The 121,543-nt window shown below is 35.5% G+C and overlaps 9 protein-coding genes, 1 long non-coding RNA gene and 2 pseudogenes across 13 annotated transcripts; 6 read left to right on the top strand and 6 right to left on the bottom strand.

Moving 5' to 3' along the window:
* Nucleotides 1–18,956: 18,956 nt before the first annotated feature.
* Nucleotides 18,957–24,168, top strand: LOC121257526 (probable protein phosphatase 2C 46). Of its 2 annotated transcripts, none has more exons than XM_041158548.1 (5): nucleotides 18,957–19,318; nucleotides 19,836–20,271; nucleotides 20,885–21,252; nucleotides 21,943–22,179; nucleotides 23,656–24,168. In XM_041158548.1, exons 2-5 carry the CDS (start codon nucleotides 19,953–19,955, stop codon nucleotides 23,923–23,925), a joined length of 1,194 nt encoding a protein of 397 aa, XP_041014482.1. In that variant the 5' UTR covers nucleotides 18,957–19,318; nucleotides 19,836–19,952; the 3' UTR covers nucleotides 23,926–24,168. The 2 variants fall into 2 exon arrangements, with proteins under 2 accessions (XP_041014482.1, XP_041014483.1); XM_041158549.1 differs by lacking the exon at nucleotides 18,957–19,318 and adding an exon at nucleotides 19,387–19,703.
* A 2,689-nt stretch (nucleotides 24,169–26,857) lies between these two features.
* LOC121257528 lies at nucleotides 26,858–30,273 on the bottom strand. The gene is made up of 3 exons (XM_041158550.1): nucleotides 29,841–30,273; nucleotides 28,370–28,730; nucleotides 26,858–27,175 (listed from the first exon to the last, which is right to left on the bottom strand). The coding sequence occupies exons 1-3, from the start codon at nucleotides 30,174–30,176 to the stop codon at nucleotides 27,000–27,002; spliced, it is 873 nt and encodes a 290-aa protein (XP_041014484.1). The 5' UTR covers nucleotides 30,177–30,273; the 3' UTR covers nucleotides 26,858–26,999.
* Nucleotides 30,274–33,962: 3,689 nt separating this feature from the next.
* LOC121257525 (V-type proton ATPase subunit B 1-like) lies at nucleotides 33,963–39,179 on the top strand. The gene is given in 16 exon segments (XM_041158547.1): nucleotides 33,963–34,025; nucleotides 34,229–34,293; nucleotides 34,529–34,584; nucleotides 34,701–34,799; nucleotides 35,088–35,147; nucleotides 35,539–35,650; nucleotides 35,731–35,939; nucleotides 36,621–36,749; nucleotides 36,874–37,011; nucleotides 37,290–37,440; nucleotides 37,527–37,565; nucleotides 37,568–37,608; nucleotides 38,058–38,105; nucleotides 38,214–38,267; nucleotides 38,355–38,438; nucleotides 38,554–39,179. Coding segments are annotated over 15 exon segments (1,464 nt in total). The 5' UTR covers nucleotides 33,963–34,025; nucleotides 34,229–34,235; the 3' UTR covers nucleotides 38,740–39,179.
* Nucleotides 39,180–39,876: 697 nt separating this feature from the next.
* On the bottom strand, nucleotides 39,877–44,006 carry LOC121257524 (probable hexosyltransferase MUCI70). 3 transcript variants are annotated; one of them, XM_041158544.1, is made up of 8 exons: nucleotides 43,803–44,006; nucleotides 43,521–43,707; nucleotides 43,168–43,320; nucleotides 42,545–42,628; nucleotides 42,261–42,460; nucleotides 41,209–41,624; nucleotides 40,867–41,051; nucleotides 39,877–40,490 (listed from the first exon to the last, which is right to left on the bottom strand). In XM_041158544.1, the coding sequence occupies exons 2-8, from the start codon at nucleotides 43,678–43,680 to the stop codon at nucleotides 40,117–40,119; spliced, it is 1,572 nt and encodes a 523-aa protein (XP_041014478.1). In that variant the 5' UTR covers nucleotides 43,681–43,707; nucleotides 43,803–44,006; the 3' UTR covers nucleotides 39,877–40,116. The 3 variants fall into 3 exon arrangements, with proteins under 3 accessions (XP_041014478.1, XP_041014479.1, XP_041014480.1); XM_041158545.1 differs by having other exon boundaries at nucleotides 43,599–43,707; nucleotides 43,803–44,004; XM_041158546.1 differs by lacking the exon at nucleotides 43,803–44,006 and adding an exon at nucleotides 43,430–43,455 and having other exon boundaries at nucleotides 43,599–43,707.
* A 1,900-nt stretch (nucleotides 44,007–45,906) lies between these two features.
* On the top strand, nucleotides 45,907–68,056 carry LOC121257520 (transportin-1-like). The gene is made up of 29 exons (XM_041158540.1): nucleotides 45,907–46,303; nucleotides 47,506–47,793; nucleotides 49,664–49,753; nucleotides 49,941–50,018; nucleotides 50,113–50,193; nucleotides 55,848–55,898; nucleotides 56,139–56,224; nucleotides 57,403–57,469; nucleotides 57,560–57,616; nucleotides 57,703–57,732; nucleotides 57,863–57,922; nucleotides 58,085–58,198; nucleotides 59,097–59,210; nucleotides 60,079–60,177; nucleotides 61,023–61,148; nucleotides 61,255–61,329; nucleotides 61,493–61,564; nucleotides 61,767–61,877; nucleotides 62,491–62,574; nucleotides 63,645–63,752; nucleotides 64,673–64,774; nucleotides 65,175–65,237; nucleotides 65,322–65,396; nucleotides 65,985–66,056; nucleotides 66,147–66,271; nucleotides 66,730–66,781; nucleotides 66,865–66,933; nucleotides 67,024–67,083; nucleotides 67,295–68,056. The coding sequence occupies exons 1-29, from the start codon at nucleotides 46,115–46,117 to the stop codon at nucleotides 67,376–67,378; spliced, it is 2,682 nt and encodes an 893-aa protein (XP_041014474.1). The 5' UTR covers nucleotides 45,907–46,114; the 3' UTR covers nucleotides 67,379–68,056.
* LOC121257523 lies at nucleotides 48,852–76,829 on the bottom strand. Its single transcript, XR_005939226.1, has 4 exons — nucleotides 76,819–76,829; nucleotides 72,816–72,820; nucleotides 49,248–49,253; nucleotides 48,852–48,966 (listed from the first exon to the last, which is right to left on the bottom strand). It is a non-coding gene; the product is annotated as an uncharacterized LOC121257523 (long non-coding RNA).
* On the bottom strand, nucleotides 69,834–71,864 carry LOC121257521 (serine/threonine protein phosphatase 2A 57 kDa regulatory subunit B' beta isoform-like). The gene is made up of 2 exons (XM_041158542.1): nucleotides 70,538–71,864; nucleotides 69,834–70,280 (listed from the first exon to the last, which is right to left on the bottom strand). Exons 1-2 carry the CDS (start codon nucleotides 71,573–71,575, stop codon nucleotides 69,930–69,932), a joined length of 1,389 nt encoding a protein of 462 aa, XP_041014476.1. The 5' UTR covers nucleotides 71,576–71,864; the 3' UTR covers nucleotides 69,834–69,929.
* On the top strand, nucleotides 75,843–76,419 carry LOC121257522. The gene has a single exon (XM_041158543.1). It carries the CDS (start codon nucleotides 75,967–75,969, stop codon nucleotides 76,411–76,413), a length of 447 nt encoding a protein of 148 aa, XP_041014477.1. The 5' UTR covers nucleotides 75,843–75,966; the 3' UTR covers nucleotides 76,414–76,419.
* Nucleotides 76,830–87,705: 10,876 nt separating the features above from the next.
* On the top strand, nucleotides 87,706–94,914 carry LOC121257519 (annotated as a pseudogene).
* A 394-nt stretch (nucleotides 94,915–95,308) lies between these two features.
* Nucleotides 95,309–101,802, bottom strand: LOC121257518 (DDB1- and CUL4-associated factor 8-like). The gene is made up of 5 exons (XM_041158539.1): nucleotides 101,480–101,802; nucleotides 99,333–99,584; nucleotides 97,984–98,127; nucleotides 96,723–97,478; nucleotides 95,309–95,964 (listed from the first exon to the last, which is right to left on the bottom strand). Exons 1-5 carry the CDS (start codon nucleotides 101,588–101,590, stop codon nucleotides 95,731–95,733), a joined length of 1,497 nt encoding a protein of 498 aa, XP_041014473.1. The 5' UTR covers nucleotides 101,591–101,802; the 3' UTR covers nucleotides 95,309–95,730.
* Nucleotides 101,803–102,682: 880 nt separating this feature from the next.
* LOC121257515 (pentatricopeptide repeat-containing protein At2g17033-like) lies at nucleotides 102,683–104,645 on the top strand. The gene is given in 4 exon segments (XM_041158538.1): nucleotides 102,683–103,022; nucleotides 103,264–103,564; nucleotides 103,567–103,737; nucleotides 103,740–104,645. Coding segments are annotated over 4 exon segments (1,359 nt in total). The 5' UTR covers nucleotides 102,683–102,722; the 3' UTR covers nucleotides 104,327–104,645.
* LOC121257516 lies at nucleotides 104,596–118,935 on the bottom strand (annotated as a pseudogene).
* Between the last annotated feature and the right edge of the window lie 2,608 nt (nucleotides 118,936–121,543).

Genomic DNA, 121,543 nt, shown 5'->3' with positions numbered 1-121,543 from the left:
AAACGATAGGTGTTACCACTTAAAATCGATTAAGCCCGAGGCTCACACCATTCCTCAGCAACCGACGGAGATTCGAGTTTCTAGGGAGAATTTGCAAAACTACCTTTAAGAGATAATCAGCAACGTGGAGCTTCTAGTCTTTAGATAATTTCGAGGTTGAAGCGCGAGAGTAAATAGGTTTCGTTTGGAAGTTAACTCAACTCCGCTTATCATTATAATTTTTTTAAATTTTAAAATAATAATATAAAAAAATATTATTTTATTATCTTAATTCAATTCAGTTTAATTTAATTTAACATTCGAACGGAACTTTACGTCCTCCTCTTCTACATCGCAAGTTAGGGGAAGGAGCTTTCAGCTACGTTTGAGTACCAAGAGTACCTCAAGTACTCTCCCTATTATTCTTTATTTTATTATTATTTTTTACATACTTTTTTACTATTTATTATTTTTTACCTACTATTCATTATTCTATTATTATTTTTTCACTACTATTCACAAATATTCTCAACACTTCTCATGTATTCTCACTACCCAAACGTAGCCGAACGACACGTGATCTTTATATTTTCACTTCAGGTTGGGATTGTGTTGGTTCGTGGGCTGGGTTATCGTTCTTGGTCATAGAAACTAGAAACTGCCCGTCTGCGGTCTGGCAAGGCAGCTTCCCGTAAATAATTAAAAAAATTATATAATTCATATTCATCATTCTCACATCACATACTATTTTTTTTTTCTCCTTTCAAATATGTGGTATATAGATGATGGGTAGAAGAATTCAATAAGTTTAAAAATAATAAAATTAAAAAATATAAAAATATATATATATGATGTGTGGAAATGATGAGTAACAAAACTCAATAATTAATGTAAATTATGATTAATAAGTATAATGTGTTAATAAGTATAATGTGTGGAATGTGAGAATAATGAGTAGAAAAAATCTTAATATTAATATTGATGTGACGTTAACTATTCTATTCTTGAGTGTTATATATATAAATCACACCATTTATAGTATTTAAATAATAATATTTAATTTATAAAATTTATATTTCAAATCAAATTATGTCATGTAAGCATTTTATTAAGTGTATTATACACGCAGACTTGAAAATATAATTATTTTAAAAAATAATATTTATAGTTTTAGAGTGTGTAAGTTCAACATATTTTCTTCAAAATTACTTTTTTAATAGTAGACCTTACTCTTTTTTTTTTAACACATTAAGATAGAAGTAAAAATAAATAAATCCCATATTAATTAGGTGGATGTATGTAGTGTAAGACTTCTTTAATTTTTAAAGAAAAATCATACTAATAATTAAAGGACGCAAACCTCTCATTTGGCAAATATTTATGGGTCATAAATATTGAGATTTTATTAAACTTGTATTTTTTTAGGAACTAAAATTATCAAATGTCTTCACACATAGTCTTTAATTTTAGAAAAAAACCTAGAAGTCGGTCCGGCTGATCTTACTCAATAAACAGCCCTCCAATAGCATTATTCCACATTAACCTTCTATTTTACATATTATAGAGTTGCCTATACCTGATCAACTTATCATGACCCAACCCTCCCATGCCTCCATCATATTTGTCTTCTATTTCATCTTAACCCATAATTGAGATCTCGGCCCCACACTCATCCTCGACGACAACTCGATCCCTCGAGCCAGGTGTATGATGGAGCTTGACCCCCTATTCGCCACAAACTGCGCTCGACCCCTAGAGAAAAACTCACAATCTTCCCATGCTCTCTTCCTCTTCCAAACTCACAGCCCTCACAGGTATCATTCACCATGAAACAATATAAAAAAAACGACACCACCATACAAAAAGCAATAGTAAAAGGAAAACAGAGGGCAAGGCATGCCAGAGTATTAGATCCACTTTTTTTCCGCACCTCTTTTCTCTAAATATTATGCAGGGTGAAGGATGAGCAGTTGTACCCATGTTTATTTCTCGTCGGAGTCAAGGTTCAATGGGAGTGAAACCAATTGCACTTGAATTTACAAATAGGCTTGAAGCCTCTTTCCTTTATCTTTTTTGCTTTTACATGAGATTGTTTTGGGTTCATTTATAATTGTTGTGGGTTCATTTATAATGTAATTAAGAATTATTCTCAAGGGTGGTGGGTTTGTGTAAACTTAAGACTCATGTTTTCAGATGGTACTATTCTACTTATCATATTTTGTAATAGCGATACTATTTACTTTCGTATTTGAAGTGCTTGTTCTCTTCCGATTTAAACAGGTGTGTACTTGCTCTTTCATTAAGTTGAATGCATTTATCTCCTTAAACCTTTGGCCTTTCTTGCTTGCCTTTCATGGCTGCAATGTGTGACAACAAAAGAGCATGCATGTTTGCCTCTCTCTCTCTCTCTCTCTCTCTCACATATATGTGTTCTATGGAAATTCCTCTGCAAGTTTGGAAACGATGCTACTTTCACTCTATACGACTACTTATGAATTTATCACATGCATTATGCCTTTCTTCTGAATCAAGAAAATGACGGATCTTTTTTAGTAGATCAAGAAAAGCAACGGTTTGATATTTTAGCCTCATTATTTAGTTGTTTCTTCCTAGTAATTTTGCAACAAGATATTTGTCAAAAGCATTTTTATTATTGTTTGTCAATGAGGTATTCGTTTGGTGGCGGCGACGACTGAACATTTCTATGCTGTCATTCATGGAATTGTGAAGTGGGGAATGAGTTTCGTTGAGGAAGGCTCGAAGGGGTATGGGTTCGGTGGTAGATCGTGGGAGCCTTTTTCTCTTTTCGGTTTTAATCAATTGTGTGTTTGTGTATTGTGCAATTTCACCACTTTCTTACGTATTTGATGGTTATTGGATGGTTATTTTTCTTCTATAAACAGTTGGGCTGTTCCAAAGCGCTTCTATTAATTTTATACTTCTTCTTTTGACGTATTCTAAGTTGAATTTTGATGCAATGAGAATGTTTGAATTGGCCATAAATTATCAGAATAAACTAATAACTTGCCATATTTTTTACAATTTCAAACTAAGGAACCACATTAAAAAAATGCATAAAAGTGCTAAAACTAATGTTATACGTATTACAAGTTTTATTACATAAGTTTTACGCACGACTGTCTCACCAATCAAAAGTTTAAATCAAAACAAAATCATATTATATTATATTAGTGATTTGTCACCAACGCACCAATCACATGAAGTTAGTAAGATTTTTTAAGTGAAATTTAAAGTATATTTAGCATTTTCCAAGTGTTAATGTTGGGATGCATAGCCTCACTCAATGGATTATTTCTCATAATGTAATCAATCTTATCCTCTTAACAAAAAATGGTTCTTCTGCATACAGGAGATTTCGCGCATGACGTTGTGCACGAATCTGATGTGGTAGAACGCTACGTCAACACTTGTTAAAAAAAACACGAAGAGAAGATGGTTTTGTGAGAAACTCGTGTCTTCCCTCTTCAGTGATTTCAGTGTGCAAGCCCAAATCCAATCGTCCAATCGTATGTTCTCAAGTTCCTTCTTCCAATCATAAAATTTCGTCACTTTTATTGTCTAAGAGCATCAAGAAGACGAGGTTCCTATTTCGTGACCCACTCCCTAATCGTTAGATCTGAAGGTTGGTTGCACTCCTAGGAAGAAGACGAGACAGGAAATGTTTCTATCTACTAGCTCTTATTCTTATGGGTATCGGAATTTCATTAAGGCTTGGTTTGGTTACCAAGATGAGATGCATCTCATATAATCATTACAACATTTTCAAACTCCCACACAAAATTAATAAATAATTCAACTTTTTCAAATCTCAAAACAAAATAATATTAAAAAATTATGTTCTAACAATATTTTATTCAGTTTTTAACTTTTATCTCATCTCATCTCATATGTGTAACCAAATTTTATGTGATTTTCAATTCAGTTATATTTTTCTAGGTACTATTGACTTCACAGTTTTGATATTCATTACCTTTTACTTGTGTTACGGCCTTTGATGATTGTTGGTTGAATAGTGCTACATGTATTTACACTTTTACTTACAATTTTACTTATAATACTCATTTTGTTAGTTTTCTTTTGAAATTCAAATTTCATAATTTTCAGTATATCCATAATTAATATGTGGAGAAGTAAGTTTTTTTTAAGTATATTTAGCATTGTTCTTGTTGGTTTTATTTGAAATATTGGGATGGTGATGCTTATTCTAAGTTCTTGAAACTGATTGGATGAGTCAATTACATATACATTATTTTCTTTTATTTTTATCAAATAACTTTGATGCAATGGCATGTGGCAAAATAAACTCTACTACTAAAAAAATAAGTTTTTTCTGTAGTTCTTCTTGGGGCTTTGACCAAAAACTTTTTAAGTCATCCTTAAAATCTTCCTGCCACTGTAAGGAAAAAAAGTTGTCGATTTCTAAGTGGATGCATCCAGATTTCAGTGTAATTACATCATCCTCAAGCAACATCTTAACCAAATAAGTCTCTCTAATTCTAATATATATTACAGGTACTTACAATATAAATTAAGCAAAGATTCAAAGTCTTCTCTCAAGTGGATTTGCATCATCATCCAATTAATTAGAGTCTCTCAAATTGTGAAACAGGAGAGCCTAGCTAAATTATCAACTTGTGAAAACTACATTTATCAATGTTATGTAAAATTTATCAACTATAGGCAGTTGATGCTTAGTAATGGAGAATAAGATTTGAACAAGGTGAATGGTGAATTTTTTGTTTGAAATTTTCTAGTTTAAGATGATTTTTAATGTTCTAAAATATTAATAAATATTCTAGATGGGGAAGGGAAGAGCATTTATCTCCTATAACACCTCCTACCACAGATTCATCAACAAATCCATCAACCCAAGTATTAAGAATACTGTTTAAAATTCAATTTTTTCTCATTATCATAACTAGTTTACATCTTAGGTGATGTCAAAACCATTTTATCCACATTTTTTAACACCTCATACCAAAAATCTAGCAACCCAAGTATTTTGAATATTAGCTCAAGTTCAGTTAATTGTTCAGTTAATATCTATATTTATTACTACATGTTTGGTTCATTATCATTATTGGTTTATATGTTAGGTGATATCAATACCATTTTATTCAGATTTTTCAAACTATATGAATGGGGGCCATGTACCAATGTCACATGCTTGGTTACTACTCTTTGTTCCTCGTACTGATGTCAATCCATCTCTATGGACTAGTAACGTGATGAGTTCATTCTTTAAGTAGTACGTTTATTTTTTACCATGCTTCTATTGATTTAAATATGAGTTTTTATTGTTGTAAACTATAGGAAAATGTTTTGTCCACATTTCACTCATAAGTTAGCGCTCTCATTGGTTTAAACTCTGCAAGTTCAAACCATGGGGAATAAATTTATGAGGCCAAACCTGACTCCAGATAGGTTGAAACTTTGTGTATGCCCTTTGAATCCAAAGATGACGATGAGTCTAGGACACAAAATACAATGCATACTAAGAGAGCCAATAGCATTGAGGAGCTGAAGTTGGAGATGATGTTTAAAATAGAATAAGAGTTAGTTTCTTATTATAAAAGATATGGAAAACAATACAGTTTCGGGATAATGACGCAAAGGAGTAAGAGAAATGTTTGAGGAGTTTGAGAAATGTTGGGAAGTGTTAATTACGACCTACAACTTCTAGGAGCATGCCTGGTTGTAGAGTTTATATACTAAGTGTACGTATTGGGCACCAGTATTTCTGAAACATTTATTCTAGACTGAATTGAGTACAACTCAACAAAGCGAGAGTATGAATGATTTCTTTGATGGGAATGTTCATGCACAGACAAACTTAAAAGAGTTTGTCGGTTAGTTCGATAATGCGTTGAGGAAGAAGATTGGGAATGAAAATGGCGGACTTCCACTCACTCAATGTCACAATTCTTATCATCTCTACCTCGTCACTTGAGAAGATATTTTTGGAGGTATACACTAACTCTAAATTTAGAGAAGTTTAGCAAGAAGTAATGAGGATGCTTGGTTGTCTTCCAACTCTGCACCAAAAGGATGGTATAATTGCAACATACCCTATAGAAGATGAAGTCTGTGTTGATGATTTCATCAATGAGGTTACCCATTCTATGTAGTTCAATAAGGAATGCGGGGCGAAGTGTTCATGCGAATTATTTGAGATGAGAGGGATGTTGTGTAGACATGAATTAGCCATTTTAAAGGCTAATTGAGTATGTTATCTTCAAAAGAAGCACATATTAGATCGATGGAGAAATGACATAAAAATGAGACACACTTTTATACAAAGCAATTATGACGTAGCTAATGCGAGGCCAGAAGTGAGCAGATATTCACGTATAATCAAGACATACTACGATATCGTAACAAATGCAGTGTCATGTGATGAACATGCTGAGAATATGATTGATAGGTTATATGCGATGAATGAGGTCTACCGCACCAACAAGCCACCCCACCAAATTCAATCCAAAGTTGCAGTTACAACTGTTGATACAACTACAGTTAGGAACTTGGGAGTTCAAAGAAAGTACTAAATCCCCTTGTAGTGAAAGGCAAAAGCAGATCACCATTTGTGAGGAGAGCATCCAGGATGGAGAGAGTGTGCAAACCCACGACGAAGAAGGCTACTTAGAAGGAAAAACGTAGACAGGCAATTGCTTTCTATATGTACACATTTATTTTAAGTCATTGTTTGTCATACATCTTATGTGGTTGTTTGCTAAATGTAATCTGGACATGTTTATATTGATTCTTAGCCATGTGGATGAGTTACCGAAGTTGTTGACACACGCAGAAACTTATTTGGCCAAACAGTAGTACAAAGTCTGGATATAAGATATTGTTCTCATTCAGATTTACTAACTCTTCAAATTATATGTATTCTTATTTCCAGTTAAAAATGATATTGGTCCTATAAAAATATTAGGGATAGAGGTTACTTTGGCTCTAATTTTTTTTATTAGCCGAGTGGAAACATTATCGAAATTTTTTACTTTAGTAGAACTCAATTCGGCAAACCAGTGATTACGATTTAAGAGAGTGTACTTAATCATTACAAACTTTTTAGTTCTCTAATGTTAATTTGGTGTTCGCATAACTCTAAATCTGGTATTAACTATTATATTATGTTATATTGTATTCACACTTGCATCTTGAGGTGAATGAAACACAGTTGAATAATGGGGATGGGACACAACTAGAGGTGTATGTCGCTGGAGTTGGGGATCTTGGTTTATCATTCCAAGGATATTAAGCTTGTGCATGCTTATTCTCATTGGTATGTTGATATTTAGATTTAACATGTTTGGAGTTTTTTATTTATGTCACGTGTTGGTGAAATCACTAGTTTTTTTATTTGGATAGAAGATGAAGTTGTGAAAGTTCTATCGAGACACTGCTTTTGGGATTAGCATATGGGGATGCATGCATGGAGCTGCTTTTGGATTTTTCACATTTGTTGTAAAGACAAGTTTCATTTCATTGTAATGTAAACAATATGTACAAGTTGTACACTACGTTGTACTGAGGATGTGTTGATGTTTACAAGTTGATTCATGAAGCTGGTTTACAAAGCTACAACTAAAATTACAATGTTTTGTTGGATGTTTTCTGGTTATTCCATTGCTCACTTTGACTATTGAAATCATATTATGCCTTTTATGTGATGGTTTTAATTCTCTTTTCAAAATGGAAGCACACAAGAAAAAAAAATATAGATGAGCATTCTTAACAAAAACATAGTTGGATTTAACTACAGATTCCACAATACAAGGTTCCAAATAGTCCCTTATATACAAAGTTTCAAACAGACAACATTTCAAATAGACAACGACATATAATGTACAAATATCCCATTAAGCATGGCTTTATTTTGATCATATCAAGTACAATAAAATTAATATGGTAATAATCCAATACACACGAAGTAGTGTGCATTCATGCCAGATGTCTGTTTATTGCCTTTCAATATCAACTTGTTTGTTGTGGACTCTCAACTCCCTCTTCACAATTTCTTCATCTCTTTTCTAAGCTCTTCCTCATTCCTTAACAATTCAACTTCTATCTTTACAAGTTGTTTCTCACTATCTTCACTACTATCTGTCCATTTTAAATTGTTGTAGTATGGTAATCTCTGATTATGTACAAACAGACAACAAGTATGTTAGATATCAAAATGGAACAAATCCATGAAACGTCATAGTAATGAAAATATGTTCAATCTCTGTATTGTACTTTTGAAACCCAAAGAATGACCACCCTAAATTTCTTGGCATATTTGATGTTCTAAGTGGAGCTTTATGATTGCATATGCACGTTGAGTCGTTCTTCCTCAAATGATAAACAAGTGACGATAAAGAAACTAACGATGTCATTGTAAATCTATCATAAGGAATTACAAGTATTTTAGAAAAAATTGTGATTAACCTATTTTTACCTATTTTGAAATTAACATCGAGTTAAGGGTGAGTGCATGCATAATTCCCCCATTTTGCAGTTAACATCGTGTTAAGGGTGAATGCATGCCTAATTTAGTAATTCGGGATAAATAATAGAACAAACTTAGTTGAGAATTATACACTAGTTATAGATCTTTAATAGAATTTTTTTGTTATTTCGATATCTACGTGTAACTTGGTTGTTTGTTAAATATCTGCAATTCACTTCAATAGTCAAGAATAACGAGCATGTTTAGTTGTTTCTTCCTAGGTATACCATCAACTTAATGTTTGAATATATACATGTCTATATATGTGTGTGTAAATTTGCTTTCCAAAATTCATTGTTTCTTTTTTTAGATTCTCAGTCTACATAACGTAGAATTTAAGAACTACTCTAAAAGGTTGAGAAATGGTTGGCTGCATGTGATGAGCAGAGTTGGCTTGAATAGTATAATAGAGTAAATTACTTTGGTTAATAAACTTCCAGGTGTGCTCTGATCATATAGGTTGGCACCCTTAAACAGGTATGAGGCTCTCTTAAATAAGCAAATATGACAAGACCAAATAGTACTGCATCAATCGTTTTACTAAGATTTCATACAGTACACGACATAAAAAAGTACAAGACATTCCAGGTAAGTTTTCGCTAAGATTCACTTGTCTGATTTCTCATATACTCGTTCGGTAATAATATTATATGCTTCTTCAAACTATAATCATAAGCATTTATGTTGCAGATTATCTCAAAATACTACATCAACTAGATTAAAAGCACACAAGATCTTCATAATTAATTTCCTCAACTTTCACTAGTGCATCAAGCAAGCAATTCCACGTTTACACATTATGGGTCAAACCTTTCTGCATCAACTTTTCCATGATCAAGTATGCTTCATCAATTCCATCTAACTTCCTGAACCTATCAATAAGAATACTATATATCACCTCATTTAACTCTATTCCTTTAAATTTTGCTTCTTTAAAGAGAATGTATGTTTCATCAAGCCTGTTAATCTGCAAGCCCATCGATGACAGATAGAACCATAGGTAACTACAATTGGTTGATGGCCCTTTGTTGTCATTTCCTCCAAAGCCCTACCTTTTTGAATTTCACCAACTTTGAAAACACAATCCATATAGGTATTAAACAAATTCAAGTCAGCAGAACAACCCATGTGTGCCATTTCTTTGTATATCTTGTGACCATCCTTCTTGCTACACAAATTCCTAATAAGAAATATATATACAAAAGCACCTAGAATTTGATTAGAATCTATCATTTTTTCATATAGCTTGTAGACATCATCCACTCTGCCATGTTTGCCCAAACCATCAATAAGAGAAGTAAATGTGACTCTATCAGGGGTGCAAACTTTATGATCAATTCCTTCAAATATAGAACAAACTTCATCCAGTTTTTGAGCTTTGCGAATTCGATCTATCATTATATTGACAGTCCTAACATTAGGAAACAATCCTGCTGCTTCCATGGAATCCTGTGATAGGCCATATCAACTTTCCCAATCTTTCCAAAAAGCAACCAGTTCCTTGAAATCAAATTATTGTTTTAAGAAATTTTGTTACAAAGTTAGCAATTCTCAAAACTATATGATTAGCACCAACCAATCCACATATTTTCAAAACTATAGAAATTTTACATTCCAACTGCAAACAACAAAATAAAAATATCTCTCTGAATGCAAACTTAATCCACATATATTTATCAAAAATCACAATTGAGAGAGAGAGAGAGAGATACCGATGGTGAGAACGTTAGTGCAATGAAACTGGGCTTGCAGACGTGAAGGATAAATGGGGTCTAGCTTAGGGTTCAGAAATGGATCAAGGGAATGGGACGCTAGGGTTAGGGTTAGGGATGGAGGAGGAGGAGGAAGAGGAGGAGGAGAGATTGTTGCACGTGATAGGGTTAGGGATAGAGGAGATGGTGGTGAGAAGGAGAATAGATCGCATTGATCGTCTTCGAGTTATGGAGAAGGAGATGTGAGGATCATGAAACGCACCGTTTAGGGCAAATCATGAAATGCACCGCATCGTACATGCATTCTTCTCTTCCACTCGCGTAACACACCGTTTCATTTTGTGTTCTCTCGCCTGCGTAATGTACATTTTTCTCTCTCGCCCATCCATTGATACGCCCCATTTCATTTTTGAGCTGGCATGCTAGCTTGGAGTTCGTTCGCAAAATGGACTGAATATAAACTTTTTGAACAAAAAAATCATTCAAATTGATGGTTAATGTGATTCATCTTGATGAACCCTTCATCCATTAACCTGAATACAAAATCCTTAAGTCAATTTTTATTTTGAAATATCAAGATAATGATCAATTGATAAGAAAATAAGCTATAAATTGTTTAAAGAGGAATTGACAAAAAAAAAAAAAAAACACACACACATGGACACATTTTTTTATAGTTTTGTAATGTTCATTGAACAACATAATGAACAATAAGGCCTCGTTTGGATAGTGAGATGAGATGATATTTAAATAGTAGTAAAATAATTTGTGAATAGTAGTGAAATAGTTTGAATTAAAATGTTTATGGAATTTTGGAAAATGAGAAAGAAAAGTTGAATAAAACTATTATAAATTTAACATATTGTTATAATGTAATTTTTAATATTATTTTTATTTTGGTATTTGAAAAAATTGAATTGTCTTTTGTGTTTTGTTTAAAAGTTTGATAAAATTGTAATGATTAGATAAAAAATTTAAAAATTTGAAATTAAAAAATGTCTATATTTATGATGTTTGGATATCGAGATGCGATTTGATTAGATGATATGAGAGTATCTTACTATCCAAATAAGGCCTAAAGAATTTGAAAGAGTCATACCCACGTGACATGGCTTCCACTTGGAGTAGATTTTCTTAATTAATTATTCAATAAAACAAAAATTAAAATCAATCAGAAAAAATATAATCGAAACAGGCCCATTAGTGAGCAATTTAATAATCAGCACAAAAATCAATCTGCATTAATGGGGTCTCAGTTCTAGGCTTGGGTTCGCTGAAAAACAGTAAAATGGATGTATTGGTGAATTGGGCTTGTTCTCTCAAATGATTGGGAAAGGCTCGACGGATCCCCAAATATACCATCCAATAAGAGAATAAAGAATGGGATTAAAAATTATTTCTATAATTTAATTAATATGTCAAAGTAAGAGAGTACGAGTTGGAAAAATAAAATAAAAACGTGCAAGGAAAAATAAAAGATTGTTGGTTTAAAAAAAAAATAATTCAGTTAAATATACTATTTTCATTAACTTTACCTTTTAAATTTAACTTAAAGGAGGGTAAAGAAATAGAAGACTAAAGTTAGGGATGCTTGAGGAATAAGATGAGATGAAAAATTTATAAGTAGTAGTGAAATGATTTTGTGAATAGTAATGAAATGGTTTGAGTTATAATGTTTTATAGAATTTTGGGAAATGAAAGAGAAAAAAAGTTGAATAAGAATATTATAAAGTTAAACTATTGTTAGAATATAACTTTTTCATATTATTCTTATTTTAGGATTTAAAAAGTTGAACTATTTTTTGTGTTTTATTTAAAAGTTTGAGAAAGTTATAATGATTATGTAATGATTAGATGAAAATTTAAAAAAATTAAAATTGAAAAGTGTCTATTTAAGTGGTGTTTGGATATTGAGATGTGATGAAATGAGATAAAATGTCATGAAATAAAACTATCTCAACATCTAACCCCTATTCTCATAACGTGGAATTCAACTTTCTATAAGTAGTAAGTACAATAGAGTTTAGATTTACGTTACAAATGAAGGCGGCCGAAGGGTTTCTGTGAAACCTTAAAAGCAAAAGTTTTTATTTTGCGAGAAAGGTTTAAAATAGAGAGATAATTAGAAGGTCTTGTTTGGTTACACAAACTATTTTATCTAATCATTACAACTTTTTCAAACTCCTACATAAAATATAATAAATAATTTAACTTTTTCAAATCTTAAAATACTAACAATATTTTATACAACTTTTAACTTTTATTTCATTTTATGTGATCTCACCTCATATGTGTAACAAAACGAGGTCATTTTCACAAATATTTCTATTGAATAAGGCTTAGAATTAATGTGAATGTGAATGTAAATGTGAATAGATTTAGCCAGAACATGAGAATTGTTAATTAATATCGGTAGTTTCAATTGCCAATTGGGTAAGAGTTGGACCTCAACTTGTTCAAAAGTCAGAGGTCAACTTGATGTAAAGTTAACCTAATTCTTAAGACCACATGAATAAGATAATATGGTCGGACACAGCCTCTATTATGTCTAAATTCGTCTAGTGGTCTTAGATCGATGAAACATCATATCCACAACAATTCCAACATTTTCGTTGTTGTTTTCCTTCTTTTTCGGAACATGACTTCAAGGTTCCTATCCCAATCAATACTCATTCTTAATATGTGTTAATTTGCTTTACCTTACCTTATCTTACCTTTCACGCCAGTGCATGCTACGTAATTTCCTTATAAAGTGATCAGTTAAATTCCTCTATTTATTAAAAATATCATCCATAATAGTGTCATGAATTTGATCATTTATCCACAAGTACCTAGTTAAATTGGGTTGCATTCAACAAAATTACTAATCGTCGATCTCAATATCCCACATCTTCCATTGGGATTCTTGAACTATATATATCATGTGTACTTTCTCATATATATATATATATATATATCGCTCAAGAGAAAAATTTAAGACCATTTTTTTTAATAAAACTCGAATGAATACGCAAATCATATATCAGTTATTACAGTTGAAAAATAATGAATAATACAAAAAATTCAATATTTTTTTTATTTTTTTTATTTTGAAGCCACTTAGAAGGACTCGATATTCCCCAATGATGACAAAAGACATCAACCCCAAGTTTGATAAATATATATATATTCAGTCTATTCTCTCTATCTTAAATGTTGACATCCATATCAATTTGAGAACCTCATGCGACAACTTCAAAGATACCACCTTCCTCGGATCGACTTCCATGATGATAATAATATTGTTGACCATGAATATTCATCTGAAAGAAAGCGATGCATGTACGCACATTGGCTAGCTATTGATTTCAAATCGGATTCTTCTTCGCATCTTTTGCCGTGTCTTTTCATTGCTCAATGCATGAGTCTAACAAAAAAAATAAAAGGGGTTTGAGTTTCTTTTTTTTCCTTGCGTTATTTGTCTTATTTTCTACAGATTTTGGGACCCCACCGGTTATCATGTGACCAATCGATTACAAATATATATACATCATGGCATGCATCATCTTCATCGTGAAACTGCATGCAGAAAGGGACTCTTTTAGCTTTTCAGATGCTGGGAACTTGGAAATTGGCTTGGTCGGTTTTCAAAGAGCTAGCTCGAACGTACGTCCCAAGTCAGTGGCCGCCAAGGCCATGGGTCAATGTGATGTAAGGTCGGCGCCGGAAATTAAGCAGATCGATCGTGTCCAAAGTCCAAAACTGAATAACATGAGATGCCTCATGATTTTTTCTCATGCATGGAATTGGAATCAAGACTTCTGCATGCACGGTCACTTGTTTTCCCCTCATGGTAAATATTAAAGAGATACACGCACATATGGAACTAGGAAGGTCTTAACTTATTCAAAAAAACAAAAAAAGGGAAGGTGTTAACTGAGCCGTGCTTTTGAGCCCGACCTGTTCTTTTTCATCTTCTCGATTCAAATTTCAAACCATATAATTGAAAGTGGGAAAAAAAAAAGTTTATATTGTTTTGAATCTGTCTCTTTCTAATTGGCCGGTTATTATCTGATCAGGTGAGACTTTATTACAGGAGGAAATAATTAAATGGCCATTAATGTTATCGATCAACGTTGATCATAATAATTAAGTCTTCGTTTGAATACAAACAATTATTTTATTATATTCTATCCATCTCATTATTATAATTTTTTAAAATTTTTATATAAAAATAATAAATAATTTAACTTTTTCAAATTCAATAATAATAATAATATTAAAAGATAATATTCTAATAATATTTTATTTAACTTTTAACTTTTATCTCAACTCATCTCATCTCAATTCACTATCCAAACATCAACTAAATTGTTAAAGCGACCAGCTTAAGCTTGTTCATTAATGTCTAAACAAGAGTCACAAAGACCGACCATCTCAAAGATGGAGCCACTTTAATACTTGATGTTGTGTAGCCTATGTACTGCAAAACAAAGTGTTACGTACCTTAAAAAAAAAAAAAATCTTATAAATGCAAATCTGGCGTACTGATTTTATAAGATATCTTAAATTATAAAATTATTTTTATTATAAAATAAAATTAACATATCATATATATAAAATCACGTCAATTTATAAATTTAATTTTATAAAACTCTCTAAGACATGATAACACTCTCCTAATACAATATTGTCATTAATTAGATTGTGAAACTCCCCCATGGTTGGCTAATTAAGGCATATATAGCTATTATCTAACCTAGCAAACATTAATGCCGGGAGATCGATCCATTAGTAGTGTACGTAGTACTATTGTATTGAGAGAATGATGCTAGAGGATACATTGATCAATTCATGATCTGATGAACTAACTTTTTGCATAGCCTAGATTTATCATGTCATCCTTTTAGTAGTACTGATCATGAATGACCCTCCACCAAAATTCAGTACGCATGAGGGAGTCAGGGACGGTGCATTTGGCCAAAAGTCAGAGCCTATGATCTTAGGTCGATCGTTTATGTCGCACGTACACTTATATATAACTTCTATATATATATATATATATATATATATATTATATACACGTACTTGCCCAGACAATAAATACCTGAAGCTAGTCCAGCATGATCACCTTCTATATATATGTTAAAATTACGGGACATGAAGATATAGAATGAAATTATCTAGCTGATCTATTGTATCTATAACCGTTGCGAGATTAATACATATTGTATATATCTCTCTTCGATCGACTATATAAAAATTACTGGCGTACTGTACATGATCACGATAGACCTCAATAATGCATGCCGATGATCATGTCGATCGAGTAATGCAAACCTCTCTCTCTCTCTATATATATATATGTATGTATGTATATGCATGCCCCCACCACGTACCTAATTTGCTGCTGATCAGCCTCTCATTGCAGGCCCCGGGGCGTTCGGCTCTTCGGTTTGAACAATGAAGAAATACATCCAATCAAAGAGATTGAAACGTCGCTTTTACGATGGATTTAATACATTTGTTAGGTAAAGGGACAAATCCTCCTGTTTTTTATTTTATTTTATATTTTTTATTATCCATTTATAAGTATATATAGTACAATAACGCAGGCACGTACTTAAATAATCAAGAAAATTAAATACATGCAGCTAGGGGTGGCCTAATTCATAATCTGGTCATTCTATCTCCACCTACTAGTAATCTTCGGTTTGATTGCTCGACGATCAGAGCATGTGTACATTTTCCGAAAAGCCATTTCAAATGAAAGTAAATCATGATCACTCATGAGCCTGCCTCTTTTTCTTTCTTGTAACATCAAATTCCTATTTATTTTAAAAGATTAAATTGATTAAAAAATATAATTTTAATTATTTATATTTGTGTCAACACTCTTTTCACGTGTGAGTCGGATTTCTACTAAATAAGTGAGTTTAACATGCAAAATATTTAATTATATGTGATAAAATATAAAGTTAGGATTTCAACTCAAAATCTCTGCTCTAATATTATGTAAATTTACAACTTATTCGGAAGACTTAAATCGATAGAAATAGGTCAATTTAATCATTTATATTTGTTGATGTAAAAATTTGTTGGCTAGGATTAGATGACTATGACCTATTTGAATTATTGAATGAATATAATTTGTCTTTATCTTTATCTATGAATATTTAAATTCAAAAATAAATAGATTAATAGATAAATGTTTGTCTTTATCTTTATCTATGAATATTTGAATTCTAAGACAAGTGGTTAAATAGATAAATATTCAAAAGATTTTTTATCAAGATTGAATGTTCGAAAAGATAAGAGATATCAAGTGATCTGGATAGAAGATTAAAAAAGAAGATATTAAGCAGAAAGAATTCGAACTATCAAGAAGTTATCCAGAACAGAAGCTGAACAGAAATTAGTTACTACAGAGAAAAGTTATCACGAAATGTCAGCAATCCGTCAAGAGACGTCTTCACGACAGATTCTATCCGTCAACAGAATCCTATTGAAACTGGAACTCTTTTCAGATTGTTTATTTAAAAGATCCTACTGGTTAGGATCCACAGAGATTCAGATTGACATATTTTCTAGAGACTTTCTAGTGCATTGTTTGGTGAGAAAATTCCTTAGTAAATTTTCATCTTTGTGATCTCTCTTTGAGTGTGATCGTGCTTTGTGCGTGGAGGATCGTGTGATTGGATTTCAGCCCCTAGAGTTCTAGGAGGAAAGACAATATTTGAAGATTGCCAGAGGTTCTGGCTGCTACTGCGGTAGAAGACAAACGGGTCGTTTGTCTAGGCAAGTAAGAGAGTGAAGTTACAAATGTTTTGTAATTGATGAGTACTTGTAATTAATTTTCAAATAATAAAACTGATTTTCCTGGGTTTGGCTATCCCGTAGGATTTTACCTTTAAAGGGTTTTCCTTCGATATCAATTTTAGTGTTATGCAATTTATTTATTTTATGTTATTGTTTAATTATTAAATTAATTGCATGCTTGAATACTAACCAATTTGTTGAGTGAATTGATAGATATTTTCGCTGTATTATAAGAGTACTTGGATAATTTCAATATTTATCTTAACATCAAGCATGCACTGCTTGGAAAATGCATTGTCTTTGATTCTCTCGCGAGGGACAAACAATTACAAACTTCCTAAATTAGTAAAATATAAAAGCCTGCATTGATCTGTAACATGGAATTAATCCAGCTTATGTCACTAGTAGTCTAGTACTAAATGGATCATACCATGCATATAACTTTATCTTGATTAATCTACAGTTGGACTTCCCCACACCTGCTCGAGTAGTTTCAAACAAAAATCAATATATATATATATAAAACATAAGATATTTCGATCAATTTACATGTCAACAAAAAAAAAAAAAAATGTTGGCAATGATCAAATCAATGGAAATATTAGAATATATGGGTTGAATTGCATCCCCTGTGCATGAGTAGAATGTGAAAAGAGTCGTGGCCACGATACAATATATAGGTCTGTTAGAGGGATATTAATATATATATATATATAGAGAGAGAGAGAGATGTGACATTTTTAGGTCACACAGTATGTCAACTTTGTAATTGAAAACTTTAGTGACCATTGAAACTGACCCAACAGTTAGCACTAATATTGGAGATCCAACCTGATCCATCATGTCCATGTGGTGGATTATGTCCTCATCATCCGATTACCTCAAATGTTAAACGTTGTTACCTCAGTTAGTGCATGCCCCAACTGCACCAATTAATTGTTTGTTCTAGACAAAGATCTTTTTTTTTTTTTTTGGCCATGGTTTTGTTGTCACCAATCATGTTGTGTTCTAGATTATGTTGGTTATAGTTGAAGATATTAATTTATTGGTATTTGTTGGGTTTCTCATTGATAAGTTTGCCTATTGAATGAAGGTGCAAAATTTAAAACTTAAAATTTTCAATTTAGTAACTATTAGGTTAATTGATTGTAAAATAAGAAAAGAAAAGGTTATTCGTTCTCTTTCATCAAAAGTGAATATGCATGAGAGGCATTGAAATTTTCTTATAATTTTTTGATATAAATGCTTTCAATAATTATAATTTGAAAATAGATAATAGTGTTTGTAGACTCTAAAATATTAACGTCTTGTTTGGATAATGAGTTATCATCTCATCTAATCTAATCATTATAACTTTCTCAAACATTTAAATAAAATATAATAAATAATTCAATTTTTTCAGACTTTAAAATAAAAATAATATTTTATTCAACTCTCATATCTCATCCCATCTCAAAATTTTCAACTCAATTTACTATTCAAACTTCCCCTAAAATGTTAGTGATAGGCAACATAACCTCTGAGGTAGAGTCTATTTATATGCTATGTTCACTTCTTTCTAAATTTTATTGGAAGAGAGTATTCTCCAATTAAATCTATAAATGATCATTTTTATGAAAAATAATGGAAGACGATGATTATAAAGACTCCTAAAATATTTTTTAGAAAAAGAACCAAAAACCTATAGTCAACTCTCTTTTCTCGTCTCTTAAGGGCAGAGGGTGGTTGATTTAACGACCAATAATTTCCACAATTCGATCCTCTTGTTTCATTCTCTCTAAACAATCAACATTACCCACGTGTTCTCATATGAACTTCATTTCATAGAATAACCACAATACAACAAAGCACGTTATCATTACCCAAGCAACTTCCTTGACTCTCTCTCTCTGTGTATAACGCTTAGGCCTTGGCTATCGTGGCGTGGAGCCCATACCTGGACCTCTGCTTTGCTGGCTTCAAGCTCTTCATTGTTGGTTTTTTATGGGGCTTGTCTGCTGAGAAAGAGAGAGGGTTCTTAGTTTGGCCAATCCTCTATCTATAGAGACTGGTTTTTCACAAAGTTCCCACTTTCACCTTTGTTCTTCTCCTTCAACTTTGTCGTCATCCTCACACCACTACAAAGCCGAAGAAAAAGAAAAAGCAAACACAACGAAGACCCTTTTTTGCTCTTCTTTGATTCAATGGATCCACAGATCTAATGCTTTGTCTCACGCACATCACATGAGCTTCTTCTTGCTCTTTCCAGATCCTCCTCTTCTTGAATTGTAGCCCGCAAATAGCTTTCACGAACGGGCCAACTTACTGGGTACTCTTATTAATTTTTGGTTCATTTTTAATATATAGATATCTTTGTTATGGTCTTATCGTTTAAATATGGAAGAAAATAAAGTTGAATTTTGGAATGGATGAACTTTTGGGGGGTTAGCATGACTGGAGAGGTTTAATTTTTCAATGTGAAGAGCTAGACCTTCTGGATATCCAAATGGCTGACCAAGCAACTGTCCGAGAAAAAGTGGCTTTGACCACTCTTTTTTCAAAGACCCTTTTGGTTCTCTGTTGATTTTTTCATCTTTTGCGGCTGTTTGTGGTCATTGGGTTTTCCGTTTAAGAGAAAACGGATGGTTTTCAGATTATAGGACCTAAATGCTTCTGTTTTTGGTGCAATCCTCCAACTGAATTTAACTGTAAAGGTGGCTTCTTTATGTCATATATTTGATATCGTTCAATTACAAATTCTATTCGCACTTTGCTGTTGATTTGTAAGGTTCTGATTATACAAGTTTTGTTTTGTTTGTGTGTTTTGATCGTTGATGTCTTTGTAGTGTATAATTATTGCGCTGTGAAGTTGAGGAGAACAGCAGTCAGATTCGGGATTTTTGTAGTCCGAGTTGTTTTTCATGTGGATGAGAATTCTGAGGGTTGTTTGGATGAGATGAGGGATGTTATCGGAGTTGATTAACTTTTTGGGGGCCTGTTTTCGGCCAAGGTCTGATCGATTCGTTCACAAGGGTTCAGATGCAGGGGGGCGCCAAGATGGGCTGTTGTGGTACAAAGACTGTGGACAGCACTTGAATGGTGAATTCTCTATGACTGTAGTCCAGGCCAACAATCTGCTTGAGGACCAGAGCCAGATTGAGTCCGGCAGTTTGAGCTTGCACGAGACTGGCCCCTATGGTACCTTTGTTGGTATCTACGATGGGCATGGCGGCCCCGAGACATCGCGCTTTATCAATGATCACCTATTTCAGCACCTGAAGAGTAAGTGACTCGACTCCAAGTTCGATAGAATATTTTGTCCCCAATGTTCTTTTAATTTTTTTGATGTGCGAGTTTGGCCCCTGAGAGGGAGGATGGAACAGAAAGATTCGAACCAACGACTCTACTTCATGAGCAATCTGTAGCGGATTCTTTTACCTCTTGGAAATATTATTGTCTAAAGTTTGACTACACCTTAATTGGCTGCTGAGAATTGAAGGGAAGAAAATATAACAAATTATAAGGCTTTTAGATGGCTGAATGGCAGAGGAGTAGTCTACTTCGATGTTGGTCAAGTTTAGAAGGCTTAGTGTGTAGAAAAAATGAAAGAATCACCTCAATTAGGTCACATAGTCATTTAGACGCAAAATTAGGGCCACAAATAATGGTTTCTTGTAAGATTTTCATTTATGAGATTGAAAATATTGGTTATACATATATATATATATATATATATATATATAATCTCTAATCAGCTGCCAACTGGAGCTCTAGAATCGTGATCTCCAAGTTTTTTTACTCAAAAGTGATTAATACTTGTTGATAACGTATATTTTTGGTGGGTTTTAAGACCAAGTCCTTGTTCTGAATTTTTTTTAATTTTTATTATATGAAGGGTTCACTGCAGAGCAACAATCCATGTCCGTGGATGTGATACGGAAAGCATTTCAAGCAACAGAAGAGGGTTTTATGTCTCTTGTTACCAAACAATGGCCATTGAAGCCACAAATTGCGGCCGTTGGGTCATGTGCTTTAGTTGGTGTTATTTGTAGTGGAACCCTTTACATTGCTAACCTTGGTGATTCCCGTGCTGTCCTGGGAAGAGTGGTGAAGGCAACAGGGGAGGTTTTGGCCATCCAATTGTCAGTAGAGCATAACGCGTGTATAGAGTCTGTGAGACAGGAGCTGCATTCTTTGCATCCAGATGACTCACAGATTGTAGTATTGAAGCATAATGTATGGCGTGTAAAGGGTATTATACAGGTGAGTTTCAGAAAATGTGAAAAAATGGTTTCACAAATGTCCCTATTCTGAATCCTTTTCATGTTTTAATTTGACCATGCACTTCAATATTTAAGCAGCTTTCTTCAGATGGCATCAACTCCAAATCATGCTAGTCTAGCAATATTAGTGATTGGAGAACTTAAACATGTTGTAGGAAATCGTTGTAGTTGTATGTACATATATCTTACCTACATTAATCATCAGTCTAGTGCTTCTGATAGTTTTTTACTGTACTAATTACGAAATTTGATTTCTGCCTATGAGGAGGATCAGTCGGGGCAGCCTGTCATGTGAATCATTTTTTTTTACAAGTTACTGTCATGTGAGTCGTTATGATGAATTTTTATTATTTTATTTTTTAAACTGATGTCACTTTACAGCAGTTCAGGCCATCAGGGATCTAACTCTTACTTGTTTGAAGCATTGAATAATATGACATGTTTTGGAGAGAGAGAGAGAGAGAGAGCACATGTACTCTTTATCTGTTACTATGAGTGCATATTTCAGTGACACATGGAACTTGAATATACCTTTCGAGTACCAAACAGGAGTCATAATGATGATGCTAGTTAAGAGTTTAATGCCTGTGAATATATGTTGGCTCCTCGACTTTATGCATCTTCTTTATTTAAATGCTTTCCGTAATTGCCAAAATCTTTCATCTTGCAGGTTTCTAGGTCTATTGGTGATGTGTATTTGAAAAAGGCCGAGTTCAACAGGGAGCCTTTATATTCCAAGTTTCGGCTTCGTGAACCTTTCAAAAGGCCAATACTGAATTCTGAACCTACAATTTCGGTGCACCAGTTGCAACCACATGATCAATTTATTATATTTGCGTCCGATGGGCTTTGGGAGCATCTTAGCAATCAGGAAGCAGTTGATATAGTTCAAAATCATCCACACAACGTAAGATGCATACATAGTACACTCACTGTTGGTTCTTTAACGATAAAGATAACTTTTTTTTGTTACTTTTAACCAGTCTTGCCATATGCAAGCCTGTGTAAACACACCACTTGCTGTGGTACCCATTACAATTTTAAAACAGTCAAAACACCAACAGTTTTTATGGTAGCTGATGTAGAAGGCTTCCACATCACCAATGTGTTGGGTGTGTTAATATGAAGGCCTGCAAATGGGATTTTTTTTTTTTCCAGAAAATATAGTAGAGGCAATATGCAGCAGCTCAGCCTAGATCCGGGTTGTTCTCGTGTCCTATGTCTAGAAGCTTGGCATCTGTGAATGCTTTTCCACCCCAATCAAAAGCAGTATTTCTAGAAGAGCTATTGACTGAATTATATCATCACGATCATGATCATTATTATGTTCTTCATAAGAGTTCATAGCTGTGCATGCAATGAAGAGTTTGACTATATATTTGACATCTATCAGGACATTAAATTCAGTTGGGGGTGCTTCAGTCAAATTCGTAATCTTCTTTCCCACGTTCTCTTCCTCTTCTTTTCTAGTTCCTACAATTGGGTCATACATTCTTTTGTTTTAGACGTATCTAATTTTGTGGGAAGTAACATTTGTAGAAAAGGTTTGTTCAAGCTGCTGATTTTGGCTGCCCTTTCTGGTGAGAAGAAAGTGCTGTCAATTGAGCATTGTTGTATATTCTGTGAGAACAAATAGAGTTTGACCTATTTGCCTTAATTTACTCATGAAAGACAAAACATGGCCTTATTTTGTCTTAAAATATACGTATGAGATCAACTCTACATTCAATGAGTATTTGGGTGAATGGTAGTGTTCAAATAGGTTTCCTCTTTCATTTGCAATGAAAGAAACTTACCTGCGTATTCCTTTGGATGACATGTAAAATGTGGTGTAAACATAACTGCCACTTGGCTTAGGTGTCGTTTGGATAGTGAGTTGAGATGAAAGTTGAATAAAATATTGTTAGAATATTATTTTTTAATATTATTATTGTTTTAGGATTGGAAAAGGTTAAATTTTTTATTATATTTTGTGTGAAAATTTGAGAAAATTGTAATAATAAGATGAGATGAGATGAAACACTGTCACTATCCAAATGAAGCCTTACTCTACCCCAAGTTGAGATAGCTTGAATCTACTGCTGGGCTTACTTGCAGGTTTTGATGTACATACATGCATGGTCCACTCAATAAAAGGGATAGTCCAATCAACCTCTTAGATTCCATAAAGCATTAATTTCATCAAATATATTTGTAGACTGCCAAAGGTAGAACTGTATCATGCCAGATAGAAAAACTAACTTGACCTTTATATTATTTTTGAAACATGCTTTCTTGAACGTGGTCAAATTTGATCCTTGTTACTTTCCCCGTAAGTGATAGATTTATGTTAGACAATAAACTATGTTGGTGTTGGAATTTACTTTTGTTAAACTATATGCAGGGAAGTGCAAGAAGACTGGTAAAAGCTGCTTTGCAAGAAGCTGCAAAGAAGAGAGAGATGAGGTATTCAGACTTGAAGAAGATTGACCGTGGTGTCCGCCGGCATTTCCACGATGACATCACAGTGATTGTTGTCTTTCTTGACTCAAATCTTGTGAGCAGGGCTAGCCAAATCAAGTGTCCAAATATATCTGTAAGAGGGGGTGGCATAAACCTTCCCCCTAACACACTGGCTCCTTGTACCATGCCAACTGAAGCTGGCAATATCTAGTTAAGCTGTATCTCCTGTTTGTCTGTTGTATCATTTCTTTGTGAATACCAGGTAGCTTCCAGAAGAGATCACATTAGCAGGTCTTTAATTCTTTAGTGTACACTGTCAACTTTAACTGGAAACTGATACTCGCATTTAGCTTCTGCGCCAAAAACGAAAATACTGGAGAAAAAGAACTTTTCTAGATGATACTTGTTATTTCCTCGGCACTGTTTATACCATCTATTAATTTTTTATTTTTTATTTTTAATTTTCCCTTCATGTGTGCTTGCTTGTTTGCTCTTTTCATTTACTCTAAACTGGCATTGAGAAAAGTTTCAGATGTAGAGTGATTTGCAGGCATGGTTATGCATTGATATACACAATGGATACTCGATATTTGGACCACTTCTCTTGGGGAAGCGAGTTCAGAACATTATAGTGGTCAGGTAAATTCAAAAATTCTCATTTTATGAAGATATGAAAAGAGCTCTACGTTTCTGGGTAGTGGCTCAGATTTATGATGCCTCGATGTTCAAAAAGAAGGAAGGGAGAGACTATATAATGAGATGATGCCAATCGATGCAGCAGAAATACTTACAGTCAGGAGCGTTTTCAGTCGATTTCATGTGGTTGAATGGTACAACAATGGTGGTGATCCATTAATCTTGGGTCACTTTGACCTGGGTCGGTGACTAGAATGCTGTGTTCGATGTGTCTTATTTTTTAACACTGTTCACACGACATCCCTTGGATTACCGATGGTTCAGAACGCCTACTTGCAACAAGGCCTGCTGTATAAGGGTGGATTTAGATCCCTTCCCCTTTTTGTTTGAATTATAAAGTTTAGGAGAGAAAGAGAGATAGACACGTAAAATAAATTCTACTAAATTTATAATTATCGATCTAATATGACAAGAATTATAAGATTTATTTCATAAGTCATCTCTCTCATTTTAAAAGCGAGTCCTGGTAAGAACTCTAGACTCCACAGTTTAGACATAAGCTCTGGACGATCTCAAACCGACAAGCGACTCTTGCACCAGTTACAATGTCATTTCAGGTCTAGTAAGACTTTGTTTGGAAATTCATCTCATCTCATTTCACAACTTCGCATAATTTTCTTCTAAAAAATAATTCAAACACAAATACTTTTTAATTTTTAATTTTTAACTTTTTCATCTAATTATTATTTAATTATTATAATTTTTCCAAAACTTCCAAACAAAATACAAAAGATAATACAATTTTTTCAAATTTCAAAACAAAAATAATACTAAAAATCATATTTTAAAAATATTTTAACTTTATAATATTTTTATTCAACTATTTCTCTCATTTTCTAAAACTCAATAAAACATCTTTAACTTAAACTATTTAATTACTATTCACATCAGTCTCATATCATCTCATTTTTCAAATTAATCCTAAATAAAAACAGTGTCATTTCGTGTGGCCGTGTGAGAAACAGGACAGTGAAACAATGCCCCTTAAGTACAGAACTAAACTAGTTTTAGCAATAGACGGCAAATGGACTTCCCTCTTATGGGCTTTGATAATTAAGTGAGAAAAAAAAATGGTACCATAGACACGTCTAACATAATAATATCCTTAAATTCTCAGTAGAAACATGGAGAAAGAATATGAAAAGCGAAGAGAAAGGTAATTAGGGGGAGGGAGAGGCTAGCATTTCTGTCCCACTTGTCCATATTAAGATCTCTATTGTTTTTGTCAGAATTCAAGCCCTGTTCTATTGGTGTAACGTCTCCAAACCACATGATCTATACTTTAAAAGGACTAGTCAATAATATAATTAAAATCTATTGGAATCTTATAAAGAGTAATAACTTCTCATTATCAAGCAACGTGAGATCTCATATACCACATACCATCATCTTTATCATATGGGATATGATTATCAAAGTTGGCGTGCATGCTTCATTTCATGGTACATGTTGCGGCACATAAGGGTATGTAGAAGCTCTCCATGGCTGGCTAACAAAGTTTGTAGTTACAGAAGTAGAAGGATAAATTAACAGGTAAAGCAGTAGCTTGCTTTTGCATTGAAAAGCTTTTGCAAAGGACGTGAAGGTGAGGAAGGAACGGCAACAAAAGAGGAAATTGGACAGAAGGATTCTAGCGTTCCAGAAGTTCAAGCAGAGAGCAGGTTTCTTGAATACAAGCTTGCGGAATTGAAGTCAGAGAGTCAGAAGTGGAACATGGGCATGAGTACTTGAGTGATAAGAAGGATCAGTTGCACACATGGAGAAAGGAAGTTGGATGTGGTGTGGAGAACGAGAAACTCCACAACTGCACTCAAGAAACACAAAGGATCATATTAAATAGATAACAAACTGTTTTTTTTTTTTCCAAGGCTTCTAAAAAAATGTACAATTTCTCCTTGTAACTTTAGAAGAAGATGCTGAGAAAGCTGAGTACCTATCATATACTAAAGGGATCCAAGGTTGAAGACAATGGCAGCAGATGACAAACAAATCGAAAGACGAGGGCTTTGAGGATCTAAAGTGTGTGCCCCCTATAAACGTGATGTACATATGTTTATACCTTTATATGGTGTGAAAGCAGCTCGCAGAGACACATTTATTTATATGTTCAGCAGATTTTTTTTCGCAGCATCGAATTGATATTTGCTAGTATCAATAGTTGTTGTGGTTGCCCACGATTTTTGTCGCAGAACCTGTAAATTTTCCCTTTTTTGGCAAAAGTAAAAAGAGAGTGCAGAGAGGGGAAATCCAAGTGGGCAATTATTGTAAGTAGTTGAACATTGATCTTGATCTTGCGGAACGGCAAAAATGTACCAAAAAGTCTCAAACTGAACTTTTATTTGGAAAATAGATATCGCCTCCTAATTACCCTCATAAATGCAGCATGCAAATAGACCTTAACCCAAACCAACCATGAGATGTAATGGGCATTATAATCTGCGAGCAACTTGTTGAATTGATTCACGTTTCACTACATTCTTTCAAGTTTTGTACAAAAAGCAATGATACACATCCTAAAAAAGCTCGGCTATGATCATTCAAATGAATAATTACAGATTGCACAAGCTACAATTACTATCTTCTCTTAGCCTACCTTAGGCACAGTGAGACCAAAAATTGAGAGAAGAGTATAAATTCGCTTACAACAGCAGCAGGTGAGTTTATGCCAAAAAATGGGACAATGTCAACCTGGAGCCAGCTCTCAACTGCAGATCCCACCGCAGCACCAGCCGCAAGGCCCCCTATGGTAATTACAGTAGCCTTCCCTGCAAACATGAATAGCGAAGCACTCAAACATTTTCACCTTGCAGATACAATTGAATCGTGCTTATATCCACAATACCAAAAAATTTTGCCCTGCCTTGCTTTGAAAATGGTAACTATCAGAAGCCACTGCGATTATCTTTATTGACGGGACAGGAGATAATTTTCGTTTGTTTTTTAGAACCAACAAACTCAACCAAATCACAATGACAGACCAGAACCAGGTAAGTCAACAATGGATAAATAATACTGCATTTTTTTTTTTATAAGAAATAATACTGCATTTAAGTTTTCATTAATGATGTCTTTCTACATTGATGTTCTTTCTGAAGAAAATCATTTTTACTCACTTTTACTTTTTCAACAACTGGATGACCTTAGAAAAAGTGACAGGTGTTTAATTTAATGGAAACAAAGTCTCAAGTAGATAATGCAAAAGTGCCACTGCTAAAAACATCAGAAAGCAGATAATGTTGTCACGCCGATGCTAACAACATCAGAATGACAGGTTCTACAACCACTGCTTGAAACTTTGTTGTTTTATTTAAAAATAAATAAAAAATTATACGAAGAAATGCAAGCTAAAGTCCAAGCTACCAAACTAATGCTCTATTAATAGAGGCATTGTTCTTGTGATACACCATAAGGGACATGAGCTATATGGGATGAGATATGGACATGTGAGAGGCTTCCATGATCTCTGTTTGTGGAGCAAAAGGGGAAAAAAAAGAATGCAGTCATGTCAAAGGTATGTGGCTAGTGGAGAGAGACACTGCCAGTCAATTGAGTTGTGTAGTGTGGGAGCGACATGGGTGAGTCTGAGTGTGTGATGTGGGTGCATGTATAGAGTTAGATTGCGAGAAGAGAGTGTGTGTTATGAATGTGGAAGTGGAGTGGATTAAAAACCATGTAGGTTGAGTCTATAAAAGCCAGGTTTATATGTGTAGTTTGCTTTATCTGTGGTCAGTAAACTATATCTTGTATTGGGTTTTCTCCCACCCAAAATGGAGCTAATTTGTATAAGTGAAATTGTTTGAATTTCTTTAACTTCTCTTCCCTGGTTTCCATCGCATTCTCTGCTACACTTCTTGAGTTTAAATTTGTAAGGCATCTCAAACTTCTCGAGGACCAACATACCTTTGTATTCAAATAAAACCATGCAAGTAGAACCATATAGACATAAGAAAGCTGCTTACCTAACTTCACATTTTTTTTGGTCATGAAATACAAAGAAGCTCCAAAACTACTGGCCAAGATTAGTCCAGGAACATCAGCCCCAGCATACGGGGCTGCAATGGATGTTGAAGCTCCATTGACAAAAGTTAAGGCCATTAAAGCCCCATATACACTTGCTTGTATGCCCAAATCACTGCTTGATGGTGTTTCAACTGAAATGGGTGGATTCTTCACCGCAGCCTGCCACCACTGAGGCATTGATCCCATCCCAGAAGCACTTAAAGGTTTAACATCGGCATAACGAACGCTACTATTCACAACTTTTCCCGCTCGCCGCTGAGTTAAGCTTTGCATGAGCAACATATCATATGCAGCCTCAACCTAAAACATATTAAAAACGGTAGTGACAGGGACAAGAAGACTACTACAACTCTGTGGATAGATAGTCAACTACTTCCAACAACAGATAAATAACAGAAATTAAACATTGACCTACAAGAATGCACCACCAGTTGGGTCAAATAAATCTTCCAAATCAGGCCTGAAACTGGACCTATCTATCATCAGAATTAAACAACATCAGATCAAAATCCTCCAGATATTCAGGATAATTCCACATTGGAGTACTTAGAATTCTAACCATCAAGTGTTACTTACATGGTTTAGATTTTGCCATTTTAGTATGCCTCAACTCTATAGGATCCTCAATTTTTCATTAATACATTGTGTCTTATTAAATTATATGCTGAGTTGGCAAAATCTTATCCATTTGATTATAATATCGATTATAATTTTGAGGACCTTAACGTTAAGATCTTAATCCAACAAAATCAACAAAGGCCCATCCAAATTATAAAATGAGTAACCATGTCTTCTTTGACAACCCTGAGTCCACTAGCCATACAAATTAAAGGCCACAACCAGATGACTTAGTTTCACACATATATGACTCTTAGTGCAATTGGTATGGTCCAAAATTTTAACAAGCGGCAAGTGATACGACCCATAATCAAGAACAAAAGTCTTAAAAACTTTAAATAAGTGATATATCTATAAGACACCCAATAAAGAAAATGGAAATTTGATATTTTTTTAAAGGGAAATAAAAATTTATTGAAATATGACAAAAAGCGTTGCCCAAGTACAGGAAGTATACACAAACAAGAAAACACCTAGCTGCAATCTAGGAACTGGAAAATGATACAAATCGCAATTTGATAATGTGGTGATAATACAAATAAAATTAATCACAACAAAATAAAATGATGACTAATGCTTAAGTTGTTAAATTCATGTACTTATCTAATATCGATTACCTTCTCAAAAAGTTTTAGAGCTCAAAAACTCTCCCAGAATTCAAAGTACGCAAATATATGTCAGAAAAAGAAAACGATGAAAAAAAAATTAGATTTTAAAAATGTCTATTTTTTTTATCTAATTGGAAAGAGGAACAAAAGCAATAAGGTGAGATCCAAGCTAAGGAGAAGGAACCTGCGCTATCGCCTCCTGGTCGTCCTTACAAGCGGCGAGGATTGAGTTCTTTGCGCGGAGTATGTCATCGAAGGAGGCACCCTCGGATACTCCGAGGACCTTGAGAGCGTTCTCCACGGACATCTCGAACTGCGCCGAGTCGTCGGCTCTGGAGCCGGCATGGACCAGAGTGCGCCGGGAGGGAATAACGGTCACAGTACTCACGCATCGGCCTGGCCACGGTTCGTTCTTTGTGAGACCTACGGCGTGCAATGGGCCGAACCTACTGGCTGGGGGCCGGTGGTAGGGTGAACCGGTTGTGAAGCGGTTGGGCCGGACGGAGAGAGTGGCAGCCATTTTCGGGACAAAATGAAAACGTGAGGCTGGATGCAGTGTAGCTAGAGAGGCGGTTAATCTAGATTCTACACTCTAGAGGCTGTGCTCTTTGTTCGAGAGACTTCGCGTGTGTTGCTGTGGTGTAGGTGCTTTTTAATCTCTGACCGTCGGATTATCGATCATGAGTATCGTTTGGGATTTTAAATTTTTACCGAAGCTTGTAGTAATCAGAGTGATTTTTTTTTTAAAGAAATCAATATATAATTTATGAACGTTTCAAATTTAAGAAAATATTTGCAAAATGATAAAAAATATATATATCTAAGGATTTATATTCAATCTCTGTGTTTAATGTTTTTAATAAGATATTCAATCTCTACATTTAATTTAAAAGAACTACTTTAATCACAAAAAGATTTTACAAAATTAAATTTACAAACTAACGTAATTTAATGTAATATATTAGATTGTAAAAATATTTTTTATGAATATAGCACACACTTGTACTTAGGAAAGCAATATCATTAAGGGATAGAAGACCCTATTTAGATGTTAAGTTGAGTTAAGATGAGTTGAATTCGTTATAAATAATAGTGAGTTAAGATAATGGAGTAAATTTCATAGGATCCACCTAAAATGAATTTATATGTATTTAGATATTAAGATGAATTTATATATATTAATGAGAAGTTAAAAAAAGTTACGGGTCCTACGTGTAAAAAAGTTTTGAATTGAGATAAATTTAATGATTTAAAATTAAATATTTAAATATTAGACTCAACTTAAAATTAAACACAACTGAATTGATATCAATTCCATGTAAATTTCAAACGGAACCTAACAAACCAACACCGTCTTGGAGAAATAGCTGCAGAAGAAGGAAGCCGTCGGGGGAGTCTCCGAAATATTGTTTTCAAATCATTACTATTTGAGTTATACATGTTCTATGATACATTTTGGGATCTCTTTGTACTAAAGTATTTTTCGGCTGTGTTTGTATATTAAACTGAATTGAATTGAGATGATAAAATATTGTTAGAATATTTTTTTAATATTATTATTATTTTAATATTTGAAAAAGTTGAATTGTTTATTATATTTTATGTTGGAATTTAAAAAAATTGTAATGATTTGTTGAAATGAACTTAAGAATCCAACGAAGCCTAAACTTTTTGTCACAAATTAAGGTTTATCATTTTGTTTCTGTCACGGCATAAGATGTCTGTAGTGTCATTACAACGAATCATTGCCACCAGGCTGAAGGATGGGGATGTAGTGGTCTTAACTCTCAGATTGCATCAAGGTCTTTGAATATGGCACTGTGAATGATAGAGGAAGATTTCCACAATCTAAGGAATTATTCATGACAGATTCTAAATTCACATGCAAGTTTGGTAAAAGGTTAGTATAGATGGCACACAAATGGCTTTTGACGTTGGTGGCATTATTTCCTATCCATTCAATTCGTTGATCTCCCTTTGTCACATCTATCCGTTATTTTTATGGATAGTGTGAATTGGACGTGTGGTATCATTTCTATATGAAAAATGATACTATGTTGCTTAATTTTGTAGGCTCAATTTGACCACTTATATATATATTTAATTTTTTTATTTAATGATTAAAAAAGTAATTACTAGTGTATTGTTATATTCTTTTAATTTTTTAAAAAGTATTTAAAAATAAATAAAAAAATATATTTTAAAAAAATACCGAGTAGACAAATTTGAGTAGCATAATAACACTATCCCTATATGGAAACTGGTTCACAACATGACAAGGTTCGTAGGTTGATTCGAATTGTCTCCTTACCTTTGCCGGTCTGAGTGAAATTACAAGAGCAAATGTTACACAAACAGAAGAAATCGAGGATTGAGGCAGCCATCAGGATGGTAGACTTGACTATGTTGAAGAAGGTTTAGGGGGAAGATGAACATCAAATCCAAGTGCTTCCCAGCCTCAACAGTTCTTCTGCCACTGGGCATGGATTCTTTTCGTACACCGGAGAACACAAGCCTTTTGTTTTGGAAGTTTAAAACACCAAATATGTGTTTGTTTCCATAGAAAATAATCAAGGACATGCAGAGATGAATCTGTTGTTAACAAGTTATTTAGCAAAAAAAACATGTCTATTTATTATTTTTAGAGCGTCAAACTCAAATATCTCGTTTGTATATGAGGTGAAATAATGTGATTTTAGATAAAAGTTGAATAAAATATTATAAAAATATTATTTTTTAATATTATTAAAAATAAAATAATTTATAATAATAAAATGAAATCATTTTTATATGACAAATACGTACAGAGTATTTCACACATCCAGGCACCAACAAAAGCCAGTCCAAGACAAGTTTTGAAAAACGACAAAAATTGGGAAGCTGCGGTAGACCCCAACCCTAACCCCTTCCTGTCCACGCCACATGCCATTAACTATTTATAACTAATAATTTCTAAAAAGTTAATTCGAGGAGCATTTAAAATTGATATTTTTATTTTTTAATCATGTTGGGAAGTAAACATAACTAAAATAACCTATATTTTCTAATAAATAGATGGATACTAATTACTATCCATTTCATTTGAAGATAGAGAAATTTTTCATCCTTCCGCATACAGTTAGGCACGTAGTCGAGGATTTAGAAGACTGCTAGGTGTCATCCAACAATGATTATTGGGCATGTTCTTTAGGTAAATTTTTTTTTTCTTATTCATAATTTTTTAATATTTTTTGAAAATATAAAAAATATCAATACATTAATAGTCACTTTTTTAAAAAATAAATACAAAACAAAAATATAAAAAAAATTAAATACATAAGCAATCAAAATGAAGAGATAAAATGAGATGATATAGTAACATTATTCTTTACTAAATTTTGTACCAGGGCTAGGTCTTGTTGTGGCTTATTGGTTTTTCCAATCGGTCTAAGTTCTAGATTATAAATTAAACTCTATTTGAAATAGGTTAATTTAGGGTTGATTTGGATTAAAAAATGAGATGAGATGATTTTATATGAAAGATAAAAGTTAAAAAAATATTGTTAAAATATTATTTTTTAATATTATTATTATTTTGAGATTTGAAAAAGTTAAATTGAAATTTTAAAAAATTAAATTATTTATTATATTTTATGTAAAAAATTATAATGATGAGATGAGATGAAACATTTTCTTAAAATATTTTTTTTAATATTATTATTGTTTTGAGATTTGAAAAAGTTAAATTGAAATTTGAAAAAATTAAATTATTTATTATATTTTATGTAAAAATTTAAAAAAATTATAATGATGAAATGAGATGAAACATTTTCTTAATCTAAACGGGATCTTAAATTATAAATCGGACTAGATTTGAGAAATTGAATCAGTAATGTTGTATCATACTCTCCCCTCATTTTTATTTCAATAACGATAAATTTGTTATATTTTATATGGTAAACTCAAAGTAAGATAATAACGTGATTTACAGGATTTTTTAATTACTAACTTATTTTATTGTGTACGCCTGAAATAAAATGGCTAAAAAATAGACAATCATTGTCTGCCACGTCCCTACAAAGGCAGCCAACGCAGAAAGCCCATCTATACCGTACACAGAACAAACAACTCTTCGTTTTTTTGTCTCACTGATATTATTACCATAAAATAATTAGACGATTCATAAATTATTATAAATTATATAATTCATATATTTTTCTAATCCGTTGGATCTCAGTTCTCTCTCTCTCTCGGATCGAAAAATAAAGGTATGCTACTGGTGTATCTTATATAATCTGTGAAATTCCCAGATCGTCATTTTCTCCGATACAATCTTAATTGTGCGGTCTCTGCGATCACAAACCTCTGGATATTTACAGCGTAGGAATTGGTGCGACCGATTTAATACCCATCCAGTGCGTGTTCATTTTCGTTTCCTTTCCATTTTACTGTGTTTTATCGGCTAGGAAATAGAGAATTGTAAATGATTTAGCTAGTCCAGATTGGTGTATCTTATATATAATATAGGAAATTCATCTAATCAGGGTGGCCAATTTTTTTTTTTTTTTGACCTTTTTGTTTGGGTGATTGAAGCTCTGAAATGGGTGTACCGCCAAACAATCATGACATGGAAGAGGGGACGCTGGAGATTGGCATGGGTGAGTTTTGCATTGATGTACTTGTTTTTTTTAACATGCTGTATTTGGGGATGTGTTTAATTTGGGTATGAGATTTGATTTCAATGCGAGTGTCAAGCACAGCGGATATCCTCTTTGAACACAAACTCCATACTACTCATAGTAAATTGAATAAATTGGAAGACTAGGAGAAAATGTAAGACTGATAGATAAGTTTTTATAAGTTTTTCCCCTTGTTTATTATTTTACATTGCAGAGTATAGAACTGTTTCTGGAGTTGCAGGACCTCTGGTTATCCTCGATAAAGTAAAGGTGGGGATTTTGCTCTCTTGCCTCTCATCGCTTAGTATTTTGCCAAGATTTATGAATCAGGATTTCCCTTTTACTCATGTTTTCGTGATCAATCTATCCTCTGATAACCATTCCAGGGACCTAAGTATCAAGAGATTGTCAATATTCGTCTGGGAGATGGAACCACCCGGCGAGGACAAGTCCTGGAAGTCGATGGAGAAAAAGCTGTTGTTCAGGTTATTTTTGTTCGGCTATCTATATTATTTGCTTCTCATGATTATGATTTCCCCATAATCGACATTCTAGCATGATTTATAAAATTCGAGGAATTCCTCATCTTGATTGTGGACTCATATGCTGCTTCTTAGTAGTATAGTTTATTCATGTCTCTAATTGCCCTACACTTAAAAGCATCATTTTCCCCTTAATCTCTTCTGGTATAATTAATTATAAAAAAAATCTCTTCTGGTATAATTGTTTATTCTATTTTATATATACTTTGTTATCTGGTTGGCTTTGGCCAGGTTTTTGAAGGAACATCTGGAATTGACAACAAATACACAACCGTGCAATTTACAGGAGAGGTATTAAACTTTGTTCATATTCTTCCCTTATACTATGAAGCATGTTTTATCATAATTAATTGGGTTGTCCAGCCTCTGCAAGGTACACTTATCTGGTAAAAGTTTTCAAATCTAGAGTCATCTATCTGGTGAAGTGGCTTCATTAGAGGAGATACTAAAACACTACAAAACCTTAGTTGGTCTATGTGCAATAAGCTAGAGATCTCATTTGGTATTAGAAACTTCTGATATCACTCTAGGTAAAAAGCAACAGGATCTCCATGATATAACCTAGTGATGTATTAGCACAGATTAGAGATGGTGGTTCTCAATTTTCCTTTGTAACCCTCTGATTCTGTGACTTTTAGTTCAGTATTGCCTTCCTCACTCTCTCTCTGGACATGTGTTGCAGGTTTTGAAAACTCCTGTGTCATTGGACATGCTTGGGCGCATATTTAATGGTTCTGGGAAACCCATTGATAATGGTCCCCCTATTTTGCCCGAGGCTTACTTGGACATATCCGGTGAGTTGTTGGAGTTAATGATAAGTATATGCTTTATATTTATATATTTGCATTCCTTCAATTTGTCATGTCTTTTTTAGGGAGTTCTATCAATCCTAGCGAGAGAACCTATCCTGAGGAGATGATACAGACAGGGATTTCTACAATTGATGTCATGAATTCGATTGCTAGAGGACAAAAAATTCCTCTTTTCTCTGCTGCCGGTCTTCCACATAATGAAATAGCTGCACAGATATGTCGACAGGCTGGTTTGGTCAAGCGATTGGAGAAGTCTGAAAATCTTCTTCAGGTAGAGGTCATTCTAATATTTTTTTGGCTAGCGACGATTGCATATTAAGCTAATTAGATGAGTGAAAGAAGGAGAACCACAAAAAGGGTTGCCCCATATCTTCTGATGAATCTGCTGTTTTACTGATTTTTATATTAGACATACTTAAATGCATGGACAGCATAATTATAATTTGTAGATGAATCCAAGATCTTTGTAGAATGTCCTTGAGGAAGCTTTAGTTCTCATAAAGTATCCCCTTGTTTCCCCCTTCAGAGTTTAAATCCACATGCACTAGCAACTTTCCGTTACATGAAATACATATGGTCCTGGAATTATCTACCTTACTTTGGAATATTAATCTTTCTCTATTGTTGTAGATGACCCTCAAATCTCTTTTCTGTTAGATAAATTGCGGGATTTGTAGTTAAAGCATCTGTGAAATCTCTTAAAGAGTTGGAGAGGTCCATAGATGATTTGATGTCAAACTGCTTCAATTGTTGCATTTGCCTCATTCTATTGCTTACTTGTGAATCAGTTGTTTCTTTTGCCTTTGAAATATATAAGCTAGTTGTTTCTTGGATGGCCACTTCGTTTACAATGTCTCTTATGTTCTTTATAATGTAATTTTTTTTTGCGGGTGGGAAGGGGGGGGATCCAAACTTCTAGGTGATTATCCTAACCTACTCAATGAATTTACAGGATGAGGTAGAGGACAATTTTGCCATTGTATTTGCAGCCATGGGTGTAAATATGGAGACTGCCCAGTTTTTCAAACGTGATTTTGAGGAAAATGGCTCAATGGAGAGAGTGACCCTCTTTCTAAACCTGGTACTTTTTAAATCTGCATTTGAATGATATCGTGACTACATGTTTTCTCTAATGTGAGAATTTTTCAGTTATCCCTATTTAAACATCATACCTAAAATGTGTTCACTGGTCTTCTCTTGGGCAGGCAAATGACCCTACAATTGAACGTATTATCACTCCTCGTATTGCTCTTACTACTGCTGAATATTTGGCTTATGAATGTGGGAAGCATGTTCTTGTCATCCTTACAGATATGAGTTCTTATGCGGATGCTCTTCGTGAGGTAATATAAAAGATTTGTTAATTTGCACTAGTGAGACTTATTCTTGTATTGTTTTTGCAAAAGAAAAAAAGCCCGAACCTGTTTTGTAAAATCCTTTAACATCTTTTTGCATGATAGCTCTGAGGTATTCAATATATATGCAAACTTTACATGGATTCCAGCTAGATTAGAAAGTCAAAGATTTTGTTTATCTGGAGTCTTTTTGTGTACTATGTGAGATCTTTAAGAACTTCTTACAAAAATTTGCATGACTCAAATTACCGATTGCTACTGTGCAGGTGTCTGCTGCCCGTGAAGAAGTGCCAGGAAGGCGTGGGTATCCTGGGTATATGTATACTGATTTGGCAACAATTTATGAGCGTGCTGGAAGAATTGAAGGGCGGAAAGGCTCCATAACACAAATTCCAATTTTAACTATGCCTAACGATGGTAATGCAATTTTGATCATCTTGCCAACTGTTCCTTCTTGCTTCAGTGATGGTCATTCTTGAACATTGATTGCTTTGTTTTGCCAGATATTACACATCCCACTCCAGATCTTACGGGATATATCACTGAGGGCAGATATACATTGACAGGCAGTTGCACAACAGACAGGTAGGGTTATAATAAAGCTTAAGGTTTTGAATTAGTGTTGTTGGGCGCTGTAGTTTGACGATGGGAAATAATTTTCAGGTAGATCTGGGTGTTTTTTTATGCATGATAATTTGGAGCTGTATGTCCATGGTGTCAACATGCATCCAACAAACTAAACCTTTTTTTTAATCTCATCAATAAGAAAGTTTGTTTTTACTATCCTAGCATGCTTTTGGTGAATTTGTTTAGTGCAACTGGGTTTGAAGGAACTGGTTTATCACTGAAAGCCATATGTAAAAAGTAGCTCCCGTTTAATTGATCTCAAATTTTAAAATTGCTATTGTTGCACTTAGAAGCTAGCTCTCTTACTCATTTCTGAGACCAGTATAGGTGTTAGGAATGATATTGATTGGCTATGCGGGCCTCTAAATGATTCTGAAACTAAACATTGATCTGTTTGAGTTGAGCAGATATATCCACCAATTAATGTTCTCCCATCCCTGTCTCGTCTGATGAAGGTAAGAAGAATCTTTAAATTGTTTGGACTTTCAATATATTAAAGGGATGGAATCTTAGAAATTTACTAATTTGGGTGAGTGTTCTAATGTATTATTGATTTTCTGCAGAGTGCTATTGGTGAGGGGATGACTCGCAAGGACCATGCTGATGTATCCAATCAGGTCTGCTTGGTTAATATATAAATTCAGTAATGTCTCACTTAAGCCATCTAACCTTCCTTTTACACGCATTGCTTGATTTATTTTTAGCTATATGCAAACTATGCAATTGGGAAGGATGTCCAAGCAATGAAAGCTGTGGTTGGAGAAGAAGCACTTTCTTCTGAGGACCTGGTCTGTTGCCTCTTTTCTTTGTCATGAAGATTTTCTTTTTTGTTTCATCAAGTACGTCAAATAGATCATGGAAAGGAATGAAAGAAACTAATGAGATTTATATTTATAAAAACAGCTGTATTTGGAGTTCTTGGACAAGTTCGAGAGGAAATTTGTCACCCAAGGAGCCTATGATACCCGTAATATCTTCCAGTCGCTAGATTTGGCATGGACTCTTCTTCGCATTTTCCCCCGCGAGCTTCTCCACCGTATACCTGCAAAGGTCCTTGACCTGTACTACAGCCGAGATGCATCTAATTGACGGAGGAAACAAGCAATATGTCTTGCCCCTGCTTAATCATCACCACATGAGCTCGGTGGTTTGTTTATTTATTTGCCTTTCCTTCCTGGGTTGCACATCTCTCTTATATCCAGCACAACAAATATAGGTTGTGGTCCGAGTCAAGTCCCGCATATTCCAAGCTCTTTGGCTAGTCAAAATGACAATCTATTCTTTTAGTGAGACACTTCAAATCTTGTAATCCCCATGTTTTTTCTTCTTTTTGTATTTGTTAGTTCGGATCCAATCCGTGTTATGGCTGTTGCACTTCTTTGATGAGATGTGAGTAACAATCGTGCTTTAGGGACAGTGAAGCCCTCTCAGATAGGCTGCTTGTTCTATTTCATGCTTAATTTTTTAAGTTATCTTCATGTATCTTCATGCTCTCAAGACTCCGTATAATATGTGATCGTGGTTATGCTTAAGGCATCAATGCTTTTGTCTAATTCATGGTTTTGCGTTTGTTTTCACTTATTTATGTGACTTTTCTAAATCTGCATGATGCTGAGATAAGGGTGCTTTATGTATATTTAATTTTGCACGTACAAATCTGTCCTATCATGTTTTAAATTGTATATATTTCTATAAAACGATATTATTTTTAAGAGGAATGTTATGTATCAGTTACTATTCACTCTCACATTTCATACCTATAACTTCTTTTTTTCATAAGATGTGAGTATTTTTTATAGAATGTGAGATAGTAAATAGTGATTGATAAGAATAATTTTTCTATTTAAACGGGATTGTCTAAAAGGATTGTACGCGTACTAGTTTCCTTAATTTTTATATTCAATTTTGTGCATCAGATCAAATATTTCACAATCTTGCATTGTTGGTCTTTTTGGGGAAGGGTGGTTGCTTAAGTTATCTAAAGAGCAGCACTACACTTACCGAAAATATGTCCTGAATAGGTGTTCTCAAAAATACATTTCACTTTTTTATTTTTCTTTTCTTTTTTTTTTTGATGTATTTTTTTCTGACTTGAGAAAATACTATATTCACTTATGTAATAATATTTATAATAATATAAAAGGTTTACAGAATTCATTATAATGGTATTCAAGAGGTTTATTTATACACAAGAACATGCTGAATATTGTTATCAAACTTTGTTAATGTACTCCAGAGGTTTCCGATTTAGTTAACTTCCTAATAACAACCTACAAAATTAATCAACACAAAGAATTTATCCCTTTTTTCCCCTGCACTCCTAAAATACAATACAAACTTTATCTAGGGCCTCAACATGCTTTCTAACGAAGCAGGGCTGAGATAATGATCATAATGTATATTAATTTATGGAGAAGTCTACGAAGAAGCCAAGAGAAATGGCTAATCATATAATAAAATTGAATCTTAGCCAGCTTTTGATGTTCTTGCTACAGGTGGCAGGACAACCGAGTCGAGGTTACCAGGATAAGGAGTCCACAATCCTAAACCTCCCCTACTTTCTTTCATTCTGCTACCTTTCCCATCAAGCTCAGTGATATTCTTCACCCATTCAATAGCTGAAGAATGCTCCCTTGTGTGTGGGTGCAGCACAAACAACGAGTTGTACTCGCAATTCGGAAACATAAAGAACTTGAACAAACCCCCTAACCTATATACAACATAGCCAAAGCTCAGTTGGTCTCTTGGTGTGAAGAGGTCGACCTCATTGAACCACAAGCAGCTAAACAAGTTACTCATTGCAGTGTGCTCCCGTATGATGATGGCTCCCTCCGGCACATCTGCATTTCACAACTCTATTAATATTATGAAATAACAAATGTATCATGCATCTTTCAACTAATAAGTAAATGCAGTTTTTTCACATGTTACCAATGCAGAGCGCCTTTTTTCTTCACTATATTATCCAATTTCATTTATTTTCTCCTCGTGTGAGGGGTGGAACTCCAACACAGAAGGCTCTACACTGAATGAACTGTACTGTGGAAATTGAATATCTTTCGACAATAAATGCTTGTTCACCAATTAAAGTGTCTATGACGCATGCACGAGAACTCTTGTATTAACAACTTTTGGACCATCTTTTTGGTTTCAATTCCACCCCCCTCCCGCGGCCTGAACATCAGTTAATGAACTAATTCCTTATTTCCATCTTACCACTAATAGTTTTTCCTCCTGGACTCCATGAACCCATTCCTTCATAGCGGTAGATTTTCATGTGAAGATCAATAAGAGGTCGGGCATATCGCTTTCTCCGCTTGTTTGCATCAGCTTCCTCGTATATACTATGGTGATGCTTGTGCTGAGCAATGGCAAATGAATATTTCCCCCGCCATAAGTATCTGAAAACCAATAATTCCCTTAAAAGAAGTTTCTCCATGATAGTAGAAAAAGAGTGCAAAATAACAAAAATGTCAATACGGCAGGGTTAATGGAATGGAAAAGCAGTTCCTTGACAAGTTTCAAGACGCATATATACATATACAAACGTTAAGGTACCTTTCCAGTATTAGCAATGGATCAACAATCAGTTCCATTTTGCCATCGATCCAAATGCTGTACTGAGCTTGAGGGAACAACCTGTGGAGTAAGATTTTTGGGATTTTCCCGTTCCTTCTGGGCTCATCATAAGGTGAATGCTTCAGTAAGAAAAGACGCCAGATGCCCACCCATTTCCCCCCATGATCATCCTCTCTGATAGTAACATTTTCCTTTATGAATTTGAGGGAAATCTCATCAACAACCATAAGAAAACAGAAGAGCTTCCTAGAACGTAGGCTTATATTTGAAGGCTGTTGAGGTATATCATATCCATCAAAAATGCCAGATGCAACCACAAACCTACACTTCTCAACATATTTGATGTCTGAAGGAGCCATTTCAGCACCACTTTCACGGATAAATCCACAGTGCACCTGAAGGACCAGTACATAATAACATTTACAATTGTACCCCATAATTATTGCCCTTTTAGGCAATAATATATTTTATTTGAATTGAGAAAAATCTAACGTTTCATTGTCAACAAAGGAATAAGCAATTGAACTAACTTCATCACGACATCATCATGATAGTTAGGAGGAAGAGTATTAGCAATACAATAGGAGCAAAAAGTAATACAATATTATAAGTCATAATAGTATCAAACATAATTCCGGCCTAGCTCGCATATTGCTAAACTCGTACTGCAACGAATATCAAACGCAAACTTTTGTGTGCCCGGTCCAATTCTAATTTGTTGGGAATCAACATAAGGTGTTAAGTACCTACAACGTACAACATTCAACACGATCCTCGCAGAAAACTAGTTTTCAATTACGACGTGTTCTCTTGATCAGTACCACAATATATATATATATATGATCTGCACGCCAAGAAATGGTTGAGATTCGACAAAACTGCAATGGCGCTGCTCATGAAAGTTTAGCTGACATTGGACTCCAAACAGTGAGTTCCTCTATTTTTAGGTATATGTATAGAATAATTAAAATAATTTTGAGGTAAGAAATTTATCCAACCAATATTGAATGTATTAAAAGATTTTGTTTTACCTTCATGGCTGGATTTAGCTTGAAGCTGTCCTCTCTCTGTGACCAGCTCTGATGTCCTCCAAATAGTGGAGATGTCTGCGATCCCTTTTTCAAAAGCTCATCCTCCATGACATATGACAAATCTTTGACAATCTTGTCAGGAGTTCTCCCCTTTGGAATAACAATTTTATCAGGGTCCTCAGAAAGTGGAATTGGACAGCCTGATTAATATGAGCACACCAATTTAAATTACGTAACTAAGCAAAGATCGACAAATCAAAGAAGAGATGTTGCCATGATCTTACGATGTTGGGGCTGCAGCGGTTCTGGTACATTAATGCCCATGCTGTTTAACACCATGAACACTTTACTATCTTTGTTACATATAGCTGCATGTCAAGCAAAATGCCATCATATTATCACTGACCATTTTTGGATCAGTACATGATATTGTCACAGACCATTAAAAATGATATCTGCAACAACACAATTTGAATCGTACATATCCTCGAAAGATTAAGAAGTTTTCATGAATGACAAGTACAATGCCCCACCCTCCAAACTCCCAAAAATATCAGCAAGTCTTGGTTTATCTTCTTTTCAAATAATTTTTGGAACTTTTGGCTTCCGTATAAATTTAGGGAGATGAAAAGGAACTGTTTCAAAACCTAATTATTGAAGTTGAGCTATTCATTCAGCCACACTTTACAACATGTCTCGTGAAAGGTCAACAATGGGCTCCCCCTCCCCCAACTGTCTACGATTTTGAAATGCAAAAATAAATAAATAAATTGATTCAAATTTACGATACCATCATCTTCTTCCATTTCTACAGGATCTGAATCGAGCTTTAGGAGCACAACAAGAACTTGGAACGAAAAAAGTAACCAATACATAATCCCAAGGAAAGATTCACATCTATAAATACCTGAAAAGAAAGAAACTGAAGAATGGCAAGACCATACATGAAACAACAACACAGTAAGAATTAGCAGCATCCACAAGATGCCTCCTACGAGAACCAATCGAATAAACCCCTTCTTCCACACAATCATCAGGGGGTACTCTTGGGGCGACCTCCCTGTAATAAAAATGAAAAAAAAAAAAAAAAAAACCCTCTTCAGAATCTGCACCACCACCGCCATAATAACCTACTTATATTTATTTTAGGAAAAAAAATACATGCCTACCTCTATGTAATGACAAAGTTCCAGTTCTACACCCAAAACCCACATAACAGAACAAGTTAACTTTGCATTTTCATAAAGAATCTACACATACTCGTTCGATTTTTGTGCTCCAACAAATATTTTATTCTCATAATGAGGAATGCGGAATTGTGACATTTAGCTTCCTCACCTTTGGGACGCAGGTTTTGAGGGGCCCGATCTCCTTTGCGGACTAACCGAAAGGATACTGACCGCTGAGCCTCTTCATCCATGATTTTACTCACCAAAACTGCTCATCACTACGCCCAAAAAATAATTATGAAAAATTATAAATAAAACATACTGACCAGCATTGCATTTGGTTCTTGCAAGCCATGATAATTCGAAATCTTACACGAAATTTCATATAACAATTAGCAATGTATTAGAACCACGCAGAAAAAAGGTGGAGACTTCAGGGCTGCAGATTTTAGGACTTGAAAACTGAAAGGAGGAATTTTGAGGGGGCAACGGTGGAAATAAGAAGAACGCAAAGTAGTGCCCAGATCTGGGAAACTCATTGAGACCGTGTAAAGAATTTGTTCAAGGCTTTTAAGCAACAAAATTCCGAACAAATGTATCGCTTTTTATTTGAAAATTAAATTATTTCATTTTTGTAATATAGTTAACCACATTAACCCCATTGTATATTTTTTTTAAGGAACAAATTATTCTTGCGATAATAAATTTATAAGTAAAATATAATAAATAATTTCTAATAATTTAATATCATATTATGAAATAATGAAATGATGATGACTAATAAGAATTAAAATAATGAGTAGTATTAATCTTTTTTTAAAATTCAATTATTTTAATTATTCTTGTTATTTTCTCCGAGAAGAATCTTAATTTAACTATCTAAATTTTGTCACGTTGAATCATATGTACCAATTATTTAAATAAAAGATCAATTAAAACGTATCAAATAAAAAATTATAATTAAAATAAAAAATAATATTTTTACTCACAATTGAGATCTCTTCAAATTTAATTAGCAACTTTTCATGATAGTTTAGCCCCTTAATTATAGTTTGCTTTAGCTAACAAATTTTTAGTACATATTGTGCAGACGAACTTGATATAGGACTTAGTTTTGAAAACTAATATGGAGGGTATGTGTTTGATTTAGTTTTATTTAAAGAAGTCTAATGTGTATTTATTTTTATGTACTAGTCTCTGACTATGTGTATAAATAATAATCCCTTTAAGCTTTTAATAATTATATTTTTATTATTATTATCTATCGTTGTTAAATGATTGAATATATAAATAAATTACGGAAAATAATTTTTATAGTTTTAAAACGTGTAAAATTAAGTTTTTTTTTTATAAAAATAAATAAATTTTAAATAGATATAAAAAAATTATTTTTTAATGTTAAAATTATTATTTTTTAAATTAGGATGTGCGAGAGTTTCTATATTTGCCAAGATAATGCAACATAATCAATCAAAAGTTTATTTAACTCTTATTCCTGGTTTGGATTCTCGTACGGTAAACTCATATTCAATCTAAACAACAATTAATTTCTTTTTAGAGACGTTTTTACATGGATTTACGAACGACAAAATAAGTGTTATGTTTTTTACTTTTTAGTTTGATTTTATTTTTGCAGATGAAATAGAAAATCCATCTCTAAACGAAAGAGAAAGGCTTCCTACGTGATTACAATGCCGATTTTGTTAAATGAAAATCTTATATAAAATCAAATATTAAAGTTAAATAAAAATATTAATATTTTTTATTATTAAGTCAATATTTTATAAAAATTTGATATAAATATTTTGAGTTAATAATATTTTTTATATTTATATTTTTATGTTAAAATTTTGAGTTAATAATATTTTTTATATAATTTGATTTTATAAAAATATTGTCATCTTATAATATTATTATGAATTATATTATAAAAAAATAGATATGTAATTTAAAAAATTATTATAAATACTATATAATCATTTGTGAGACTCACATTGATTTCATCTCAAACAATTTAAAATTATTTCATTTTACTTCTAATCTAAACACATAATTTTTAAAAACTATCTCAACTTATCTTAATTTACAAATCTCACTACTATTTACAAATTATCTTAACTCATCTCTTCTTATTTCTCAATCTAAATGAAATCTTAAAATTTATGAATAATAATGAAATTTGTGAACTTTATACATTAGACTCGCCAAAAATGCTTGAGATCCCGACAATGGGTCTAAAGCATTTCTCCCGATTCTGTTTTTAATTTTGTTTTTTATTAATGATAAAAAATATTTTTTAATGATATTAGAAATTTTTTATTTTTTTAAAACATATTTATGATATTAAAAAGATGCATGAAAAAAAAAAGAAAAAGGTGAAATGCCTTGTCGGGACATTTTCTCAGGACGCTTTTTCGGTGGCTTGGTGCCGCTCTATACTCGCACGTACACTAACAAAACCCCAGCGGAAGCGAAAACCCAGAAGCCAAAGTAATCTTTTTCTCGTAGTCGCAGACCAAAATATTTTAAACGCGAACAAAGCTTCGGCCTCTTCGGTGCTGTTCCGCCCATCCAAGCCACCAAGAAATCCTCGCAACCTGTCCTAAAGTAAAGCTCTTTCTCCAATTCCAAAACTTCTCCCATCCCAAGAGAGCTTAGATTAAGCTTGAAAAGAAAACTTTAATAATGGCGGAGAGTAGTGCCCCGTGGCAGCCCCGGGAGGAAGGGTTCAGAGAGATCTGCGGCCTTCTAGAGCAGCAGATTTCTCATTCCTCTTCCTCCGCCGACAAGTCCCAGATTTTGCAGCAGCTCCTGCACTACTCTCAGTACCCCGATTTCAACAACTACCTCGCTTTCATTCTCGCACGTGCCGAGGTAGACCGATTCTTCGTCAATTTGTCGGACATGTAATTTTGATATTAATTTCTGCCTGGATTGTGCATTTATCCATGAATTCTCGAGAAAATGGATTCTCTTTGTATTGGCGGATGCTGGGTTTGATCGGATTGTATAGGGATAGTGGGATTTGTAAGGCTTTTTGGATTTGATCGAACAACTTGGCTGCTGGGAGGTGGGGAATCATTGATGAAATAATGGCTTTTGTGGTTATTGAGTAATGAGTGCATAGGAATAGTTTGATTGTGGATTAATTGTTGATTTGATTGTAATCATGAAAAAAAACTTAAGAAAAATGAGAATGATTTGGTTGGACTTCTTCATGTTCAATTCAGCTCGAGTAGGCTTTATTAAAGTTGGCTTCTAAATGCTTCTGGACTATCCTTTTGTTTCAACAGTATTTCCTTGAAACTTTTGCGGTACTTGAACATCACGTTTTAGGTGCATAGATAATTTGAAACTTACTTGAACTTTGTTGTTGGTTTTCAGCGTAGAGGAGGTGGAGCATTGAACTTTGGGTTGATTATTCTTTGAGATGAGTGGAGCATACTTTATCTAAATTGTTTAGGGCTTGTTTGATGGAGCTTAAATGGCTTCTTTCTATTTTTACATAACATTATTTAGTGATCTACCATATTGGGTGGGGCCCCGAAAAAGATTTTGAGCGATCACCATAGCTGGCTGGATAGGATCAATGTTAATTGTTCACACAAGCACCTGTTTCATTTATTTAAGAATGAGTACACTCTGTGTATTGCCCCATTTCACAATGACACACGTTTTCATGAAACAACAAGACATTTGCTTAAAATGTCCACTTGAATCCTAAAAGCCCATCTCCTCTCTCCTAGGAAAGGGAAATAAAAATTTCAGATGGAATGATAGATTGATACTTTTTATGGATGTGTAGTTAATTTTTTTTTAGACTGTTTACACATGCTATTGTCATAATATACTTTGGTAGGGTTTTTGCCTCTGAAGGCATGTGCTGCATATCTATCATGAGGTTTTATTTATTATTCTGATATTTGAACTCCATCTTTCAATTTTCATTTTATGAGCTTGAAGAAATTTGTTTTTTTCTTGTTTGTTGTTTGGATATACCTTGAACGCATTTGGTTCTGGGTGTGCTGTTTGGTTTGAATAAATCAAAATTTTGATTTTTTGGAACTTTAAAACAGGGAAAGTCGGTGGAAATTCGACAAGCTGCTGGCTTACTTTTAAAAAATAACCTCAGAACTGCATATAAATCCATGGCTCCTGTAAACCAGCAATATATAAAATCAGAGTTGTTGCCTTGCTTGGGAGCAGCGGATAGGCACATTAGATCTACGGTTGGGACCATTATTAGCGTTGTCGTTCAACTAGAGGGAGTTTTAGGATGGCCCGAGTTGTTGCAAGCTCTAGTCAATTGCTTAGACAGTAATGACATAAATCTCATGGAAGGTGCTATGGATGCTTTGTCCAAGGTATATTCTGCATCCTTATTTTTATGGTTTATCATTGTCTTGGTATCTACAATGGCATTGAAATGAAGTACACGTGCTAGAATGCTTCTTTACTATTTATATAACTCGTCAACTCCTTATATTGGGCTACTGTGATATAATCTAGGTCATTATTATGCTTTGGCATGATTTTGGGTAAGTTGCATTGCATGTTTGAGAAATTTTTAGGAATGTATTAATTTGACATGTGCATGCAGGTTTAAAATAGTGCAAGGGTTATGGAAAAATGGTTTGGCAGTAAGATAAAAAATGTATTGAAGATAGAGAACGCTCGATGGGAGAACTTAGGGAGTTTTTATTTAATACTTTGAGTTTGTGGGCTAAGGCTCTTGTATTGAATGGAGATGATTTTTTCAATCTGTTTTAGTCGTTTTTTTACTTTGAGTTTGTAGGTATTTTCTCTTGTATACTTCCTGTGTACTTGGGCTATGCCTATTCTTGGTAATAAAATCTCTTACTAATTATAAAAAAAAAGTAAGATAAAAAATGTAACATGAATTCTTTATGGGGCTTTATATGTTTATAGAAAGCAACATGATTTAACTCTTTTGTTGTGTCTGTTTCCATTCATTATGTATTGGAAACCTTGATTATCTAGAGTCTGGTGAACGGAACCTGAAATTACAAAAGAAGTGTTTATGTTAATGTTTTGGTCGACATAAACATAATTGCTTTCATCTTCAGCAAAATTTTATTTCCTGCTTAATTGACTATGCGGGTAGAACATTCAATTCAAAATGGTATCTTCTTCTTTATTTTATTTTATTTATTTTTATCTTCCTATCTACCAGGTTTGATACGGTTTAAGATTAAATTATCTTAGTATTAATTGCTTAAAATAGAATTACACTATAGAAGTAATGCCTAATCATCCTGTTAGGATTGATCTAAGCCAACTCATTGTATGATTCAACATGCCAACTATTAAACAACTTTTTAGAATGGCACAATAGCCAACAGAAACGTCATGGAATCCCCCACCCTTGGTGGATGCCTCCAACAAGGAGGAGCATATACTGGGTTGTATGTGTGATTTTTTAGAGCATGGACTGGGACAGAAGAAAAATAACCAAGTTTACCCATATTAATGATCAGTACCAATAAATAGGATAAAATGGAAAAACTCCACTCACTCTAACCTCAGGCCTTGTATGAGGTCCTCAAAACCTAGAAAGAATGAAATATGGCTATTAAATTAATGTAGCTTAAGGTGATAAATGTAAAAATTACTAGCTTGATTTGTACTGGCATAAGAAATCACTCATATGTGCTTAATTCATCCGCATGTTGTCATTGTCATATTCTTCATTATTTGTCCCGGCACCCTTAAATGTTTGTGGGGTTTGGTAGCACAAGCTCTCTTTTTTAACTTTAATGACGTGTTTGTGAACACATGCACGCTTGAGAGACAGGACATATAACTTTTTGGTTGATTTAGGCCTCGTTTGTTTTCAGGAAACTTCTCAACTCATCTCATATAATCATTACAACATTTCCAAATTTCTATACAAAATAAAATAAATAATTCAACTTTTTCAAATTTCAAAACAAAAATAATATTAAAAAAATATATTTTAACAATATTTTATTTAACTTTCAACTTTTATCTCAACTCATTTCGTCTCATATGCGAAAACAAACGAGCCCTTAATCCTGGGATGCAAATTCTCATCTCTAGGCCTTGGTAACAAGGTGTTTATAGAGTTCCTTTTATTTTATTTGGTATCATTCTGTTGGAACAATTATAAGCACTTCAACGATTCTTTCACTTTAGCTCTTCATAGCAAGGATGTGTTATATATTTTTTTACTAAATTTAATACATTTGACAGATTTGTGAGGATATCCCTCAAGTTCTTGATTCAGATGTATCTGGCTTAGCTGAGCGCCCTATCAGTATACTTCTTCCTAAATTATATAAGGTAGACTTTTTTCCCATTTCTTTTGTACTTAATGTCATTTCAAATCTTCTATCTAACTATAACTGTCCTGCTCAAGTTTAGAATAGGACCTTTTTTTTTACTTATCAAAAAAAGAATAGGACCTTTTAACTTGTCATGCTGTTATTTGGTTTTTTGGTGGATTTTTTACCTATTTTTATTATATCAGTTTTTCCAGTCACCACATGCCTCATTAAGAAAGCTTTCCCTGGGTTCTGTTAATCAATACATTATGTTGATGCCCACTGTAAGTATAATCCAATAAATTTCTTTCAGTTCTCAATAAACCTTATCCAGTTAAACAATCATGGTCGTTACTGTTATAAGTTAATTTTCTGCAGGCTTTATATGTATCTATGGAGCAATATCTCCAGGGTCTGTTTGTTCTTGCTCATGATCCTGTCTCAGAAGTTCGAAAATTGGTAAGTACTTTATCTCGTCTAACTGTTTGTGAGTTTTATCTCGGGAAAAATTTCTCTATGGAGCAATATCTCGTCTTATTGTTGGACCAGATTTTTTCTCTCTGTACATTTTCTTTTGACGATGGAAAACAAACATTTGTTCTCTCCGTTGAGCTTGGGTGGTCTGCGATTGCGTTATACAACAGTGGTTAGGGGGTGTGGTGTGCTTAGGATGGGTTTCTCGAAGTGCATTGCAATAGAAACCAAACTGTTTGAGGTGGTAAGGAATGGACGCCATGTAACATTGACTGAGAAAGGATGGAAAGTTGTAAAAGAGATGAGTTTGGGGTTAGCGACAACTCGTTGGTTCTCTAAAGCTCCGGAGGAAAATCTGAAGGTTGGGAGGAAGGAGTTCTACACTGCTCACCAAGAAGGGAATAAAGGTTACATAGCCCAGCATTGTTCTAACTTCAGAGGCTTTAGTGGAGTACGGCGGGGGAGGTCGTTGGAGCTTTATCTTCATTCTAGGGGATAAGGATGGAATGGGATGGAGGAATCTGGCAGAGGTGTTTAAGGAAGCTGGAAGAGAAGGTGGCTCTCTGCGGTTGCCTCCATCAACGACGATGGTGCACACATCGATTCCTCGGTCGTACAGGGAGGTGCTTCAAAGTTAGAAGGAGACGCCTCGAGACGTGTAGTGCACAACGAGGGTAGGTAGGCCAAGGTCAGGGGGCACCACTCTTTTGGCAAGTGTTTAGAACCGTCAGGGGGGTGATAGGGAAGTGGTGGGTCTGCAAGAGGAAACATTGCTTCAGGCTTTGGTTGAAATGGAGAATCGACTGAGTGCTTTAACTGATGAAGTTAATTGGCTAAAACAGTGCATTAAGGGGAAGGAGACTTTGCAGTCGGGGGGTACGAACCTCTCTGGTTGCCCCACGTCTTTGGCTGTGGTTTCGAAGGCCGTTAACTCTCCTTTCGGCATTCTTGAACTGGAAAACTCATCGGAAAATGCAGGAGGGAGCAATATGAGAAATGAGGTGCTCCCTGTGGGGGGGTTAGAAGTTGAGGATCTGCAGTTGGCAATGTGAAGGGGGCTGTTTCGATTGGGGGTGGGTGCTGATCCCATAAGCATGCTCCATCCTAGCCCCAACACAGAAATGTTCATATCGGAGTGGGTGTTTAAGAAGGTTGAGGTGATACAAGATGTCATTGGGGTGTCCTGCATAGGATTTGAAGAACAATTTAGAGCCCTTATTGTGGCCATTGAAGATAGAAGATTGAAGTCTGCCACTAAGAGAGATAGGGAACTTAAAAGGCTTAGATGTTCCATTAATTATAAAGCAAAGGAGGAGAGTGGTGGAAGGGATAGATTGAAAGGGAAGGGGTCCACCTTTGCTCATGAAACCAAAGATCCTCTCTTGGAACTTGCAGGGGCTTAATGATAGCAATAAGCGCCTTCGCATTAAATCTTTATTGCGAACATGGAAGGTTGATGTGGTGTGTCTTCAGGAAACAAAGTTATGGGTCATTGATAGAAGAATTATTCGTAGTTTGTGGGGTATTCGTACGTGGGTTGGTTATATTTGGCTTCGTTAGGAGCGTCACGTGGTGTTCTCCTTATGTGGGATAAAGGGGTGGTGGAGGCGGAAGAAGAGTGTGTTGTTTCTTTCTCGGTCGCTAGCCATTTTAAAAATGTGGTAGATGGGTGTGAGTGGGCTTTTGTAGGCATTTATGGGCTTAACATGGATAGAGATAGGAGAAGGCTTTGGGAGGAATTGGCAGGTTTATATTGTTTATGGGAGGTGCCGTGGTTATGGGTGGGGACTTCAACATTGTCTGCTTTCCTAGCGAGCGATCTGAGAATTATCGAATCTCTCTAGCCAAGGAGGAGTTCTCGGAGTTCATTTTTGATCTAGATCTCATGGATCTTCCCATGGTCAGTGGCGAGTTCACATGGTCCAATAGTCGGGGTTGGTCGAGATTGGATAGATTTCTTGTCTCTCTGTCGTGGGAGGCCCACTTTCTAGAGTTGTGTCAGAAGAGGCTGCCCCGCGTATGCTCAGACCATATTCCTATCTTATTAGATTGCAGGGGCATCCATGGGGGACATCGGTATTTCATGTTCGAAAATATGTTGTTAGCAGATGATGGTTTTGTAGAGAAGGTGCGACATTGGTGGGCTTCTTATCAATTTGAAGGCACCCCCTGTTTCATTCTAGTAGACAAGCTTAAGGCTTTGAAGCAAGATATAAAAAAGTTTTTGGTAATGTTGTCAACCAAAAGACTACTCTTATGGAGGAATTGCAGGAGTTAAGAGGAGAGGGAGTTGATGGGAGACACCTTGGAGGAGGCATCATTGAAGAAGAGTTCGGTAGGGACAGATTTGGAGAGGGTTTCTATTAATGGAGGATACTTCATGGCGACAAAACTCCAGGACCCTTTGGTTGAAAGAAGGCGATAAATGCATGAAATTCTTTCATAAAGTGGCTAATTCTCATAGGCGCAACCTTTCTTTTGTATACTTCTTGTGTACTCGGGCCTGACCTTTTTTCATGTCTTAATATATTTCTTCTTACTTAGAAAAAAAAAAAAATCTCATAGTCGCAGCAATGCCATTGAGACACTTCATTCAGGTACTCAAGTGCTCACTTCCCCCTCTGAATTAGAAAATCATATTGTGCAATACTACGAGAACCTTCTCACGGAATCGGCCTGTTGGAGGCAGAAGTTTGATAACTTGTTGTTTGAGTCCATTGATTTGTAGAGTGCGAGTTGGCTGGAAAGACCCTTTGATGAAGATGAAATTCATAAGGTTATTATTAGCATGGCCAAGGACAAAGCACGGGGCCCGGATGGCTTTTCGATGGGGTTTTTTCAAGCCTGTCGGGATATTATAAAATGTGATGTTTTGCAGGTTTTTGGGGAGTTCCACTCATTTAGAAAGTTTGAAAAGTGCCTTAATGCGACATTCATTGCTCTTATTCCAAAGAAACCTAGGGCTATGACAGTTGAGGAATTTTGTCCCATAAGCCTTGTGAGTGAAGTATATAAGAACATTGCAAAGGTCCTGGCCAACCGCCTAAGTCTGGTTTTGGAACAAATTATTTCTAAGCCTCAAAATGTGTTTGTTCGAGGGAGACAAATCCTAGACTTGGTTCTTACAGCCAATGAGTGCTTGGATCATAGGTTGCGGGAGGTAGTCCCTGGTATTTTATGCAAGTTTGACATGGAAAATGCGTATGATCATGTGAATTGAGATTTTATTATATACCTGCTTGGGAGATGTGGCTTTGGTGATAGGTGGATTTCATGGATTCAACATTGTGTATCCACTACTCGTTTCTCGGTGCTAGTGAATGTCACCCCTTCTGGCTTTTTTAACAGTTCTCGGGAATTGAGGCAAGGGGATCCACTATCTCCTCTCCTCTTTGTTATAGTTATGGAGACACTTGGCCGGATGGTAAAGGCAGCAGTTGGAGGCAGTTTTCTCTCAGGATTTTCGGTGGGTAATGGTAATAATGACTCAATCATAATTTTACAACTCTTGTTTGCAGATGATACTCTACTTTTTTGTGAAGTGGATCATGGCCAGATTCAAACTCTACAAGCTCTCTTATTATGTTTTGAAGCCGTGTTGGAGCTTAAGGTGAATTTGAGTAAATCCAAGATGGTCGCTGTGGGTGTAGTGCCTAGCATCAACAGCTTGGCGAGTCGCTTGGACTGTAAAGTATCCTCGCTGCCTATGACATATTTGGGCCTCTCGTTGGGGACGACTTTTAAGGCTAGAGCCATTTGGGATGGGGTCGTGGAGAAAATAGAGAAAAGGCTGGAACGGATGTATTTATCGAAAGGGGGTCCGCTCATACTACTTAAGAGTACTCTAACGAATCTTACCACCTATTTTTTTTATCTTTGTTCCCTTTACCTGCAGGGGTGGCGAACAAGATTGAGAAACTATTCCGGGCCTTCTTATGGGGGGGAGTGGGGAAGGAAAAGAAATTTCATCTTGTTCATTGGAATAAAGTTTGCTCCCCAATTTCGAATGGGGGACTGAGAGTGTGCAACCTAAGGACCTTTAATAAAGCCTTATTGGGGAAATGGTTGTGGAGGTATCACTCGGAGGGGGAGTCGTTGTGGAAGGAAATGCGCGGGGGGGGGGGGGGGGGGGGGGGGGGGGGGGGGGGGGGGGGGGGGGGGGGGGGGGGGGGGACGACTTGTGGAAATTTATTAGAAAGGGGTGGTCGAGTTTTGTAAGCCATACCCGCTCTGTGGTTGGAGAGGGTGCCAGAATTAGGTTTGGGTAGGATGTTTGGTGTGGAGATTGTGCTCTTAACATAGTTTTTCCAGCTCTCTATAGTATTGCAGCAAACAGGGATGTTCCAGCTCTCTATAGTATTGTAGCAAACAGGGATGCTTCTATGGTGGATGCAGTGGAGGGTTAATGGCAGTAAGAAATGTATAGTCAGGGCGTATTACAAAATATTGATATCACAAGCTGATGCACATTTCCTTTGGAAGACTATTTGGAGGTCTCGTGTGCCTTCTAAAGTGGCTTTCTTTGTATGGACAGCTACTCTTGGGAAGATATTGACCACGGACAACTTGAGAAAGAGGGGCTGCGTTGTGATGGATTGGTTCTATTTGTGTAAAAAGTATGGAGAATCAGTGGACCACTTACTATTGCATTGTGAGGTGACAAGGGTGTTGTGGGATGAGATCTTTAGAAGAATCGACGTTGCATGGGCTATGCCTTTGAGGGTGGTGGATTTACTGGCTTGTTGGAAGGAGATTCAAGGTTGTCTTCAAGTGGCAGCAGTGTGGAAGATGATTCCGTTGTGCATCATGTGGTGTATTTGGTTGGAAAGAAATGAGCGGTGTTTTGAAGATAGGGAATGTACAATGGCAGAGATGCATAATTTTTTGTACACACTTTAATGCTTTGGTTTTCAGCCATTGTACTTAATGGAAACAATGTGCATAATTTCTTGTCTTTAATCTCTTGATCTTAGAATATATTTAGGTATTTTTTTGTATACTTTCTATGTACACGGGCTATGCCTATTTCATTCGTATCAATAAATTTACTCATAAAAAAAAAAAAAATCTAATGTAACTCTAAAATAGTTGTTGTCCAATGGAAGTGAAATTATTTACCCTTAATTAACTCTTCTGATGTTTAGAAACCTAGTTGTATATAACTATTTGTTAAAATCCAATTGTTTGTACCAGGTCCAATGCCGCACCTTTTTGTTTCATTATGTATCATACTTAAAGCGTAAAATATAATGCTAATGATGGATGAAACAAATTGTGGATTTATCATGTTTGTTTTATCTTTCATGCATCCAACGTCAGTTTGAATATAGTCGAGGCTTAATATTGTTTGTTTATTATTTTAGGTACTTCTCATGTATACATCCTGTGTACTTGGGCTATTCCTCCTTTTCCTTTGAATAAAATTTCTTGATTACCTATCAAAAAAATATTGTATGTTTATTATTGGTCACACTGATGGTCACTGTTATTCTTTAGTACTAAGATGAGTGGAAAGTGGTGCTCTTTCTTACATCAATAGTTTTTTTAGCTCCACTTTCCACCTTTGGGCTTTTTAGTGGTTTTGTCATTTAATCCTGTAAGCTTGTCTACAATCTCATCTATTTATTGTATTCCTATAGGTTTGTGCAGCATTTGTTCAGCTAATTGAAGTCCGTCCATCTTTCTTGGAGGTTAGCATTTTGTTCTCCACCATTGTAGTTTTAGACACGTATTATATTTGTAGTATATACTCTTTCCTACGTAGCAATTATTTATACATAGTGCTTGCATGTAGTTTCCTTGAGTGTATAGGGACTTTTTCTGTGTGCATCAAACTATCATGCTATCTTCTCTTGCTGTGGCTATTTTCTATTTTAATGCCACCACTTCTTTTTAGCTTTGCTGAACCAATTTTTCACATTTTAATGCAGCCACATTTGAGTAATGTAATTGAATACATGTTGCAAGTCAACAAGGATACTGATGATGAAGTGGCTCTTGAGGCCTGTGAATTCTGGTAGTCCCCCCCTCTTTGTGAACTCTTGATTTACAATGGTAGTCATTTATGTAGCTATTTGATCTCACGTAAATAAATGTTAGGAGCTTTCTTTCTTGTTTCCTGCTTCCCTCCCATCGTGGAACTTCATATTTTTGTGCTAAGGTGCTTTCAATTAGTGAATAGAAGGAAAATGAGGTTTCTGGTGTTCTCTTTTTGCATGCTGAATATTGTTGTCTTAGTGTTCAATATTTCAATTGATCAGTGTAAAATTAGGTGACCTCAGTTGGTTATGTTTTGAGTCTAAACGATTTTGATTATTTCGGCTATCGGCATCTGGTGGGGCTAATTTACGTGGTAGATAACTCTACCAATTTCTCTTTCCCATGCACTCGTCTACATCTTCACAGTTCGTTTATCCAGTACATTAATCCCTCCCCCTTTTCTCTACACCCATCCACCCATAATACCATATGCTTGTATGTATATGCATTAGAAGATATGGGATTGGATGTTTAGTTTTTTGCTTTGGATAGTAGATACAGAGATGGCTAACTTATTATTCAACTTTAAATTTTCTGGCTAACCCTGTTTGGGACTTGTGTTATGTGGTCGGTCTTGCTTTTTATGGATCAAGGTTTAGGAATTAAAACAGAGTTGGTGCTAATTGTTCTTTTAGTCCTTTGCTCTCCATTCCCTGTGCAAGATTGTCATAGTTATCTCTGTAGGACCAGGAGTTCATATACGACTTTGGCTTTCAGGGTATTGGGTTGGGGCTAATAGTTATCACTATTTTTTTTCCCAGTTCAGAAAGGCTAAAGATTATTTTAATTATGTTCTTGATAAATTTGATGCGTCTTGCTGTGTTCATATTTGGCTTTTTTTTTTCTTTTTTTTTTTCCTTTCAAAAAATGCTCTATGTATTGAATAACAACCTGTGGAAATGTTTTTCTTTATTATTGTGGCGTGGCAATTTTGTTCTTTTGCTTGCTTGTAAAAATAAAAAATAAACAGTTCATCTTTCATATGACACTTAAAAGTTGCTTAAAAAAATGTGTAACCGTTTAGTGGGATGATTATGGCATTTGGTTTCTGATGTTTGGAAATCTGAAACAGATTTTTGGTAAATTTCCTTTTTTCTTTCAAAACTTTTTGGTCCTTTGATAAGCTTCCTTTTCCATATGGATTATGATTGTCAGGTCTGCATACTGTGATGCTCAGTTACCACTAGGGAATTTAAGAGAGTTCTTGCCACGTCTAGTTCCGGTATAGTTAGCACTCTATTGAGATTTTTCTTGACAATAATTTTTCTCTGGAGTCATGTGCAATTCTTTAATGTATCTGTTTCCGTTGCAGGTGTTGTTGTCCAACATGGTTTATGCCGATGATGATGAATCAATTGTGGACGCCGAGGTTAACTTTTATGGGTCAATTGGTTTTGGGGTGTATCTGAATTGATTATTGCTCATAATTCACCTGGATTCAATTTATTTTTGCAGGAGGATGGGTCACTCCCAGATCGTGATCAGGTTGGAACCATGTTGTCTTTGTTGCGTTCTTGGGTTTTCTATGGTCTGCATATTTCTTCAGTTGTAACATTGTGCTCATCAAGTTTTATTTTTTTTGTTCTTTCCTCTGCTTCTATTTTTTGCCCTGCAGGACCTCAAGCCTCGTTTCCATTCCTCACGATTTCATGGATCAGATAATGCAGAAGATGATGTAAGTAAACCATCATCGTTCTTCCTTTGCTTATTGAACAAGTTTTGGCCAGTCAAGTTGACTCAGCAAAGATCATATGGTTTTTTGCTTTCATTAATGATTTTTGGAAGGTTAAATAATTGTTGTGGAGTTCTATTCAAATCACACTTCTCAAATCTACAGGACGATGACATTGTTAATGTATGGAATTTACGGAAGTGCAGCGCTGCTGCTCTTGATATACTCTCAAATGTGTTTGGGGATGAGCTTCTTCCAACACTAATGCCTATAGTTCAGGTGATTGATTTAGTTGGCATTCAAAGCAAATACCTGATTGTGGAAGGATATATTGCTTTCATTGCTTCTTTTCTTCTGTAATTTTCTTTCTTATTCCCATCTCCTTATTGGAGCTCTCTTCCTGTTCTTGGTCATCAATATGATCTGTCCCTAATCGAACCAATATGTTTTTCTGAACAATCAGAAATGGTCCTTGTCATTGCTCATGAAATTACACAGTTCAATAATGTTGAAAATGATATTTTGATATTTTAGGTTTTGATGGGTTATTTTGGTTATTAAGGCCACTGATAGACTTGTCCTGTAATTTAGTTTTAAACATTTGTTTACATTGTGTGTGTGTGTGTGGCCGTAGTATATGTAAACTTCAAAACATGTGCTGGTACTTTGGAAATCATTATCATACATGTTCACGCACAAGAATCCAAGCAATACTTGAATGGCCGTCAATTTGTTGAATTAAAACAGTAGTTTTTTTATTTTTTTATTTGCACTGGGTATCCAGGAGCCAAGTCCTAACTAATCTCGGGGTGCACAGGCTCTCATCAAGGAGTTTCCTGCAAGTGCACCTTGGATAATATAAGGGGAAATTCCCCTAGTTTGATGGCCCCTAGAAATTATTTGCACTGAAGGGTTTGAACCTTAAACCTAGAGTGAGCATACCACCAAGACCAAGGCTCTTACCACTTGAGCCAAAACCTAGGGGTTTAAAACAATAGCTGAAAACTGAACTTGAATCACCCTTTTTTTCAAAGGTAGCCGGTAACATCAGGTAGGACTCTTCTTCATAAATTTTAAGTGCAAGTTGGATCCAAATGTATCCTGTTGGAGGAATGTTTCTCTTGAAGTAGCAGCTCCTGCATCAAATACATGTTTTTCACTTTTCAAATTTCCTCAGGTGAACTTGTCCAACACAGATGATACAGCCTGGAAAGATAGGGAAGCTGCTGTTTTGGCTCTTGGCGCCATTGCTGAAGGTTGCATTCATGGTCTTTATCCTCATTTATCTGAGGTAATATTTCATTGTCTGATTTTAATTAGCCAAGTTTTGAAGCACATGGCTTATGACTTACAGAAAAATGGGGGTAAATCTGATGCATATATGCCTTATTTTTTCCAGTGAGATTTTGCTTGTTGCTAGGTTTGAATTATTTTATTTTTCTGTTTTGTGAATTTGATTGTCTCCTTGTCTTTTGACTTTTTATCCCCATTCTTTCTAGAGCTTATTTTTATACTATTCAGTTGTGTAATCATGGAATTGCTATACTTTTGACTCAGAATTTAGTTTTGGCTTACTTTACTATTTTGCATTTTTATATTGATATCATCATCATCACCATAGCAGTAGGTAGGGTTTTTGTATCTAGATAGTAAGAAATGAGAAATTTGTATTCTATACTGTTTCTTATTATACACTTGCTACTTACCAAAATGAAATGCATCGAGGCTTGCTGATTCAGCACATTTGAAAGCTTGATTTATCTCTTTTGCAGATGGTCACATTTCTAATCCTCTTTTAGATGATGAGTTTCCACTCATACGAAGTATTTCATGCTGGATACTTTTGATTCAGAATTTAGTTTTGGCTTACTTTTTTGCATTTTTATATTGATATCATCATCATCACCATATCAGTAGGTAGGTCTTGCAGTGTGTAGTTAAAAGTTTTTGTATCTAGATAGTAAAAAATGAGAAATTTGTATTCTATACTGTTTCTTATTCTACACTTGCTACTTACCAAAATGAAAAGCATCGAGGCTTGCCGATTCAGCACATTTGAAAGCTTGATTTATCTCTTTTGCAGATGGTCACATTTCTAATCCCTCTTTTAGATGTTGCCAATTCAGCACATTTGAAAGCTTGATTTATCTCTTTTGCAGATCGTCACATTTCTAATCCCTCTTTTAGATGATAAGTTTCCACTCATACGAAGTATTTCATGCTGGACACTTTCTCGTTTCAGCAAATTTATTGTTCAGGTATAATGACATATCCATTCCATTGTCCGGTTGTAGTTAAAGATCATTATTGCCTTGATGCATTTCACTTGTATATGCCTATCTTAGGCTGATAAAACGCATGATGAGATGAAGCTTTTGAGTGGGTTTTTTGAATCAAATATTTTAGAGTAAGCTGGATTAGACAGAACATCAGAATTTAATTGTTATGTACTAAGGTAGAAAGACAGGAATGATGCTGGTGCTCTGGAGAAACTCAGATCCACTATTAGTTAATTTCGTCCAATCTCATGGATGAACAAGGGGGTGTCCACTCTACTAGGACGTTGTGTGCTCAATAGATGTCCTATCTGAATGCAAAGCATTATTCAATAAACTGGCTAGAAGTCAGCCGTGATTATAGGGAGCAACATCATGCCTCTAAAATAGCTTAGCTGAACTGAAGTTTGTCAGAAGTGTTTTCTGAACATACAAGTGATACTTTTAAGTGCAGATACTCTGTGAAACATTATTCTCAATGAGTAAGAAATAGAACACGCCCAGAACATCATGAATCATGCACTAGGTGCTCAAGAGAACTTTACAGTGCTCTTCCATGAGTTCATCCAGATCCTAAATCACTTAAAAGCAAGTTAGATGTAGTTCTCTATTGAATCAGGGAATTTTCATCAAACTTACATGCCCATAGGATTTGGCATATAAGGTATCTGATAACACATTGAATACGCCTTTATACTTGAAATATATATACATATATATATATATGTATATGCATAATACATTTGTGATTCATTTCAGATCTGGTAGTATTATGACTTATTTACCTAGATTTTGTGGTTGATAACTAATCTTTCCTTCTATCTCAGGGTATTGGACATCAAAAAGGCTATGAGCAATTTGACAAGGTTCTTATGGGTCTTCTGCGAAGAATATTGGATCCTAACAAGAGGGTGCAAGAGGCTGCTTGTTCAGCTTTTGCTACGCTGGAAGAGGTTATTCTATAATGTTTCCCATTCTTTTTCTAGATGCAGGATGTGGTTTTAATATTTCATTTTTGGTAGTTTTATGAATTGGTAATGGAGGTTTATTAATTTGCAGGAGGCTGCTGAAGAGCTGGCACCACGCTTGGAAATTATTTTGCAGCATCTAATGTGTGCTTTTGGGAAATATCAGGTTGTTTTCTGGACATTGCTTTAACCAAGTTCCTTCGGTAGTACAATAATGATATGTAATTCTGGTTGATTACATAATGAATTTGTGCGTTTCTTTATGCTTTGTATCCTATTATGTATTACTTTGGCTTTGTGGAATTAAAATCTTGTATGATTATACCTAGAGACGGAACCTCAGAATTGTATATGATGCTATTGGAACCTTAGCAGATGCTGTTGGAGAGGAGCTAAATCAGGTATCATCATTATGCTCAAGATAATCTCACCATCCCATTTTCCACCTGCACTTCTTTTGAAGTGATGTTTACATCATTAAAATATATATTTTTAGCCAAAAAAAAAAAAAATTTGATGTTTACATTGTTGTACTGGAAGTTTGTTGCCCTCTTCATTTGTGGAGAAGACAATTAGATGCCAAATCACTGTCTGAATTTGCAGCCCAAGTATCTTGACATTCTGATGCCTCCATTGATTGCAAAGTGGCAACAACTTTCTAATTCAGACAAGGACATCTTTCCGCTTCTGGAGTGTTTTACATCTGTAGCACAGGTATTTTCACTCATTTCTTTTGATCTCAATTGTTGTAGTATTTAAAAAAGATTGTGACTGTGCTATTTGTTCCGATAATAATCAGGCTTTGCCTATTGTTATGAATAAAACTTCTTGATTACCGATAAACAAAATTGTTACGATAATAATCTACTCTAAGCTGTCATTACAGTAACAAATAGCTAAGGGGCATAAGGGGTCTCTTGTTGGAATGCTCGAGTGCCACTGAAGAACTCCACAAGAAAAATTCCATTCACCAGTACTGAAAAACATACTGAAGAGATAATATGGGCAAACAACCACACTATTTGTCCCCAAAGCCATACATTCTCAACAAGGAAAAGTTTGAAAAGTTTTTCTTTTGGTAGAAAGTTTGGGAGTTATCACACGAAGGTCTTCGACTTGAGTTTCAAGTACCAGATCTCTCTTAAATCATCTGTGGTCCTTTAAAAGTAAATCCGCTTGAGCCAACTATGAGTCTATGAGTACGCCGCATATATGGTTAATGTGCCAACCACATGCATTCATACTTTTATAGCCGATATTCTGATCACACAAATAACAACTTGGAGTTGCTGTATTGCGGAAGAATAACAAGTTTTTCTTCTTGCAGGCATTGGGTAATGGATTCTCTCAATTTGCCGAGCCTGTATTTCAGAGGTGCATAAGCATCATCCAGACACAAGAATTGGCAAAGGTCTTAGTATTTTGATATCGACTGTTGATGACTTTGCCGTTTTAATTCATTTGTTTATTTTTTAGCTAATGAATTGGTAATATTTCTTTAAGGTTCTACTTATCACACACACACACACACACACACACATTACCTTGTGGTCTGAAGTTCTCTCTTTATTTTAATGTTAATGTTAATGTTCATTGTTACTTTGGGTTTTTTTAGATATATATATATATATATATATATTTGGATAAGGTTGTTTTAGATGTTAACAGAAAGGCTCATAGACATCAAGTTGGCAATAAGTTTTTTTGATAAGTAATAATATCTCTGTTAAAGAAAAAGAATCAACAGTTAGTGATTCTTACTTTCAAGTCATAGCTTCATCTTGGAAATTCCAATAGTCTGGTTGGGGAAACTTAAGTTGTTTATCGTATAAAAAACAATTGTATCTTGGAAACTCATTGGAAGAGAGACACTCTTTGGCATCGATGCCAACATAGTGCATTAAGTTTATCAACTTCACAATTAAGAGAAGTCACAATATGAAATGCTGCTTGAATCTAGTACGAATTTCAGTGGTATCTTTTGTTTTTTTGATTGGCACTGGGTGTCCGGGAACAACATCCCGACTAATCCTGGGGGTGCGTAGGCCCTCGGCAAGGAGTTTCCTGCAATTGCACCTCAGGTAATTCAAGGAGAAAATCTCCTAGTCCAATAACTTCTAGAGATTGTTTGCACGCAGTGGGATTCAAACCTTAAGACCTGAAGGGAGCATACCTCTAAGTCCAAGGCCTTTACCACTTGAGCCAACCCCTAGGGGTTAAAAAAAATAAAATGTTGTGTCTTCATCACTCAGTGGTATCTTTCATCATTCAGAATCCTGCATATGTTTTGTGCGCTGGTAACATTGGCATAATTTCTGAAAGCCCAACTATTCTGAATTCTTGTGGCATTAGTGTCACTTAAAACTGCATGGCATTACATAAACCTCATAGTGTCCATTCTTCTTTTAAGATATTTGATCCCTGTAAAATATGTTCCAGCTTCTAATTTTTGCAAGATGCTTATTTGAAATTCTACTGCAGGTCGATTCTGTTTCAGCAGGGGTTCAATATGATAAAGAGTTTGTTGTATGCTGTCTTGATCTGCTCTCCGGACTTGCAGAGGGTCTTGGCAGTGGGATAGAGAGTCTGGTACTCTTTTTTCTCTGAATTTTCTGCATCAAGAAAAGATATGAAATAAAGTGTATTGCTTTCTTATCTGCTTGCCTTAGTGGCTTCCCTTATGAGATTTTTTTCTCTCTATAGAAAAAAGTTGTTTTATTCATTAAGAGAGCAACTTCACTCAAAGAAAAAAGAAAGCAACTCCACTCTGAAAACAAGACATAACTAAACATATCTGGCTGTTATCTTATATAATACTGCTAGACAATGGATTGGGATTTACATAAAAATGATTTTATCTTGGAATGAGTAATTATTGGATAGATAGTCATATAGGCGAATGTTTTACACTACAAGGGCCTACTTTCTTCCTTTGTTGTTTACTTATGCCAACTTATGTTTGGGGATGAAAAACATGATTGCTCGTTTGGGAAGTGAGGTGAGATGAGAATTCTGTGAATAGTGGTGAAATGGTTTTGAGTTAAGATGTTTTATTGGGTTTTGAAAAGTGAGAAAAAGTTGAATGAAAATATTATAGAAGTTAAAATATTGTTAGAATATAATTTTTTAATATTATTTTTGTTTTGAAATTTGAAGAAGTAGTATTGTTTTTTGTGTTTTGTTTGGAAGTTTGGGAAAATTGTAATGATTAGGTAATGATTAGATGAAAAAGTTGAAGATTTGAAATTGCAAGTGTTTGTATTTGAGTGATGTTTGGGAGAAATTATGAGAAGTTTTGAGATGAGATGCGATCATCTCACTTCCCAAACAAGCTGTCTTGATAATTTTTCCAAAATTTTCTTTTCGTAGTAGATTGCAAAACGCAAGCTGTCTGTAACAGAGCTGGGATTACATAATTTCTGAATGGAATGTGGATATTCTACATATTAAGAAGATTTAAACATGTGATGGCTTGTACATTGACTTGCTTATACTATTCCTTTCTTCAGGTTTCACATAGTAATTTGAGAGACTTGCTTCTGCAATGTTGCATTGATTATGCTTCTGATGTCCGACAGAGTGCCTTTGCCCTTCTTGGGGACCTGGCGAAAGTAAGTTGAAAATCTTATTCATCAGATGACCTTATTTTACCCCAGCCCTTAGGAGATGTCCTTGTCCGCTTGAGCTGCTTGTTGGATCTGAGGACTTGAACATAAGGCCTTCCCGTGCTCAAAAAGAAAAAAAAAAAAAGGACCTCGGAAAAGCAGTGAGGTACCACAGGGCAACAAGGCTATGGGACATGGACCATAGTGTTGTTTTTTTCTTTCAATAAAAAAATATAAAGACTTTCTATGTTCATAAAGAAAAAAAAAGGACTTCTCGAAAAAAGCAGCAGCGGGGTACTGCAGGCAACAAGGCTACTGGTTCTAGAGGACCTTTAAATTTTGTTGTGCTAAGGTAATTATCTGTCTGAATCTTTGATGCATATTAGTGTCCATTGATTTTGATTAGGTATGCCCTGTTCATTTACAACCCCGTCTGTCCGAATTTCTTGATGTTGCAGTGAAGCAACTGGTAAGTAAAACATATTTCATGGTGTTTACTTTTATGCAGTACCTTGGTAGACCTTTTTATCTATGTAACATTTGTGCTGTACAGAGCACTCCTAATCTAAAGGATACTCTTTCCGTTGCAAATAATGCATGTTGGGCCATCGGGGAATTAGCGGTTAAGGTATGCTAAGCTCTTTATACTCCATTAAATTACTCTTAGCTTTTGCTGATTTCAAGTTTAGGTAACTTTGGGTTTTTCCCCCTAATATCATTTTAACCGTCGGATTAAGTGCTGGGGACCTGAAATAAATGTCTAGGTGATTAATCCACATTGTCCAGAGTTTTTCATTATTGATCTACAACCTTTTCTCAGGCTCTTTGGGTGGTTCCCTTTGTCATTTAGAATTCCTGGGTTTCACTAATCATTACTTCAGTGGCCTACTTCATCTGATAGACAAAGGACTTATTAAGGTTTGCAAAATATGTCAAATGATGGGCTTGCACTCAAGCAATATGATCATGGAGATACCACATTATGGAAGACTCGCATGTGATCTTGGATTCATACGTCTTTGTTTTGCCACAGACAAATTTGAGTGTATGACCATTATATAATCTCCCTCCAGCCCATATGTTTAGTTCTGAAAACAGTAGTCATAACTATATGGATGCTTCTTGGCTTTGTGTTTCTTTATCAATCGTGAACAAAGTCATGGACTTCGTTCACCATGCCATAAAGCACTTAACTAATTGTGATTTTGAATTTCAGGTCCGTCAAGAAATCGCTCCAGTTGTTTTGACAGTTATTTCATGCTTAGTCCCAATACTTCAACATGCAGAGGTAATTATCTGTTTCATTTTTGTCTGTTTATGTGTGCACGTATTGTAGAACATTTGTCATCCTCAGTTGCATTTTCTTGATCCTGAGTAGGAACTCAACAAGTCACTCATAGAAAATAGTGCTATAACACTTGGGAGGGTTGCCTGGGTTTGTCCAGAGCTTGTGGCACCACATATGGAACATTTCATGGAACCATGGTGCAGTGCTTTGTCTATGTAAGTAGTTCTTTGCCTGCACTGATGAATGAAACTTATTTGCGTCAATACCTTTTGTGTGTCAACAAGTGTTTTGTCAAGAAGTTCCTGATGAAGGTAATCAAACTCTAGCAACAAGACTTTAGAATTCAAAGCTTCCTTAGTTGTTTGACTTGCGTTTCTTTTTGTCACAACTAAATGAGAGCTTTCAGAACTTATATTCATGGCAATAAAGTGATCAAGAGGGAAAACTGGGCGTTCTCCAAAGGCTTCAATTGTGAAGTGGTTATACTTGGGTTAAATGATTTCGTACAATTCAGCATTTAGTATATCCACTCCAAACTTTTTAGTCTCATCTGTTTATGCCATTGTTGACATGGTCCTTGCTTGAGCAATGTTTATTTTTTTTAAGATGAGCTCAGAATAATAATCCTTGCTTACAGGCCTTCGTTTTCTCATAAATAAATTTATTCATGCAGGATACGTGATGATGTTGAAAAGGAGGAAGCTTTCAGGGGTCTATGTGCAATGGTATACATCTGCTTGCTCAAAAAATTATATTTTTAAATATCAGTCATTAAAAAGGTTCCACGGGCTGTTGTAAATGATGTCAGGTTAAAGTAAATCCATCAGGGGCGTTAGGTTCACTAGTTTTCATGTGCAAAGCAATTGCAAGTTGGCATGTAAGAATGGCTCGCCTTCCTTTAGAGATCAATCTTATTGTTCTGATTCCTAATAAAAACTCAACGGTGTTACTTTTCCTATGTCAATAGGAAATAAGGAGTGAAGATCTCCATAATGATGTTAGCCAGGTGTTGCATGGTTATAAACAGGTTAGCTTTGATTTTTTTTTCTGTGGCTCCTTTATAGAATTATGCAATTACCTTTATGTTTCCAGCTTCAATTTACGTCATGGTGCTAATAATTCTTCAATAGGCTTGGTTGAATTATTTGCAATACCTAATTGTTTCATCTATTTGTAAGACATGTTATTGTTAAGACTATACCATATTGATTTTCTTACATCAACACATGATTTGGCAGATGCTTATAAATGGAGTGTGGGACCAATGTATGTCTGCTTTGGAGCCCCCTGTGAAGGACAAGCTGTCAAAGTATCTAGTGTAATAAGTTTCTTACGGCAGATGTATTTTCTCTGCTGGCTCTCTTCTGCAGTGTGCTTATTCAGAGTTTTGTGTCTGCATCATTACTGCCGGTCATCTATCAACTGTCCGATATTTTATTGCGGTCATGATTAACCAAAGCAAAGTCCGGCCCTATCTTCTCGGTGAAGCATCGTATTGACCCAATTCATTAAAGCTTGGAGTTAGCGAACTTGCTCTTCAGAACCTTAAAAAGGAATGGTCATATCTAGACAGCATTTGTTTTGAGAAAAATGAAGCCACTTAGGGTTGGGACATGGATATGGTGTTGTACAGGGGTGCAGCTTTCTAAGTTTTGAGATAGAGTGTTCATTTTTTCCTATATCTATAAAAAGACTAAATATTTATCAATCGGTCTCTGGAGTCATCACTGTTATTACCTTTTCTGGGCTTAAGAATTCTCTATAGTTGATGAACTTTCAGTGGATAGGATGTGTTTCCACAGATTTTGTACTAGGTGTTTCATTTTTTACTAGGGGCTTGACATGTGATCTTGTTGGACTGTAATCTTTATATCGAGATGGGAGTCATTATTCTTGCTGTGCATTCAGCAGCAGTTTGGATTCGAGTTGTGGCCTTGTGGGAGGATTAATTACTCCATAACGATGGTTTTTATAAATTATTGGATTGCATTTTTACTCAACATAACTATGCAATGTTGTTTTCTCCAGTTTGTGAATTTTTTAAGGTACCTTTTCCCGTTGTGATCCGATGCTTTGTGACATCTGTGCTCTCCAGTTCCACGCACATACGCCCGCCCGCGCGCGCACATACATATATAGTTGTATATATATCTTACACCTGTGGGTTGACGAATAGATGCGTATCATCGATAACTTCAGCCCAGATGCCCAACGATAGCACATACATAGTTTAAAGCCTACACAAATCTTAAATTCTAGGAAGAAAGGAAAATTTCAAGCTCACACTTCCAATGGGCTGCTAACTCTTCCACTAATCTCAACGAAAAGCAAATATTCTCACTTCCCAGCCTTCTTCCTACAGGAAAAGTAGTACTGTTCATAGTTTAAAAGTTTTTACTTTTATGCAGCTAGAGTTTGCTTCTTGATTACGCGCAAGAAGGCCGCCACGGTTTTCTGATTGTTGTCTGTTTATCTGTGGACAAACGTTGTTGGGTATAAAAATGAGTCTAGAGAAACTGAATCCATGAGAGAGTCAAAAGTAGTATGCCATGGGACTAGGTGAATTGACTAGATGCCGGCAAAGGCAAAGATACAAAAGAAGAGAAGTAAAGCCAAAAGGGCAAGAGACGCGATCAAGAAGGGAACTTTTTTCCAGAAACCATGCAATGTTCATCTTCTCCGACCTCACATCCACATTTTTAATCACTGTAATAGAGAGTACGAGAAACTTTGGGAGCTATAGACGTAATTATTGTCGAATCACGTAAATCTTGATATGTTTTTATTTACTATGTAAACTATAGATAAGTATCCAAGCACCGCACCACATTTCGAATATCTTTATGGATTATTCAATTGTACTGTTAACATCCGGCCTCGATGGAAAAATGAATTAGAACAAAATCTTTGATGAAACGACATTGACATAGATCAAGAAAATAAACATTTAGTTAATGATCCCATGTATCTGCAAAATCAATGACGGATTTGCCATGGATACGGCTCTTAAATAGTAGTTCTTCTATATACAGTCAGTAGATACAACCGGCATGCAGTCGTCCATGCCACGTTAGATTTAAAATGAATTCTTCCTCTCTCATCAGCTCTCTCTCTCATCAGCTAGGTCTTTCTCTCTCATCAGCTCGGTCTCTCTCTCATCAAGTGTCTCCACGTCAGTTACGTTTGCACGCCGTTTGCACCACGCGCTTGCAACAAGCGATTTTCCTTAAATAGATTATTCAGACAAGAACAACTTCACTAAACGATTTACTCAACGCGTTAGTCGGTGCTTCAGAGTGGGTGTAATCAATGCGCTTAAAACACGGAGAAGAAAGGCTTCAATATTTCAAACCACGTATCAAGATTGAAACAAACTTTATGCTTCTTGGATTCTTCATTTCTTTGTTTAAGTTCTTCAATCATAGGCAGCCTTTACTACAATGTAAATCTCATGTGTTTCCTAAATCCTAAATGATGCATAAATTTTCTGGAAAATCTGAGCATATTTCGGTTACTTTCTGTGGCCTGCCGGCCATGAGATTGAGGCCTGTTCTAGAAAGTTATTTTTAAAATAATTGGCTTGATCTTGACGATTATTAGTTTGACATATATTTTTTGGCCTTTAGTGTCATGATTTTTACTACATTATGGACCATATTTTAATGATTTTTGACTGTAAATAATACTGATGAGCGCGTTTTAGTTGGCAAGCCAATCACACACACACACACACATGTTGTACTTCGTGTATATATGAATATATTGGCTGGAATACATGCGGCCTAGTGCTGGTTTCAGGTATCAAGAAATATATTGTATCAATCTTCCAGGATAATGTTCAATGGTTTTTGAGTCGATTGCCAGCACAGGTTTCTACACATATGTTTCTCCAATGGGGGACATGCAATCTTGTGGTTGGAGGAACTGATTCCGGGCTGCTGCCATTTCTATTCTCTCCCATCTTTCCTTCCTCTTGATCTTTTCTTGTTGAGCTCTGGATTCTCTCAGGTCGATTTCTTCGAGGCATTCGGAGTAGAAAATAGGATCTATTTCTTCCAGCATTGCCTTCACATTTTCTGTCAATTGTCGGACGCTTTTGCTCCAATGCCATTTGAGGTTTTTCTCTACGCCTTCAACAATTATAGGAAATACCTCTTCTACTGCCAGTGATGCCATCGTCACAAACTGCTCATTGTTCCATACATAAAGTGCCCGCTCAGCAACCTAGGCGTACAATATTACAGAACATTGTCGGTCAGGAATTGCAAAAACAGAAGATCTTAGGTAGCGTTAGAGCAAAAATAAAAGAATAAGAAAGAAAGAAGGTAGTTTTATCCTCTTTTTCCAGGAAAAAACAACAAAGGAAACCATTCAGTCACAAGACCTTTCCCCACAAGAAAGTCCTTAAAACTCAATAAAAGAAACAAAGATTTTAAGGAGAAATAGCTATGAGAGATCAGAAATTGTATAATTGAGCTTACCAGTGAGTTCCCACTGTTCAAACATATTGTAATCTGTGTGCACATAGGCAGTGCCAACTTCCTATACTGATCAGGATCTAAGTTGTCCACCAGTTCCTCCAATTCCCCTATTAGCAAAACTTCCTTCTGACAATTGGTGACAGGCCAATACCTCAAAAGTCCTCTAACAACAACCCCTCCAAGCACAGGCTCCTTCTGTACAAACTGAGAAACACAGTAAGCCAGCTGCCTATGGAAAGACTGCATTCCCTTGGTCTTGTGCAAAGGAATTAGCACTCTCATTAAGAACAACTTGTGCTCTTCTTTGAGTGGAACCGTAAAGCCATTGATGATAGTTCCCCATATCTCAAGGAGCTCCCCGACGCCACAGTGCCTCTCAGTCTCAAATATATAGTGCAACAACACATTGTTCATTGATTTCCGCATGAATGAACGATAGAAAGTGAATCTCAAATATATCCGGTGGTATATGTTCTTCAAGTTCTCGCGTTCCCTCGGGTCTTCAGATTGGAAAAGAGAGAGGAGATTGAGAAGGAAATGATGGTCTACATGCTCTCGAAGTATCTCAGGATCTGTGCTGATGACTAGTCGTAGGAGAATATCATAAACAACTTGGAGATGAGACCATGTTGGTGAAAAAGAAGAAACCGGGTCTTCATCATCAGGTAAATCAGGTGTGATATTGAAGAGGTTGGAAGGTGGAGGGAGTGGCCGAAAAAGGTTGGTCGATAGCATGGACATGAGAGGCGCTAAAATTTGTTTATTCAGTGGTTTCTTCGACTTCATGGTGGATAGGAGCTCAGAGAGCTTTACCCGCTTAAGATCTCGCCGTGAAGGAGATTCACGAGGATCGGTAAAGGTGAAGATGTCGGTACAGAAAGAGATACTAGAAATAATTTCTTCGTTTTCAGCACTGGATAGATGCTTGGCAAGCGTACGTATAGGTTTATTCTTTGAATCTATTTCGAAGAGGTGCTGAAGGGTGGCAGGTTTTTTCTTTGGAGATGCAGTTGGGGAGTTTCTTTGAACATCCATCATGCCTCTCTTCTCTTTCTCCTTGCTTCCTCTGATCTCTAAGTACGCCTGCTAGTCATGCGAGGCGGTTGTGTTGTTTGGAATGGTTTGATTATATTTCTTCCTGGTGCTAAAGAAATAAAGTTTTTGACATTTCCCATGTTATCTCTGTTGCCTTTTGGGTTCTGAAGAAAGGCCGAAAATCCAGCGATGTTCTATAGGCAAGAAATGTTGTAATCTCCGACCCTTGATGGGGTGTCGAATTTTCATAGGCACTTGTCTGGTAAAGCGACAAAGTGTTTTCCGGATGTTAATTTCTTGTAGTTGAACTTGTTCCTCATCTGGGTGAATGCCACGTGGCCTTTTTCTGCTTATTGTCAGTTGGTGATCGTGAATCACGTACAGCTTCTGTCAACTCATAAGTATTGGCAGCAGGAGGGCATTTTTGCTTTCTTTTTCTCAGCACGGCAAAAGGACACCATCATTATTAGTTACATGTGCGGTATGCATGTGGCTTGCCAACCATCGGTCTGGACATTTTGAATCAGAGGGCCGCATAATCAACTGGGAGCTTGACTTAATTTGCACCAAATTGTCTTTCCATTCGACTGTTTGGTGCAATTTGTAACATAAAGTACTGTAGCAGAATAGATTAAGCATCATATCTGGTGGACTTCCAAATAAACTTAAAAAGAACACCCACCCCCATATTACATTACCACAAAACTCCCCGAGCACTTCATGTACATTGATTTTTGGAAAAGAACTAAGATTAGCCAACACCTGTTTTTTTTCCCTTTTATTTGACCAAGCCAAAAGAGACTCAAGTGCCCTAAACATGGTTCATTAGTTCCATCCTGGTGTAGATCTCATAAACCAAAGGGCTAGAACTCTCAGAAGCAGGGAACATGAAATTGTAAAGCTTTCAAATGAACATACCAACTCTATTAAAGAGATGATATGGTCCATATATATCAACAAGATCAATCTGAAATATACACTAATACACATCTTGGTAACAAAGACCTTCTAAAGTTCCCGTGTAGTACCTGTACAATTTCTCATGTTTTGACAGCTTTAGTAGACACCTACAGTTAATCCCTAGCCTTCCAATTTGAAAAACTCATATGCCTAAGTGATTCCAGCGATCTCTAGTACTAGTTTATATTAAGGTACAAGCAGAAACAAACCTTGCACCTATCTAGTATTGAATTTCACCATTCAGAGGTAAAGAAACCAAAAGCAACGAGAAAATTTTACTGACAAAGGCTAGTTCCATTCATGCTTATAAGCTGAAGTGGTGATGTGCAGTTCTATAGATATCTGGAAGGTCAGAACACGTTGAGAACCCAAACGATCTTGTTAATGCCAAAAAATAGCACAATGGATGGGAAGGGGAGAAAAAGTCAATCTCGGCCCACTGCGATGATTCGGGCCTCAATTAGTATGGTTTAGAGCCCCTGGAGGCAACTTGGTACGGCTGTACGACGCCCATACGTATATCCATGCCAGTGAATAGGAGATAAATGCAAGGAAAATAAAAGAGATGGAGACACAAATTTACGTGGTTCGGCATAATGCCTACGTCCACAGGTTGTTTGGGAGGTAAATTCACTATAATATGATTTTTTTACAGTCTCTCATGATCTGTCATTCTCGTTATACAATGAAAGTCCAGGATATATTATTTGGAGGAGATATTCTCTCTGGAGTTCTTGTCGCTAGGTTGAAAAAGCTGAAAAAGAAGTCAAAGTAGTCGTCAGCCCTGAGTTTGGAAGAAGTCCCTCTTTTTCTTCTGCCCCTTTCATTCTTTACGTCACATCTCTCACTCATTTATGTCACATCTCCCCTTTTCCTCACGACACCCTTTTTTTTTCTCAGCCTTCTCCTTTATTCATTTTTTATCACTTTTCTTTTGATGAGACTCCTACTCTTGGGCTGGGCTTGGAAGGCCATATTGGATCTGAGATATTTTATCCCCTTCACATTTCTTTAATTCTCTACCTGTATTCACATTTCTTTAATTCTCTAGGTGTATTCATGGCATGGCTGCATAACAAAGCCCCATCCATTGTCACAGCGAATAAGCTGATGATCATGGCCTTGAAAGAAGCAAGAGCTCAAACCACAAAAATTACCAGGGTAGGCCGAGGAATACACAGCAAAATTACTCCAGATGTACCCATGGGTAACTTGCATTGCCGACGTCAACCACAAACCACTTTGAAAAGTTTACATTCGGATCGTGACAATTCCCATAAAAAAGCAAGAAGAATTGAAGACACTTCGAGCAGTATAAGCAATCGATGCCACAATGGTCAAAACCAGCACTGCTATTAATCTAGAGAAACCACCTTCTAAAACTGGGTTAGCTAATTTCAGATAGCCAATAAACAGAGCCGGGTGAGCATGCGCGCGCGCGCCCGCATTCCTTATGAATGAATTAATTATCATCCCTCTTGTGGGGTCAGAAAATAAAGTTTGTGTCAAGTTTATCCTCGTCATCTATTCGCTGCAAAATTAATTTCTTTTCGAAAATCAGCATTCCAAGTCGATCTGTATCTTCTCAAATAAATAAGTTTCCATCAATTGACGTCACACACATACAGAAATACCGTCAAAAAATGGGGGAGCCAAAGGCAAAGGATGAAGCAATTACTTTCCATGAGTTTATACATGAAGGTAACTGGAATGCATTGGGCTTTCATGCACATAAGAAAAAACAAAAGGCGTAGAAAATACAAGATGAAAATAAAACTTAACAAAGATCTTACCTCTTGTTTGGTTAACAATCCAAGAGAAAGACAAACCCATAAGGCCATAGCGATCGGTTTGATTCCAATTTTATGCAATAAAGAAGAAGAAGAAGAAGAAGAAGAAGATGCAAATCATGGGCGAGAGCTGAGAGAAGCTACAGCGGTTGAGGTAGCGAAGCGTCGAAGGCAACATCTACACCTTGGTCCTTGACCCTTGCATGTTTCCACTGTCAGCGAGCCTCGTAAAGTTGTGCATACGTGACCCATCGTAGCATGAGATCGCGAGTCCGAAGTCGTAATTAACGAAGTTTTTTTTAAAAATAAAAAATTATTTTAGTGACGAAGTCGTGTCGTAGCAGTCTATTCCCACAACTCAAAATGACAAAAACCAAAGACAACCACAGCCATAGCCAATTACTTTTTTAAAAAATGCAATAGATATAAAGAGAATCAATAAAAATAAATTTATAAATTGATGTGACATTATATGATATATTACATTATAAAATTATTTTATCGTATATTAGAGTGTAAAATTACTTTTGTTGTAAAGTAAATCTAACTTATCATATGAAATCAAATCAATTTATAAATTTATTTTTATAAAATCTTTTTGTAACTATAACATCTCGCTTCCTTTTTTTTTTTTTCTTTTTCTTTTCTTCAATTATAGCATATGTGATTATCAAATCTTATTATTTAGACATGCATATATAGTGTCTTATTGAAAAAATTGATTATGAACTTCCATCTTGATCAAAGTCTATTATGGATTTATAATACATGTATTGATCTATTAAAAAGTATTTTATTTCTATTTTAAACTCTGTTTATTATCTTTCTCCGAAGGAAGAAAAAAAATATACATAGTAAAAAAATTATGTTATTACATTTTTAACTCGACTCGACTCCCAAGAGTAAATTTCTTGTTTCACCATTATTATTGGGGAAGCTTAGGCTAAATGTTAAAAAAATCTTAAAATTCAATTATAAAAAAAGAAAAAATTATATATTTATAACTTATAAGTCCTTATTTTTTACACAATCAACACACTGCTGATGTGGAAGTAATTTTAGCTATGTTAAAAACTAATTTATGTTTTAATTTTTTTTAAAATTATAATAAGTCCCACATAAGGCACGTTTAGATAGTGAGATGAGATAAAATAAGTTGAGATGATTTGTGAATAGTAATAAAATTATATTAGATAAGACAAAACGATATGAGATGAGATGGAACGACGCCTATATCTAACGGCCCTATAAGTAATGTACGTGCTAACACACCGAGTTTATAATTATGTAGTGCAAAACTCATTAAACAAGGGAATTTTCGTTGATCTCTAACTTTTTTGAGTGGAAGGAAAAATACTTGGAATTTAATATCTGACATTCACTAAACTATCTATGTTATTGAATTTTATAAAAAAAAAAAAAAGAAGTAAATACTGACAGCTGTTGATTTCTCTTATTAGAAAAGAATTCTAATGAGGATAAAGAAATTGAGTCCCAAAGAAAAAGAAACACTCAAACTACGTACAGTGGTAAGACTCCTAGTCCTATATATCCTCTCTCTGATTCGTATCCATAAAAACACCTGCCTGCCATTGAAGATCCACATCAAGACCCAACAGCAAAACTGTTTTCTTTTTTTCCCCAATGCAGTCTCACACCAATTTATCACACGCTTATTCCCAAAGTTTTCTTCTGCATAACGGCTTCAAGTCCCCCGCGGAGCTCCCAATCTCCAACCTAGAGTGTATTAGGATGCAGTGCTCTATGGAGTATACCAGCCTGAAGGACCTGCTGCCGGAGAGAAGGACCTACTCGAGCTGGTACAGCGAGATCCCGATCAAGAACCCGCTGGTCAAGCACGCCGCTCTTGCTTATCTCCAGCCCATGTCGACGCCTATGCGCGAGAAGGGCTTGTTCAGGAGGCTCAGGGAGCAATGTTGCTCGTGCCAGAGCGGGTGCTTTGGGGTGTTTACTTGGCTTTGCGACGCCGTTTCGAGTATTAAGCTTACGTCTCGGGTGGAAGTATCAGGGGTTGAATACAATGCCGAGGATGAAGATCATCAGCAAGACGAGAAACATCAAATGAGCTGAGAGAGAGAGAGAGAGAGAGAGAGGGACTTTTTTGCAACTTTTGGGGTTTGACCGGTGGCCAGATAGGAGTCTTTTTTATTTTTTTTAATAATCTTTTCAAATCATAAGATTGATTTATTTTTACTTGGTTAATATTTTTAGGAGGTTGATCATGTACATTTGTAGAGATTTACAGGTTGTCCCCTAAGAATTAAATATATTATTCAATCATTTTTTATGAGAGATAAGACATATATCATTGAAGATTTGCCTTGAATTATTTGTTTAATTGGCTACATTCCAATTTATGTTATAGAGATAGATAAAATACTAATAGATATATATAGATATATATATATATACAAGATTTATCCTATATATAAGAATTTACAGACAGTTTGAATTTTGTAAATTAAATCATGCGACATCTATAATATAGATGATGTGTTCTTCATACTTGACTTATGAATAAAATAACTATTTTAAGATTATTTGTATAGAGAATGGCAAGTGGGACAAGCTAGCATGCCCATGCATGGTGGCATTTGTATCAAATTCAATAACATGGACTTACTGCACATGCCATGTCTTCCATGACTACGACATTTTTTAAGGAATTAGATTTTATTTATAAATCTATTTATTGAAATATCAAAAAAAAAAAAAATCTATTGTGAAAAAAAAAAATCTGATTTTTTTACATTTTTTTGTGAATAATAATAAATAATATATTATATAAGGGCTTAAAAATAATAGAAGTCTTTTCTTCCATTATTGCCATAAAACTCGGCCAATAGGGCGTCAAGAAATTGTCAGCATCGGTTGACTTTAATACTGCCTCTAATTTTCACTCTTACTTTTGGAGTCGGTCTTCACGTTTACGACTAACCAACGAGGTGAGTGCTCGTCAAAAGTTCTTGCTTTACAGAGCTAATTAAGGTGGCAGTTTCCTAATAGAATTCACGTTTTTAATTCCAAAAATTCTATTTAGCAGAACCACGTCACACACTTTTTTTTTTTTTTTGGTAGAAATATTGAATGAAAGAGCTCTTAAAACTCCTCCCTGCTTCTCAGAAAGGCCGCTAATTAAATCAAATTACTCGTTTCTCACCGATTGCAAATTTCATAGCATAATAAGATTGGGGATGTTTATTAATATTTTTCATCTCTATCTCTATCTCATTTTATTTTTCATTTTCAAATATCACTCAAATACAAATACTTTCAAACTAATCATTACAATTTTTTCAAATTAATCATTATAATTTTTTTCAAACTTTCAAAAAAAATACAAAAAAAAAAAAAAATTCAATTTTTTTCAAATCTCAAAAAATATATAATATATTAAAAAATTATATTATAATAATATTTTTACTTTATAAATTTTTTTTTATCTCTAATTTCCTAAAACTTATAAAACATCATAACTTAAATTATTTTATTATTATTCACAAATTCTTTCTTATAAATTTCTTTTATTTGATCATGCGTACAAAGCATGTTCTTTTCTGGTTTTGTGTACTTCCTCTGTTAAAACTAGTTTTAACATGCTTGACTGATAACAAATTGACAATTATGTGTATGTATATATATCAAAAATTTTATATGTAGGAACTTTTGTATATTCTTTGTCTATTCTATTAATATGATTGACTGCATCACTTTTTTTAATTATAAAATAATTATTTTAGCCAATCTTATTAATAAAATGCACAAAAAATTTACAAAAATAACTGTTTATATGACTTGTCGTTTGTTAAGTTTTAACCATTTCCTCGACGAGGGAGACAAGGGTGCTTTCATTGGGTTGCGGCCTCTCTTTTATCTTAGGGAACAATTGAACACAAAATCCACCCAACCCATGAACGGAATGGGCCCTGCTTTTCATTAAATTTGGGAAACCCATCTATAAAATGATAAATCATGCATGTTAACGTTGTGTTTCGTATACTATTTGACTTAGTTCCAGCAACTCAAATTTTTAGAATTGGGTTTACGAAAACAAAGAAGAAAGCAGTTAGGAGAGAGTGTCCTTGGAGTTGGGGAGCCTTTGATACCAAAGTTAATATTATCTTTTAAAAGTTTGTAAATAAGTGAGAGAGTCTAGGAATCAGAGAGAGTTTATTGTAATTGAGAGTTGCTATTTATACCAAGAGTCTTGGAAGACAGATCGTGTCTCCCTCCATGGAGTCCGTGTCCTTTAAGTGTTCCTTTTGTCAGTCTTTCAATGTGGCGTGCCTTTGCGATGGCTTCGTTAATGTAGCATGTTGTTAGGGTAGTGGTGCCATTAATGCAGCATAGTTTCTCAATTTGTCTTATCTTACTGGCATCCTTGGCGGTCCATTGAGTCCCATCCCCCAACATTTTGCAATACCTCCTTCATGGAGATTGCATCCAAGGGAGACTACCCGTGAGCTGGGTCGAAGAGTCTACTTGTTCTAGACTGGGCCTTCGCTTCTTCTTCCCTCAGTTGCCCTTCTCAGACCTGCTAAGACAGAGGGAGGAAAAACCCCTTACATTTTACAATGCCTACAATAACAAAAGGAAAATACTAGTATGCCGCCTGAATTTGCCCTCTCATTTTGACCGCTCATATATTTATTTATTTTTTAATTTTTTTACTTAATGATTAAGAAAATGATTTTTAATGTCTTGGTATATATATCTTTTAATTTTTTTAAAATATTAAAAAAATGTAAAAAGGAAAATAAGATAAAAATAAAAAAATAACTTTATGCTAGCGGGTATGCCCAGCTGTCAAAGTTGGACGGCACGCTAGCATAAATCTTAACAATATTGTACATTAGAAACATAACCCCCACCCCCCCGCGAACGAGATATTTTGAATCAGGGGCTTGACTCTCTCTCTTTGGCCCTCAACCCCCTTAGCTCACCCCTTTCGTGGCTACAACTACTCTTGAAGCCGCTTCAAGAGTTTTCAAGAGTTTACTCTTTATGTAGGTTGATAATTTTTTTATTTGAAAGTTTAAAAAAGTTATAATTATTAGTTTGAAAAAGTTGAAATAATTAATTTAAAAATTTTATATTTAAATTATGCTTGAAATAAGATAGAATGAGATCAAATAAAAATTTTATGGCTCATCCAAACCCGCCTTATCCCCGAGTTTTGCATGCATATAGCTATAGCCGAAGCTTCTACAACTGATCTCTCCTTGAAGAGGACTGGCCCATTCAACGGACTAAATGGCTAATTTTTGTGCGGCACAACTTTGCTAATTGGATCACTTTCAACCCTTTGGGAAGAAAGCATTTTCTTGGGCTGAGAATGTTGATAAATCCGCCTATTAAAAGGCCCACTAACGTTCCTTTAATTTCTTAATACTCTCCATCTTTAAAAGAAAAAAAATTACTTCAAGAAAAACAAAAATTGCTTGTTAGGTAGATATTCATTATAAACTATGAACATATATAATATATATATATATATATATATATATGTGAGTTTCGTATCTTTATTCATAGTTTATAATCTAATTTTTTCTTAGAAAAATATATACATTATAAGGATTTAGATCCCGTTTAGATAGTAAAAGTAGTTCATATCATCTCATCATTATAATTTTTTCAAATTCTTTCATAAGATATAATAAAAAAGTCAACTTTTTTAATTCTCAAAATAATAATAATAATATTAAAAAATAATATTTTAATAATATTTTATTCAACTTTTATTTCATCTTATCTCACTCCATTATCCAAATAGCATTTTACATTCATGTTCTTGTATGTCTTTGTGATCTCCACGAAAATAATGAGCCATCTAGCTAGCAATCGAAGGGGAACTAATAATTAGCTTAGATTATCATCTCGAAATGTGGCTAAAGAATATCATATTGATGGGAGAGAAAATCGAGGTACTTGGCTTAATGATCACAATCTTTTTGTTGCATATTTTTAATCATGAGGACCTGTGCTAAAAAGCAATTAGTTCGTACATATGAAGTTCTATGATCTAGTAATTAAGATAACTATCATTTAAATATTAAATTAAAAAAGGCACGAGTCTCAACAAACATTCATATTGAGTTTCTTATCATTAATAAACAAAATTGATATACAAAAAACAATTATTCTATTCTCAAAGATGTGTGAATAACACATCATCTACGTCAATTAAATAATACTATTTGATTTATAAAATTAAAATTTTAAAATTTATTTTTTAAATTAAATTATATCACATAAGTAATATATGATATGAATGCTTTAGCGTATTAGTATTCTAAAAAAACTGGTTCAAGCTCTTAACGCTCTTGGGATGCTTTGGAGTGGAACATTGCCATCTCTCATCGATTCCAGCAATTGGTTGAAGTCCTTTCTCGCAACCATCTTATAAATCCTCAAAACCTCTTCTTCAATGAGAGAAACAATCCTACTACTCATTGTAAAATCACTATTTATTTTAAAATAAATGGATGAAATTAAGTAGATTTTATTATTTATATCTCTAATACTCATCCTCAATAAGTAAGTACAACACGTGTAATATTTAATTAATTGGATGAAATGAATTCGAAAATTCAAGGCTTTTGCTCCAATTTGAAGTTGGAATCCTCCTTTCGAGGGCACCTTGCCTTTATCTGCAACCTTCAAGTACTACTACTTATTCATTCTTTCTGAAGTCGGTGCCGACTAAAACTCTTGAATGATGCATCCATGGGAGTTCATCTCTGTCCATTGAATCTCTCATGAGTACTTATTCAAAGTTTGTTGTGGACTTTTAATTATTTTACTAATCGTATATATTATTAGTAGATATATGCAGATACGTACTGATCTGTGATTGTGTTTAAACTGATAAATTAAAACACATGCCATATGATTCTGTTCATATATATATATATATATATCTTCTGTTGTTTACTAATATTAGTGCTACGTACCATAATTATCTTTATTTGTTGAGAATGATTTGTACGTTAATATAATCAAACAATTTAGAATTTTAAATTTCTGGAGCACTTTCATACGTTAATTTATAATTCCTCTATATATAATAACGCGTTGTTTTCTTTCTTGTACGTCTAATCCATTGCAGTTATACGGTAATTGAAAAATGTCACATTCAGCAAATCAGTACTCTAAAATTAGGTTAATTTTAAGCAGAATTAAAAAAAAAAAAAAAAAATCATATATGATACGGATCATCATGCGCCACTAGTTTTATTAAATTCGAAGACCAATTAATTACCATGCATCATTTCGAGATTTTCATCACATATATATTATATATGTATATAGATGTAAAAGTTTGATTAGGATTAGGTGATTAAGTTGATAATTTTGTATAGGATTAGGTGACTAAAATGATAGAATTTATCATATCATTAAGTTTGTAATTATGGATGAATGTAAAATAATTATTGATTTTATCTATAACAATATTGTGTCTATCTAGAAGTCTTAAAGGTTGTTTAGATAAGTCATCAATATGAAATTCGAGTCCATAAGGATCTGCACTTATTCAGAACAGAAGCTGAGCAGATTTCAGTTACTGCAAAGAAGAATTATCGCGACATGTCAGCAATCTGTCAGGAGACATCTTCGCTACAAATTCTATCCGTCAGTAGAATCCTATTGAAATTGGAACACTTTCCAGATAGTTTATTTAAGAGATTCTACTGGTTAGGATATGAAGAGATTTAGATCTACATATTTTCTAAAGCACTTTCTAGTACATTGTTTGGTGAGAAAATTCCTTAGTGAATTTTCATTTTTATGATCTCTCTTTGAGTGTGACCGTGCTTCGACCGTGGAGGATCGTGTGATTGGACTTCAGCCCCTAGAGTTCTAGGAGGAAATACAATATTTGAAGATCGTCAGAGGTTTTGGCTGCTACCGCGCGGTAGAAGACAAACGGGTCATTTGTCTGGGCAAGTAAAAGAGTCAAGTTGCAAAGGTTTTGTAATTGATGAGTACTTGTAATTGATTTTCAAATAATAAGATTGACTTTCCTGGATTTGGCTGTCCCGTAAGGTTTTACCTTTAAAGAGTTCTTTAAATGGTTTCCCTTCAATATCAATCTTAGTGTTATGTAATTTATTTATTTTATGTTATTATTTAATTAGTAAATTAATTGCATGCTTGAATATTAATCAATTTATTGAGTGAATTGGTAGATATTTCCACTGCATTATAGAGATACTTGAGTAATCTCAATATATATATATATATATATATATATATATATTCTATAAGTGCCATAATTAATTTCACACATCCAAATTAAAGTGGACGTTTTCAAATGTAATTAGATATGGTTTAATTAGTGTTAATGCCTAAAAATAGCACAACATGTCAAAAAGGGAGAAATAGTCATTCCTAGCTTGCTATGGTGATTCGAGCCTTGGTCAGTGTGGTTCAGAGCTCACGACGGTAGTCTGGTGCGGCTATACGGTGTCCGTGTCTACATCCATGACAGTTAATAGGAATAAATGCAGGGACATAAAAGAGATGGAGACATATAGATTTGCATGATTCGACATAATGCCTACATCTACGAGAGTTTGGAGATGGAGAATCCACTATAATATAATTGTATTACAATCTCTCTTAGTCTCTCATCCTCACTGTATAAATGGAGATCAGATGTTTATCTTCTGATGGTGGCCTTGTCTAGTTTGGTGCTCTGGTTGTGAGATTGAAAAAGCCCCAGGGGATGTTAAAGTCTCCCCTCCAAGTCGTCCCGTTCCTTCCCCTTTTATCTTCTACCCTTTGTTCCTTTATGTCACATGATATCTCCTCTCATTTATGTCTCATTCTCTTATTTACTCTCGAACCCTGTCATTCCTTAGCTGTTGTCCCCTTCTTGTCTCTTCTTTTTTATTTCTCATTCTGTTATCTTCTAGTGGGGGCCTTTTGATAGGCTGTGCTTAGTTTATCTAGGCCTAAGATATAATATCCCCTTCAATTAATTTAAAGAGTATATCCCTTGTGAAAGCATTCCCAATTGATCCCGTAATTATTTGAGATATTGTATGTATTGCTTAATGAAAAATTCTATTAAGCAAGCTGCATACACCATTGCTTTTATTTTTAATTTTTTCTTTCAACATCGGGGTCTGGTGTATACTCAGGTTAGTAGAAGAACTTTTGCTTAATTAATTGTTGTCATACAAAATCCCATTAATTAATTGATCTCAATTAGCTGCATAATCATGGTCAAAATTAGGGTTGCCATGGTTAAGGGATCGTTAAACTAAGGGTTTTTATATTGTAATTTCAGACAGGTAATTAAGGTTGTTGTACGTTGGTTGTGCTGGATCGATGGCGATCGGTTATCTGCTTTGTCAATGATTTTTTTTTTTTTTTTTACAGTTCTTTCCTTCTTCCTGGTTTTTGCTCCGTTAGGTTCCTAATTACAACATCGCGCGCACCACCTGTACGTTCCCGTCGTTTATCCAATATTACTGTAATTTCAATTTTCCAAAGGTAAATTACTCAATTTTAAGCGTGCATGCAGCTAACCATGCATTTTATATATATGTTCTTAATTAATTTCCCTTTATTAATTCCACTTTTTTCCCTAATATCACATTCCTTAATTAGACCGCGAGATGCAATGCCGCGGTTAGAACTACTCAAAATAATTATAACATTCACTAAATTAAGTAGAGAATAAAAAAAAAAAATTAAAATTTGGCTGCACCAATATTTCTTATTTCATGACGTCGGTCGGCAAGAAAAATCTTATTTATTACAAATTATTTTTTATAATTCTTATCGCTAATAAACATTTTTATAATAAATAACTTATCACAAATACTCATTTTTCTTGTAGAGGATTGAGACAGCACGTACAAGAGAATTTGCATGCTGATATTGTGGATGTAAGCAAAACTATCTAATTAAGATGAATAATGTGTTCGTTAAATACAATTAAGAACATGGAATTATAAGAAATGCGCGCAGTAGTTAATTAGCTTGAAGCTCTTCAGGGATGCTTTGGAGTGCAGGATTCCAACTCGAGCGGCTTCCCTGTAGCTTCGCTCCAATAATATTATTGGCTCTCGAAAGACGCTTTTTCTGCAAAAGATTAATTAGGCGTTGTTCTGCAGACAGGGAGGAGGCCGGCGGCGGCCTAAACACCGATATTGGTTGGTCGTGAGCTTTGCTAGTCTTTCCAAATCTCAGCACTTGTAGCACTTGTTCTATATCTTGCTTTTTGACGATAATCTTCATCCTCACAACTCCATCTTCCTCATGATGATCAACGAATGAAGAAACAACACGACCTCCACCATTCACATCATGTACAATGTTTTCCATCAAATTCATGCTCCCTGCATTATTTTTTTGATTCCGAGCAGCTCTAAACTGGCGAAATCTTGTCTCCGGTAACACCATGGTTGCTCCAACGTCCTTCAACTGATTGGCCATGCATGAGAAGCTCCAGCTTGTTTTTAAGCTTTAAAGAATGATGATCCCCAATGATATATATATATATATATATATATGAACAGATCAATTAGGACGACGTTGGTTGATTAATTATATGGACTTTTTTGGTTATCACGATTTATTTATTTATTGAATAAACAAAGCTTAACAATATTTGACCCAAAAAAGAATATTAAACAACTTAACATTTGACCCACAAACGCCTCACGCACATGCAGTTCCTGTTGTTGCGATGCATTTTGATGAAACGACGCGTACGCATCATGATCATGAGGAATATATATATATATATATATATATATATATATATATATACACACACACACACACACGCACGCATGACATTATTAGCTACGCATTGAACATTTCCAGATCATGATGATCTAGATTAAGGCCTCAAATGATTTTATTAGGTGGGGATCATATAAATATTGATTCTTCGGTATAATTTGTCTGAATACGTACGCAGCTAGCATCCAATATATATAAAACTACTCGTATATTACAATTAATTAAGTCGGCTGTAGAACGTTTTGTTTAATTATCATGAGACGTGTATAGAGAAATTAATCAGGTCATGGCCTAATGATGATCAGGATCGATTATATAGGAAATATTAATAAAATTATATATGGCCGGGGCACATACAGCTAGCCCTCTTATTTTGTTAAAACAAAAAACAAAAACTCACAACATTTTATAAAATAAAAAACGAGTTGCTGAATTTAATTTATTGAGTTGATCAATTAATCATGGCATATCGAATCATGTCTAATTAAGCTCTAGTGTTTTGCCAACAAAATGAGCATATATATGATGGGGTCTGGAAATTAAAATAGGGTATTCTCGTTCATTCTCATTTGAGAGATACGTTACGAATGATAAGAGAGAAAGTAAAGTAAAATGAAATCAATTACATACAAATATAAGATTTATGTGATTCGACAATGTGCGTCTGTTGAACTGTAGAAAATTTTATTAAGAGGAAAGATCAAAGATATAACGCTGTACAATAGCTTAATACAATTTATATTAAACCCTAATTAGCGGGTCAGGTCAGATTAATAAGCCCTAGTTTGCAGGTTGGGTTGGACCAAGGGTCAAACGGTCAGATCGGGCTCCACACAAACAAGCCCAAGACGATACATGTACACAATGGAAAACAAAGGAACCCCACTTTTGATATAATACTTGCAATCTACGTGCTTAGAAAACAAAACTTGCAATTTACTTGGTCCATAGGCCATGCCCAAATTGAATTCCGGTCTTTGTTATGAAGGAGGAGAAAAACTAATTCCACGTTCTTTTTAATAAAATAATTTAATTTAAATAATGTTATATCCAGTCGTGGAGTGAGTAAGCGTCGTACAATTCTTTTAAAAAATAATAAGATCTATTATTAAAAAATTAATTTATATTTTTCATATAGATTTCATATTTACTAATTTTTTTTAAAAAAATTACAAGACGCTTGTGCATTCCACAATTATACATATCATTTATTTATTTGAAAAGCATTTCATCATATGAAAGTTGCCGAAAGGAAGGACAGGATCAAACACGGAGGGAGCCAAAATAATTGTACTGTTTATGCACTGATCATAAATACAAAATATAAATTTGTTCTATTTTACGTGACTAGCGCATCACTCTCATTAAAAATATTGGAACTGCAAATAACAAGCTAATTCACGGAGTTGGTAACTCTTGACCTTTTCAAAATGAGCTTGGTAATTAATAGATTAATTATATGGACTTTGAGAAATTTTACTTTTAAACCAGCTTATTGACGTTAAACACATCACTAATGTTGAAATATGTTACACCAAGTTCCTTTGTTCTAAGTGGCATAAGGCTTTGTTTTCAAATGGGAGAATCAGGTTGGCACACTCATTTCCGTTTTAAAATAAAATTGTTATTTTTTATATTTGGTACTTTTTATGCAGTTCTTCAATCTAGCGAAAGAAAGAAATAAGTAGAATTAGTTTTACTCTTTGAAAAAGTTGTTGTGTAAAGGTAGATATAGATATAACTTAAGATTTTCTCATACATATCGTTACAACATTTTCTCTTTTTTTTTTTTTTTTGTTCGTTTTGCTAGTTTGTTAAAAGATCCTTCTTCCGCTACAAAAAGTTGGAGCTTTTGCTACTAATAATTTTGCAATGACCTACATTTCGTGGCTAATTCGCATCATTATTTTTGTTCTATGAACAAACTTTACTAGCTGTAGATCGATCAAATTATTTAGTGATATTTATTACAATATACATATATATATATATATATATATATATATAAATGTTATTCTCACCGGGAGTTGGGTCTCAATATTTTTTTATTATTTAGTAATTCAAGAAGTATTTTTTAATGATGTTATAAATATTCTATTTAAAAAATATTAAAAGTATAAAAAAATAATTATTTTACTCTTATCAGACTCATCTCGTGCTGTACCTTGGTGTATCACTGCTCTCTCTCTCTCTCTCTCTCTATATATATATATATATTTTGTATCCACATAAATATTTCATCATCCAATTGATCTCCGTAGGTATGTGCTGTCCTTTTGGGCACTAACCGCAGTTGAATTCAGTCAATTTAAAATTACAACAGCTTAATTGGGTAAAAACTAAAATTTACTGAGAAAAGGACCTGCTGCCGGGACTAACCGCGTTGGGTAGTGCTACTATATATGCCTTTTTTTTGTAAATTGTACTTTTTTAAAAAAATTATTTTTTAAATATTTTTAAAAATAAAAAAGAAACGTCAATGTATTAATAGTTATTTTTTTAATTATTAAATAAAAATATTTTTTTTTAAAATTAAACACATGAACGATGAAATTAAGTATGCAAATTAAGCGGCATGGTATCATTTTCCAACCGCATCAGCCTTTGTCTCCTTCTCTCTGTCTGTGTCTCAAATACAAGCGAAACGCATTTATGTAAATGAGAAGAAATTATTAGCAAAAGACACATAACAATGGTGGAACATTCATATCTCAAATGGAGGAGTATTTCTTCGCGTAGAGTGTAGGACTAGCAACGTACGCCTTCTTCTGCACACAGAGAGAGAGAGAAAGAGAGAGAGAGAGAGAGAGAGAGAGAGAGATGGATCAGAAGTTGGGAGATTTGAGCCACCTCTTGGTGACAGTTTTCCTCTCAAGCTTTGCTAATTTAATGGTGGTACCATCCATTACCGATGTCACCATGCTGGCTCTTTGCCCTGGTCAGGATCAGTGCTCCCTTGCAATTTACCTCACTGGTTCCCAACAGGCGGTATGTATATACAATCTATTTATAATTTACCGATTGTTGCCTTCTTAATTTGTTCATTCATGCGATCGATAGCTCTCTTCATTTCTTTATGAATCTCCTTCGTTAAATTAACGACCCCCCAACACTGATCTTTACACGCACAAAAAATCTCGAATTTTCTCAAACACCATCTGCGCACAATTAACCCAACGTCGAAAACTCGCAATTTTTATAAGCATGGTACGCAAGATTGCAAGTTTTGCTTGTTATTCGATCGAGAAACAATCAAAGCTTCTAAAGAAGAACTAATTAATTGGAGTACTTCGTTTAAATGTGCGGACGTGAACGTACGTACATGTAATTTGGAAAGCCATGAATGTCGTCTGTCTGTTTTCGATCCTAACTAAATTTCAAACCTACTAGGTTGTCTACTGATCATAGCCATCCAAATTCGTCCATTTCTTTTTATAGTAATTAATTCCCCCAAGTTTGGGATTAAGTAGTTAGTAAATAGATCGAATGGTAGCTGGAAAACTGCACTCAGCTAGATATTTTTTTGGAGAGCTTTTGTTCAGTTTTCCTGCATCACTTGAGAAACGCTAGCTGTGACTGTGAGAGAGAAGCAGAGATCGGAGAGTAAAGAGCTCAGAACTCTTTGCTTGCTTTTCCGAAGTTGCGGGGAAGGGCAGTTTTGCCATTTCGCCGAAAGAGTGTCTCTTTTCCTTTAATTCGATCGGTGACTTGTGAACGAGCTAAGTGGGGATATTTTTCTATCTTGTACGCTACGTATGAACGATAGAATCAAATAGCTAGTTAGACATCGTTAGAAGAAAATTGAACATTTATGATAAATTATTTATAATAAAATAAATTATTTACGATGAAAATAAATTTATTTTAATAAAAAAATAATTAACATCAATGAACAATTTTCTTATAAGTTGTGCGGAGCACTATGTAAGTTGTAAATTACACATATTAGTGCACCCCACTCCACTTTTATAATGGACAATTTGACAACACTCATTCATTTATTGATGTGATTGTAGGGTATAAAATTTAAAAAAAAAAATCAAACTAAATAACTACTATTTCCGATATACTTTGTTGCTATTGAATTTGGATCTATATATATATATATATATATATATATATGTTTAGGCAAATTTGGAAGACGGCATTTATTATCCAGTAAATAGTTGCTAGTGAGTCTCTACTTTTAATTTTAAGAAAAAAACAAAAGAAGCCAGCTGGTAATAGTCGGAAATGATTTAAACACAATATTTTTTTATAATATTTTATATAATTATGTTTTAAATGATAGATATTTTTCTAAAATATTTTATAAAAATAATATTATTTCATAAAATTATTTTCATTTTATAATATTATTATATAATATGTTATGTAATATGTTATGAATATATCATTCCTCAGTCCAATATGAGTAGCTGTGCACTGGATGCAGATAATAGGATTGGGAGCGATGATAATCACGCCACTGATTGGGAATCTGTCGGACGAGTACGGGAGGAAGGCATTACTCACACTTCCATGACCATCTCCATTATTCCACTAGGTACTGCATGCGGTCTCGATCGCATCCATTGCCTGATATGTTTTTGTTGCCCTTCGCATTACATTATAGGTAGTACTGTCGTTTCATGATGTTGCTGGTAACGTCGTTAGTGTTTTTGCGGACCTATTACCATTTATCATTTTTTTTTTTTTTTTGTCTCTATCCTTTTGGGGAAATGTTGTTTTCGGAGGATGGTTGGGTCCCGCCAGCCCTTCTTGATGACTTTTGACGGAAAAATCTTGATACGAATGGGTCATTTATTTCTGTCGGTCTGGATATATGTAACTTTTTGGTGGACCATCAAACCTTAATAGCTATATTGACAAAACTTACCATCAATAATGATGATATTTCTACATACATTGATTGTGTGTAGGGTGGTTTGCGTGCATTTTGGTTTGTTGTGCCAATTACCACTCCATTTTTCTTTACAATATTGTTGGACATGACATGCATCTGCTTTTTTATTTGTATAATGTTACAGTCACCGTGGCTCCCGTTAGGCTCTTGTATGTATTTTTTTTTATATGTATTTTTTAAAATTATTTTTTACATAAATTTTTTTAGTACTTTTAAATATTTTTAAAAAATAAAATAAATGTAGAACATCATTAAAAAATATTTCCTTAATCACGAAATAAAAAAAAATAAAAAAATATTAATCTTCCTATTGGGAGCTCCCATTGGATTTTTTTTTTTATTTTTTATTTTACTTCGTGATTAAAGAAATATTTTTTAATAATGTTGTGATTTTTTTATTTTTTAAAATATTTAAAAGTGTTAAAAAAATCTATATAAAAAAAATTAAAAAAACACATGCTAGAGCCCAACAAGAGCCCCCAAGCGGAGCAGGAGCTTTATCATGTTTATTTAAAGAGAAATCAGTCACTATTCATCATTTCATATTTCATACTTTATAAAAAATACTCATATTTTATGAAAAATTTATAGATGTGGAATGAGAAAATGAATAATGACTGATGTATAGTATTAATCTAATTAATATATATTAATAATATCATGATCTATTGACCTTAATTTGTTGGATTAAATTCTTCTATCGTTTGGTACTGCACTCACATTACGTACAGGACAAATTCTTTTCATTAGTCATTATTAATTATCTCACACTCTATGAAAAATATTCTCACATCCTATGAAAAATACTCACACCTTATAAAAAAAAAAAAAAAACTATAGGTGTGGGATATAAAAGTAAATAGTAACTGATACATAGAATTTCTCTATTAATTAATGCTCTGAAACTTTTGTGATATGATGATCGATCTGCATGCATGCAGTAATATTGGCATATAGCAGGACGACCAACTTCTTCTATGCGTACTTCGTGTTGAGGACTCTCACTGCCATGGCCAGCGAAGGCAGCATCAATTGTCTTGCTCTTGCTTACCTGGTAATTACCCCCAAAGAAATAAATTAAGCCCATCCATTATTGCTGGTACAACAATAATAAGCTATGATAATCTCTCTCTCTCAAAAAAAAAAAAAAAAAAAAAAGGCTAACACAACCATCGAAGCTAGCAGCTTACCATGCTATTTTCTGGGATAAAACAAGCTAGGATACGATAGTACCATTAAATGGGCGTTATTAATTTTTATTAAAGTTATCTATCTCAGTATCAATTACTTAAGCATTATAAGCATTTATGAGTTTTGCTCCTTTATTCACATGATCAGCTTTTAAGCATGTCAATAGGAGTTTCGATCTTTCTCATTTTCTGCCTCGTACGGTCACAACGCTTACTAATTTTGTCCTCTGTTTGACTCCTGCATGCATTGATTATTATATCCATCTTAGCTCGTGCCTTTTAGTTGTTTAACCATTGAATTTTTAAGAGGCTATTGAATTTTAGAGTAAGCTAAAGAGAATGCTAATATGTATGGGCTTGCATTCTTAATTTGTAACGAGGAACTGGGATAGCCAAGGTTCTCGTTGATCATCGCACACTAGCAGCATTCGAAAACAAGAGCTGTTTCAAGCATTTCTTCTTCCTTCAAACCCCAACAAAAAAATAAAAAAAAACCCCTCGAAAAAAGAGGTTACTAGAATCATGCATGTATGTAAATCTTCAGTTTGAAAACTGTTTATGTTTTTTTATTCTCAGGCAGATAACATCCCAGAAAGACAAAGGGCATCAGCATTCGGAATTCTAGCTGGGGTAGGTTCAGCTGCATTTGTATGTGGAACCTTAGTGGCTCGTTTTCTTTCCACTGCTTCTACGTTTCAGGTTGTCTGCCCTTGCTCATGACTTGAATTTCTCCTTGAAATGATCAGTAATTTTGTATGCTTGGCTTTAGCCTTTATGGCTACCGGTTGATTGCGATTTGTAACCAATTACATTTTTCGATCCAGGTTGCTGCGGTCGTGTCAATCCTTGCAGCAGTTTATATGAGAATTTTTCTTAAGGAAAGCATACCCAATGGGGATGGTTTAAGGCAGCCGATCTTGAAGGGAGAACCGGATGATCTTAAATATGATGATGATCGTGTACAAAATACGTCACTGGCCTTTAAGAGGATTCCATCAATTGGGGATCTGATCTGCCTGAGGAGGAGTAGGTAAGACTGCATAATTGCCCTTGTATTTGTGTGACTGTTGCAGTGGTGAGCATGCTTGTTGATTACAAGCTGTTATATATTATTTCTTACGTAGTGCGAATTAAATTTATCAAACGTCATTGTATCGCAGCGTGACATTTTCACAAGCGACAGTTGTTTCCTTCTTCAATAGTCTTGCAGACGGTGGAATACTAGCTACGTTACTGGTACATGAGTTCGTTCTTTAACATCAAAATATTACATTTATATTAAGGGCATAAGGATGCAGGAGGAGGGTTTTTGTTTATTTGATTACCTTAATTAATTACATGCATGGATGGTGCAGCAGAAGGTCGTCAAAACTCTTGAATGAGTCTCAAGAGTAAGGCTATACTTAGTAGATTAATTTGTGGAAAAAAGTCCCATTGGAAAACCAAAGATCCGCGCAGTTTATTCATTAATGGAGCGTGTACAATACGTAGTTGACCAATGGATAAGAGAATCCTGGCCGGAGATTCTACAAAAAAAAATGAACAAAAGTTGTTTGTCTGTAGCATGATCTAATGTCACTTGAGAAGCTTATCTTTCTAATAATGCCATCAAATTCCTCCATGCAGTACTTCCTAAAGGCCCGTTTCCACTTCAACAAAAACCAATTTGCTGATCTAATGTTAATTTTAGGAGTTGCAGGGACCATTTCACAGGTACTATGCTTTACAAAACACCATTCTTCTACACCCTGCTTATTTAATTTTCTCAGCATCTTAATCCATCCTTTTTTTTTTTTTTTTTTTTTTAACGTTTTGTTCCCTCATGAATACTACTCACTTCTATTTTATTTTGGGTTTCCATCTCTGTACTCATGAAAACTTGTGAATCCTGAAGCTGCTATTCATGCCCATATTGGCACCTGTTATTGGAGAGCAGAAGTTGCTTTCCATAGGTCTCTTAATGGGCTGTGCAAACGTATGTGCCTGGCCTATCCTCTCTATTTCGCATGGTTTCCATGCAGCCATTTGTGTGTTTTTATCTCTGCGAGCTGTCAAGTGAGGTTGTAATTGTTTATCAAGCATACAACTGACTGTTTCCCGATTTGATGCAGATGTTTTTCAACAGCATAGCTTGGTCAGTATGGGTAATCCTTCTCCAACCAAGTCCTGTGCTTCTTCTCTAATAGGCTAATACCTCACTATAGAATTGCATGCATATCATGTACTAAAAATAATGAATCTGATTCTTTTCTTTCTAAGTGTCTCTCTTGATTCATATATCCTCAAAGAAGTTCAACATATGCAGGTTCCCTATGCATGTACAGTTTTTTCGATCTTCACTGTCTTCGTGCAACCAAGCGTAATGTTCTTTACTTCTTTTCTAAATATTGGTAAAAGCTAGCTAGCTTCATTACGCTTGTACTAAAAATGTTCATGAAATTTACTGATACAGTTACGCAGCATCGTTTCGAAACAAGTTGGGGCCAATGAGCAGGTAGCATTGCAGAGTAGGGGGCTTTGTTTATATATTTGTGATCTCGTCGGCCTCTGTCCTGACACCTATTTCCTATATCCTGATCTCCAGCTCCACCTTTATTGGTCTCGCATATCACAGCATTTTTCATTTTGTTAACTGAAAAAAAGATGAAATGCATGTCAGGGGAAGGCTCAAGGATGCATTTCTGGCATAAGTTCCTTTGCCAACATTGTTTCTCCATTAATTTTTAGCCCTCTAGCAGGTACGTGGGATATTGAAGAATTACAATTCAAAAAAAAAAAAAAAAAAAAAGAAAAAAAAAAGACTTTTATTATTATAGATAAAAGCAATTCAAATTGACAAATTTTCCTGCCATCCATCCAGCTCTGTTCCTGTCTGAAGGAGCACCGTTCTACTTCCCTGGTTTCAGTATAATGTGCATTGGGCTTGCCACGGTATGAACTTTTCTTACTTTTAAGTGAATTTTTCTTACTTTAAGAGCTAATGGTACAAGGTTAAAGTTACGTACGAAAACACAATAGGGGTATCGGTCATATTCCAGCAGTGAAGAATGGCAGTCCAGCTGTATATCTGGGTTTTTGTAGTGAGTTGTTAACTAATAAAAATTATATTTATAAGTCGGTGTGAATGACACCTTCTATGTCATTGACATGACAGTAGTATTTGATTTGTAAAAAATTTAATTTTAAATTTATCATGTAAATCAAATCGTGTCGTGTCTTGTCTTCGAAACGCACTCGCTTTTACATGGCTAGGGAGCTGATTATTCAATATTTTTAACTTTTTATCTTTTGGCAGAATGTTAATTGTTTTATGAATGCACTTGACAAATCACATGCTTTCATGCAGATGATTGCCTTCATTCAGAGCATTATGATAAGGGAAGTGAGTTCAAGTGATCACAAAACTGAGGGTAATCACAGCATGGAGGCCTAGTTCTTATACTGTAGAGTTTACATATTCCAACAACTATTTCTGTAGCCTTCGTTTTGCTCTGTTTCTCTCTGATCCCCCAAGAAGCACATAGAACAAGCCTAGTACCAAGAGATAAACAGGAAATGACTATGCATCAAAATATATATATGAAGAACAGCCTATAACTGTATTGAAAGTACATTACATACTGTACAGTAGAGTGCAAGTAACCCAGGGTGGGAACTATCTTCATGCATTAATGGGAACCGCAAGTAATTTTTGAATGGATAATTTTTAATGCATGATCTGTTTCTCTGTTCGAAAGAGGAATTTGTAGAAGGCAAAAGAGGAGGATTGCATGGGAACCGAATCATGGTGAGAAAACTCGGTGAATCGGATTGGAATATTTAATATTGGAATCTACACTATCAATGTATAATAGTTGATACTGTAAAATCCATATATTATATGTATCTCTTTCTGGAATGTAAAGAACTGAAGTGTTTATAACAGAAAGTTTTCTGCATGCAATTCATGCTCGTTAATGTGACATTTGACGGGGCCAATGAAAGCTTTGAAATATCTATGACCTGCGTTTCAAATACAGCCAAATTCTCAAGGAAACAGCGATTAGCAATGGACAGAAGAATATTAAAAGGGAATCTTAGCCACAGAAGAAAAACTGAAAAAAAAGTTGGTAAATACACGACCTTAACATTATCGAACGTATATAAACAAGTTATCACGAAGTATGGAGAAAGAAAAGAGCATTAACGAATGGTAGAGAAGCTAAAGCGGTAAGTACTAGCAGTATAAACCCAGAACAGCTGTGCTTAAATTCTATAATTATGTACAGTGCAACCATTTTTTCATGGCCTAAAGCTCTAGCATCGAAAAAAAGAAGTCATCCTGACTGGAGTCATTTCCACTATATATGAGGCAGCATCGATGTTGGCATTGAATGTCAAAAATAGCTCTAAAAGTTCCCAACCCGAAGTTTCTCCACTGCAATCGGGGCTTGTCCTCTGCCTTTGCAGTGATAATAGTTGCAACATTAAGTCATAATGAGATGATACATCCAGCCCTGGGTTACACAAAGGTGTAAATCATAATCATCATCAACATTCCTTACAACCACCAGAGTCATCATCTTCAAAAGCAGTGTCATTGCCATCCTCAACACTTTCATCATTGATGTTATCCTCTTCCTCCTCACCATCACTGTCATCGTCGTCATCATCATAATCAGAAATGTCATTGTCATAGAACAAATCATCGCCATCATCATAATCACCGTCATTGTTGTCGTCACCGCTACCAGATGCAAACCAATTGATTCGACCATGCATAACCTTTTTCAAAACAAATAACAGCAAAGAAATTAGTTCCTCGGGTAATCTCCATCTAACCATTTATGCTGGAATTCACTAGATGGTGAACTGAGTGAATTAAGCACATGAGATGCGTCAAGAAAGCTGTGATCCTGATCCTGCAGCTTTCTTCACGTTCTGAGTTTTTCAAAGCCTTGGAAGTTTAGAAGAGGACCAGAAAGTGGGAAATCTCCAAGGCATAAGCATTGAAAGTCCAAGCGAAACAACATAACATGTGGTTTCTATAAAAAACGTGGAAGACCATGTTGGTGGGTACCTCACCACCTCCCCCCACCCCAAAAATAAAAATAAAATAATAAAAAAAAGGTACTGCAACACAGCAAGGAAAGGGGATGATAAGTAAACAATGGATAATGGATAATAAAGCCACAATGTAGAAGAGAGAAATGACAAAATGAATTAATTTTTTTTATAAGTACAAAATGAATTAATTATTTTGTGAAAGTTAATTTTTTTTGTGCGTGCTTTTTTGTTCAAAAAACCAGGCAAATAATTAGATGAAAAATAATTGAGGGATGATTTTTTTTTTTTTTTTTTGTTTAAAAAATCTTTGGCTGAAAGGAGAAAAATAATTGAAACCAAACAGACCCTTATTTTTTTGTACTTGTTAAAGATTTGATGTTTGTGGCCAAGCCAATGAAGCCATCAGAGCCAAATATAAATAATAAAACATCAAGCGTTTTAGCTAGGAATAATTAGCTAAAAATCACAAAGCATACCTCTTCGATGTTTGTAGGCACAGAAGCTCTCTCAAGGGCCTTTGGAGTCCATAGTTTGATGTCACTTTCAATTCCACTGCTTGCAAGCACCATGGTATGAGGATGACACTCAATACAGTTTACAACCCTCCTATCTGCTTCCATGACACGCATGAGCTCCCCACCTTTTTTCTTCCATATGAATATCCGGCCACAGTCTGATCCACTCACTACATAATCACAATTAGGCCCAAAGAAGTTCACGCCTTTCACCGTCTCACAATTCCTATGCCCCTTGTAAACTTGGGGAGCACTTTGGTCATTGGCATCCATAGCTGATGGACACGCTGTGAATTGACTATCACCTTCTATTTGACTCGCATTACTGCACATAGACGACCCTGGAGAGGCTGGAAGTGGATTAGGTCCCAATCCCATATCCCGTGTAAAAAGATAGATGAACTCATCATTGTATGACACAAGCAATTCACTCCGTTCTGAGAAGGCCAAGCCTGTTATTCCAACATGCTCATCACCAATCAAGTCTGAAGGGCAAAAGTAATTTGCGGGTTCACCATAATTGGTTGATCCATCTGACTTATACTTGCGGATATCATAGAGTCGAGCATACTCATCACAACCTGCAACTGCAAAGAGATTTGGATTTCTTGGATCAATTGCAATAGCATTTAGAGGGATAGCTGACATGTAATCCCTCCTGTCATCAACTGGTTGGCATGTGAAAAGTTTTGTGGCAGCCCGAGTTCTCAGATCAAACTGTAACAATAATGACACGGTCACACGGTCACATGGCCATATAACCCAACAAAGCTAAATAACATTAAGTAACAATCATTGCTTAAAAAACACAAAAATGAGCATTCCACGTACAACAATAAGTGTACAAGAACGTCATCTAGTAAAGATAGAAAGGGATAGAAGCAATAAACGCTAAATGCAAAGACCGAAAAAAAGTGTGGAAAAATGAGAGATTGACCAGCAGCATAATGCAAGCAGAATGCCAAGGACATACATTTATGACTGTCCACTAGCATAGCATACTAGGAATCAACCAGTCCTTTAATATTGATAAGTTCATGTTAGCTCGCAAAAGAAAGTAAAATCAAGGAAAGGATTGATGGACCAGAGAATTCATTCTTTATTCTAAAGCTGTTTTTGCTATGAAAAGTTGTGTAGGCTTGTCTCAGTGTGTACTCAATTCTCAAAATAAGTGAGGCTACCAAATCAATGACTAAAGTGGCAAGGGAGAATTATAACTTACATGTTGCAAAAACCCATCTTCACCACAGGTATAAAATATGTGAGGGCTCCCAGGCTCAATAGCCAGATTATGAGCTCGTCCATGATGTTTAGCGAGCAATGTAGTTGCCACTCCTCCATGTTCCAGAATCTGAGCAAGTCTCACCTAAAATTTACCAGATGTAGTCCAAGAATTTAAAAAGTTTTGCGGTTCACACAATAGAGAAAGTTCTTAATCTTCATAGCAAAAGAAAACCTGGTGAAAACTCTTTTGATTGAATGTATACAAAAACAAGGTGAACGAATGGATAGACAAGCAGCAGCATCAAATATGTCATACCAAAATCTCTAATCAACTATCCAGGAGAACACTACTAAGTGAAAACGCTAGCATCAGTTATGGAATGAACAAGATCACCTGACATAAAATAACTTTGTGACCTAAATTATTTGCTGGTTCAGTATATGCATCTCAGAAAAGGCAGTGGAATGGTCTTAGCTCTTGAATATATATATATATATATATATATATATATTTTTTTTTTTTATTTCAGGGTACCTCTCCAAGGCAGGGCCCTTCGGACCCACCCCTGCAAAGTAAACTCCGGTCCTGTGCACCGCACCCTCGAAAATTTCCCTACACGGAACTGGTTTAATCGCTGGTTTTTTTACTAGAGGCCCCAAAGGATTGTTTGCACCCATGAGGTGTTGAACCTTGGACCTTGAAGGGAGTGATACCCCAAGACCAAGGCCTTCACCACTTGGGCCAACCCCTTGACGTTGAAGCTCTTGAATATTCAGACAATAAAAACGAAAAACAAAATTGATTGGATTTCAAAATAGCACAATCTAATCCAAAGATTTCTCCCAATCTAATTCACAACTAGCATAGTTATTTCCAGTGGCAGGATCACTGTATATCTTTGTATATTTATTGATTGGAAGTTAACAAGCACAGAGTGGGTCATGAACCGACAAGCTCATGCTCTGTCGCATTCTCATGGGAGGACCAGTGGACCAGGAGAGAGTCATTTCAGTCAGATCTCATTGGTTTTGGCCTATAATATCCTTAAATATAGTCTATAAAGTTAGTAAACAGCCAATGATATCTTTTAAGTACATCCTTGTATAAACATGGAACACATTTTGATGAAACAACAATATTCCATTTCATATCGTGACTGCTTTAGATACTGTCACATTTTGGGTTGTTTTCACAGGCTTTTTGGGTCATTAGGGGAATTCTATTATGGGCAAGGTGTTTTCTTGTATACATTTAGTGTACTTGGTTACTCCTATTGATATATAATATTTTTACTCATAAAAAAAAAAAAAAGATACTGTGACTGTTCTACAACAGATAAAAAATACCTGTCCATCTGCAGCACAGGTGACAATGTGTCGATCATCTGTGTAAGGCATGATTTTTGCTTGAAAAACATTGTTATTATGATCTGAATGAAACGAAAGCTTGACATGCCCAGTTTCCCAATCCCACAGTATAACCCGCTTGTCATCAGAGCCCGAAACCAGAATACCACCATCTGCATTGAAACTTACAGTGTTCACACAACCTCTGTGCTTTTCCAGCTTTCGGTAGATATCAAGCCGGCGCACAAGATCCTGGGAACACATAAAGTCATTCAATTATACCTTGTATACTATCAAGTCAGCCGCAAAAGAACAGAAGACAGATGTTTATGTAAACAATTGATAAGACAGATGGAACAGACGAATATATGGAGTCAAAGTATATCAAGCCAAAGCCTATTTTTTTTTTGTTAAGGGTGGAAATAAACTGCAATTTCAAAACACCACTCATATATACACTTTTCAATTTCAAATTTTCAACCTTTTCATTTAATCATTACCTAATCATTACAACTTTCCCAAACTTTTAAACAAAACACAAAAAACAATTCAATTTTTTTCAAATCTCAAAACAAAAAATATATTAAAAAAATATATTTTAACAATATTTTAATTTTAGAATATTTTTATTCAACTTTTTCTCTCTCATTTCCCCAAGAGTAATGCCAGATACAGTCGTGGAATGTGCAAGCACCGCACAATCTTTTTGAAAAAGAGTGGGGTCTGCTATTAAAACATTAGTTTTTTATGTGGGTCCTGTATTTACTCACTTTTTACAAAGGAATTGCAGGGCACTTGCACATTCCACGACTGCAACTATCATTTCTCTTTCCCAAAATCCCATAAAACATCATAATTCAAACCATTATTGATTCTACTATTATTCACAAATCATTTCACTACTATTCACAGATTTATCATCTTATCTCATTCTCCAGGCATCCCCTAAGATAGTTCAGAAAAGATATGATCGAGATGTTGGAGTTGAGTAGGTTAAACGGTGCCGTTAGAGAATAAATGAAACAGGGCATTTGAATTAGGCCTTGTTTGGATTAAAAAAACACTATCGACTCATCTCATCTAATCATTACAACTTTTCTAAACTTTCAAACAAAATATAATAAACAATTCAACTTTTTCAAATCTCACAACAAAAATAATATTGAAAATGAATATTATAATAATATTTTATTCAACTTTCATCTCATCTCAATTCAACTCACTATCCAAACCTCCCCTTAGTCAGGAAGCAAGTTAGTTGGTAGTTAATAAAACAAGGTGTTTTGGTATTTTAGTGATACGGTGTGTTTTGTGCATATGAAGAGAGGCGGTGTGTAATTGTTTTTTTTTTATAAGTAGGCAGTGTTAATTGTTAGTAATATGGTGCGTTTTGTAATCTGTTGTATAAAAGGAACGCGGGAATGTAAGGCAGGGGATCTGAAAGTTTGTATGAAACACTTTATGTTATGATCCTGGGAGTTAAAAGCTTAACTAAATTTGTATCCAACGGTTCTAGGACTTTTGGATCAATGGTTGGGTCTTTCAACACTTTAGGAGGTTGGATTATCCTCGAAATGATCCGAGATTGTGATTCTTGAATTTTCATTTCAATTCTTGCTCTTCTTGATTGTTCTTTTTTCCATCTTTCGTCCATTATCATTCTTGAATTCCCAGAAAACCCCTAACATTTTTAGATTTCCTCTTTTTCTAGTTTCTTCAGAAGAAAAAAGGGGTGCTAATCGCGAAGTGACATAGAAAATGCTTGTCAGCCATCGAACTTCATGAGTGGTCCTAAAAAACCAACGACTTTTGAGCATTTCCCTCTGATCAACAATACGAAATATATAAATACATAAATTCTGGAATAACGGAAACGAAGAAAAAAAGTAAAAAAACACCACAATATATGCACCGATCAGGGATAAAGCTATACCAATCCCAAAGTAAGGAATGCCCGTATAAAAATACCTGCTTGAAAAGTGAAAATCAACCAAACTTAAACCAAGCATTGACGGAAGTATAATCCGAAACCCCCCACTCGGGAATTAAACAATTGTCCTTCCCACAATCATAAAGCATCAATCTTCCAAAATAATAATAACAAAAAATTATAAGAAAAGGGGTGATAAGGTCATCACGGATAAGACCTCGGAGGCACCGAGACGGCGCGCGAAGTTCCTGGTGGAAAGCTGGCCGACCTCTCGCTGCCAAACCCCGACCACTGCCTTGTCGACGTTCGTTCTCGCCCTCTTATTCATCCTCTAACCAACTCCAAATCCGATTGCTAAAATAAAAGAATGTATATATGTATATACAAAATGGTGTGGGCGAGTTGGCTCGGAAGCCGTGACTCGGTGAATGAGGAGGAGTGGGAAGAGATGTGTGGGGGCGGGCGAATCGCTGTTACATACGGACTCATCGAGACGGAGCGGTGGATTTATAATACAATTCTCTTTCTCTGTGTCTCTCTTTTTTAGTTCTAGCGACGGCAAAGCCCAAAATAATTACAATTTACATACGCTGGGGCTTCAGGAAGAGCTACCCCTGGGATTGCGACACGTGTTAAAAGAATTGTTTGGTGGTATATTAATCTTTCGAAAGAAAATATGACTTTTACAATAATACTACTAGTACGTAAGAACAATTTTAATGATATATTAAATTATCGTTATTTATTTTATTTTTAATTATTTTTATTACTCGCTCAATTATATATAATTTTTATTCAACTTGTAAATTATAAAATTAGTTAAAATAATTCATATTAATTAATATGATTATCAATAAAAAACAATTTAAAACAAGAATAATATTATAATAACTCGATAGGTAGGTTATTATATTACATCATAATTCTCTATCTCACGCTGCTCGATTTTTTTTTTTTTTAATAAAATATGATTTTTTTTTTCATTTTTTCAGAGTATATATTTTATAGGACTGGAAGAAGAATTTGATCATTATGTGTGTGTACATACACACACACATAGATATTCATCCAGATGAAATTTCTCTGAAGAAAAAAAAAGAAAAAAAACAATTACAAAAATTTACAATTTAATAAGAGTAATGTTAGAGAGAAGTCATTGTAATAGTGCATACTTTGCACTCACTGCATGACTGTTTCTAGTTGATTGTTTCCAACACTCAGTTGGAGAGATATGTGGTCTAGATAATACCACATCATGTGTACAAAATAAATACTCTCAATAATAACTTCTATTTAAATTTATTCATATAATAATACATAGGATAAGCCTCCGTAACGAGGTTAGTATTTTGGTGGTTTTGTTTTTTGTTTTTGGTTTTGGTTTTGGTTTGGTTTTATTCTTTTCCTGAACAGGTTAGTAGGACTTCGGATGTCTCTCCAAAGTTGAGAGCAAAAAGAAGATGATGATAAGATTAGGAGGCAGCTGTCTTAAATTGCCTCTGCAAGGTAACCGCCACCAACTACCGCCGCCGCCGCAAATACTGACTCCATTATCGACCAAATGCACACTAACCAAACAAGCTCACCGCTTCCTCTCCACCCTGACCTCCACCGCTTTGCGAGACTCATCTGCCTCCGCCATTGATAAGTTGATACGGAAGTTCGTGGAAAGTTCACCCAAATCCGTGGCTCTTCGCGTCCTCTCCCATCTACTCTCTCCTCGCATCTCCCAACCCCATCTCTCGTCTCACGCCCTTCCCGTAAGTAGTATCACAGTGTGATCACATTGAGCTTTCATTTTCTCAAGATTAACGTGCATGCAATGGAATCTCACGTCGAGCTGTAATATAAGATTGTTCGATCCAAACGTTTGTCAACGATTAAAATGATTGGTTCATATATAGATCATTGTTTTTCTCGGTTACCAAACGGAAAATTACTACTCCAAACAACAATCTCAGTACTGATGCAGTTTTTTTTTTTTTTTTTGTCATTTGGTAGTTGTACAGGAGAATCACTGAAGCTTCTTGGTTCAATTGGAATCCCAAGCTTGTGGCGGACCTCGTGGCCTTGCTTGATGAACAAGGACGCTTTGACGAATGGGAAATGCTGATTTCTGACGCCGTTTCGAAGTTAGAGCTACGAGAGCGAGAGCTCGCTCTTTTCTACTGCAACTTGATCGAGTCTCACTCCAAGCAAGGTTCACAGCGAGGTTTCGATGCTTCTTACGCTCGCCTAATTCAGCTTCTTCACAATTCTGACTCTATTTACGTAAAACGCCGAGGTTACGAATCGATGGTAAGTGTTTGTGCACAATGGATCGGCCTCGTGAAGCCGAGAACATGTTTGAAGAAATGCGCGTGGGGGGACTGAAACCATCACGATTTGAATTCAGGTGTGTGTTGTATGGGTATGGAAGGTTGGGGTTGTTTGAAGATATGCAGAGAATTGTGGTCCAAATGAAGAACGAAGGGGTGGATTGGACACGGTCTGTTCGAATATGATTCTGTCGGCGTATGGATCTCACTTCGAGCTGGCAGAAATGGCTTTGTGGCTTCGGAAAATGAAAGCTTCGAGCATTCCCTTCACTGTCCGGACGTACAACTCGGTCTTGAATTCGTGCTCAAAAGTCATGGCAATGCTACAAGACATGGATGGTTTACCGCTTTCGATTGAGGAGCTGAGCAGCGTTCTGAATGGTGACGAGGCTTTGGTGGTGAAAGAATTGGTTGGGTCGCGTTCGGTTTTGGAGGAGGTAATGGAGTGGGATTCTTTGGAGGTCAAGTTGGATTTGCATGGAATGCATTTGGGTTCGGCCTATTTGATAACATTGCAATGGGTGAAGGAGTTTCGCCACCGTTTGAAGGATGGAAAGCATGCAATTCCGGGGCAGGTTATTGTGGTGTGCGGGTCGGGAAGGCATAGCAGTGTTAGAGGTGAATCACCTGTGAAAGGTTTGATCAGGAAAATGATGGCTCGGATGAAGAGTCCGATGAGGATTGATCGGAAGAACGTTGGCTGTTTTGTTGGCAAGGGAAAAGCTGTGAGAGACTGGTTATGTTGATTGAAATAAAAGCATGCATTGTTACTGTGGTGGTGGTTATACATCAAGGTATATGCCTCACAAATAAGAACAGTTCGAATTTGAATGAAGGGAAAACTCGTGGGTTTAGTGTCAAATTTAAGATAGTATAGCTAGGCAAAAGATCAGCCGATTCTCCAAAATGAAGTTGAATGTCAAGGCATCGAGCGTACCGATGTCAGCCAGCAGATTTATGTAAAGCTTTATAACTTGCAGCTTCATCCAAGGTGACATGAAAGTAGCTGACAACATTACAGAAACAGAAATTATATACAAAGAAATAAATTACAATGAGGTACAAGTAGTCGTTTTACACAATCTATATACACTACACAAAAGACCTATGCCTACCCAAAGGGGTATACAAAACGAAATATCTCGTATACAGAGGGTCCTTATTCTCTCTGTATCCTGACCCTGGTAGACACCTTAAAAAGAAAGAATTAAAAAAAAAAAAAAAAAAAGCAGGCCAAGCCAATGGATTTGAGGGTATACTCTGGTGGAGATGCTGCCGGCACATCTATAGTTTCAGCAGTTGAGGTCGGCATACAGCGTACAAAAATGAGCTTCCTTCGACGGTCTCCTTAATTCATCAACAGTTTTCCACATTTCAATTCAATACTAAAAAATTAAAAATGCCCTTGCCGAAACAAAAGCCTCAAAACTTTATAAGCAGAAGAAGAAATATCCGGCCTATCTCACCTGGACTCAAGTACAGGAGAAACCTTTCTATCCATTTAAATCCTAAAACCATGGCATCCACCATATATACATCTTACCAAGATTCTTGTGAGATACTGCTTCCGCTATTAATCGACGAGCCTGACCTTCTACAGCCAGAGGCAAAGATGGTGCTGCCCCAACACCAACAACAACTCCTTGCAACCTTGCCTCAATATTGTTGATGGCTCGCTGTAAGATTTAGACAGAACATGGTTTGTTGTTAGCATACGACCACATATTTTACCCACAATCTGATTTCTTAAAACCAGAACCTCGCTTCAATATTTGATTAGCAAGTCACCTCAGCAATTCTACTCTTGAAAACCCTTTAATTGAAATAGATGCTGATCATAAAAAATACGTGAAAGAACATACTCTCCTGTTCTTATAGGTTAAGCATGCTAATATATTCTACTGTTTTAAGGTTAAGGGCCTGAGGTTGCTTGCTCAAACTATCAACCCACATGTTATATTGGCAGAAGGTTATACATCTTCCATCTCTATAACTTAGTATGTTCAAAATCAATGGTCGTAACTATTTAATCGATGAGTTAATATTTGCTATGCAACATTTTGAGTCATAGCTTCTCTTGACCATTATATGATACCCTCTATGAAGTTTCAACTCGTTAAAAAATGAGTCCTTTCTCCATCAGGGTGATATTAGGTATAAAAGATGCATCAACTTTAAAAAGAAAGCCACCATGTTGCTATAAGTCAATTTGACACTCAGGTAGAATGCGGATTCAAAAACAGTGTCCAATTTAGTAAGGTTCAAAAAGATTTGATAGGTTTGGCCTCAGAATATTTGATAGCCAACTACGTAATGATGAACTAAATGTCATTGATGCTTAGTTCAAGAAAGAATGGCATCGCCACACGTGATACAACAAATCAGCTCTAATAAAGGACATCAAGGAAGATCCAAACCTGTGCGTGTGGATTCTGAACTTCTACTCCACTGGACTTGTGAGATTTTGTCCATTCCACAAGCGGGTCATGAATGAAAGTTTCAAGAACACTCATCAAAGTCTCCCTGTGTGTTCTCAGGACAGACAACGTGATTTCACAGACCCTCAAGAAGATGCCCTCATACCCTGTGATGCCCAAGCCATCAATCATGTTCTGCAGGTACAAAAATGCGTCCATCAGTATCGATCCAAGTTCTGGGAATTAACAGTTAGGCAATAATTCAACTCCTTTAAATGTATAGACAGCGGAAACATTTTTGAAATTGAGTGCAGGAAAACACAAGCAGGTCCATATAAAAATATCTTTTGGCCCGTATGTGCTTAAAAAAAGTATGCTAAGTAAGAATACCTTGCCGCTCTAATTTAATACCAAACAATTAGTAATTTCACATCTATGGCAATAACTATTTTAAATAGAAAAGCACACAAAAGGGGTCCAAGTTTGCAACTCAATCACACGGAATGTATGCAAGATGGCAAAACGTGATATGTTTCACTATACAATTCCCAATAAATTTATACCATTTCTGGTTACGCATGCTCACAAAAAGTTGAGGATAATTTGGGACTTCTTAACCATGATAGAGAATGATGATAACCTAAAACGCATGTATATGTACACCTCTTTACCTGGGTTAGCCTGAAAGGCACCAGCTCAGGCTTCTCCAACTGCAAGCCTTTGTCAAATAAGCAGCTGAAATCAACATGAACACAATCACCGGTGGTTGAATCAAAAAGAATGTTTTCACCATGTCGGTCACCCAGCCCCACAATATGCCCAACCATGGACCAAACTGCAGTAGTGTGAGCATAAGCAACCCGAGCTCTAAACCAAGCTGCTGGCTCAGAAAAAGTGTTCAAGAACCATTTATGAAATACTGGTGGAAACATTGGAAGGATTTTGGTTTTCAACATCTCCTCCTCCAGCATTTTACCTTGGCATTGATCATAAATTCGTTTAATTTGAGGATTCGTCTTCTGCCTATCAAATTTCCCACAGGTTATGTAAATGTCTTGAAGTATATGCCGCAGTCCACGAGTGTGGGGCACCCATTCTACCATACCACAGTCCTCTGTTAGAGGAATCACCGCAAAGGTGCGAATGTAAAGATTCCTTCGACGGCTTTCAGGATATTTGGATAACAAACGATTTATCATCGCTGTGAACTCCATCATTCGCGCATCTTTCCTAAGGTCATCCTTGGGTTTGCATAGGAATGGATGTTCCCTCCCATCACTGCCCAAAAGAACAATCTGAAATACAAAAAAGGGCACCTAACATTACAAAGATGACGTACAAAATACCAATGGATTATTGAGTAAGTTCACAGGACATGAGAAGAGCAGTGGCCCAATGGCCACCTCCAAGAAAATCTTCATCAAAAGCGAATTACTTTTTTCTTTATACCTATTTCCTGAAACCTATGCTGTCATATAAATACTCCCTCCATCCTATTTATAAAAAAAAGAACTTAATGAGAATCATTTTATGCTTGTGTTCAAAATATAATAAGTTACCATTTTTCAAATTCTGAATGGGAATTATTTAACTTGCCTGATTGACTTTTTAAAATGACCTTTACAATGGAACCCCCCAAAATGGAATAGAAAGCAAACAATACAAGATAAATCATAAATACCCATCAATGCACACTATCCTATAGGTGAAAAAATTGATGATTCTACTCCTGGCTTACAGGTTAGGCCATATGAGGTATCTATCCCCATTGATTGATGAACTTTAAAAGACATTTCAAACATGTTTGAAGGCAAAAACTATCAATCCATGCCAAAGAAAGTATCCCTTCCATTGCTGCATTTTTTGTGTGTGGGGGAGAGCAACGAGGAATTATGATGCCTTCTCAAACAGAAAAACTTACTTTCTTAGGTCGCTGAAGAGAAGAAAGAATCTCAGCTTCATCAGTTATTCCTGATATTGTAGGAAGGTCTGTGGCAGAAAAGATATTAGAGGTCACGTCTGTGAATATCACATCATATGTTGGTAGACTCACAGTAAGAGATTGTTGAATTGGCATGATAATTCCCAGTGGCATCATCCTTTTCAAGGCACTAAATTCAGTTGAGATATTAATTGTCCTTGCTTTTGGCTGACCAGGATGGAAACACAACTTGATTAGATGATCAATCAGGCTAGCAAACTGAACAAACAAATTGTTGCCACTGTTTCCTTGATTGAATCCTTTCCGTGCAGCTTGTATTATTTCTGCAGCTGCCTCCCGCCTTGATGGAACAGTGGATTTTGAAACTGCCGCCATAATCCATAGGGCTTGCTGTGGTATTGCCGAAGCACTGAGGTAATAATGTGCTTGACCAATCGAACAATTTCTTCATTTTGATGGCAAATTCTGGAAACTAACTGAGGCAGAACTGTTAACCACTGATATGTTGGCAAATCATTCAGACAGCCACGCATAATACTCATTACCTGGCAAAATAATATAAAATAAAGAATAGACCGGGAAAATAGAGGAGGGAGTCTCTCAATTTGGATATAAGAATAAAGTTCATTTTGGAAGCATTACAATTACCTTCCCATGGACGCTTTTCAAATCTTTCTTGGATGACGAACCACTTCTCTGATAAATGCTTCCAAAATCAAACCATAGGGTCAACAACCTTGGAAGTGCTTGAAAGAGATTCTTGTGGCCCCTATGTAGCCCCTTTGCATAGAATAACAATACATCAGGCACGTAAGACCACCAATGCTTCTCACTGTTTACATTTGAAGAACCAACAATAGCAGAAGTTGATGGCACCATCCTAGGACCTATATCAAAATTCTCTTCCTGACGTTTCCTGGCATCAGCGAGCAGTTCATCACAATACTTGGCCATATAGAAGTATCCTTTCTCCCACTTAGGCTGCAGTTCTCTCACCCTTGAATAAAGACTTATCACATCTTCTTTCTGCTTCTGCCCAGTGTAGTGGATCCACCTAGAATAGAGGAGAAGGTCTTTGCAATATCTCGATTTTCATTTAAAGCCTGACTGTCGCAAACCAAGGGCAGTGGGTTCAGTGGAACTAGTGAAAGACTAGTAATTGATGATATTACAGTGGAACCTACAACCTCAACAGGCATGTTCAGGAGAGTGTGTTGCAGCTCTGTAATGGCACCATCAGATCGCCTAGTACTCCACAGAAGCTTGGCCTTTTCCATGTGCACATTAGATGCTCCTGAAGCCTGAGCTTCAAGAATTGCTCGGTTGGCTGTTTCATAGTGACCAGCCAAGCGACAGAGCTTTGCGTATTGAACCCAGCAGTTCCCAACATGAGCACCAAGACCACTGGAACCAAAAACCAGTCTTCGGAAAGCCAAAAGTGGCTCCCTTGCCCAAAGTGATGGCTGTGTAAATCTGAGACGATTCTCCCAGTTCTCTATCACTTTGGAGAATCCCAGATCACCCAAATGAAATGATTTCTCCAAGAAAGAGTCATCAACAAGAAGACCTTGGAAGTCTTCCAGTTCTCGTAGCAAGTGAAGTTTCGCAATGAATGGATATGCCCTTGTATAGGAATCCATGCCAGCAGCAGCCAGAGGAGCAATCAGAGCTTGTTTGGACACTGCAATTTTCTCAGCAACTGAGAATTGATCCTTCTTCATCATTGCTTGGAGAATCTTTGCAACATCCATGTCAAAGGAAGCATTACTCTCAGAGCTGCTACAAAGTAAACCCTCTTCATCAGCTTCATTAAGGTATTCATCCATCAAATCCCACCTGCCAAGCCTCCATGCTGCTTGCACACCTTGCATGCACCATGTTTTCTTGTATTGTGGAATCCTTGAGATTAAACCATCCACATGAGTTACCATGGCCTGAAGGTGGCACATGTTTAGTAAACAGTTAAGCACATCTGAATGCCTCTGAACTGAAGTTGGTTCCATTTGCAGAGCCTGTTCGCATGAAGTTAAAACTTCTGCCCAGTTTCCAGCTTTTTTGTTGATTAAGAGTTGGTCTTGTAACCTTAAAGATTTACGTAAACAAGCCAATCCAGAAAGACCATCAGGCTCATCCAGACAGCTGTATATTTCCATTAGATATGAGATATCTTCGTCCTCAAAAACGCCACTCCTCTCAGCTGCAGGGTTGAAAGAACCCGACTTCTCCTGTACATGAGACTCATAGTACATTAGAGACCTTGCGTAAGCCTGGCACCTAAAAGAGGCTCTGGCAAGTGTCACCTTTGGATTGCAGTCAGCAGTTCGGAAACATATTTATACTGCACGAGGAGCTGATCCTGATCTGTCAAAGTTGGATGTTGATCCTTTGACTTGGATGCCTGCTGCTTAGAAGCTGATGACTGAAAAGACCGGAAAGAGCTAGCTCTTGTTCAACATCATCCACCCATTGCCCAAGATTATCAAGAAGAGTGAACACAGCCTGGACGCAAACTTCATTTTGCCCACCACTGACTCCGTGAACTGTAGCCCCACTATTTTCTGATGCGGCAGCATCAAGAACATATAGTATTCTTCTGTTATGCCACTGCGTGCTTCCCTTGTACCATGACAAACAGCATCAAGGACTAAATATGGCAGCAGATACATAGCTGTTTGCATATCGTGGCGCACTATACCTCGACAAGAATTAAAAATACCAGCACGAGATCCAGTTGCATGCACAGTTAGTTTTTTTATCCAAAAGAAAAATCCACCTCCTGAATGACATAGAGGGGCGGTAAATTGGGCCTGTGCATGCAGAATCAGCCACATTTGGAAGCTGAAATCTAGAGGTTAAGCAGGGGGCAATTATCTCTTTAACATAATTAGAAAACCGGTCCCACAGTTTTTGACCCCTCCCATTCATCTCACTGCTACCAGTAGCACTCTTAATCCCAGATGCAGCAACTTTCAAAGAGCTTTTTTCCTTCAGTGGCTGTGACATAGAAGCAGAAGCATTGATGTCCAGTGATGCCTCACAACCTGCAATTTTTAGCAGCTCCTGTATAGCCAATGCAGCTGAGTCTTGAATAATGGTATCTGGTGCAGCTCTGAAAGCCCTGGCCAGATGCTTGTGGATCAACTCAAATATGAGGTCATCATCAGAACATTCAATTTTAAAGCGTTGGCATGAAAAACCCTTCACTTTGGCAGGGTCAACTGCACCCAGTGCTCCTAGGCAATCCGCACAGATCAACTTCAGCCGCTGTCCTACTGCAGTCCTTGATTCTTCTGCACATCCTCTTAGTAAAGATGCGATCAAAGAGCTCAAAATATCCATGTCTGAACCAGCTTCGGCAGTGATCAGAGCTGTAACCTCACCCCTTCTTAGGTTTAGCAACTTTCTCAACTCGAACACTACCATATACCTCACATTCAAGTTCTCATGATTCAAACCATCAGCAACATCTCGCAATTGATCCTTCAAGATCATGGACCCACGGCATCTTGTATTGCTCTGTTAATTTCTGTCAAAGCAGGAATACTGGGTAATGGAGGGAACTCGCGAATACGTTCCTTTAGCGTAACCTTGTTCTTTAAAACAAGTTCTTCCAAAATTCTAACCACTTTATCCAAATTCGTTGAAGGATTTTCTTTCTCTCTCTCCAACAAAGGAATAAGAGCAGCAAAAACTTGAGAAATTACATGTTAGTGCTAGATGGTGATACTTTTGCTAGCTGCTCAATGAAAAAAAGCAAGACACAGAGACCCTCGGTCTGTAGCGATTCTTTATCAACAGCATGCATGAGAAGAACCATCAGTTTTGGCACATAAGTACTAAGCTGAGTTTCCATCATTTTAATCAGCATCTCAATACGTTTTAAGGCTTGTTGCTGCAGCGATAAATCATCGGCATGGAGCATTTTTCTATCAATACTATTAAGGAGGCCAACAAATGATTCCTCAAAAATCCTGGAAGATCTTCGCCACCAGTTAGAACTCTAGCAACTTCTTTAATCATCTGAGGTACTCTTGCTAACCTGTAAACAGATACAAAACCACAACACTTGGAAGAATTGCCGATTTTTTAATCATACACATAATCTGGTAATATTGTAAGTACAATATATCAGTTAAAGCTTCTAACTTCACTCTGTCGTCGCTGGTCAGTGGCCTCATGAATCAAGACATACAAGTGAGAGAAAAGATCAAATAAAGTAAAGCAAATGCACAGGCAATATATAAAATGAATCATTATGACCCGCATATTCACAAAGCCAACACCTACAAAAAACATGCACGGAAAACCCCAGACCAGGGAGTTTCACAAAACACAAAAGGAAGAAGAATAACCAGAGCAGCTATAGCAACTTCCAAATTACTTGTGCTCTCGTGAACTTGAGTGGACCTTTATACCTTTCAGTTATCTCATCCGAATCACCACCATCCAGAAAGCAAACCAGTTCATCTAAAAGGGCAGGTAATGCTGCGCAAATATTTCTTGCTTGTCAGAACCAGTATGTGTATGGTAAAATTGCAAAGCTGAGAGTAACTCTTGCTCATCAGCTCGATGGAGAGCAAAAGCAAGCACTTTGGCAGCCAATTAACTATCAGAGGCACCATATCGATATTCACACACTTGGCCAACTCATATAAGGTATCAACTGCTTGATCATTATCCTGCTGAGACACCACTACCTTTGGAAGAACAACAGGAATCATTTTCTTCACAAGTTCTTCAGTTTCAATACCAAGAACAGCTTCTGCAAACTCCCTGACCATTTTGGACGGCTGGCAAGCCTCGCAGATAGATAATCAAATAGTTCATTTCGTATATGAACAACTTTAAGAAGGGTAAGCTCGAATCCTCCTTTAAGATGAAAGTAGCAAGATTTGTGTATTAACCTCGATGCACTCATTCTCACTGTAACATGTTGGTTATCAAGCTGATCAACTAACAAGATGAGAGACAACAAGAAAAGTTGGCTGTGAATATCAACTGCAACCATGATTTCTGCAGTAGATTCCAAAAGAGTTTCAAAGATTTGGGGATCTTCAGCTGCTGCCAAGGCATGTTTAATTATATCCAGAAAATTTTGTTCTTTGCTTTGGTTGGATCTGCCCTCACAAAAAAACAAATAGCTGAAAATATGATCCTCAAGAAAGGAACTAATCTGAGAGCAAAGGCTTCCCTCACAGCCTTCCTTTGATTAAGGAGCAAAAATTCAATGCATTTGGTCCATTCAGATCTTGTTTTAAGCAGAAGATCTGGAGTCCCATGTATAAGAATCCTTCGAAGAATTCCCACGCAGGCAACTTGAGCCTCTTCTGATGACTCATCATAAAGAATTTCAAAGAAAAGAGTCTGTGGATGGAAGAAATCAGAATCCAAACTAATTTCTGTCTGATGCAAATCAGATGGATCTATTATTCTTGAATATAGTTCATGATTGTGTACAACATTTCGGTCACACTTCGAACACCAGAATCCTTTAGGCAAGTAATCCAATGTTTGACTATGTTTCTCATTGTTTATATTAAGAAATAACTTGCATGCACTTTTATGCAGACCATCTACAGCAGCAAAAGAACCATGAAGGCATGACAAAAAACCAAGAGAAAGGGGAATATACTCTTAACCTTCTCATCCTTCTCTCTCCCTAAGAACCTGCAAATTGAACATAAATAAAGAAAGAAAAAAAATTAAGTCAGAAGTCCTTGCATTAATAAACTTAAGCAAAAAAAACACAAGGGCCTTAGTGCATCACACTTTGGCACTTGCTTAAAAAAGTTACATGAACCTAGACTGTGAGTGCATGCATAGAGCAAGGAAAAATCCACAAAATCTCAGCTGACACTCAAACACCCCTCTGACCCAGAAAACGTGCACAGACATATGTATCTATGTATATGTATATAATATTGAAACGAATAACTCTATTCTAAGGCCTTTACACCACATACCATCTACATGCATAATTTGATTTGAAAAATAAATTTTAAAATTTGAATCTTACATATAAAATTATGACATGCGGATGGTGTGTGGTATAGAGGCCTTAGAATCACAAATATTGACCCTTATCATAAAATATCAAGCCTCTTACTTGCACCATGGTACTTCTTATTGACAGGGCTTGCTAGTAATGTGCAAACAATCAAGACATGACAACTATATTGTGCACTTTACAAGTGACCCAAGCCAAGCCTGAATTATCCATGAGCTAGAATCTCCAAGAACAGGAAAGGTATGCGGCTAGGATTTCAAATGAACCAAGCTCTGACAGCTGCATAAGCTCATTGTTTCCAAGTATTCCATGCATCAGAAATATAAAAAAGAATGATCATGGGATCTAACTCCCGTGCTTATATGCAAACTCATTAGATCAAAGACCTAAACATAACCCTAACTTATTTTATTTATAACATCAGTGTCTCTTACTTGTGTCATGCTACTTCTTATTGCCTTGAACTTGCTAGTGATGTACAACATTCTATACATTACAACTAAATTGTGCATTTCAGAAGTGAACCTGGTCAAGCCTGAATTATCCGTGAGTTAAAATGTACAAAAACAGAGGTCATGCGATGAGTATTTCAAATGAACCAAGCTTGAACAACTGCATGAGCTCATTGTTTGCATGTTAATTCATCCATCAGAAATATAAAACAGGATGATCTTGGAGTCTGACTCTCATGCTTATATGCAAACTCTCGAGGTCATACACCTAAGCAATAACCCTAATTTTGAGCATGAATCTTATTTTGATTTAGTTGAATTTAGACAAGATTTAAGCATTCGTTCTTGGTTTACAAACTATTTAATGTACAATTTTGATGCCTAAAATAAGGAAATGGTTTCAAGGAAGAAAAAAAATTCATGAATTCATAAAATTTTCTCAAAGAAGCCTCCAAAAGAATTTTGATCCCTTATTCACTTCCTAGCATTATCAATGACAGTCAAGAAATGAAAAACTCAATCAAACTAATAACAGTTATATATGTAAATACTGTGCTAACAAAAACAACTAAAAAATAAAAGAACTACAACAGTTCTTACTCCAGCCTTCTGAATATATGTGTTAGTGCACCAAGACCAGACCACAAGACAATCACTGGCATAGAAACAACGGCTTCAAGTCTAACTTCTTCAACTTCGTCATGAAGGCTCAAGTCCAATACTTCAAGACCAATTTCAGTTATTAAGCTAGGACCAAGCTTGGAAGCCACTTGAACTGAGATACATTTAGTTGTCCATCTATGATGAGGTTCAGTAACCACAAGAGATGGGACCATGGTAGCTTTAGTACCACAGGTAAAAGGTCTGCCTTATTATCTGTATTTTTTAATATCTCGGTCTCCAAAAAGGGGTACCTAGCAGAAAAGATATAATCGACATTACATCACAGATATAGAATGGAAGCAAAGGAGATACGGGTAGCAAATCTTCATAGGATGACAGTATATGGAATAGAATATCCGATTTTTTCAATGTAGTAAATACTCTTCTCTGTTCACAACCCTAGAGATGAGAGCTATCAAATTTTATACTTATCTCACCATCATATTATAAGCAGCACCCTTCATGATTTCAACGTTGTTATGATTAGTTTTATAAGCACATTCAACTTAGGACTCAGAAAGGCCTGTACCATCATCCATGTACCAGAAAGCAGCACCTAGATCAATTGAAAGAAGCACACTTGCCTTAATCTATGAGAAATTTGGAGACTGCAATGAAAATTAAGAATTGAGAATGCTTTAAGAACCAGAACCATGATAACATTAACATATACACTATAAACAAGGTCGGGAAGCCTGCTGAAGGTTAGACTCACTGCCTTACTTTGCAAAAGCAATATGCTGTGAATTCCTTCCAAGTAAATGGAAACATCAAGTGCGATCGAATTTCCTTGCCTTGCCTACATCATGTAAACCTCAGTCAATATTATGGTAAAAAGCAGTACATTTATTACCGGAGTTTGCACATTAAGCCTACCTACCAGATCGCATATCCAGGGTATCCATGCATACATCTGTTGGAAAATGCAGATTGACAGATTGGTCTCTGGGTATCTATAGAAGGCAATGCATAGCATGCTAAGAGCTGTCAATGCAACATGAGGGCTTAAAGTATCACGTCCAACATCAGGAGAGCTTAGATATCTAACAAATGAATGAAGTGATTTATGCATATTATTCGCATATTTGTCTTCTCTTTCACAAGCGACGATGCTAGTATACTTGCTTTGCATCTGAACACTAGCAACAGAAGCCATTGTTTCTAGATCCAACTTTTGACGTTTGACCTTGAAAGTATCCACATCCAGAATGGGCCTCTTTCTCCAACCCTCAAGTTTTCAATTGATGTATCACTTGATGTTAATGAATCCTGACCACAGTAATTTGTTGCTTTGCCCCCAACACTATCAGGTCCAAGAATTGACAAAGCAACTTGAAAGCAGTCTATCAGTTGAAAGCAAGGTTCTGGAAAACAGAGCATGTGAATAAGGGATTCTGGCTTCCAGACATGAGGGGGGCAGATTTTAGCAATTCGTATGTATGCATTGCACAATGCAACCTAGATAAAGCAAAGATATAAAATTAGAAATAATTGTTAAGTCTCCTGCAATATTTTAATCCCTTACATCTGTCAGCTACCCCAAAATATAAGAGAAAAACCTGATAAAAATAACAAAAGCTTGCCTAACAAGATTTAACCTTAAGCTCCTGGCTTTTAGTTCTCCACATTGACCGAGGAAAAACATTGACTAAATCTGCAGCTGTTAGGTTGACTACATCATCAGAACAACTGGAGTGTAGTGCATTAAGGCAAGCCACCCAAGGATGAATCATAAGCCATATTTCTGCAGTGTAGGCTTACTGTTAGGATACTAAGGGAAAATAAGCAAATAATACAGTTTCAATAACTTCATCAATATGCTTCCATAGATGGTTTTGTGATAAAAATACCAATAATAGTGATAACAGTTAAAAGCAATCGAATCTCAGCACCAGATTTGACAGATATATAAGATGTTAAAACTAACAAGAAAATAAATCCAATCCAGCAGAAAAATTAACATTTTTTAGTCCAATCATTTGAGGTATAAACAAACTGAATCACCCATGGAAATGGGATTATACTAATTAGGGAATATTATATATGTTAAAAAATGTTACAGAAAACAGAATATTGTCCAGGAGGTTAATCCACCTAAGTGACATCATGTACAACATTAAACATTAACACTACGAGTTCCACTAATAATTATCAAGAAGTTTCAAATACCTGAAAACAGGAAGACCTTCTTGTCCTCACTTAATATGGTAGTTATTGACTGGATCAGATTGTGACGAGCAATAATATCATAATTTGTCACTGATCCAATGGCGCGTGCAAAGTCAAAACATGCCTTCCACAGAATTTTAATTGTCAGGCAACTGTATTATAAGGATACCATGAATCACATACATAAATTAAAAGGAGCAATATTAGCCCAAGAAATCAATTGCATCAACAAGGTCATAAACCAAGTGTATATACCAACAAGAGTTCTTGCGACTACCATTTGCAAATCAGCATCGCCATAACATAAAAGAGAACATGCAGCCGAAACAAATGAAGCATGGATTAGTCCTTCAACATACAAAGTTCCTTCCGTTAAGCATTTACTGAGAAGCTTAATGATCCATGTAGCAAAAGGTCGCCACCTCCTTTTTCCCGTAAGGTCAATCATAATACCAGCACCAATCAGATGGTTTATTGCTTTCTGGAAGATCCCCAAGATGAGCAGGGTCACTTAAAATTCCCATAAAGGTCTCACGAAGCATTTCAAAGTCAAGCGAACTGGATTCCGTAATGTTTGAATTGTCAGCACAGAGTAAAGCAACATACAAAAGATCTGCATGAAAGCAAAGACACGTAACTTTCCATTTTATTATGGTTTTGACTAATTCATACAACTTCATGAGAAGAAGCAATGGACTTTTTATGGCTACCAAAAGTTCAATCCAGACTATGACATGATAGGATCACACACTACGGACGAACATACCAGAAAACCAATTACGACCTGTAAAACATATGACAGAAGTGGTCCAACTAGCATCAAAATGTCATAAAGATATTTTCTTACCTTCAACAACCAACATGGAATCAACAAAAAATTGTCGGTACGTGTCTCGAGCTCCAGTGCGAAGTAAGGATAAAAGGATCCAACCGTCTCAAAAATTACTCCGTGTCGAGAGCTGAAAATTAGGAATTGCAAGCAGAATGAGCAAAACACGAAGTAACATCACCAAAAATCTACACCAAACAGCTGAGACTTCATGAAATTTTGCTAACCGAAACGAAGGTTCCGCAAAGAAAGGCATACTCGACCGACCGCAGGTAAAATTGCACTAGCCTTTCCGTGGTAAAAGACTCCAGGAAAATTCCTTGCAGTGTGAGCGATTAGCTTCAGTACAGCTATAACTTCTCTCTCATTCGCTGCAAGTATTAATAAAAATAAAAATCAAATCGAGAGTCTCGTTTGCTTCAAATATTAATAAAAAAAAATTAAGATAATAAAATCGAAACAATCACTGTACTTTTAAACAAACTTTGCGTTCGTTTTTAAAACTTATTTGTGCATTCATTCAGTTTCAACAAATTAGCTTTAATAATAGAGTAGACACGGTAGAAAATCTCGAGTTCTTGGAGATGACATTCGTTTTCCTTCCATTTTCGTCGGTGGGAGCCAAACAGAGAGAGCAACATAGAAGTACCAGAGGAAGAAGGGACCACGTAGGCGTGGAGAAGATTGGTAGAACGGCGCGGAATCTGAGTTCCAAAGCGTCATCGCCTCCGTTATTTGGAGGAGTCGATGAGGAGGCTGCTATGCGTTCTCGCAGCTCGTGTACAAGGCTGGACAGGTTCGCCATGCCCTTCCTCTCATGCGCCCTTTCCTCTCCTTCGCTGTCCCTCCTCTCTCTCTCTCTTCTCTTCCCTCCCAATTTCGAACGAAATGCACGAGTCAGTGCTGCTTGCTAATGCTAAGCAAGTAAGCATGAGATTTGGGCCCGTCATGGACCCGCCGTGCCTTGCTTTGCTGCAACCTTTGTTCTTGGTCCATATCTAATAGAGAGCCCATTCTGAGCAAACCTGAGAGCATCGGCCCAAACCCGCCATATATCACAACAATTATTTAGTATTTATTAGGGATTGCTACAGGTAACAGAGTTTTTGCAGATGAGTTGAGTTGAGTTGTAAATAATAATATTTTATAGATCCTATTCAGATAGGTTTGAAACTTATACTTCTCAGTTTAGTTTAATTTTAAACTGAGTCTAACATCCAAATACTCAACTCTCAAATCACTAAATTCATCTCAATTCAAAATTTTTTTACACGTGAGATTCACAACCTTTTTTTATCTCAACATATCTTTACATGCAGGACCTATGACTGTTTTCAACTTCTCATAAATACATATAAATTCATCTTAACATCCAAATACATCTAAACTCATCTTAGGTGGGCTCCACAAAGCTCATTCCAGCATCTCAACTCATTACTATTCATAAAGATCTTAACTCAGCTCAACATTGAAATGAGGCCTTAACTTTTTAAATTGAGATAAGTTTAACTTTTAGATTAAAATGTATAAAGTAGGTTGTGATAAGTTTAATTTTTTTATGAAAAGTTAAAAAAGTAATTGGTCTCATTAATAATTTACTTGAAATGAGTCAAAATGAGTTGAGTTTATTTTAACAACCGAGCACAACTTCATTTTATAACTTTGTTAAAAAGTTTTAAGTAGTAAATTGTTTAATAAGCATGAGCCTAAAGCACTTTATAAATTATTCTTGTGGTTTTCAGTGTTCATTTTTCAACAAAAATCTTAATTTAGTGTCTTGAAAAACAAAAGTAGGTTTTCAGCTATTTTTAGGTGTTTAAAAGCATTTTCTATAAATTTTGCAAACATAATACTTTATAGTTAAAGAATTCAAAGATTGGGTTTAGCAGGATTTATGTTAGAAAATTTAAATGGGTCAAAACTCTCTAGCGTTAACGACCCAGGACTAAAAAATTGATATACTAAGATCTCGTTTAGATGTTAAATTGAGTTGAAATAAGATTGAATTGAGTTCTTTATAAATAGTAATAAGTTGAGATGATAGAATGGAAATTGTGGAGTCCGTCTAAGATAAGTTTATATATATTTAGATATTAAATGAATTTAGATATATTTATGGAAAGTTGAAAAATATTATAGGTTTCACGTGTAAATAAATGTTGAGTTGGAAAAATATTGTGGGTCCTACGTGTAAAGATGCGTTAAGTTAAAAAAAGTTATGAGTCACACGTGTAAATAGATTTTAAATTGAGATAAGTTTAATAATTTAAAAGTTAAGTGTTTGGTTATTAGATTTAGTTTAAAATTAGACTAAACTGAATTGATTTCAGTTCAGTCCAAATTCCAAACGAGACCAAAAAGTGGAATGTATTTTCAGAGATTTTTTATTATTACTATTGTTTAGAATTGAAGTAGGAAATAGAATTCGTTATAATATAAATTTTAATTATATAATTTTATTAAATGATTTTATTATTAAAAAAGTATTTAGTATTTAGTGTAGGATAAAATTACAGCAGTTTTTTTTCTCAAAATTTTCTACATCTTTTGCTTCTATTACAAGTTTAGGGCTACGATTATAGAGAACCCTGACCCTGAAATTTCAAAACACGTAGAGCGGCCTAAGCTCTCCTTGATCCCAATTGTTAATATCTCCTTGTTGATTAAACAACCACAGCTCAAAAAGTGCGAGCCGGCAATCCATTGTTACACGGCTTGATCAAACCGATCTAGAGTTCCATTAGAAAGGGTGTGATTGAGTTTAGGAGGAAGAAGAGAAGAGTTCTCGAGAAGGTTCGGTCAAACACGTGAAGTATGCTGGGATCAACAGAAGGCTTAAGTCGCTTGGGAGTCAACGAAAGGGTTGGACCGGGCCAAGCTTCATCACCACATGCTTTAATTTCGTTAATGGGCTGGGAGTGTGTTCCCTAGGGCCCAATTATTTTGTCTTGTTTTTTCTTATTTTGGCCGTTTGGCCTTACGACAATAAGGCCTTATGGTCTATTGCTTTTATTATTTTTTTTTTATGTTTCCTGACCGTTAGCCAGCTGACACCTTTTAAGCTGGATAGTATCCTTTGCTACGGCATGCTAAATGAATTCAAACTTTTTGTCATCTTCTATCTTTTCTCTCTATCTCTCATCCGCTGCAAGAATGGAAGTTCCTTCTTCTTCCTTCCTGTTTCGTCGAATATAGAAGATTCCAGTCCATATCATCTCCAAAATGGAGATTCTCCTTGATCGATTTTGGTCTCCAATTTGCTCACAGGAGACAACTATAACAGTTGGTCTCGATCAATGGAAATGGCTTTGAAGGCCAAGAACAAAATCGGTTTCATCAATGGTGCCATTACTCAGCCAGTTGAAATAAATTCTTCATATGCTAAATGGGATAGATGTAATAGCATGGTATTATCATGGATTCTTAATTCCGTGGTCAGGAATATTGGGGAAACCATTGTATATGCAAAAACTGCCAAAGAGAT

Source organism: Juglans microcarpa x Juglans regia, chromosome 3S, assembly GCF_004785595.1.
Source record: "Juglans microcarpa x Juglans regia isolate MS1-56 chromosome 3S, Jm3101_v1.0, whole genome shotgun sequence".
In the NCBI taxonomy this organism is placed as follows: domain Eukaryota; kingdom Viridiplantae; phylum Streptophyta; class Magnoliopsida; order Fagales; family Juglandaceae; genus Juglans; species Juglans microcarpa x Juglans regia.
Note: the sequence above shows the minus strand (reverse complement) of the source record. Positions and strands in the feature narration are given on the sequence as shown.

Excerpts from the sequence above, each read along its gene's own strand:
- LOC121257521 (XM_041158542.1), bottom strand. The coding sequence starts at position 71,575 with ATGATGGATGTTCAAAGAAACTCCCCAACTGCATCTCCAAAGAAAAAA. Across the intron at positions 70,281-70,537 it reads TGAACAGTGGGAACTCACTG|GTTGCTGAGCGGGCACTTTA; the intron begins GTAAGCTCAATT and ends TTGTACGCCTAG.
- LOC121257526 (XM_041158548.1), top strand. The coding sequence starts at position 19,953 with ATGTTATCGGAGTTGATTAACTTTTTGGGGGCCTGTTTTCGGCCAAGG. Across the intron at positions 20,272-20,884 it reads CCTATTTCAGCACCTGAAGA|GGTTCACTGCAGAGCAACAA; the intron begins GTAAGTGACTCG and ends TATTATATGAAG. Across the intron at positions 22,180-23,655 it reads TTCAAAATCATCCACACAAC|GGAAGTGCAAGAAGACTGGT; the intron begins GTAAGATGCATA and ends AACTATATGCAG.
- LOC121257524 (XM_041158544.1), bottom strand. The coding sequence starts at position 43,680 with ATGGATGAAGAGGCTCAGCGGTCAGTATCCTTTCGGTTAGTCCGCAAA. Across the intron at positions 43,321-43,520 it reads GGAGCACAAAAATCGAACGA|GGAGGTCGCCCCAAGAGTAC; the intron begins GTATGTGTAGAT and ends TTTTTATTACAG. Across the intron at positions 41,052-41,208 it reads CCATTGCTAATACTGGAAAG|ATACTTATGGCGGGGGAAAT; the intron begins GTACCTTAACGT and ends ATTGGTTTTCAG.
- LOC121257528 (XM_041158550.1), bottom strand. The coding sequence starts at position 30,176 with ATGGCTGCCACTCTCTCCGTCCGGCCCAACCGCTTCACAACCGGTTCA. Across the intron at positions 28,731-29,840 it reads ACCAGGAGGCGATAGCGCAG|GTTGAGGCTGCATATGATAT; the intron begins GTTCCTTCTCCT and ends AATATGTTTTAG. Across the intron at positions 27,176-28,369 it reads CAAAAAAAATGTGAAGTTAG|GGAAGGCTACTGTAATTACC; the intron begins GTAAGCAGCTTT and ends TCATGTTTGCAG.
- LOC121257520 (XM_041158540.1), top strand. The coding sequence starts at position 46,115 with ATGGCGGAGAGTAGTGCCCCGTGGCAGCCCCGGGAGGAAGGGTTCAGA. Across the intron at positions 60,178-61,022 it reads TCAGCAAATTTATTGTTCAG|GGTATTGGACATCAAAAAGG; the intron begins GTATAATGACAT and ends CTTCTATCTCAG. Across the intron at positions 66,057-66,146 it reads CAATACTTCAACATGCAGAG|GAACTCAACAAGTCACTCAT; the intron begins GTAATTATCTGT and ends GATCCTGAGTAG.
- LOC121257518 (XM_041158539.1), bottom strand. The coding sequence starts at position 101,590 with ATGAATAAGAGGGCGAGAACGAACGTCGACAAGGCAGTGGTCGGGGTT. Across the intron at positions 99,585-101,479 it reads GCCGTCTCGGTGCCTCCGAG|GATCTTGTGCGCCGGCTTGA; the intron begins GTCTTATCCGTG and ends ATGTGTTCCCAG. Across the intron at positions 98,128-99,332 it reads CCTGTGCTGCAGATGGACAG|GTGAGACTTGCTCAGATTCT; the intron begins GTATTTTTTATC and ends GGTAAATTTTAG.
- LOC121257522 (XM_041158543.1), top strand. The coding sequence starts at position 75,967 with ATGCAGTCTCACACCAATTTATCACACGCTTATTCCCAAAGTTTTCTT.